Below are 111791 nucleotides of genomic sequence, written 5' to 3'. Positions count from 1 at the left end.
ATAATTAACTAGAATTAATCAATAAACACAATAATAGCTGACAGGCTGTGAGTACATTTTTAATTAGGCCTACAGTTGCATAGGGCATGACTACACGACGCAAACCTGCATAAAGCAAGCTCAGCCCTGTGAGTTTTATTGTCCAATCATGATGTTTTCTGTGTATAGGAAACCCCCCTAGTCCTTTAACATATACTCCATATGAACAAGTACAAGGTTGCTGCAGTTTGACAAGTACATTAGTGCTGGGCTGGAACTGAAACAGGCACACCCAGCAGGGTTGGCCTGCTCCAGTTGTAATAGGTTTATACATTGTGTATCATTTAAACGGTGTTTTAATTTACAACACGTTCTGACCTTGGTATACAAAGATGTACCCTTATTCATTGGGACCTATTCATCTGCAGACAGGATTTCACAGCTCTGTATCTGTGGACAGAAAACATCACAAAGAAACAGACTACAATATATTAATTAGATGTTACTGAATATTATGTTGCTACAGCATATCAATGTCCTCATAGTTTCTCACTTGGAACTGGAGAATCTTTGCATAATGTCCACCCACAAAGGTACTTGCCCTATCCAGAGTAGCAAACCCTCACTGGCAACTGGACTTCTAGAGAATCCTTTCACCCTCTTCCATGGCTATTAGTTAGCTAATTTCCCCCCAACATCAAACACCCCCTAATTTCGGACGCTCGTGAGGTTGGAGGACTAAATCATGTAAATGGTATTGTGAATTAACGGTCATTAAGTTTTGCGACTAAATCCACCCTTCTAGCTAACTGACCACAGATCTCGATGAAAATGTATGTAAGTTAGGTTATGAGTTTTTTTTATTTTTTTAAGTAATAGACATTTTGGGGACACGCTGTATATTGTATATACATTTTGACTGTACAACAGACCACACAACATTTAATATCCAACTTTAAACCTCTGAAATATAGCTAACAGATTTTCTAATATTGCTACCTTATTTGATAAATGTTAATAACTGCTTAGTAACCAAAATGGAAAGAAATTGTAAGTGTTAGACAATATACTGTATATCACTAAAACAGCTGAATACTGTCTAGCTTTACCGTATGGAAATTGGAGTCGTCTGATGGTGGCATTTTGCGCAAACCGCAAACATCTATTTTGAACCATTTAACTTTCAAAATCAAATGTTATTGATCACATACACATATTTAGCAGATGCTATTGCTGGTGTAGCGAAATGCGTCTGTTCATAGCTCCAACAGTGCAGTAGTTTCTAACAATTCACACGTCTAAAAGTAAAATAATGGAATGAAGGAATACATAAATATTTGGATGAGCAATGTCAGCGTGGCATTGACTAAAATACAGGAGAATACAGTATATACATATGAAATGAGTAAAGCAGTACGTGTTTCATTATTAAAGTGACCAGTGATTCCATGACTATGCACATAGGGTAACAGCCTCTAAGGTGAAGGGTTGAGTAATCGGGTGGTAGCCGGCTAGTGATAGCTGTTTAACAGTCTGATGGCCTTGAGACGGGATGCTCTCAATCGTACATCTGTAAAAGTTTGTGAGGGTTTTAGGGGCCAAGATTCATTTCTTCAGCCTCCTGAGTTGAAGAGGCGCTGTTGCGCCTTCTTCATTTAACTTTTCATTACAGATAACATCAAACAAAAAAACGTGGGTACACTTTCAGTTTATTGTGAAACCTTTCATTGTCACCTTTTCAATGCCTTCGCTTTGAATTGTACATTTGTATACATATTCAGACGGAGTTATCTTTCTAAAATGTGTATAGTATGCAAAGTTATTTAGCTACATGTATTTCCCACCACGGCATGGAGAAAATCAAGCGACATGTTCCACGCCATGGAGGACTGCGGGACAGGGATGGCTATCTGCCGGGCGGCCAACGTTAGTCATCTTGTTTTTAGGAGATTACCACGTGTATGTGAATTTGCCAAGGTGCATGGTGTACCTCGGCAGACCCAGGCTGAGTGGCCGGGTGACCCATGGTTGTCGCAGTGGACCACCCACATTGCTTGCGCCAGAGGATGAAAATGCTCTGGTGCAGTACTGTATCTACTGGCCAGCCATGGGTTCCCCTTCATCAGACTGAAGCTGATGAATTATGCCAACAAAATATGCAGGTGTGTGGTGTTCTATTTGTTTATGAATGTAGAATGCTGGACTGACTGTTCTCAATGTGTGTGATGTAAATATGTGTGTTGATGCCAAAATAAACATTTTCATCATGGATGGACAATTTCTATTCTAAGTGCTGGCTCCCCGGGGTGACAAAACACATGTACCTGCAGGCTCCAGGGACCAAGGAGCACATCACAGTGATGGCCTGCTTCAACGCAGCTGGAAAGGACGTCGCCCCCTTTATCAACATCAGGAGAGCCCTCTACTTCACCTCTTCGATGGGCAGGAGAGCCACATGGACCCAGAGTTGCTCGTGGCGGCTCTAAGGGAAGGGGTTATAGTTCTTTGTCTTCCACCACACTGCACCCATGTCCTGCAGCCGCTGGCCCTTTTGAAAGGTAGCTGGATACCTCAGCCATTTCGACCATTCCTACATGGTAAACAAATCAGAATTTGGAGAAACACAGAGGACCCAGGAGAGTGGTGCCATGGATGAGACCATGTGTATTGTGGTAGCTGTTGTGTACAGTCTCCGGTTACTATTATATTAATTCATTTGATGAATCAGTGTATTGCATAAGGAATATTTGATATTTTCAAATGTATGTTCTTCATATTCTGAGCTGAGAGAACACCGCATTCCCATGATGCTGGGCATGCATGGCTGCCCCTCTTGTGGGGCTGAACTGTAAGTAGACGATGGTCATGACCTGTGCCTCGCCTGCCTATGTGTATGCCACCTGCGCAAAGCCCTTTCTGACCCCTGCTGCCTTTGACAGCGTCCGCCGTTATTCGCCAGGACCCACCCAGACCCACCACAAGAGGGAAAGCCCACGAAACCAATGGCAGGCCGTGGTTGTGGTCAGCCCCCTCAGAAACTGAATGGCGGGGGTTGGCCATTGGCTGATTTACCAAGCAGCACCTGACCTACTGGGCATCCCACTCCTCAGACCCATGGGTGGTGATGACCCTCTCACAAGGGTACAGGCTGCAGTTCCGACACCGGCCCCCACCATTCTCAGGGATCAGAATGACTTCAGTCACAGAACCCCTGAAAGCTTGCACCATCAACCAGGAGATTACATCTCTCCTGGGGAAGGGTGCGATCAAAAGAGTAAAAGCATCAGAACAGCAGGTGGCTTTTACTCAACCAATGTCCTGATTCCGTAGAAAGATGGAGGCTTCCGTCCAGTTCTGGATTTAAAACGGTTCAATGCTTTCCTAAAAGTTCTCCCCTTTTACATGTTGTGGACGGTCAATGTTCTCCATACTGTATCCGCAGGGGAGTGGTTCACATCCCTGGACCGAAAAGAGGCTTACGTTCACGTTCCTGTGTAACCGGAACACAGGCGTTTGCTGTGGTTCGCCTTCCAGGGCCAGGCATACCATTTTCCGGTATTACCCTTTGGTCTCTCCCTGGCTCCTTGCGTCTTCACAAGTGCAGCCCTGTGAACCCTCCACATACAGGGGATCAAGATCCTTTCTTACCTCAACGATTGGCTCATCTGTGCCCCCACTCGCAAGTTGTGGCCAAGGGCACAGCGCTGTCCCACGTCACCGAACTGGGTCTTACCATGAACAATGAAAATAGCAAATTCACACCAAGCCAAAAGTTCACCTTTCTTGGCATGGCTCTGAACTCCCGCGCTATGAGGGCATGTACAACACCTGTGCGTGTGGACAGCAATCTTCTTCTGCAACAATTCCAGTTGATTGCATTGGTGAAGGTACGAACATTACAACAACTGATGCGCATGCTCACGGTGGCCTCCACGGTGAAACCGTTAGGTCTGCTTACTTCAAGGCCACTACAAGTGTGGTTTAATGATCTCCGCTTGGACCCCAACTGGGACAGAAACACCAAAATACAGGTGACATGGGCGTGCTACTCTACTCTGCGACCGTGTACGAAGAGAGCTTACCTGGCTACAGGTGTCCCTCAGATAAATTCCGGCAGGGCGGGAAGTAGTGGCGGCCGGCGCTTAACTAACAGGCTGGGGAGCAGTGTGGCAACACAGGTCTGTAAGGGGAGAGTGGTGCCCCTACTGGAGGAAAGAGCTCATCAACATGCTAGAAATTCCTACAGTTTACCTAGCCCTGAATCATTTTCTGCAGTGTCCTGATACGATCAGACAATACATCGACAGTGTTCCACGTCAACCATCAAGGGGGAACCAGGTCTGTAAAGTTCCCTACAGGTGGCCCAACAACTCTTGATATGGGCCCTACCACATCTGGCCTCCCTATGAGCCATTCATCTCCCAGGCGAGGTGGCAGATTTCTTGTCACGACAGAAACCATGATATGGCAGCGGTTCAGAACAGAACACGTGGACCTGCTCCCTCTGGTTCTCTCTGGCAGAGTCCAAAAGCCCCCAGGGCATGGACGCCTCAGCTCACACATGGCCAGGGGGCCTACTGTATGCTTTCCCTCCCCAAACACACCCATTGCATAGGTCATCTGAGCCTGCAGAAACACAGATATCTCTGTTTTGAATTTTCTGTGCAATATATACTTTTTTCCCCTTTTCATTTTTGGACATTGAGATGGTTGGATCTGATGATGGGGCTGAAGAGCTATGTGCTGATGGAGCAGATAAATGAAGGGTTGAAAGAGAACCAATTGGAGAAGAGATGCGAACAAATGGAGAAGAGGATGGGCAGGAAGGTAGACGTCGTCCTGAAGTCACGAGTCTGCTCCACCTAATCTCAGTTGCCATGGTGCTGCAGCTGGTCGGCACCTCTCTGTGGGGTTCTACCAAACACATCCTCCTCCGATGTTCTCCGTCCCTTTGCAGCAGAACTATATGTCATTGACCAATATGCCCACAGTTCAGGCCCATATCCATCTCTCCTGTGGCCAGTCAGCAGATAGGGGAGTGGCACAGAGAGGAGGGATGCAGGCCACTTTTGAGGGGAAGGTGGACGGACTGGGGCTCGTTCATAATTCCCTTTGATCACCAATCTCAGCAAACTGCTGAGTTTGCCGAAGGAGGTCAACCACCTAGTTTCTCTTGCTATCCTGGTGTTGACTTGGTGATTTAGGATCAGCTTGCCACCAATGCTTTCCTTAAGGGACTTAAACATCTAAAGGTAGCATTTGAGGTAATGAACCATGACCTGGAACCCTGGCTCAAGCACAGCAGCTAGTACATGTGCACAACTTCAAGTCTACCATTGGCCAAACTCCGGGCTCAATGCATATCATCATGGTCTGACTCAAATTAACCACCAGCGATATACAGAGTTAAAGGGCTGGGTATGTCACCCAGGAACAGTTTGAGTCTGTGCTAGAAGAGGTGAAACATATGCAGGTGGAACTGAAAAGCCTTACACAACCCCCTACCCAGCTCCAATAGCTTCTGAGAGTGGAAGGAGGGGATCCAGCCAGGGCAGAGTGACATTCAGGTCTCCCAAGTCCTAACAGAGCCACCTGTTACCAATGTGGGGAGGGGCATTTCCGTAGACAATGCTCCAGGTCCCCAAGCCCTGCCTCGTTCAGAGCTTCAATGACAGGTAACCGCTCCAGGTACCAGCACCATGCCATCCACCATCCCCAGTCTACTGAGCGAGTTGCACTCAGAAAGACCACTGTCATTCCTCCTGAGCATGGGTGCCTCACCAACCAATAGAATGTTATATATTAACTGAGCAGAAAAAGAAACGTCCCTTTTTCAGGACCCTGTCTTTCAAAGATAATTCATAAAAATCCAAATAACTTCACAGATCTTCATTGTAAAGTGTTTAAACACTGTTTCCCATGCTTGTTCAATGAACCATAAACAATTAATGAACATGCACCTGTGGAACGGTTGTTAAGACACATCTTACAGACGGTAGGCAAGGTCACAGTTATGAAAACACTAAAGAGGCCTTTCTACTGACTCTGAAAAACACCAAAAGGAAGATGCCCAGGGTCCCTGCTCATCTGCGTGACCATGCCTTTTGGACATTGAGGAGATGCACTGCAGTACTTAATGCAGCTGGTGGCCACACCAGATACTGACTGTCACTTTTGATTTTGACCCCTCCCTTTGTTCAGAGACACATTATTCTATTTCTGTTAGTCACATGTCTGTGGAACTTGTTCAGTTTGTCTCAGTTGTTGAATCTTATGTTCATACAAATATTTACACATGTTAAGTAAACGCAGATGACAGTGAGAGGATGTTTCTTTTTTGTTTATATAAATATATATATATGCTCAAACACATTAAGAAGGAAATTCCACAAATTAACTTTTAACACGGCACACATGTTAATTGAAATGCATTCCAGATGACTACCTCATGAAGATGGTTGAGAGAATACCAAGAGTGTGCAAACCTGTCATAGGCAAAGGGTGGCTACTTTGATGAATCTAATCTATTTGTTTAACACTTTTTTTGGTTACTACATGATTCCATGTGTGTTATTTCATACTCTTGATGTCTTCACTTCTTCTACAATGTAGAAAATTGTCAAAATAAAGAAAACCCTGTGAATAAGTAGGTGTGTCCAAACTTTTGACTGGTACTGTGGGTTTTTACTGAACAAAAATATAAACACAACATGCAACAATTTCAAAGATTTTAGAAAACCCTAGGAGTTACAGTTCATATAAAGAAATCAGTCAATTCAAGCAAATTCATGAGACCTTAATCTATGGCTTTCACGATGGCCACCCATGGCTGAGCCCCTGCCCAGCCAATCAGAATGAGTTATTCCTTTACAAAAGGGCTTTATTACAGACATAAATACTTCTGAGTTTCATCAGCTGTCCGGGTGGCGGGTCTCAGATGATGCCAGATGTGGAGGTCATGGGCTGGCGTGGTTACATGTGGTCTGCGATTGTGAGGCCGGTTGGACGTACTGCTAAGTTCTTCAAAATGACCTTCTCTGGCAACAACTCTGTTGGACATTTGGGCAGTCAGCATTCCAATTGCACGCTCCCATAAAACATCTGTGGCATTGTGTTGCCTGACAAAAATGCACATTTTAGTGGCCTTTTATTGTCCCCAGCACAAGGTGCACTTGTGTAATGACCAGCTTCTTGATATGCCACACCTGTCAAGTGGATGGATTATCTTGGCAAAAGAGATATACTCACTAACGGATTAAAACAAATTTGTACACAAAATCAGACCATTTTTGTGCATATGGAACATTTCTGGGATCTTTTATTTCAGCTCATGGGACCAACACTTTACATGTTGCATTTATATATTTGTTCAGTTTATATGGGGGATAACCATTAGATCACTTGTTTTGGTACTTACCATGCATAGCTTGTTTTTGGTCTGAGGTTCCAGAAAGGCTGAAGAATTACAACATTTACATGGAACTAACTCTGCAAATACCACTGCTGGGTGATTTGAAAAGTCATAGTCAATCGATCAATAATATACTCTTCCGTCAATCTACCCGCAACATTAAAGCGGGTATACCCCCCTAGTCTTGAGGGGTGGCTATACAGCAAAGCAGGATCAATGAGTTAGCCAGCTAAGGCTGCATTTACATAGGCAGCCCTATTCTGATATTTTTTCCCACCAATTGGTCTTTTGACCAGTCACATCAGTCAAAATACTAATTAGTGAAAACAATTTAATGGGGCTTCCTGTTGCAGTAATTATTTCTGGTTGTTTTATAGAGTTATCTGGCTAAATCATTGATCCTTTGTAGTATACTTCTGGACTTAACCATTTCAGTGATTGAGCATGCTAAGTCCAGAAGGCTTTTGATCTGTGTCTAGGAAAACCCTTTAGCAGACTACCACTACTGCTGTCACCTGGCTTACAGTGACTCCAAATGCATGAAGATGGAGAGGAAGTCACATCTTACTGAAGTAGTTGGTATAGGTCCCTCTGCTGTTCCACACATTGCACTGAAGACCACTTCAATGCATCACACACCACTAGACTTGAAACCTTACTACATTTTATTGGTTTTGTAGAGCTCGGAGTTAAGCAAGAACGTATACACACAGACAATACAGCCATATTTGAATAAGTATTGAAATTCATACAAGCGAGTTGCTGCTTTGGACTTTCCAACCTCTTTACTCCGATTGAAAAGTAGTTTTGCCTCAGTCTTTAAAAATATTCTCTTATTGTTTATTCATCTCTTATTGTTAAAAACAGCAGTATTCCACCCAATACCAACCTATGAATATACATCTCTGAGCACTGTACTAATAAGAAAGTGGTGTTTGAAAAATGCTAGATACACTGCGACTAACATATATATATCACACATATGTAGTTAGCTATTTGATATAGCAGCAAACCTTGAGTGCAACACCCAAGACACCAATGTAGAAAGTCAAAAAGACTAGATCTCCAGTCCGTTTTTACCACCCAAACCCCTTTATTGACAACGTTTAAATGACATACTTAATGTGATACAAGGTGTGTTTTTGTTTTCTATGTATGTATACAGAGGAGTCCCTTAATTGGAGTTGAGGGGTCACGGTACATTCCGTGTCCCCCTCCTAGAGTGTGTGCGTTGCTTGTGGACAGATTTCTGGTTTGGGGACGTCGTGGACAGAACGGTTATGTACACAGCTGTGTGAGCGAAGACGGCAGTTAAAAGTTAATAGCTTTCCCGAAGGAGGCTGCGAGGTTTGCTTCTCTGAAGGCCTCGGACACAGTCTGGAAGAGAGAGATGGATGGAAGAAGAGGTTAGATTGACAGGTTGGTGGTGTGGTCCCACAAATGTGGATGTGTGTGCATTTGAATGACATTGTGGCTAGGGCCCTATATTAGTTATTGTGCTGCTCGCAGTAATAATATGAAATAATGTGTTGTCTTCCTCAGTCAGTTGAATGCGGCACTTCAGAACCGTGGTTACGTGCATAACCTTACTAGCGGCTGGGACAAACGGCGCAGTAAAACCGTTTCTAGCGATCCTGGCAAATCGTTTTCTTCCCACAAATTTACCTCCAGATTTTGAACGGTTGAATCTATTACAGACTATGACCCCAGCCCTAAAAGCTAAGACTGGAACATGTGCATGTTTTCACCTATGATACAAGCTGCGCAGGATTTGTTAGAAATGAGAGATGAATCTGCACAGAATAACTGAGAGCGGAATTGATTCACCAATCAAACATACATAAGATCTGTAAACAGCTCATCCATCTCCCCACCTCATCCCCATACTGGTATTTATTTTGCACCCCAGTATCTCTACCTGCACATTCATCTTCTGCCGATCTACCATTCCAGTGTTTAATTGCTATATTGTAATTACTTCGCCACCATGGCCTATTTATTTCCTTAACTTACCTCATTTGCACTCACTGTATATAGACTTTTTGTTTTCTTTTGTTCTACTGTATTATTGACTGTATGTTTTGTTTATTCCATGTGTAACTCTGTGTTGTTGTATGTGTCGAATTGCTACACTTTATCTTGGCCAGGTCGCAAATGAGAACTTGTTCTCAACTAGCCTACCTGGTTAAACAAAGGTGAAATAAAATAAAATAAATAAAAAGATTGTTTATTCATCCCTGATGTTTTCCTGAACATCCCAATACCTTCCTGATGCATTTCAATCACTCCAAAGCATACTTCCTTCAGACTGAAATTTGCCATTACCTGATATGCCATCCCTTGTGCTATAACTTATTGAGATCATGGCAAGAAGGTCAGATTCTAAAGTCATCACATTTTTTCCCCTAATAGGCCTACCCCCAAGTGTCCTAAAATAAATAATCAAATAGCTTGATGGTCCATGTTAATAGTATTATAAATATAAATTTGACTGACTAGCCAACCCCTGTTCTACGATGGGTATGACGGCTCGCCCAGTGATTGTTTTACAAAAAAGTATCTCCCATTTGAAATATTAGTAACTACCACATATCAATGGCATTGTTGAACTTGCATTGTTCTACAACATGACATGTTGTATGCATATAAGATTAGGGGTGTTAACCCCGGTGTCCTGGCTAAATTCCCAATCTAGCCCTCAAACCATCACGGTCACCTAATAATCCCCAGTTTACAATTGGCTCATTCACCCCCCTCCTCTCCCCTATAGCTATTCCCCAGGTCGGTGCTGCAAATGAAAACGTGTTCTCAGTCAACTTACCCGGTAAAATAACGGATAAATAAAATAGATAAATGTATGTATGAATGAGTATTTGATCATGCCCCTGTCGTGTGTGTGTGTGTTAAACTCACGGGATGGGCGTGGCAAACTCTGGCGACGTCCTCGCAGGACGCGCCGTACTCCATGGCGAGCGTCGCCTCGTTGATAATCTCTCCTGCCCCCTAGACAAGGGTCAAAGGTCACCATAGTTAGCATACAACTTCATACGCTATAGCCCACATTTTCATCTGCTAAGGAGCACAGAGATAGCATGACTCACACAGCCCAGGATGTGAGCGCCCAATATCCGGTCTGTCTCCTTGTGGCCGAGGATCTTCACCAGGCCATCAGTGTCTGCGTTGGTCTTGGCTCGACTGTTGGCGGCAAATGGGAACTTGCCCACCTTGTATGGGATGCCCTGCGAAGTAGAGTTGAGGTTACTGTTATGCTTTATGGTCACTCTTCTGTGTTGAAAGTATATGTGTGATACTTTGAGAGACCTTGGCTCCTTTGGAAAGTCAACAATTTGGGGAGAATATCGCCACCTTGTGGCTAACTCTTATACCTGCAGGGATTTCAATACTGAACAAAAATATAAAACGAAACGAGTTACAGTTCATATAAGGACATGAGTCAATTTAAATAAATTAATTAGGCCCTAGTCAATGTATTTCACATGATTGTGAATAAAGATATGCATCTGTTGGTTACATATCATTTTTTTTTAAAGTAGGCGTGTGGATCAGAAAACCAGTAAGTATTTGGTGTGATCACCATTTGCCTCATGCAGCGTGACATCTCCTTCACATATAATTGACCAGGCTGTTGATTGTTGCCTGTTGTCCCACTCCTCGTCATTGGCTGTGCGAAGTTGCTGGATATTGGCAGGAACTGGAGCATGTTGTCATACCCAGAACAGCCCAAACATGCTCAATGGGTGGCATGTCTGGTGGGTATGCAGGCCAAGTAAGAACTGGGACATTGTCAGCTTCCAGGAATTGTGTACAAGTCCTTGCGACATGGGGCCACGCATTATCAGGTTGAAACATGAGGTGATGGCAGCGAATGAATGTCTCAACAATGGGCCTCAGGATCTCATCATGGTACAGTATATCTGCATTCAAATTGCCATCAATAAAATGCAATTGTTTTCGCTGGCCGTAGGTTATGCCTGTCCATACCATAACCCCATCATGGGGGGTCACCCAGACATACATGTGGTCTGCGGTTGTGAGGCCGGTTGGATGTATTGCCAAATTCTCAAAAACAAAGTTGGGAGGCAGGTTATGATAGAGAAATTAATATTCAATTCTGGCAACAGCTCTGGTGGACATTCCTGCAGTTAGCATGCCAATTGCACGATCCCTCAAAACTTGAGACATCTTTGGCATCATGTTGTGTGATAAACCTGCACATTTTAGAGTGGCCCTTTATTGTCCCCAGCACAAGATGCACCTATGTAATGGTCATGCTGTTTAATCAGCTTTGTGATATGCCACACCTGTCAGGGAGATGGGTTATCTTGGCAAAGGAGAAATTCTCACCAACAGGGATGTAAACTAATTTGTGCACAACATTTGAGAGAAATAAGATTTTGTGCGTATGGAATATTTCTGGGATCTTTAATTTCAGCTCATGAAACCAACACTTTACATGTTGCGTTTTATATTTTTGTTCAGTGTATTTTTAAATCACAAATCAACATTTTGGCAGCTGATATCCAAACAAAACCATTGATCCAGTGATTATATTATATATAAAAGCCATGTCCGCTACTTAATTTGGTCAAAACTATGGGTGTTTGTTTGGGGAGATGTGTGTATCACCTCCTCTTTGAGCTGCTCCTCCGTCTTCCCCACCCATGCCACCTCGGGGTGTGTGTAGACAACAGAGGGGACACAGTTGTAGTCGATGTGCACGCCGCCCCCAGCCATGCCCTCCACGCAGATGATGCCCTCGTCCTCCGCCTTGTGTGCCAGCATGGGCCCGGCAATCACATCACCAATGGCATAGATACTACAGAGGGAGATAGAATAAATGGGGAGGAAAGATTGCGGTATCACATTTAGTGCCTTTTGAAAGAGACCTTGGTGAGAGGTGGTTGGAATATAGGTGCATTGAAAAAGCAGGTGTTGAATATAACAGAGGGGTGTGGTAGTTTAGGTCTACCTGGGTACTTTAGTCTGGAAGCGGTTGTTGACAGGTATGCGTCCCCTGTTGTCCAGCTCCAGGCCCACGTTCTCCAGGCCCAGGTTCCTGGTGAAGGGCCGTCTGCCGATACACACCAGCAGCACGTCACACGTCAGAGTCTCGTTCTTCCCGCCGGCAGCCGCCTCCACACTGGAGGCAAGAACACAGTTACGTTTAGGCTAGGTCCTACCTATTGATTTTTAACTATAGACATTCATCTTAGTGATTTTGTCCATTCACAGCTAGATCCACCCTATATACACACATACACCACCGGGGGATGGAACTCACGCCACATCGATCTTGCCGTCGGGCCTCTTGATTGCACCCATGACCTTAGTGCCCAGCTTGAACTTAATACCCTGCTTCTGCAGGATGCGCTGGAAGTTCTTGGAGATCTCCATGTCGATACCCATGCCGCCCACGTGGCCCAGGAACTCCACCGCTGTCACATTGGAGCCCAGACGCTGCCACACTGACCCCTGGAGAACGAGAAGCCAAACAGGATGTTATGGACCTTAGGTGTCCCCCAAGAGTTGGAATCCTCATACCGCCACTTACTCTTTACAGACCATGCTGTAAATCGTGTGTATGTGTGTGCGCGTGTCGTCCCTCACCAGCTCCACCCCAATGACTCCGGCACCGATGACGATGAGCTGCTCAGGGACCTTCTTCAGATCCAGGGCTCCCGTGGAGGACACCACGGTGTCCTCATCAACCTGACAGCACAGGGGTTAGGAGAGTTAGGACTCAGCTTTGACACATGTCAACTAACAGCTGGTCATCTGCTTCAAACTAGTACTGTAGTACATCAACGTGCCTCAATCCCGGGGAAGGGCGTGACCTCGGAGCCGGTGGCTATGAGGATATTATTGCTGTTGATGACCTGCTCACTGCCGTCCTCGGCCGTGGCCGTCACCTGGTTCTTGCCTGTAATCCTCCCATAGCCGTTCACGTGCGTCACCTGAGGGGAAACCGGCACATTACATCATCAATTAAAGACAGGGTCAAGTTCATAAACTCTGGAACAAAGAATCCAAGGGGAAGCATCAAAACAGCTTGCACTGGTATCAAACTTAGTGATGGATTCAAATTACAAGGGAGTACAGGAAAAAGACCCAAGTCCATTGACAATGTAATGTCCATAGATGGCCACCTCCATTTAAAGAAGATAGTCAAAACAGGCTGCTGATGTTTCAAGTTTATAATCCTGCTGAGGTGAAATCTCACTAACTAACCCATATTTCCAGATGCTGTCTTGATTAGTTGCCTAGATGTTGCCATTTATCCATAAAGTGAGCCAAATGTGTAATTTGAGTGAACTTGGCCTCCGCTCGGCTCCAGGCCTCACTCACATTGTTCTCCAGAGCCTGGGGAAATTCATATTGTAAAAATAGGTGTGAGTGGAGCACTGATTGGCTGTGAAAAGACAGGATTTTTCAAAAACAACCACTCCTTCCATCCCTCTTCAGAAGCGCAAAATATCCCGAATGTAGCTCATTTACAGTGCTAGCATGCTATATATATTTTTTGATGGCTATTTATTTTTTTGTTGTAATGAGACTACCCCCCATGGGCACCATTGAAAATGATTGGCTTTCGGTTTAGAATCTCTGCCTATGAACGTGCCGATTCCAATTGATGGGAAACGGCTTGGATACCCTCCACCTTCTTTTAGCCTCTTTCTGACAAGAACTTCCACAGGATTATATATAGAAGGTGAGATGAAAGCCTGGCAGAGGCTAGAGTGAACTAGGCATCGCTCTTCCAACGTAGGGAGGAACTATAAAGTTGAGACCTCACCTTGTTCTGTTTGAATAAATGTGCAATGCCTCCTGTCAGTGCTTTGACCGCACCGCTCTTCTGTGACATCATCTTCTCCAGGTTCAATGTAATCCCTGAGACTGGCACAGAGAGAGAGCGAGACAGAGAGAGAGCAAGAGTCTCAAGTAAATGTTTGTTGCAAAGACTTGACTGGAGTGAAAGCTTGTCCACACCCTTCAGCTCTCTAGGACCAGGCTGCTGGTGACCAATGCTCTAGCTGATGTGGACTCTTACTTTCAATGCCCCTGCTTTCGAAGTCTTTGCCATGGGCCTGGTGGTACAGATATGAGTTGTTCAGTAGGGCCTATACAAAGGGACAAGGGAGACAGACATGTTACATTATTCAACAACTCGCAAAGACGAAGTTGCACAGCCGCAGTGTTGCGCAATAAGACCTAGCAAAAGTTCTATGAACCCCCTCAGTCCCAATGTTTACCTTTGAGGGGATACAGCCGACATTCAAACAAGTCCCGCCCAGGGTGGGATTCTTTTCCACACACACCGTCTGTAGTAGAAAACAAAGTTGGTGAACAAGGACGATAAGATGGGCATCACTACTAATAAAGGGTTAAGCCGTATTTACACCTTCGGCTAGGTCAGCTTGAACAAAAAGATGCTATATCAAAACGTCCGCCCGACGGCACCTCTGCACAAACGCCGGAATCCCACTTTTCCAGGGAGGTGCGCAGAGCCCTGTGCGGACGGGAGCGAACATTCGATTGCTGCGGAAGGTAGATACACTGAGGCCTAATTTTTTACCTTAAAACCAAGCTGCGCTGCTTTGATTGCAGCAACATATCCACCAGGACCAGAGCCCACCACTGTGACGTCAGCATCAACTGTAGGAGTGCAAAGAACATGTTTATCAGAAGAGGCAACAAGTTGTAGAGGAACATGTTGTATTCACCTTGTGTAGATGTTGGGATTCAGTTGGATAAGAGCAGCACCTCGGATTAGCTAATTGGACGTTGGAGTGAAACGTTGACTTACTCTGTGCTTTGTCAGCGTATGTTCGGACGGAGAGAACAGTTGCACCCTGGAGCCGATTCGGGAGTTGGTGGCTCCGCTGTATGTGTTAGGAGAGGACACAAATTGAGACAGTGAGCAGACAGATTTGGACTTTAATGTCAGCTTGTGTTGTATATGGTTCTGCTGTGATGCTGTTGTAGTTGTCATCCATGTCAAGAAGTCAGTTAATGTTGTCATCCATGTCAAGAAGTCAGTTAATGTTTCGTTTTTTTTATTCCGCACTCTAGAATGCAAGACAAAAATCCTGTAAAGGCCAATGCAATCTGAACAGGATTGCAAGTATTACAGTGAGTGAGTGTATGTGATGATTATAAGGTCGTAGAAGGATGAACTAGTTACAATACTAGCTACATTTGTTAACTACTGTTAGTTGTCAAGTACTGGTGAAAATAAAATAATAAATAGTTATCTTACTTACATATATTGTTGGCTAACAACAGTTATATGATTAATCAAATAGCTTTACAAAGCAAAGTTGAGTGCTTGGAGTTTGACAATCAATGATGTAACATTGGTAGCAGTCCACAAACAGGCTCGCGTGCTTGTCAGCCTGTCGGGCTAAATGTCATTTTCGTCATTCGCAAGAGGATGCTGTATTGACTGTGGTAGCTAGCTAGCTAATTTAGCTTACTTTGAGATAGATTATTTTGTAATGACATTAACGTTCGCCAATGTATGTACAAGACACGCACCAAGCAAGGCTAGCTTGGGAGGGCATATAATATAGGAAGAGCCAACTAACATTAGTTAACTAACGAACTGTGCACTCGCTAACGCTAGGCTAGCTAGCTGCTAGTATATAGCTGGAGAGTTTTGCGAGCATAGCTACTCTAGGTGGCTAGCAAGGCCTGTAATTCATAAATCACGTTGAAAAACAGCCGAGATAACTCTCCAACGTATGTCGCATTAACTCATATTTGTTCCAGACAACTTGAACAACTAATTGACATAGAATTGTTTTTCCTTACCGTTGCCAGAGTGCGATATACTTGATTCCAGCTCTGCATTTTGTATGTGTCCCTTTACAGGCTGCGTAACCTACAGCAGGCGGATCATCCAAGGACTCACGAAATTGCGCTTGCGCAGTAACAATCCAAGGAACACAAATACTGTCTGTCGCCTCCCTATGATGTAAAACATCTTTGGTGTCATACTACATTTAATCTGATCAAAACAGGTGTTCTAGAAATCAATAAAATAAAAATAAAGTGATTTGCGTCTAAAACATTAATTTAACCCATGACTGCGTGGACACTCAATCATCAAGTTTGCAGACGACACAACAGTAGTAGGCCTGATTACCAACAACGACGAGACAGCCTACAGGGAGGAGGTGAGGGACCTGGCGGAGTGGTGCCAGGAAATAACCTCTCACTCAACGTCAACAAAACAAAGTAGCTGATCGTGGACTTCAGGAAACAGCAGAGGTAGCACGCCCCTATCCACATCGATGTTACCGCAGTGGAGAATGTAGAAATCTTCCAGTTCCTCGGTGTACACATCACTGACGATCTGAAATGGTCCACCCACACAGACCGTGTGGTGAAGAAGGCGCAACAGCTGAAGCTGTGGAGAAGCTGGAAAAAAAACTCACAAACTTTTACAGATGCACAATTGAGAGTATGGTGCGGCAATTGCACCGCCCGCAAACCGCAGGGCTCTCCAGAGGGTGGTGTGGTCTGCCCAAAAAGATCATCAACCACCCGAGCCACTGCCTGTTCACCCCTCTACCATCCAGAAGACGAGGTCAGTAGAGGTGCATCAAAACTGGGACCAAGAGACTGATAGAAGCTGTTTATCTTAAGACCATCAGACTGTTAAATAGCCATCACTAGCCGGTTTCCACCCTGTTACGCAACCCAGCACCTTAGAGGCCGCTGCCCTATATACATAAACATGTCATCACTGGCCACCTCAATAATGGAATACTAGTCACTTTAATAATGTTTATATACTGCTTTACTCATCCAAAATGTATATACTGTATTCTATTTTACTGTATTTTAGTCAATGCCACTCCGACATTGCTCAATCTAATATTTATATAGTTCTTCATTCCATTCTTTTACTTTTAGATTTGTGTGTATTGTTGTGAATCGATATACAGTGCCTTGCGAAAGTATTCGGCCCCCTTGAACTTTGCAACCTTTTGCCACATTTCAGGCTTCAAACATAAAGATATAAAACTGTATTTTTTGTGAAGAATCAACAACAAGTGGGACACAATCATGAAGTGGAACGACATTTATTGGATATTTCAAACTTTTTTAACAAATCAAAAACTGAAAAATTGGGCGTGCAAAATTATTCAGCCCCTTTACTTTCAGTGCAGCAAACTCTCTCCAGAAGTTCAGTGAGGATCTCTGAACGATCCAATGTTGACCTAAATGACTAATGATGATAAATACAATCCACCTGTGTGTAATCAAGTCTCTGTATAAATGCACCTGCACTGTGATAGTCTCAGAGGTCCGTTAAAAGCGCAGAGAGCATCATGAAGAACAAGGAACACACCAGGCAGGTCCGAGATACTGTTGTGAAGAAGTTTAAAGCCGGATTTGGATACAAAAAGATTTCCCAAGCTTTAAACATCCCAAGGAGCACTGTGCAAGCGATAATATTGAAATGGAAGGAGTATCAGACCACTGCAAATCTACCAAGACCTGGCCGTCCCTCTAAACTTTCAGCTCATACAAGGAGAAGACTGATCAGAGATGCAGCCAAGAGGCCCATGATCACTCTGGATGAACTGCAGAGATCTACAGCTGAGGTGGGAGACTCTGTCCATAGGACAACAATCAGTCGTATATTGCACAAATCTGGCCTTTATGGAAGAGTGGCAAGAAGAAAGCCATTTCTTAGATATCCATAAAAAGTGTCGTTTAAAGTTTGCCACAAGCCACCTGGGAGACACACCAAACATGTGGAAGAAGGTGCTCTGGTCAGATGAAACCAAAATTGAACTTTTTGGCAACAATGCAAAATGTTATGTTTCGCGTAAAAGCAACACAGCTGAACACACCATCCCCACTGTCAAACATGGTGGTGGCAGCATCATGGTTTGGGCCTGCTTTTCTTCAGCAGGGACAGGGAAGATGGTTAAAATTGATAGGAAGGTGGATGGAGCCAAATACAGGACCATTCTGGTAGAAAACCTGATGGAGTCTGCAAAAGACCTGAGACTGGGACGGAGATTTATCTTCCAACAAGACAATGATCCAAAACATAAAGCAAAATCTACAATGGAATGGTTCAAAAATAAACATATCCAGGTGTTAGAATGGCCAAGTCAAAGTCCAGACCTGAATCCAATCGAGAATCTGTGGAAAGAACTGAAAACTGCTGTTCACAAATGCTCTCCATCCAACCTCACTGAGCTCGAGCTGTTTTGCAAGGAGGAATGGGAAAACATTTCAGTCTCTCGATGTGCAAAACTGATAGAGACATACCCCAAGCGACTTACAGCTGTAATCGCAGCAAAAGGTGGCGCAAAGTATTAACTTAAGGGGGCTGAATAATTTTGCACGCCCAATTTTTCAGTTTTTGATTTGTTAAAAAAGTTTGAAATATCCAATAAATGTTGTTCCACTTCATGATTGTGTCCCACTTGTTGTTGATTCTTCACAAAAAAATACAGTTTTATATCTTTATGTTTGAAGCCTGAAATGTGGCAAAAGGTCGCAAAGTTCAAGGGGGCCGAATACTTTCGCAAGGCACTGTAGATACTACTGCAATGTTAGATACTGCTGCACTGTTGGAGCTAGGAACACAAGCATTTAGCTTCACCCACAATAACATCTGCTAAATATGTGTGTGACCAATAAAATGTTGATTTGATTTTGATTTCACATCAGTCTCAATGTGACACCTTTTGCTGAGTTTTTACCTCACATAATATATTGATATATAGTATGCCAGACAAAATATCTTGTTTTGCTATCATTATTTCCACAATGTTACAATGAGATGCTTCATGAAACAAGCTCATGCTGAAGTGATTGTGTGTGTGTGTGTGTGTGAGACAGAGAGAGAGATCCTAGTCCTGTCTAATTAATCCAAAAGGCAAGTCACATTTGTAATACTTATGCATGTGTTTTGTACACAGCTCGGGTGGCCAGTGCACCAACCCTTTGGGGGACCATTTGTCTCGCAACCAGAAGGCCCGACAGAGGGTGGTGGTGCGGACGGCCCAATACATCACTCCCTGCCCTCCAGGATATCTACACCAGGCGGCGTCTGAGGAAGGCCCGAAAGATCGTCAAGGACTCCAGTCACCCGAGCCACGGACTGTTCACTCTGTTACCATCTGTCAAGCGGTATCGGAGTATCGGCTCTTGGACCAACAGGCTCCGAGACAGCTTCTACCACCAGGCCATCAGACTGCTGAAAAGCTAAACCTAGCAGTCTCCCTGCACAGATCTGCACCTTACAGACTATTTGCACCAGAGAGAATATTATGTAGATTATAAATTATTTGCATTGACTTCACACACGCAAGCATAAAATACATGTTTTCCCATCTCAAAAGGTTTAAAAAAACATATTAGGTTCCAAATAAAGTAACTGGGTTGAATAATTATTCTTAAATCTCCCATAAATCCTATTGTGACATGGAGAATGGAAGCTTGTGTGCAACAGGGAGTGGCAATTGAATGCAAGCTTCACAAAAAACTTGTTCAAATATTTCTAGCCTGTCTATCTATGCGTAACAGGGTTGACGTGTTATGCTCGACCCGCTTTCATTTGATTTGGCAGAACGTGTCGGGAGTGTGTGTGGGGAGAGAGTGTGTGTGGGGAGAGAGAGTGTGTGTGTGTTCGTGTGTATATGTGTGTGTGTGTGTGAGTCGAGAGAGAGGGTGGAAAGAAAGGGTTTGTGAATCTGGAGAATAGTAAAATTGATTGCGCTCTCTTATCCATTATTGCTGAGTTTGAATGTTCAATTAATTAATGAACACAGATGATGAGCATATGAGATTACAAATGACTTGTCATTGATTTGTTCATTAGATATTACATAGAAGTGCTGGGAGGAGTCTTTCCTTTTCATAATAATACAAAGGACATTTTCCCTGAGCTCTGAGCTGGCAAGCCCTACAAAGAGAGGCACTGATCTTCAGATATTCTTTGTAGAGCTCTGTGTGTATTTATTTGTACAGACTTCTCAAGCACTAACCCAAAAGATCCCTTTGTAAAAACAACAAGCCGGGTATTGTGATTGACTGCTGAAGAGGCAAGTCTGAAAAGTGACAGAACAAAAAAGAGCTGCCTTTTGAATTCCCCCAGGTGTCCAAACCACTCAGCATTGGCCCATGTCCGTCTGACATCACACACCGTTTGACATCAGCTCACCGGTTTGAATGGTGACTGCTGCTGCGAGCTGCTCTGTTTCTGCCTGAACTCCCCAATTGTGTGTCCAGAGAAAAGGGTCCATCTAGGGGGGTACTGACTCGGCCTGAATGGGGCGCAGCACGAGTACTCGCCAAACTCAGCTGAACTCGACTGAACCTGTTTTAATGGGTGGCATGATGGACCCCGTAGTGTGTGTGTGTGTGTGTAGGTTCTATGTGGGTTGACAGTGGTCCTGAGATTCTGTTGCCATGGATCCCGTTACACTCTGTGCCACTGTCAGAAGACCTAATTATTGTTAGGTGAAAATATCTAATTGATGGTTAGGATGCATGCTACTCATTTTGATGCTGCCATTTGCTTCCATACCAGACACTATCTTTGTAAAACAAGATTTTTAACCTAATTGAGTTATCCATTGATTATAATGTTTAGGCCACAATGCTGAATGATAATGTACTAGGGTTATAGATACGTATGTATTCTTGATCTTTAGGTGGTTTTGAACATTGCCATAGTGATACAGTATGTGTTGGCCTGGGTAACATGTCCTTGATTGGCCTCAAGTTGTATTTTGCTACAAAGTGAACACTAGAGGGCACTACTTGAATGCATAGATGTACAATTTCTAAAACTGGTGTACATTTCTCTTGACATGATGAGGAAAAACATTTTCTTATAATTAAATTCATGGACCCCAAGGAGAGTTGGAGGAAAGGGTTTTAAACCATTTTTTATATTTTTTTGTGACTCCTACTTACACAAATGACCGTTTCATATTATCCTTGTAAATATTATGGAGGCTGAGAGCTTTGGGTCCATAGGCCTATGAATGGTGTATAGTTTTGGCAGTATATTGGCTACCCAAGCTCATTGCGACAAATGCAACAGCCACAAACTTTTCTTCTCTAATGTTTCCTCTGGATTTGAGTCCCTCCTCAACGATTTCTAGAACGCAAACACATTCTAACTGTTCTGATTGGTCCCAGAAACTAACGAATTGAGCCAGAGCCAGAACACACTTCGATAAAGTGGCATTTTGAAAAATCGTCATTGGCTTTAATACTCTGATTGGTTAGAGACGATCCAATCGCTGATGACTTTGTTTTGTACTACATTTTGACGTCACACAAACAACTTCAATGATGCAGTCTCATACTGAAGTATGTAGCGAACATACACAACCAATATACTGCCATTTTCTCCAAAAAATATTGTCTAAAAAGCAGTAATACCTAAGTCAAATCTGACTGAATCACCTCCTCAACTATAAATGTTTCACTTCCCTTTGCCAAAAGTACAAATTATGCAGGCATTTAGTTCCAAAATGTTATTATTAAAAACCATGTGCTGTTAGCCTGTTGGCTATAATTTGCAGCTCCTGAAAAGTGACACTTAAAGGAGAGCCAACTAATTCTACATCATGTGACCCTTGCAGGTCTTGAACCAACAACCTTGGCCTTGCCAGCATCATGCTCTTACCAACACACATGACACCCAATGCCAAAGTTCTTATTTAAGTGAGTGGTTTTAATATTTATTTTAACTAACACTGTCATCGCAAGAAATGTTAATAATGTTGCTAAAAGCAAATTCTGTACATTTATCATCTGAAATAGAGGTTGTTTTGTGCTCTTTTAGATGCAGGGACAGACAAATTAGATTAAAAAACACCAACAACACCCTCAAAGACACACCCGAACACACAGAGAAGGCTGCTTTCAAAGTCAATTGTGTGAATTTCAAGAGCCAGCTTTCATGTCCCGTCTCAAGTCTTTTCACGTGCTCGCCAAAACAGCTACCAAACCCAAAATAAGTCCACTTCCAACACGACATGAGCAAAATGAGCCTTCCAGAGGCATCCATTTGGCAAAAGGCTGCGCCTTGTGTCTTGCTTACACTAAAGGGCCCTATTCTATAAAAGCCTTTTCTCTGAGACAGAATAAAAGTGAAAGAGAAAAGGGGCCTGATTAAAAGGGGGTGCCTTTTGATTCGCGGTGCAAAACCGCTCTGTGCAGATATACGGGGCAAGGGGATTAGGCCCTGGGTCTATGTGACGTACAGCGACTCTCCTTTTCACCCTTTCCAAACCCCCTCATTGTCTCCGGGCAGCCTTGGGGTGGTAAGCTGCCGGCTTGCCAATGGGGCCCGTTGTACAGCGCGACAATGGTTCAACCCCCCAGCCCAGACTCAGGATGTGATAGGGGAGCTAATGTCTCCCCATGCGAGGTACGGGGTGGGGTGGTTAGGAGGGCAGGAGGGGTGAGTGTGTGTTTGTGGAGGAGAGGGAGTAGGCATTGATTTGACATTTCATCATTGCATCCTTGCTTGTTACTGTAAACTATTATTTCCACGAAATTAGAACGACACTGACGTTACTGCATTGTTCTTGTTGTTGTTTTACACATTTCAAGTTACTTCCACGCACAATCTAACCTTTCAGTTTGTTTTATTAGAGTGTTGAAATCTATTTTATTCCAAATCATTGTAAAATATTACCGACCACTGAAAGGGGGGGGTGGGGTAGAAAAGAGAGAAAAGCTCATATTCTAGCGGTGGTTTGTGGGGAGGAATGCCATTGAAATTGGCCGTTTTTATGCACCGGGCTCTTTTGTATGAAGGCTGAGGAAGTCCATTGTGAGTGCAGACACCCTGAGAAAGAGAGTATTGGAGCTGTTGTCTGCGGCTGCTTTTCCTCAGACCTAGCGCAATGAATGAGTGAATGCCATCGGAAGCAGCCAGCCCAACCCTGGGACAACACCACTGGGCAACATTTGAAGATGAACAACAATTAAAAATGCAGCTTCACTGTATTAATTAGTGCATACATTATTTTGTTTGATTTTTAGAGACGGTGGCAGTGTGAGTTGTATTGTTATTATTACATTAAACAAGAGAGAACGAGAGTGAAAACGACAGAAGTGATACAGATGCGACTCCAAGCACTCAGAAACACAGCATTACTTTACACCTTACGGAGTATAGAAATGTGTCAGTTGAGCACTCACACGCACTCCGAACAACATCTAGCAAGCCCACAGAGTAACAGAACCTTCTAAATTTAGATTGAAAAAAACAAGTTAAATGATGACTTTACACTTATAGAAACTGCTCTCTGAATCCCTAGCAATGTACTTCATTGAACTCAGAACTTCTTGGTTAATTTTCGTCTCAGCCCAGCATCTCGCTTACTTAGTGTTGCTAGGAAACCCTGGGGCACTATTTGAAGTTGCACTGGCGCTTTCTTTCTGGACTAGCCTGGCTAACGTTCACTTCTTCTTGGAGGCAGCATGTATAAAAGAAACATGATCAGCCAACCAGCTTTCTGAAGACTGTGTAAGCAGTTTGGAGTCAGGGCATTACTGTTTACTGGCAGCAATGTCTGGTGTTTCTGTTGTGCTTTAAGTACCAAGCAAACATCTATTTAATCTACTGTGAATGTTTCAGAAAAGCCAACATCCACATGGATTGAATTGGACAATTCATCTAATGAAGAACTACTTATTATTCCTTATAATGCAACATTTTTGGCTTGTTGATGTCCCGCGCCACCCACTCAGTACAATCTATTTTGTAGGAACAACCATTACCTCAATAACCTTTCATCCGTGCTGAGGAAGAATGAAAGATGTATCTTATATTTGAACAGGGCCCACATACCAATGTAATTAACTAGGTCTCTGTGTGGCGGTACAGAAACAGATCAACAATCAATATTCACTAATTAGCCGGAGTGTTCAGTTTGTGCCTACCGCCTAAGGTGGATCGCATAAAGATCGTTAGAGCTTCAAACTGTTTCATAACCAGGAAAATGGAGTGCAATGACCTTTAACACACTTCTGTGCCCTATTTTTTTAAATGTGAAACACAGGAGCAGTCCTATACAGTATACTCCATGGATTCTGCACTACTTTACATTGTTGGCATTTCAGGAGTTATTCTGATGTGACTGTTATGTGGACCATGGACATACGGTATAGATGTGCATGTGCTTGCAGTTGGGTAAAAGGTACATTGCAAAAATACAAACAACTCATAGACAACTTGAATACCATCTCATCAGCAGAGTTAGTAAGTGGTCTGCGAGTGTCTGAGAGAGAACAAGTGTATGTTGTGTGTCTGCATGCATCATAGCGACAAAGAACTTGAATGCCAGCTCATTGAGGAGCCTCAGCACATTCCAGGCTCTTTATTAAGATCATATCTGGCTTGTCTGTTTAAAAAGAAGTCTGTTATCGCATTAAATGTGTGTGTGTGTGTGTGTGCATGCATGTCATCTCTCCCTTTACAGAGTCTGAGTGGCAGAGACAAGGGTTGGGAGTTGGGAGGTTCATTTGAGAGCCCACTGAGTACCCTTCTACTCTTTTCTCTCTGGATTCAGAGAACCCAGGCGTGTGTGAGAGTTTGTGTGTTTGAGTAAGAGTGTGTGTTTCTGGACACTGGGTGCAAATCTGTCTGTGTGTGTGTGTGTGTGTGTGTGTGTGTGTGTGTGTGTGTGTGTGTGTGTGTGTGAGAGAGAGAGAGAGAGAGAGAGCGTGAACCTGAACTCCTTTTGATTTAAAGCCCTCCATTTGAGTGGCTGAAGGAGCATTTTGTTCTGCTCTGGTATGCAGAAAGCTCCTTGACGCAGTAGCCACAGCTCCCAGGCCTTGAACCTGAGCTGAAGAATCACACAAAGAACTCCATAATAACAGTTAATCTTCATAAAACTTTATTGGTTACCATGGCCTACAATTAATTTGTTTCCTGAAAGTTCACATCTCCAATTTTACAAGTAAAAGTCTAAAAAAATATGTCAACATTAGTTGTAAATTAAATATGGTAGGGTTTTAATACCATTACAAACAGTTGTTAAAAACATAGGATTCGTTGAGGTAATATTCGGCTTGTTTACATCAAGCTGCTAAAAGCTTTTTTAATTAAGTCATGCTTGAGGCCATGGTGTATGAGGGAAAAGGATGAACAACTAAAACCGCAACTTGATAAAAAATGTACAAAAATATATATTTATATATACATTTATGTGGGTGCCCACATGAATGGCTCAATGGAACCCTGGCTTTAGAGAGGGAAGATTATGAAAAATGGTAATGAGATACGACCAGGTCTCGTGGTGTGCTGCACTTCCATCACCCACCATGATCAACAGTGACAGTCATCGATCCTCAGTCTCAGTTCACGGCCTGCATTATTGGCACTCGGTTGTCGATAACAATGCTGGTGTCGTGCCACAAACCCCTGGTGTCATGGAAACCACGTGCCAAGGCAGTGAACCAAATAAATGAGGTGGATGGGTGTGAAGGGGGCAAGGGAGACGATATCTTTAAACCCTGTCTGTTTTTCGCAATGTGACCTCATTACTTTAATCCCAATGGGGAATACAGTGTAAAAGCAACGGCAGAGGATAATGGAGAAATGTGTAGAACTGTGTCATGTAGTGAGGGTTATGCTATTCTTTATTCTAGAGTTGAACGTATTTACAGAGTTATTCGTTATTGGGTGAAAGTCTAGAACCTTCTATTCCATGGCCTTAGTTCTCTCTTGTTTGGAATGGCATTTTAAATGTTTCAATACTTAAAAAAAAAAATTACAGTACCAGTCAAAAGTTTGGACACATCTACTAATTCAGGGGTTGTTCTTTATTTTGACTATTTTCTACATTGTAGAATAGTGAAGACATCAAACCAATGAAATAACACATGTGGAACCATGTAGTAACCAAAAAAGTGTTATGTTGTGTTGTGACAAGGTAGGGGTGGTGTACAGAAGATAGCCCTATTTGGTAAAAGACCAAGTCCATATTATGGCAAGAACAGCTCAAATAAGCAAAGACAAACGGCAGTCCTTCATTACTTTAAGACAGGAAGGTCAGTCAATCCGGAACTCTTGGGCTCCCGGGTGGCGCAGCGGTCTAAGGCACTGCATCTCAGTGCAAGGGGCATCACTATAGTACCTGGTTAGAATCCAGGCTGTATCACATCTGGCTGTGATTGGGAGTCCCATAGGGCGGTGCACAATTGGCCCAGCGTCGTCCAGATATGTCCGGAGTAGGCCGTCATTGTAAATAAGAATTTGTTCTTCACTGACTTGCCTCGTTAAATAAAGGTTAAATAAAAGGTTTCTTCAAAAGCAGTCGCAAAAACCATCAAGTGCTATGATGAAACTGTCTCTCAGGAGGACCGCCACAGGAAAGAAAGACCCAGAGTTACATCTGCTGCAGAGGATAAGTTCATTAGAGTAGACTGCATCTTAGATTGCAGCCCAAATAAATGCTTCCCAGAGTTCAAGTAACAGACTGATTTATTTAGAATTCAAGGCACACTTAACCAGCATGGCTACCACAGCATTCTACAGCTATACGCCATCCCAACTGGTTTGGGGGAAAAAAATGACCCCAAACACACCTCCACACCATCACACTCTACACACAGAAACACGTACAAAGCTCTCCCTCGCCCTCCATTTGGTAAATCCGACCACAACTCTATCCTCCTGATTCCTGCTTACAAGCAAGAATTAAACCAGGAAACACCAGTGACTCGGTCTATAAAAAAGTGGTCGGATGAAGCATGTGCTAAACTACAGGACTGTTTTGCTATCACAGACTGGAACATGTTTCGGGATTATTCCGATGGCATTGAGGAGTACACCACATCAGTCACTGGCTTTATCAATAAGTGCATCGAGGACGTCGTCCCCACAGTGATTGTACGTACACACTCCAACCAGAAGCCATAGATTACAGGCAACATTCACACTGAGCTAAAGGGTAGAGCTGCCGCTTTCAAGGTGCGGGACTCTAACCCGGAAGCTTACAATAAATCCTGCTATGCCCTGCGACGAACCATCCAACAGGCAAAGCTTCAATACAGGGCTAAGATTGAATCATACTACACCGGCTCCGACACTCGTCGGATGTGGCAGGGCTTGCAAACTATTACAGACTACAAAGGTAAGCACAGCCGCGAGCTGCCCAGTGACACGAGCCTACCAGACGAGCTAAATCACTTCTATGCTCGCTTCGAGGCAAGCAACACTGAGGCATGCATGAGAGCATTAGCTGTTCAGGACAACTGTGTGATCACACTCTCCGTAGCCCACGTGAGTAAGACCTTTAAACAGGTCAAAATACACAAGGCTGCGGGGCCAGACGGATTACCAGGACGTGTGCTCCGGGCATGTGCTGACCAACTGGCAGGTGACTTCACTGACATTTTCAACATGTCACTGATTGAGTCTGTAATAACAACATGATTCAAGCAGAACATCATAGTCCCTGTGCCCAAGAACACAAAGGCAACCTGCCTAAATGACTACAGACCCGTAGCACTCACGTCCTTAGCCATGAAGTGCTTTGAAAGGTTGGTAATGGCTCACATCAACACCATTTTCCCAGAAACCCTAGACACACTCCAATTTGCATACCGCCCAAACAGATCCACAGATGATGCAATCTCTATTGCACTCTTCACTGCCCTTTCCCACCTGGACAAAAGGAACACTTGTGTGAGAATGCTATTCATTGACTACAGCTCAGCGTTCAACACCATAGTACCCTCAAAGCTCATCACTACTCTAAGGATCCTGGGACTAAACACCTCCCTCTGCATCTGGATCCTGGACTTCCTGACGGGCCGCACCCAGGTGGTGAAGGTAGGTAGCAACACATCTGCTATGCTGATCCTCAACACTGGAGCTCCCCAAGGGTGCGTGCTCAGTCCCCTCCTGTAATCCCTGTTCACCCACGACTGCATGGCCAGGCACGACTCCAACACCATCATTAAGTTTGCAGATGACACAACAGTGGTAGGCCTGATCACAGACAACGACGAGACAGCCTATAGGGAGGAAGTCAGAGACCTGGCCGGGTGGTGCCAAAATAACAACCTATCCCTCAACGTAACCAAGACTAAGGAGATGATTGTGGACTACAGGAAAAGGAGGACCGAGCACGCTCCCATTCTTATCGACGGGGCTGTAGTGGGGCAGGTTGAGAGCTTCAAGTTCCTTGGTGTCCACATCAACAACAAACTAGAATGGTCCAAACACACCCAGACAGTCATGAAGAGGGCACAACAAAGCCTATCCCCCCTCAGAAAACTAAAAAGATTTGGCATGGGTCCTCAGATCCTCAAAAGGTTCTACAGCTGCAACATCGAGAGCAGCATCACTGCCTGGTACGACAATTGCTCGGCCTCTGACCGCAAGGCACTACAGAGGGTAGTGCGTACGGCCCAGTACATCACTGGGGCTAAGCTGCCTGCCATCCATGACCTCTACACAAGGCTCTGTCAGAGTAAGGCCCTAAAAATTGTCAAAGACCCCAGACTGTTCTCTCTACTACCGCATGGCAAGCGGTACCGGAGTGCCAAGTCTAGGACAAAAAGGCTTCTCAACAGTTTTTACACACAAGCCATAAGACTCCTGAACAGGTAATCAAATGGCTACCTGGACTCTTTGCATTGTGTGCCCCCCCAGCCCCCTTTTTTTATGCTGCTGCTACCCTCTATTTATCATACATGCATAGTCACTTTAATTATACATTCATGTACATACTACCTTAATTGGGCCGACCAACCAGTACTCCCGCACATTGGCTAACCGGGCTATCTGCATTATGTCCCACCACCCACCACCCACCACCCGCTAAACCCTCTTTTACGCTACTGCTACTCTCTGTTCATCATATATGCATTGTCACTTTAACCATATCTACATGTACATACTACCTCTATCAGCCTGACTAACCTATCTTTGTATGTAGCCTCGCTACCGTATATAGCCTGTCTTTTTACTTTTGTTTTATTCTTTACTTACCTATTTTTCACCTAATACCTTTTTTGCACTATTGGTTAGAGCCTGTAAGTAAGCATTTCACTGTAAGGTCTACCTACACCTGTTGTATTCGGCGCACGTGACAAATAAACTTTGATTTGATTTGATTTGTAAAGGCTATTTGACCAAGGAGAGTGATGGAGTGCTGCATCAGATGACCTGGCCTCCACAATCACCCGACCTCAACCAATTTGAGATGGTTTGGGATGAGTTGGACTGCAGAGTGAAGGAAAAGCAGCCAACAAGTGCTCAGCATATGTGGGAACTTCTCTAACACCGCTGGAAAAGCATTCCTCATAAAGCCGGTTAAGAGAATGCCAAAAGTGTGCAAAGCTGTCATCAAGGCAAAGGGTGGCTACATTGAAGAATCTAAAATCTATAATATGTTTTGATTTGCATAACACTTTTTTGATTACTACATGATTCCATATGTATTATTTCATAGTTTTGATGTCTTCACTATTATTCTACAATGTAGAAAATAACAAAAATAAAGAAAATCCCTTGAATGAGTAGGTGTGTCCAAATGTTTGACTGGTACTGTATGCATACATATACATTGTATATATACATATACTGTATTTATATACAGTGCCTTGCGAAAGTATTCGGCCCCCTTGAACTTTGCGACCTTTTGCCGCATTTCAGGCTTCAAACATAAAGATATAAAACTGTATTTTTTTGTGAAGAATCAACAACAAGTGGGACACAATCATGAAGTGGAACGACATTTATTGGATATTTCAAACTTTTTTAACAAATCAAAAAATGAAAAATTGGGCGTGCAAAATTATTAGCCCCCTTAAGTTAATACTTTGTAGCGCCACCTTTTGCTGTGATTACAGCTGTAAGTCACTTGGGGTATGTCTCTATCAGTTTTGCACATCGAGAGACTGACATTTTTTCCCATTCCTCCTTGCAAAACAGCTCGAGCTCAGTGAGGTTGGATGGAGAGCATTTGTGAACAGCAGTTTTCAGTTCTTTCCACAGATTCTCGATTGGATTCAGGTCTGGACTTTGACTTGGCCATTCTAACACCTGGATATGTTTATTTTTGAACCATTCCATTGTAGATTTTGCTTTATGTTTTGGATCATTGTCTTGTTGGAAGACAAATCTCCGTCCCAGTCTCAGGTCTTTTGCAGACTCCATCAGGTTTTCTTCCAGAATGGTCCTGTATTTGGCTCCATCCATCTTCCCATCAATTTTAACCATCTTCCCTGTCCCTGCTGAAGAAAAGCAGGCCCAAACCATGATGCTGCCACCACCATGTTTGACAGTGGGGATGGTGTGTTGCTTTTACGCCAAACATAACGTTTTGCATTGTTGCCAAAAAGTTCAATTTTGGTTTCATCTGACCAGAGCACCTTCTTCCACATGTTTGGTGTGTCTCCCAGGTGGCTTGTGGCAAACTTTAAACAACACTTTATGGATATCTTTAAGAAATGTCTTTCTTCTTGCCACTCTTCCATAAAGGCCAGATTTGTGCAATATACGACTGATTGTTGTCCTATGGACAGAGTCTCCCACCTCAGCTGTAGATCTCTGCAGTTCATCCAGAGTGATCATGGGCCTCTTGGCTGTATCTCTGATCAGTCTTCTCCTTGTATGAGCTGAAAGTTTAGAGGGATGGCAAGGTCTTGGTAGATTTGCAGTGGTCTGATACTCCTTCCATTTCAATATTATCGCTTGCACAGTGCTCCTTGGGATGTTTAAAGCTTGGGAAATATTTTTGTATCCAAATCCGGCTTTAAACTTCTTCACAACAGTATCTCGGACCTGCCTGGTGTGTTCCTTGTTCTTCATGATGCTCTCTGTGCTTTTAACGGACCTCTGAGACTATCACAGTGCAGGTGCATTTATACGGAGAATTGATTACACACAGGTGGATTGTATTTATCATCATTAGTCATTTAGGTCAACATTGGATCATTCAGAGATCCTCACTGAACTTCTGGAGAGAGTTTGCTGCACTGAAAGTAAAGGGGCTGAATAATTTTGCACGCCCAATTTTTCAGTTTTTGATTTGTTAAAAAAGTTTGAAATATCCAATAAATGTCGTTCCACTTCATGATTGTGTCGCACTTCTTGTTGATTCTTCACAAAAAAATACAGTTTTATATCTTTATGTTTGAAGCCTGAAATGTGGCAAAAGGTCGCAAAGTTCAAGGGGGCTGAATACTTTCGCAAGGCACTGTATATATATATATACTGTATATATACTGTATATATATATATATGTATATATACTGGAAATACTTCTATATTTCTTATAATTTTGTTCGGTGCAAGGGGAAATCAATGGAAGAATAATTAGAGATAATCAATTATCCACTTCTGAGGGTGGTGTGACCTTTTTTGAAGAATCATCCCTCAAAGTGGTCCTTCCTGTGCTTCAAATTTCCCGTTCTCTCTTCCCTTTTGGTCAAAGGACATTTGATTGGCTGCAGTTGAAGCTCCCTGTGAGCAGATTGGACACGGAGGAACTGACTGTTTATATCACACAGTGTTGTGTCAGTTTTCTGGAAACTTGCCTCAATGGGAATGTCTTTTGAAACCGAAGAGACTTTAGTCACACTTTTCTTTAGTCGTAGTGTTATTAGTTTAAATTTGTGTTGCTGTTTTTGTCCATTAAAGTTCTGTATTTTGACATGTTGTAGGTTTTGTGTGGACCCCAGGAAGAATAGCTGCTTCTTCTTCAACAGCTAATGGAGATCCGAATAAAAATCGAATCACTGTGGATAGGCCTTTTCTGGCAACTTCAGAGCTTCTACATTTTCCCTTCGTTTGTGGGACATTTGAATCTGGGGCAGGACTCTGGAACTGGTCTGTCCCCAAATCATCCCCCCTTTCCTTTCCTCCCCTGTCCTCTTGACCTTCCCTTTGAAGACAGACACTTATTCCCTACTACTTGAGCTGGACTGACCAAAATGTTTACAAATAGAAACTAAATACTCATTGGACATTTGCAAAATTCTCATCGATATCTGTCCTTGTTTTTTAGCAGTTATATGATGGCTTCTCCATCGCTTGACTCATGAAAATCCAATTATACAGCATGAGCATTAGACAATTCAATTTAGCCTATAATGGAGGCTCATCGGATGTCCTGAAACACCTTGGGAAATTGTTGCTGTTGATACGCCCGTTGGATATTCCTATGTAACATTATCCACGGGTGGAACTTAGGAGTCTGAACAGGATGTTTGTTAGCAGTATTGACCAGTAAACTGAACAAAAATGTTTTTCTTTTGATAATTTCTGTTATTTCTCATTGCAATGGTTTTTCTTAGTGCTCTCCTAACAACAGGCCTACCATTCATCTCCGAACCGTCCTCTCCAATGCTACTGTAGATTGGGCTATTTCCACAGGCCCTAATGAGTTTGTGTTGTCCACTTCACTTCCCATATTGATCAGTGGAGATGGTCACTCGATGGTTGCTCTCTGCTGTTCTGGCCAGGCCCAAGATCGATGATACCTAGTTGAGGGTAAAGGTTTTGGAAGTTGTTTTCTTACTTTTCTGAATGGGATGATTTTTCTTGGGAATGCATTATCTTCTGGTTCTGTCTAAGATGGCATTAGAGGAAAAATTATAGATCCATTGGCATCGAAAAATGAACATTTGCCCCGTGATGTATGGATATTGAGATAGAAGGAATATCAGTTTCCAAATGTTTTCTTAGTAGGTCTCTCACAGGGGTAATTTGAGGACAGAGATTCATGTGCTAGGTTCTCCTGTGGGGACAGCCAAATAACTTTTATAGGTTTGAGATTGAACTTTTTTTCTAATAGTGTAGTAGTACCCTCAAAAGGTTCTACAGCTGCAACATCGAGAGCAGCATCACTGCCTGGTACGACAATTGCTCGGCCTCTGACCGCAAGGCACTACAGAGGAGCCCCCCCCCCCCCCCCCCCCCACGCACTACCTGCTCTCCAGTGTAAAAGTAATTTTATTAGGCCCCCTGGAAACCTACTACAATCTAACAAGTGAGGAGCAGCCTCTGCATAAATTAAAGATAATCCTGGCTAAATTATGCAAATGTATTCACAGGGGTAAAAGGGGGGGCACATGGAAGCATGATATTGAAGTAGAGAATCCCAAAGGCTTGGGGTTGCCCTTTAAAATGTAGCTCTCTTTGTTACGTCTCAGGCCTGGGGAAATACTACACCAAACTCAATAAAATACATTCACTTTATGATCTTGTTGTGGTATTTCCACCCAACTGATCATTACCATAAAACCATCAATAAAATCCACTTGATTGAATGATGGTAATGATCTGTTTGAGGGAAATCTTGATTTGTATGGTCATTCAATCCTGTTTAAACAATTGGTGTATGTGTATCATCGGTCCAGACTTAGAGTACCTGTCTGGCAAGTCTTATCTGGTGCTTTCCAAAATATTCTGCCTGTATGTTTAGTTTCAAACCCCTTAGGCCTAATCTATTAAAACATGTGTGAACCGGCTCTGTGAGCTAGTGGACTCAGAGTTTAGTGTCACATGAATTGTGATGGACCACCCCTCCCTTCCCCTCAATATTGAGGGAGTGTTAGCCATTTTGTTGAAACACGCAAGCTTGAAGATATGTAACCCCCCCCCCCCCCCACATCTCAACACCCACATGCACTTGTCCCTCATTCCCTGACTGAATTGTGATTTCAGGGTCACTGGTGATGTGCTAGTCTCCATTTCACCAGAGTTTAACCCACCCCTCTAAGTCAAGAGGTCATTAGCACTTCACAAAAAGTAGTCCTCCCCCAGCATCTCTGTTACTTGCTGCTCCATGCTGCTCTTTGCTTTTCTTTTCTTACCAGCCATATTGCTAGCTCCTCAGAATAAATCTATACGTGTGAACGTAAAGTTTCCCAATACATTGCAGTTTTATGTTGAGAAGTGGAGTTTGGCAACCCATAGTCAACCATTCCACTTCAGTCTGGTGCCCTGACAAGTAGCCATAGCCGCAGGAAGTAGGGATGCTGAGGGTGTTGGAGATTTGAATGTGGAATCAGATTGTAAGCATGGTACCTCATGGTTGCCAGCTCAGACCCCATTTCCAGGGGTTTTATTTGTATTTAGCGTATAAACTTCTCCTGTGTTTTCCCCTCATTTATTGCTAAATCCCCCATCATAGAAATATGGGAGCAGCCATCTGACTTATTTGTGTTTTATAGTGAATGGCATTCTGGAATTAGGGAGTTTTCATTTGTTAAACATGAACAAACATGGCTGCCATCTTAAAGAATGTAGCTCCTGTTAGCTTACCTGACACATCTCTTTTCTAAACAATATTACATTTCTCCCGTGTGCTCACCAGAGATGAGATACATTGGAAACAAGTCTAGCTGTTAGGTCGCTAACTTATGTTTTGTTTTTTTTGTCAGGGCAACCTGTTATTTAGATTGGTTTATGGAATGAGTTTGGCTGTGTTCCGTGTGATGTTTAGATGATGAAGTTTGCATTTATCTTTTACAATAAAAGGTCAAATTGAGGAATAAAGTTGTGAAGACCTTTATTTCCCAGCAGTACAAAACAACAGTACAACGACTTTTTGAGCAGAATTAATTGAATTAATTGACCATCCTTATAAACCACTTAAATGTGAATGTACGTTACTGTATTGTACATAGGCTAGTCATCTAGGTTTGTACCTGTAGACTTTCCATCGGCATAAAGAAAAATAATGCACAATACAGCAATTGATTGAGTACATTGAGTACATCAAGTGGTTTGTGAAGATGCGATGGTGTGGCTCTGTTGGTAGAGCATGGTGCTTGCAGCACTAGTGTTGTGGGTTTGATCCCCATGGGGGACCATTACAAAAATGTATGCACTCACTACTTACTGTATGGTGATCTGGATAAGAGCATCTACTGAAATGTAAAAGCAATGAATAGACCATTTCAGTTTTCACATAGAAATAAGTTGCATTGGCAAAGTATTTCTAGAAACTGGAAAACATGTAAGCAAGTATTTTTTATATTCCACAGGTATTATCCGTTTAACCCTTTTGTAGGCTGGTCATGGCTCACATCAACAGCATCCTCCAGGATAGCCTAGACCCACTCCAATTTGCATATCGCCCCCAACAGCTGCTATCTGAGCAGCTAACCGATCGCTGCAGCTGTACATAGTCCATCTGTAAATAGCCCAGCCAATCTACCTACCTCATCCCCATACTGTTTTTCTTTTATTTACTTTTCTGCTCTTTTGCACATCAGTATCTCTACTTGCACATCATCATCTGATCATTTATCACTCCAGTGTTAATCTGCTAAATTGTAATTATTCGCTCCTATGGCCTAATTATTGCCTACCTCATGCGTTTTGCACACACTGTATATAGACTTTATTTTTTCTACTGTGTCATTGACTTGTTTATTGTGTTATTGGCTTGTTTATTGTTTACTCCATGTGTATCTCTGTGTTGTTGTCTGTGTCACACTGCTTTACTTTATCTTGGCCAGGTCGCAGTTGTAAATGAGAACTTGTTCTCAAATAGCCTACCTGGTTAAATAAAGGAGAACTATACATTTTATAAATGACGCAATCTCAATTGCACTCCACACTGCCCTTTACTACCTGGACAAAATGAACACCTATGTGAGAATGATGTTCATTGACTATAGCTCACGTGTTCAACACCATAGTGCCCACGAAGCTCATCACTAAGCTAAGGACCCTGGGACTAAACACCTCCCTCTGCAACTGGATCCTGGACTTCCTGACGGGCCGCTCTCAGGTGGTAAGGGTAGGCAACAACACGTCTGCCACGCTGATCCTCAACACTGGGGCCCCTCAGGGGTGTGTACTTATTCCCCTCCTGTACTCCCTGTTCACACACGACTGTGTGGCCAAACACGACTCCAACACCATCATTAAGTTTGCTGATGACACAACAGTGGTAGGCCGTATCACAGACAATTTTGAGACAGACAATAGGGAGGAGGTCAGAGAACTGGCAGTGTGGTGCCAGGACAACAACCTCTCCCTCAATGTGAGCAAGATAAAGGAGCTGTTCGTAGACTACAGGAAAAGGCGGGCCGAACAGGCCCCCATTAACATCGACAGGGCTGTAGTGGAGCGGGTCAAGAGTTTCAAGTTCTTTGGTGTCCACGTCACCAACGAACTATCATGGTCCAAACACACCAAGACAGTCGTGAAGATGGCAAGACAAAACCTTTTCCCCTTCAGGAGACTAAAAAGATTTGGCATGGGTCCCCAGATCCTCAAAAAGGTCTACAACTGCACCATCGAGAGCATCCTGCATCACTGCCTGGTATGGCAACTGCTCGGCATCTGACCGTAAGGCGCTACAGTGGGTAGTGCGTATGGCCCAGTACATCACTGGGGCCAAGCTTCCTGCCATCCAGGACCTATATAATAGGCGGTGTCAGAGGAAAGCCCATAAAATTATCAGAGACTCCAGTCACCCAAGTCATAGACTGTTTTCTCTGCTACCGCACGGCAAGCGGTACCGGAGCGCCAAGTCTAGGACCTAAAGGCTCCTTAACAGCTTCTACCCCCAAGCCATAAGACTGCTGAACAATTAATCAAATGGCCACCGGACTATTCAGTTGTTCTGTACACTTCTGCTACTCCTGTTTATTATCTATGCATAGTCACTTCACCACTACCTACCTACATGTACAAATTTCCTCAATTTACCTGTACCCTGCACACTGACCCGGTACCCCCTGTATATAGTCTCGTAATTATTGTGTTATTGTGTTTGGTAAATATTTTCTTAACTCTTCTTGAACTGCACTGTTGGTTAAGGGCTTGTAAATAAGCATTTCACAGTAAGGTCTACACTTGTTGTACTCGGCGCATGTGACAAATAATGTTTTGATTTGTACAGATAATCAACAGCCTCAAGTTACAAATCCTGGTAAACGCTCAAACACAATAAAGTGGTGCACTCGGCCTTTACTAGTCCTGTATTAGCAGACTGATATAGACTTATGTATGGGATATAGATATGGCCCTTGGCAATAAAAAACAATCCAGCATTGTTGCTGGCTATGCAAATAGCCTAATGGTTTGTGTTAAAATAAAAAGAAAATAAAAGATATTCAGAATAAAGTTACAAAACTGTTGCAACTGAGTTACATGGAATTATCACTATTTGTAATGAATTAATGAAATCAATAAATCAATGAACGCAGGCTATTTCCTTACAAAAAAGTCCTATCAACTCCGTTAAATAGAGCTCGTGCATTATGGTCTGTGGGAGGCGCACGCTTCTCATACACTTTCCCTCCTCGCGCTCACCGTTCATCTCCGAGTAGGAGACGAACAACCTCACCGGAGATACCGAAAAGAAAGGAGTGAGGATACACCGGGACCGGACAACACAACTCCCAGCATGAAACAAATGTGAAACCGTCACGGGACTATCTTTCCCAAGAAGCACACATTCGATTTTTTATTGTCTTCTTCGAGATTTGTGAGGTTGGTGAAATATGGAAACGGCTGTTTCAAGAGGCTTATTGCTCGCTCAGCTCTTGATCGTCTGTCAATTAGGTAAGAGCTTGAATTTAATTTCGTTTTTCTCATTGTTAATTATTATTATATCATTTTTGTACAGCCTTTTTTTTTCACTTGATGGTTACTGTTGATTCTGTGAGGGTAGCCTACCTGTTTCTCTCGGAGAATGCAATGCGCGTGAAGTTCAGGTTCAAATTGACTCGGTTCGCTTCACTAGCCTACTTTGTACACCTCAATTTTATGTTTCATGGATTATTTTGCTGATTTGATTTATAAACCTGAAGATAATAATCGACCTTTCGGTCTATTTCAATTGTCTTCGAATGATTATGCACAAGCGGTGTGGGTCTTTGGAGAAGTAGGCTCTGTGTTATTAAACATGTTGAAGTGCGGTTATAATGCAATGTAAGACATGTCATAATCATGCATTACCCCTTTATAATGTCTTATTATCATCTCACATCTCATAAGGATCCTGACTAAATTCGAAAATACACAACGTATTGTAAGCCTTATGATTAAAAGACAGTCGTGTGCTTATAGATAATTGGCGTTAGCGATATTTGTTGTGCAAAAGAGCACCGAGGAACATCTAAAGTCTATCACTTTGGGGTAGCTACGCAAAGAAAGTTAAACATTCAACATTGTTTCTGTGTTGTGTATGAAGGGGCCAAGTGTAAAGAATCCCACCCGAATGTGCATTCCCATTCATCGGGTGTGTGGAATTTATTTGGTCCGTAAATATAACGTTAGTGGAGCTGTGAAGCATGAAAAGGGTGGTTTCGCCACGGCTGTCGAACTATGTTACTAGTAAGTAAAACGCTTTTTTTGGGGGGGGGAAAGGGGGGCTAGTAGTGATTTGGTCGATAGGGGCTACTGAAATGAATGGTATGGCAGTCTCAAGCTGCCTGGAAACTAGTGCTTCTGCTACCCCAGCAGAGCCATTAACCACCAGCGTTTTAGAGCCATTAACCACCAGCGTTTTAGGGCTAATGTTTTGGGTTACATTCCACAACTGTATTTCTCTCCTGACATTCAACTAATATCCTGAAAAGTTCAAACAGATAGCCTTTGGTTACACTTTATTTGAAGCCTACGGTACTGTAGGTAGCCTATAAATAATGTGCTATTGATGTGTTATAAGTACGTTTAATTGCACATATTTTGATAGTTATCTTGTCATTTTGACCAAATTCAAATTGATCTATCAATGGGGTTGCTGTTACAGCCACCGTTGGTTACAGGACAATACAGGCAAATGTTTGAATAAACTGATAATTTACATATCCCCACAGAACTTAGTGAAAGGAGGGTTTTCTTAATTCGCCCAGTTGGTCTTAGCCGTTCAACATCAATATGGCACACACGTACAGTGCAAAAGTGTCAAGGAGGAGACTGATATGCTTGGTTTAATCTTTTGGGTGAGGCATTAGACAAAGACTTGAAAAAAAGCTTGCTAAAGCTAGTTTGCTTAAGAGCTAAAAGCCTTTTGTGACAGGCCTTGTGAACTGGGATATCAAATGTGTTGGTACATGCTGAATGCTTTACCACATGCACCCCACCACCACCACTCCCCTCTTCTTCTCCCTTCTTTTTGCCCCTTTCAGTAGAGTGCTTTAAATGACGCTTTGATGAAACGTGGAGGACAAAGGAAGTGGTCGTTTGTTGGGAAGGCAGCATAGGGATTGATGGCAGAAAAAAGACACAAAGTGAATGAATGCAACGCAGACTCTGCACCATCTGTCTTCCCAATGTGGTAGGCTATAGATGGGGCATTTACACTGGGCATCATCCACAGTGCCCCGCTCTCTCTCAGATGAGGAAGTCTCTGTGCCTGTTGTTTTGGAGCAGGGTGGTCGTGACTCGTGACAGATGGCAGTCATAGTTTGTCACTCAGTCATTCAGGTAGATGGTTGGTTGGTGGGGTTCCAGATTCCATACCCCTTTGCCTCTTGGAAGTCCACCTTAGAAGGGTGTGTCACAAGCTGTTGGTCCAATGCTTAATCCAATTTCAGATGTGGCCTACTGGTATAATGAGGACAGTGTGCCAGTTCATAACTTCATGTTGCCCATGCAGCTGATGTCACACTGAGGAACACAATAAACTACACTTGTAGAGTACACAGCTCAATAGTTTAGTTGCATAGAGTGTATTTGCGTAATCTCAAATGACTGTGTGTGAGTCAAACATTGTCAACTTTAGTCTGAGTATGGCTGTTGTTAACTGTGCAAAATCACACTTATTACCAACAGTAATTGAAACTCAGCTTCCCAGCTCCTTTGATACGAAGACAAAAAGCTTTTTCTCCATGCCACATCAACCTTGTTCTTTCTGCCCCTCTCTACTCGTTCTTCTCATTTCCTCTCCTACCTTCTCCCATTCTTCTTTCTCCTTCTCTCCCTCTTTCTCTGAGGAAGCTGCGGGACACCCTACCAGAGTAGCTTGGCACGCTGGTCCTCTTAGCCATCCAAGCAGGGTTGCTGGTAAAAAGCAGAGCAGATTTACAATCGGCGGCAGGAGGGGTATTTGATGACCAGATTAGTTGGTATTAGGCTCAACGGCATTCACTCAAGTTTGCACAGGGGCCACACTGAATTCTCTGAGTCGCCCCTCTCTCTCTCCCCGACCATGGCTGAATAGGACTATGGTTACGTGGTGGTACAGACCAGCCAAGCCTCCATAGCGGAGCCCAGGACACTGGTTCTCCTCCATATCCGCCGTCTTCCCAAGGCCTCCCCCGTGAATTATGCTGTCAGAAGAGAGATTTGTTTTGTATGGGTGGGGGAGAAGCTGGCAGAGGGCGACAGTGTTCGATGGTGTTCAGCGGTGCGCAGCGACACAGCAAGGGGGGACCATTGTAAGCGTGACGCTAGATCGAGCACCAATTTGTCCCAGAGGCAGTGGTGGCGTGGAGCAGGAGGCTCTCACGCTGCGAGACTGGAGGGGATGTGTGAGAGCGCAGCGTGTTGCGACCGTCACAGGAGTGCCATGGCAATGCTCCGACGCTCTGGCTCCCAGGCTCCCCTTCTTGACACCTCAGCGGTGCCCCCAAGCTAGGAGAGCGATGGAGTTGAGGCTTCAACCACACTTGTAATGTCATTAGTTTTGTCCAGACCTTTTCCTCTTTTCATGCTCACTCTCACTGTCTTTATTCCACATTTTCACATGCATTCTTCTCCTCTCCTTTTTGTCCCATATATTTGTTAAACTTTTTCTCTCCCTCATCATCGTCAACCTAATTTTCTCTCTTCTTTTCTAATTTCTCTTCCTCTCATCATTTTTTCCATTCTCCTCTCACTCCTCCAATCTCACCCCCTGTTCGTCCTCTTCTTGTCTCCCTCCCACCATCTCTACCCACTACCTATTCTCCTTCTCCTCGTTTGTCTCACAAACAACCAGGTTCTGCTGGTGTCTTCCTGGCGTTCTGCCAGCCGGGTCCTCGATGCCCACCACTGGCTGCTTAATGGATGACAGGGCAGATCCGGGTGGCCCGTCTTGCAACTGAAAGAGGGCTTCTCACACCGGGGCCATTGGGGAGAACAAGAGGAGCCCCGTAGAGTGGCTGGTAGAGAGCCATTGATTTCTCCCCCTCTTCTTCTCTTCAGCTGCCTGTTAGTGTGTGGTCTCTTAACTGTCCTGTATATCGATGGCTGTTGTCCTGACACTGAATTCAAATCCCCAAGTGACTAAGATAAAGGCCAGCTGGCTTGTGTGAACAACACTGTTGGTCAAGGTGTATTTTGCTCGGGGGGATTGGTGGTGTATCCCCCCTTTTCTTTTTTAATCTTCCTTTTAGTTCTAATTCTCAATGGGACACAAGTAATGGAATTTGTAAATGTGTTGGGACATGACTGCACATAACACTCCCCAAAAGGCCCATGCTCTTTTCATGTATATTAAAAATCAGTAAAGTACAAATGGAATGTAATTGCTTACAAGAGTAACATTTTGCAACAAAATTGAACTTGACATAGAATGCAGTCTAGGCACTGACAGAACTATTAAAAATGTGTGTAGTATGACATGCCTGTGTAGTTACGCAAATAACTGGGACTTTGAACAACTTAAGAATCTTTTGGCAGTGCTAAGCCTAAGGCTGTACGGGCAGATATTTTACTCAAGCCAAGCTTCAAGTTGGTCAAGTTTTTGACTGTATTTCTTTGTAGGCCATGGCTGCAAATACAGAGTTTTCACCTTCACCCGCCCATTTGGAAATCAAATCAAATGTATTTATAAAGCCCTTTTTACATCAGAAAATGTCACAAAGTGCTTTTACTATCACGTCTGCTCCCGCTCCCCCTCTCTGGTGCTCGAGGGCCAGGCTAAGGGCCAGGCTGCCCTTCATTACGCACACCTATTACCATCATTACGCGCAGCGGCTGTCTGCTGTCTGCTCCTCAGTTTGTTCCCTGTGTCAGCATTGATGTTGTTATTTTTCCCCTGTCCAGACGCTGTTCCTGTCCTGTTTAATGTCCGTTGTTTATTAAATGTTCACTCCCTGTACTTGCTTCTCGTCTCCAGCGTCGATTCTCACAGAATGCTGACACCACTAAAGGAAGCATCAGGGAGTTTTTGGTTTGATTGGTGATGTTGGGTCCGGCTGCCGTCGGCGATGGAACCGGGGGTGCCTCAGCTAGCTCGTCGGGCTTCCATGCTTTAGCTGGCTCGAGAGGTCTCCTTGCCTCAGTTGGCTTGGCAGGCGCCCACCCCACGTCATGCTTCAGCCGGTTCGTCAGGCTTTCACGCCTCAGCCGGATCATCAGGGTCCCACGCCTCAGCCGGCTCGCCAGGATCCCACTCCTCAGCCGGTTCTTTGGGCTTCTATGACTCAGCCAGCATGTCCAGCACCCATGCCTCAGTTAGGCTCGCCCAGGTGGGACGCCAGGTGGCGCCCCTAGAAGGGGTGATTACTGTCACGCCTGCTACCGGACCCCCTCTCTGGCACTCGAGGGTGCCAGGCTGCCCTTCATTACGCACCCTTCATTACGCAGCTGCACAATATTGGACTCACCTGGACTCCATTACTTTGTTGACCCTCTGGAATGTGGACCCTCTGGAATTACCTGGACTTCTGCATAAATTGGTCATCAAATTTGATCTTCATCTAAGTCAAAACAACAAACACAGTCTGCTTAAGATAAAAAACGTTTTCATGTAGAGGTCGACCGGTTAAATCGGCAAAAGTGATTAATTAGGGCCGATTTCAAGTTTTCATAACAAATCGGTAATCATCATTTTTGGACGCCGATTATATTGCAATCCACGAGGAGACTGCGTGACAGGCTGACCACCTGTTATGCGAGTGCAGCAAGGAGCCAAGGTAAGTTGCTAGCTAGCATTAAACTTATCTTATAAAAAACAATCAATCAATCTTAACATAAATCACTAGTTAACGACATATGGTTGATGATATTACTAGTTTAACTAGCTTGTCCTGCGTTGCATATAGCCTGTTAATTTATCATCGAATCACAGCCTACTTTGCCAAACGGGTGATGATTTAACAAAAGCACATTCGCGAAAAAAGCACCATCGTTGCACCATTGTACCTAACCATAAACATCAATGCCTTTCTTAAAATCAATACACAAGTATATATTTTTAAACCTGCATATTTAGTTCAAAGAAATCCATGTTAGCAGGCAATATTAACTAGGGAAATTGTGTCACTTCTCTTGCGTTCAGTGCAAGCAGAGTCAGGGTATATGCAGCAGTTTGGGCTGCCTGGCTCGTTGCAAACTGTGTGAAGACCATTTCTTCCTAACAAAAAACGTAATTAATTTGCTAGAATTTTACATAATTATGACATAACATTGAAGGTTGTGCAATGTAACAGCAATATTTAGACTTAGGGTTGCCACCCGTTCGATAAAATACGTAACGGTTCCATATTTCACTGAAAGAATAAACAAGGGGGGGTCGGGAGACACTGTTGCCCAGGCCGACGATACCCCCGGACAAGGGGGCAGGATATAACCCTACCCACTTTGCCAAAGCACACCCACCACACCACTAGAGAGATATCAACAGACCACCAACTTACTACCCTGAGACAAGGCAGAGTATAGGCCACGAAGATCTCCACCAACCACACAAACCCGAGGGGGCGAATGACCGGACAGGAAGATCACATCAATGACTCAACCCACTCAAGTCAACAATAGCGAAAAAAGCCTGGCACGACGTGACATACTCCTCCTAGGGATGGCATGGAAGAACACTAGTCAGCCGTAATAGTTTGAGGCAGAGAATCCCAGTGGAGAGAAGGGAGCCGGCCAGGCAGAGACAGCAAAGGCGGTTTGTCACTCCAGTGCCTTGCTGTTCACCTTCGCATCCCTGGTCCAGACTACACTCAATCATAGGGCCTACTGAAGAGATGAATCTTCAATAAAGACTTAAAGGTTGAGACAGAGTCTGAATCTCTCACATGTATAGGCAGACCATACCATAAATTCTATATTCTAGAGACAATAAGGAAGCCTGCGTCTTGTGACTGTAGCGTACGTGTAGGCATGTACGGCAGGACCAAATCGGAGAGATAGGTAGAAGCAAGAAGATAGGTAGAAGCCTTTAACAGGAAGCCAGTGTAGAGAGGCTAGCACTGAAGTAACATTATACGTTTTTTGGTTCTAGTCAAGATTATAGCAGCCGTATTTAGCACTGAATGAAGTTGATTTAGTGCTTTATCCTGGTAGCCGGAAAGTAGAGCATTGCAGTAGTCTAATCTAGAAGTGACAAAAGCATGGTTTAGCTTTTCTGCATAATTTTTCAACATAAAGTTTCAGATTTTTGTAATGTTACAAAGATGGGAAAAAAGCTGCCCTTGAAATATACTTTATATGTTCGTCAAAAGAGAGATCAGGGTCCAGAGTAACGCCGAGGTCCTTCAGTTTTATTTGAGACGACTGTACAACCATCAAGATGAATTGTCAGATCAAACAGCAGATATTTGTTTCTTGGAACCTAGAACTAGCATCTCTGTTTTGTCTGAGTTTAAAAGTAAAACATTTCCTGCCATCCACTTCCTTAGGTCTGAAACACATGCTTGCAGGGTAGGCAGTTTTGGGGCTTCACCATGTTTCATTGAAATTGAAATGTGTGTTGTCCGCATAGCAGTGAAAGTTGACATTGTGTATCCGAATGACATCACCAAGAGATAGAATATATAGTGAAAACAATAGTGGTCCTAAAATGGAACCTTGAGGACACCAAAACTTACAATGGATTTGTCAGAGAACAAACAGCTTTTTCTAACATTTTTGAGAGGAATGGGAGATTCAAATAGGTTCATATTTGTTATAAAAATGTCTTGGTCAAGGTTTGGCTTTTTCAGGAGAGGCTTTATTACTGCCATTTTTAGTGAGTTTGGTACATGTGAAGAGAGATACATGATTTAAAAACTTGAGTGTCTCCATTGATCCTAGGTCCTGTCCTGGCAGTTATGTCCAGACTCAGGACAACTGAAATATGCAGATTCAAAGAGGAGTCTGTAATTTGCTTTCTAATGATCATGATATTTTTGTCGAAAATGTTCATGAACTCATCACTGCTTAAGTGAAGACCGTCCTCTCTTGGGGAATGCTGCTTTTTAGTTAGCTTTATGACAGTATCACATTTTGGATCATTTTTATTCTCCTCAATTAGGTTGGAAAAGTAGGCTGATCGAGCAGCAGTGAGGGCGCTTCAATATTGCACGGTACTGTCTTTCCAAGCTAGTTGGAAGAGTTCCATTTTGGTATAGCTCCATTTTTGTTCCAATTTTCTGGAAGTTTGCTTCAGGGTTCGGGTATTTTCTGTATACAAGGGAGCTATACCGAACAAAAATATAAACAGAAAATGTCAACATTTTTTCCCATGCGCTCAAAAAGCTAATTTCTCTCACATTTTGTGCAACCATTTGTTTACATCCCTGTTAGTGAGCATTTCTCCTTTGCCAAGATAATCCATCCACCTGACAGGTGTGGCATAACAAGAAGCTGATTGAACAGCATAATCATTACACAGAATCACCTTGAGCTGGGGACAATAAAAAGGCCACTCTTTCCATGTGAATATTGGAAGTCACCAAAAATGTGAATATTATCTGCCATGACTACAAGGTCTAATTGGAATTCAGGAACTCAGTGAGGTACACTGTATATGGCCCAGGATGCCTGTAAAACAGTAGCTATAAAAAGTGATTGATTAGGCTGCATAGATTTAATGACAAGATGCTCAAAATACAAAAACGCAGTCATCTGCTGTGTCGCTGCGCACCGCTAAACACCGTCGCCCTCATCGCAAATGCTAGAAACACCTCTGCCTTTGCGGGATGCTCAGAGTATATGGTCACTAGTGTAACCAGGCGAGGCCTCATTTAACAGAGTAAATTCATCAGGCTTCAGCCATGTTTCAGTCAGGTCAATCACATCAAGGTTATGATCAGTGATTAGTTAATTGACTATGACTGTCTTGGAAGTGAGGGATCTAACATTAAGTAGTTATATTTTCAGATGTAAGATATTATCACAATCTCTTTCAATAATGACAGGATTGGAGGTCTTTATTCCAGTGAGATTGCTAAGGCAAACACCGCCATGTTTAGTTTTGCCCAACCTAGATCGAGGCACAGACATGGTCTCAATGGGGAAAGCTGAGCGGACTATACTGACTATGCTAGTGGCAGACCCCACTAAGCTGGCAGGCATGCACCATATTTCATTGTGGAGCTAGAGGAGTTAGAGCCTCTTTCTCAAAACTTATTTCTCAAAGCTAAAGATCTGGATCACGTTCTGCGCATGAGTAATTTTATGCACTCATTTTTTCTAGGTACCGGATCTTAATTTAATCACCCTGTTGCAGGAGAACTTTCCTGCAATGCATGAAATGTCAAAATTGTCGTGTTTTTGAAGTTTAAAAAGGCTTTTGAAAGTTTGTAATTTCCACTTTGAAATTTCAGACTTGATTTTCCCTTAAAATATATTAACCCCTACAAAAATGTCCATTAATTATAATGCACATAATAATTCACATTTCCTGTTTCTGTAGGATTATTTTCCTGCTGTAGCATACTGGCTCAAATTAAGATCCTAGATCTGTAGCTGCTGCTCACACTCCACCTCCCTTCATGTTTCTCTCTTTACTCATGATGATGTAGCCTGTCTCTACCTCATATTTACGAACAGCTGAAATTAAAACCCTGCAGCGAGTTGAACGAACATTCAAAGCCATTATGAAGGCTGTAACCTCTCTCTATTGTTATGGATATTGCAGTTGCACAAGCAGGACACAGTCCCTACACATTATATTGGAGTAAAAAACTATCTGCGCTTTGTGTGATGATGTAGGCTAATCTTTGTAGTTGCTTCCATATCTTAGCCACTAGCCAGAGTTGCTGAAAAAGAACACTACTACTTTGACTGCCTGTCTGCCTCCTGTTTTGTGTTGTACAACATGTACAGTTGAAGTCGGAAGTTTACATACACTTAGGTTGGAGTCATTAAAACTTGTTTTTCAACAACTCTACACATTTTTTGTTTACAAACTATAGTTTTGGCAAGTCGGTTAGGACATCTACTTTGTGCATGACACAAGTAATGTTTCCAACAATTGTTTACAGAGATTATTTCACTTATAATTCACTGTATCACAATTCCAGTGGGTCAGATGTTTACATACACTAAGTTGACTGTGCCTTTAAACAGCTTGGAAAATCCAAGAAAATAATATCATAGCTTTAGAAGCTTCGGATAGGCTAATTGACATAATTTGAGTCAATTGGAGGTGTACCTGTTGATGTATTTCATGGCCTACCTTCAAACTCAGTGCCTCTTTGCTTGACATCATGGGAAAATCAAAAGTAATCAGCCAAGACCTAAAAAAAAAAATTCTACACCTCCGCAAGTCTGGTTCATCCTTGGGAGCAATTTTCAAACGCCTGAAGGTACCATGTTCATCTGTACAAGCAATAGTAAGCAAGTATAAACACCATGGGACCACGCAGCCGTCATACCGCTCAGGAAGGAGAATCATTTTGTTTCCTAGAGATGAACGTACTTTGGTGCGAAAAGTGCAAATCAATCCCAGAACAACAGCAAAGGACCTTGTGAAGATGCTGGAGGAAACAGGTACACAAGTATCTATATCCACAATAAAACAAGTCCTATATCGACATAACCTGAAAGGCCGCTCAGCAAGGAAGAAGCCACTGCTCCAAAACCGCCATAAAAAAATACTGATTTGCAACTGCACATGGGGACATAGATCGTACTTTTAGGAGAAATGTCCTCTGGTCTGATGAAACAAAAATGGAACTGTTTGGCCATAATGACCATTGTTATGTTTGGACGAAAAAGGGGGAGGCTTGCAAGCCGAAGAACTAAATGGCTAAATGGCTTACGGACAACAAAGTCAAGGTATTGGAGTGGCCATCACAAAACCCTGACCTCAATCCAATAGAAAATGTGTGGGCAGAACTGAAAAAGCGTGTGTGAGCAAGGAGGCCTACAAACCTGACTCAGTTACACCAGCTCTGTCAGGAGGAATGGGCCAAAATTCACCCAACCTATTGTGGTGTCACGATCGTTGAATGAGGACCAAAGCGCAGCGTGGTGAGCATACGTATTACTTTATTTCGGCTGCCGCTAACAAAAACAATGACCGCGAAGCCTAAGGGCTATAATGCTACAAACAAGGACAACTTCCCACTCCCACAGGTGGGAAGAAGGGTGCCTAAGTATGGTTCCCAATCAGAGACAACGATAGACAGCTGTCCCTCATTGAGAACCATACAAAGAAATAGAAAACATAGAACACAAAACATAGAATGCCCACCCCAACTCACGCCCTGACCAAACCAAAAAAGAGACAAATAAAAAGTATCTCTAAGGTCATGGTGTGACATGTGGGAAGCTTGTGGAAGGCTACCCGAAATGTTTGACCCAAGTTAAACCATTTAAATGCAATGCTACCAAATACTAATTGAGTGTATGTAAACTTCAGACCCATTGGGAATGTGATGAAAGAAATATAAGCTGAAATAAATCTTTCTCTCTATTATTATTCTGACATTTCACATTCTGAAAATGAAGTGGTGATCCTAACTGACCTAGGACAGTGAATTTTTATAGGATTAAATGTCAGGAATTGTGTAAAACTAAGTTTAAATGTATTTGGCTTAGGTGTATGTAAACTTCCGACTTCAACTGTATCCTATTCTGTACCGCACCATGATTCCCAAATGTCCTGATTGGCAGACTAGCCAGGTCTTTGGTGGAGGGTGGCAGCTGGCCCCAGCTGGTGGTGGACACATGGCAGCGGGTGGCCAATACTAATGCTCCCGTCAGGGGTCCGGAACCATGTCCGGGTACATCTGGAGAGGCCAATCTGTGATGCTGCCCCGTATCGAAGGAGGTTAATGACAGACATGTCATGCCCATTGAAATAGAACTTTCATCCTCTGTGACAGAAATGTATTGGTGATGAATGATACCACTCAAAAGTAGGCCATCAGTGGAACCTCAGAAAGCTTAAGGATAAATCACACCAGAAAAGAAGAGACTATCAGAGACAGAAAGTTGGTTGTCTGCACTAGAGGTTTTCACAGATCCACCTGTACCCGAGTGCCTGAGACCCGTCCATTCCGATTAATCGGTCGACCTCTAAACTGTAGGCAGTGCTTGACTTGGGCAGGAGCTTGTCGGAGCTGAGTACCGGCACCTCAAATGATCTAGTGCTTGAGCTCCTGTTCCTCTTTAGCTCAAAAGTATTGTGGAGCTCCTGCATCTAAATATAAACAGTACCAGCACCCAAAATGAGTACCGGCACCTATTTCAGTCCTTGTCAAGCACTGACTGTAGGATATGAAAGCGCATGCACTGCAGCCTCAATTAGCCTAGCTAGGTAAAGTTAGCTAGCTTAACTAGCTTCTCACGATTTGATGCAATCAAGACAGGTACTATGTAATCACAGTTAACGTATCTCTCAAAATGGCTACAGACGTACATCCCCCAAGCCACCATGGAAATACTGGGTGATTGTTAATGAGTTGGTCATTTTACTCACTCTGACCTTGATGGATGGTCAAGGGACAGCCACAGTGGATTAATCTACATGAAAAGCAATTAGTGCGTAGGCTAACCCCTAAGCCCTGCTTAGTGGTTCCTACTGAGCTCCAGGTTGGTGGTTTATGATATTGTGTCATCTTCTTTCTGTGACCTCGCTAACAATGAAACATGTGGGAGGACTTTTGTTCCTTAGAGATGTTCCAATACAAGAATCCTTGAGCTTTTATGACTTAAAAATAAAATGCTACTTGCTCATAAAGACGGATATTGCACGAAGACTAAAGGATCACTCAGTACTGAGAAATATGGTTGTGTTGGAGGCCAGAGAGAGTGTTCAGAGAGATTAAAGGGAATGAGTTGGCCCAGAGCTTGGAGCAAGCAGCATGTTGTAGCCCTGCGATATCCTCTCTGGTCTGTTGGTCATCTGTGTCGGTCCATGTTTCCACCATCAGGGTACAAGGAGAAAAGGTGTTTCTGGGAAGTAGAGCACAGTCACGCTCGGATGAGGCTGACTGCGTCCGGCTGTGCAACCTCTTGTGTCCAGCATGTTCAGGGGAAGGCAGGGAACTCAATGGGAGTGCTGTAATTTCCCTTCAAAGCCTTTGTGTCAGTTGTCAGTATCTTCCATTGTCACCGCTTACAATAACACAACTCAGAGAAGGAGACATTCATTGCTCTTAGTGAGAGCATTTATTTGAACTTCTATTTCTGGTATTTCTTTGAGAGCATTTATATTGTCCTAATTGCATCATAGTTTTAGCAATCACAATTCATCCTATGATCAGGTGCTTCCTTGAACTTACCCATCAAATGTTTTTCTCCTTCCCTCCCATAAAGAAATCCAATCAGCTTATCAGAAATACCATGAAAGCAAGTGTCCTCCTACACTCATTCACAAACCCTCCTAGCCACCCACACCCCCGGGACAATGTGGAGACAATGTTGGCCGAAAATGCACCCATCCGGCTCAGATGTGGTTTAGTTGCTCTTCTTCTATTTCTGTTGTCGTTCAGGCTCCATGTGTCCAATTAGATTAGATCTATGTCTAGACGAGCCCATGCCAAAATAGCCTCACCAGGCTCCATGATCAGAACGAATCCTTTATGCATTTGGAAATCTGGTTAAAACGATTTGCCACAGTTGCCGAAAGTATCTCTTCTGTGGAATAGGACAGCCTCATCAACTTTTTATCTCTGCCATTGGTCCCGGTGGAATTGGGAAGACAGTTTCTGTCTTGTCAACTGCATTTTATAGAGGCAATTGTGTATGTGTGTGTGTGTGTGTGTGTGTGCACGCGTTTATGTGTGTTGGTGAAGCATATTTAATTTCATTGAACATCAATGACATCCCCCCCTCACTAATTTACTTAGCTGTATGCTTAGCTTTCAACTGCTATTTAAGTCTTCGCCACAGGCGTGTTACTTGGTGAATAATGACAGGGGTCCAGTCTTCTATCTTATGCTATTCCGATCCATGAGGACGGAGATAGTACCTGATTGATGACTGGATTCAGGTTAGAATGGTTATGTAAGGGCTGGCATCTATCCTGCATTTCATCAAACACACACACACAGATTTGATCTCCCAAGCCAGACAACTGAGACTATCATGTTCAGCACTCGCCTCGTATTGTGATACCATCAATGAATGGGACAGTGTAAATAATCAAGAAGACTGTGTAACTGCCCTCTGTGCCTCCTAACAACCATGATCTCGACCTTTTTCATAAGAATGATGACAAATTAGCCTAGAAGCTGTCGTTACTCATGTTCCCTTCATTTTTATTGACGTGACAGACACCTAATCAAGTTGACCGGACAGGAACATGAAAGCTGGTAGCTCTAATTGGTGAGAGCTTCAAGGTGAGGGGACAGGAAACAATCAGAGAACGGAGGGTGTGAATACTTTCATGATTGATGATGAGTACCATATGGAGACCGAATGCACACCGTTCTTCCTGAAGGAGCAATTTGCCAAATACAGTGATGTCATGTAGCCATAGCAAATACATTTTAAAATGCTTTCAAATGGCTCTTGGTTCATAAATCACAGCCTGTATATAATCCTTAATGGTCTTTTCTGTAGGCGCTCCCACACTTCAATGTACGCTATTGCGTTTTACCCAAAGTTGATTTAAAAAATAAATAAATAAGTCCTCTGAGATCATTATGATGTAACTCTCCCCTTTTGATTCCAGTAAGACTCTCTCTTTTCCTCTAAACAAGCCGGGCTAAGTGATATCTTGTTTAAAACGTTCACTGTCCCGCTCTAGAGACGTTAGAGACGTTTGGGCGAGGAACTAATGACAAAAAAGAGACTTCTGGAAGACTGTCTGAATAACACGACACGATCCTTTTTCTCACACCACCCAGAGAGTGATCGAGACAGAGGTGATAAGAGAGACAGAGATGCAGATTGCAAGATCGTGATTTCTCTGTGGTGTGAAATGAAACAGTACATCCTAACCAAGGCAGGCAGTGAGAGGAAAAAGGCTGAATCTGTGGCCATGGCAATGTGTGGGAGACCAGGGGAAGTCACTGTGCCTGTAGGTCATAATGCGGTCCACTTGTTTTCCAGGGAGTTGGGCCCCACGAATCCTGCATGCTGATTTGCTCTGGCCAGATGACCTCAAGAGCTAGATCAGGTGCTTGGAATATGGCTGGCTACTGGACCAGGCCTTGCTTATCCTCTTGCAGTTCAGTTCTGCAGGGGAACGTTAGGATGACACATTAGAAACGCTGGATAAACACTGTGTGTCTGGCCTGAGTCCAGGGAGGATAACGATGGAAACCTTAAACGGCTGGAGCCATTAGACAGAGTCCACAATCAGACAGACTCTCTGGATGGGTCATTATGTACAGGAAGGAGTGTATGCGTGCACAGACGCTCGCACTAATGCACGCACACACAGAGATACTATATTTCTTTCCCTCATCTGTTCTTTATCACATGCACACATACTCCTAATTGTACGCATGTATAGTGATGGGGAAATTATTGATAAAGTTACATTTTGGGATATTATTTTTGACAGTATATCGTATCGTTTTGACAATATCGCAACGTTCTTTTTTGCGCTGGTTGGCTGTACCTGCTCCAAAACTCCAGTATTATCTTAGTATTTTTTTGCCGCACTTTTATTTCCATGACTGATCCAAACTGGGTTTCTCATGGCTCTCTCTTGATCCTCTGCAGCAGACATATGGTGAGCAATATGTTTGGAACGTCGAATCGCAATAAAATCACAGTATCGAATCGCAGTACATCTAGAATCGTGAGAATTGCAATACGTATCGTATCGGCACCTGACTATCGTGATAATATTGTACTGTGAGGTCCCTGGCAATTCCCAGCCCTACGCACTTAGCACACATACACACATGCAGGTGCACACACACACACACACACACACACACACACACACACACACACACACACACACACACACACACACACACACTTTGGGCCACTCAGTCTTATCACCCCGGTACAGGGGACCTGGTGTTGGAAAATACAGGCCGGAGAGATCAGAATTCAACGAGAAGTGTGAACACACACTTACACTCCAACTCATTTCACACTCCTCCCGTCGGACACACACTGTGGCACGTCGTCATGCCACCCGGGCATCGACAGACACTCTCCAGAGTCACTTAAAAAAGGCACAATGAGAGTGTGCCAGAACCAGCAGGATGCCTGTCATACAGCCTGTTCCCACACAGTCCCACAATGCCAATTGACCCATCTCACAGTGACATGAGCTTTTACTCTACAGAATGTGGAATCATTCTAGAATCCTCCACAGTCTGGACAAGAGCCAGCACTGTACAGCCATGTATATACAAGGATCAAATCAGTTCAATCCACAATTAAACCAGGATCCTCCAACTCTAGTCCTGGGGAAATACTGGGTGTGTGCATGCTTTTCCCCCAGCCCATTACTAACACAGTAATCAAATAATCAACTGTTCAGGGACTTCGGTCTGTTGTGTTTTACTGAGGGGCTGGAATGAAAGCCTGGACTTTCTCTTCAGGACCAGGATTGGAGAACCCTGATTTTAGACATCGGCGTTTAGACAGAAACCTTTTCTCTGCGTCGTCACTAAAGCTGCATGATGTGCTTGGACACTATAAACTACAACGTCGACTCCTCTCACAGGTAGGATCTTTGAGATCAGTGTGTGGGCAGTAGGTTTAGTTATGTAAAAAATGAAACTGGATAAACATTGCTACGTCAGGTTTGATTAAACCCGGCCCGTAGTCAAATATTATCTTTTGAGTTACAGATGTTTACCATCAACTCAGTCCTGATGTGCCGGCAAATGGTTCATTTGAAGTATTCAACATCCAACAAGGAAGTTTAAAGTATTCTATTACAACTCCCTTTGTTGGTTTGAACCAGTGTCCATGTACTTCTTCCTTGTGTGCAAATTCCAGGCGCTTTGGCCAGGGGGCCTGACCAATTTTAAAAAAGTAAACGATGATGGCCCTCAGGATAATTGATGATGCATTTAGTGTTATTGCCACCCCCGCTGTTAAAGTGTGTGAGCCAATGACGTGGACATCGATTAAGGTAGCCCCACCCCCCCACCCTTCCGCACTTCACTGATTCAGAGGGGTGGGGTTAAATGCGGAATACATATTCCGGTTGAATGCATTCAGTTGTGCTACTGAATTGGTATCCCCTATATATATATACACACACCATCAAACAGGAATCCCCAAAGACCATCAGTCATGCTTTCCCACCCAAGCAAAATGATGCATTGTAGAACTTGCCAGTTTATTTGTGTATGGTAATCCTTATTGAATGAATGACAGGCTGCCTTTGTGTGTTTGGTGGCATCACTCCATGGAGGATTTGCACCTCTACCCTACTGTCTCGATGCAACCTGGGAACTGAGATATGACATTGGCTATTGCCAATGAAATGATTGGCACAGGTTCTGTGTGAATGCAGGGTGTGTGAGGGGGTGTAGTAATAGAAGCCGGTTGTCTGTTTACCCGTGACCACTTTGACTACTTCCTTTGCCTGTCTGTTGGTTTACAACGGAAGACAGCCACACTTAGCATGACACTTCTTTATATCAAACAGCCACACTTAGCATGACACTTCTTTATATCTTCTGCTGTAACCTTCTCAGTGACCTCTGGAGAGGAACTGCACATTTGTCGGGTTTCAAGAGGTCCCCATTGCCATGGGCTGCCTTACTCAACCTTTCTGGCTAAGGTAGAATTCTGTGCTCCTGCTCCGTGGGCTAGCCAGTGTCTCCCAAGGTCTGGTTAATCCTTTTATTCACCATGCAGCAGCATGATGGATGCTTCACAGACCCACAGCCTTCTATAGGCTACATACACACACAAGGCTGGCTGGCCACCCTCTGTTGGAGAAACACACAGATGTGGTCGTGGCCTATCTTTCTCTCTCTCCCCTCTCTCTTTACTCTCTCGCTCTTTTTCTTTCTCTCTCTCTCTCTCTCTCTTTTTACTCTCTCGCTTTACTCTCGTTCTCTTTTTCTCCCTCTCTTTAATCTCTCTCCCTCTCTCTTTACTCCCTCTCTCTCTCTCGCTTTACTCTCTCTCTTTTTCTCCCTCTCTCTTTACTCTCTTGCTCTCTTTTTCTCCCTCTTTACTCTCTTGCTCTCTTTTTCTCCCTCTTTACTCTCTCGCTTTTTCTCCCTCTTTACTCTCTTGCTCTCTTTTTCTCCCTCTTTACTCTCTTGCTCTCTTTTTCTCCCTCTTTACTCTCTTGCTCTCTTTTCTTTCTTTCTCTCTCTCTCTCTCTCTCTCTCTCTCTTTCTCTTTACTCTCTCTCCCTCTCCGTGTCTCTCCTTCTCTCTAACTAGTAAGCTCAGGATTACTCATACTGAGGAGAAGTCTTACAATAAAGTATCTCCTCTCACTGGACAAGCATTTTGGGGGAACTATTCAGTCCCTCTCTTGAGTTGCAGGACTTCATAACTCCCTTCCTCGATGTTGAGCGTCAGGCAGGATTCAGATTCAATTATCACTGAAAGGATATTGTAATGGGAAAATGTGTGATAAAAACTCTTTAGAAAATCACTCTTAAAGTAGGAGATTATTGTTTTGTTCAGCTGACTACAGTATTATCGTTCAGAGAAATGCAGAATGAATCTGTCCGCTCCATCGTTACTATTAGTTTAACCTCCTCCACCATTCACCCTGACCGTCTGTGTGTGTTTTAAACCTTCTTCATTAATTCATGAGCACTGTAAAGTGAGACCGCACATTCTTCCCACCATTGTTTCACACACTATATGGCTGAGTCATCAAAACCACTAGCACCACTTGATTTACTACCAACTGACGTTCTACATTCTGATGAGGATAATGAGGTAGTAGAGTTTTATAGCAGGAGTTCAACAAAGCTTTCGACAGTCAGTGTTTTTTAGGGATTGACATTCGTTCTTCACCGACATTATTCCCTTGAATAAAACAAGCAATTAACAAGGCAACAGCAAACATGTCGTCCCCCATGAGTGATGCAGCAGCACCCCCCCCTTGGGCCAATTGAGATACTGCTTGTGACAAACACATTTCAGTTAATTACTATAGTTCCCGCCTTAGGCCAATCAGTGGAGTTTTATAAAAGCCTGATCTCTATGGCTAGACGCATCATTAACCCAAGTTTCTGGAAAATCCTCCCAGTGCTGAGATATCGCATGTGACGAACGTTTGAACGGACAGAGACAGATCCACAGTCCACTCCCCGATTTTAAATAGAACGTTTTCCAATGGCCTTCCTGCTGTACTTACTGTATGTGCATGAATATTTCAGTTCTACCGTGGTCACGCTTGTTTTAGCAGATGTGCTCTTTGTAGTCTCACTGTAACTGAATCTATGGGCTGTTTGATCTGTGCATGTACAAGCGACGTGCCATTCAGACTGGTTTTTGTTTGTCCAAACTCCATTCAGACAAAGTTACAACAGGAAATTGAAACCTGGTGTCTCAATGTAGGCTATGAGGCTAACCCCCTTGGTGAAATAAAAACCTCTGTTGATTGAGTGAAACCAAACCGGGGGGGGGGGGGGGGGGGGGGGGGGGGCAGGCAATCAAGGAGACAACTCGACAAGACAATGGGACAAGAATTATCTGTCTGGGAGTGTAGCTCTCAGTTACTTGGGACGACCTCTTGTGATATCTACATGAGATGGTAGCACTGTACAAGCCGTGTAAAGCAAATGTACACTCTCAAAAGCCTTTTTAGATCCTTGGATAGTTTCACACAATCCATTTTCGAAAGATGCTCAATGTCTGTCGGGACATTGTGGTTTTCAATTCGGAAACGCCACAAATGGAGACACTGGGCCACAATGAGTTAAGCAGCCCAGGTTGTAATTTAAGGAAAGCTTTTTGTTCCCTTTCAGTCACAGGTGCACCACTGATCCTTAAAGAGGATCACCAGACAAAGCAAGACGAGCCCATGTAGTAATCCTCTGTTGATGTTAAATAGGGATATGCATGGTGCCCTTCACCTCACACACACACACATGCAACACACAGCAGATGCACATGTACAACACACACAAACACATATGTAGTCAAGCAGGCATGCATGCACGCGCACACACACACACACACACACACACACACACACACACAGTGTAATATAATCAAGCCTATTGAATGAACCGGTGCTGGAAATGGACAGGTGTCTCATGTGAAAGCCATTGTTTACACTCTATAGACAGAACACTGGCATGTGAGTGACTGCTGTACTGGTGAAATAGAGAAGTTAGGTCTCTAGACAAACTGGATAAGATGAGAGAGAGAGAGAGAGAGATAAAGAGAGAGAGGGACAGATGAGAAAAGACTGAGGCTGAGAGGAAAAGACTGAGGCTGAGAGAGATAGATGCAGATACTGATCAAGTGGGAGAAGAAGTATGTAGCTTCGAGAGAGATTGAGATAGATGGAGAGAGAGAGAAGAGAGACAAGAGGGAGAGGAATGAGCTGAGAGAGAGAGACAGATGGGCATAAGGAGTTAAGTAGCCAGGGCTGTTCAATGTCGGTCCTGGAGGGCCGAAACACTACTAGTTCATCTTCTCCTAATAAGGGACTAATTCAGACCTGCAAAACCAGGTTAGTGCAATTAACTAACAGTTAGGAACAAAAAACAGTTGTTTTTTGACCCACCAGGACCAGAATTGAACAGCCCTGCTATAGACCCTACTTACTGTATGTCCAACACATCTCAGGGAGGAAAAGGAACATGGCAGAGATATAAATAAAAGTAATTTGAGAAACAGAGAGGAAAGGAGGATGAGCGGTAAGAGAGCTACAGTTGTCTCTCCAACATGAGCATCACAGAAGTATGAGTAGAAAATATCATTGCCGGCTTCCATTCCTTTCTGTATGGTCTCAGTATGGTACATCAGAAGGTCAGCCAAGGGAGATAGGGACAGTGAGGCTGTATCTCAATAATCATTAAAGGTTTACTCTCCTTGTACCCTTCCCTCATCTGCACTGAACAGAAAGAATAGGACGCCAAATACTCTTGTAGGCAATCATATCTCTCGGATTAGCGAGGGAGAGGAGAGGAGGAGAGAAATCCCTTGTAGAGATGTCCCTGTGTTGGAAAGAAACGCGTTGCTTTAAGGCCTAAGAAGACAAAGGGTTGTGTGTGAGTGAACTTCCAACCCCTGACCTTTTAACGAGAGGTCATGACCCTTGGCTGACCCCAGTGTTAGGCGGGCACAGACCAGTGAAGTCCAACAATGTGAGGAAGACCACAAGATAGAGATAATAGTGAAGAGAATGCGAAAAGGGAAAAAAAGAGATCTATTTATCACTTCTAGTTTCCTAAATATTATTTACTAGCGGGACTATATCCCTTTGCACCTTTTGGATGATATCCTTAATGGCTATTTAAACCAGCTCAGTATACAACACATAGCAAATGCTCTGCAGCGGCATTCTTTGAACTCCCCAGAAGAGTTACTGGTATACTGCTTTGGGAAGATTGTGAGAAAAGTGGACTTTTGCTTGGTCAAAGCCATTTAATCCAGGATTAGACAGAGAAATGATATCACAGGCAAACATGAAAACAGCCCAGCAGAGCACGAGTCCCCATCCTCATCTTCTTCCAACCAGAGTCAGGTCAGGTCAAGATTTGCACATGGTTTAAGACCCTTTTCACACTATTGTGGCAACCCGAGCCGTACTGTGTTGACGTAGATATATTATTTTTACATTGACCCTTCCAGCACGTTTCCAGTACTGTTGGACTTTGGGGCCTATGCATTTGTAAGTGAATTTGTTTTTTTATAAAGGATAACAAGCTTCTTTCATCCCCCCCCAGATGACAATCTTTTGTAGACAAAATGCTCAACTACGGAAGAATGTTGTTTAAAGGTTGAACATGTTTAGAAAAGGTCAAACCGGTACCCTCTCTTCTAATCAGTTCCTCCTGCTTTCGATCAGTCGCTCTGCGAGGGTCCCTCATGTCCACACTTTTTGAAAACCTTTGGCGTTATTAATGTTGCAGAAATGTAGCACATCCTCGTCTCCCATTCGTGGACATCACTTGGCTTCAGCAACATTTCCAGAACGTTTGGTGTAATCGGTTTGTTTCCCTATGCTTTAGTGAGCAGGTGCTTTGTGCAAGCTATGATAATGAGGCATGTTGGTTCTGACAGTAACTCTTCCGTAATTGCCTGGCAGTGTAGCCCTGAGGGATCTGGCTCCAATTCATTTTCCAGACAGGACTCATAGGGCATTGTAATAATAAACTATCCCCTCCTAATCATTCTGCAGCACTGGTACAGTGAAATGCAAGGATAATTATGTCTGCTGGTGAGGTGTGTGTGTGTGTGTTTGCGTGCGCGCGTGCGTGCACGGATGGTTTTCTAGAGACAAGTAAACAAACACGCATGGATATATTCCACAGACAACCCCCAGAGTGCATTATGTTAATGGTCTGTGTGCTGCAGACCTACAGTGCCATTAGTTATGTAGACACAGCCCTTGTCTTTTTCCACATTTTGTTGGGTTACAGCCTGAATTTAAAATGGATTAAATGGAGATGTTGTGTCGCTGGCCTACACGCAATACCCCATAATGCCAAAGTGTAATTATGTTTTTATACATTTTTATAAATTAATAGAAAATGAAAAGCTGAAATGTCATGAGTCAATAAGCATTCAACCCCTTTGTTATGGCAAGCCTAAATCAGTTCAGGAGTAAGAATTTGCTTGACAAAGTCACATAAGAATTTGCATGGACTCACTCTATGTGCAATAATAGTGTTGAACTCTTTGATGCGTACGCTCACATATTGTGATCATTGTTGACTGGCACCTGCAGCGTTCCATCACCAATATGTGATTGGAACAGTAGCAACAGAACGTATAATGCAACAAACGTGTCTAAAAAGGATTGTTGTTTGAAAAGCATGTAAACAATGATTTGTACTCCTGGGAAATAAAGGTCTTCACAACTTTATTCCTCAACTTCACCTTTTATTGTTTAGAAAAGAGATGCGTGTCAGCTAAGCTAACAGCAGCTAAATTCTTTATGATGGTTCATGTTTGACAAGTGAAAACTCTATAATCCCAGAATGCCATTCACTATAAGATGCACGTAAACCAAGTCAAAGTATTAACTTAGTTTGGCCACTTTTCAGCATTTTACAAATCTTCGACGTACTTGTTACAGTGTATAAGTTTATGGGGGGGGTAGATATCGGGGAAGGTATCATGGGGGGATAAGATGCAGGGAAAATTACTTTGATGGGGGGATTTATCAATAAATGGGGGTCAAACAGAAGAAATTTGGAAATGGGAATGGGAAATGGGGTCTGTGTCACGTTCTGACCTTAGTTCTTTTGTTATGTCTTTGTTTTAGTATGGTCAGGGCGTGAGTTGGGGTGGGTAGTCTATGTTCCTTTTTCTATGTTGTGGTTATGTGTTTGGCCTGGTATGGTTCTCATTCAGAGGCAGGTGTCGTTCGTTGTCTCTGATTGAGAATCATACTTAGGTAGCCTTTTCCCACCTGTGTTTTGTGGGTGATTATTTTTCTGTGTGAGTGTTTGTTTGACACGGGACTGTTTCGTTTGTTTTGTTTATTCACGTTGTTATTTTGTATTTCAGTGTTCAGGCAAATAAACATCATGAACACGTACCACGCTGCACATTGGTCCGATATTTCCTACTCCTCCTCAGACGAGGAGGACGACGATCGTTACAGTCTGAGCTGGCAACCCTGACCTACCATAGTTACAATCTGATTCCGCGTTGAAAACAACTGGAAACTCGGAAATCTCTGACTTCCGACTTCAGTGCGTTCAAGACAACTGGGAACTTGAAAAAAAAAAATAGCTCCGACTGGGGAAAACTGTTTTGAACGGTCATCCAACTTGGAATTTATACTCGAGACCTCGGGCCTCTTTCTAGAGCTCTGACCTTCTGACCTGAAAATCACTGACATCATGATTTGACCTCAGTTCCCAGTTGTCTTGAATACACCATAAGTCAGTTGAGTGAACTATCATCTTTGGTCTGACAGATGCTTACCCGACAAACAGAATGCATTGTGCAAACATGGCACCACATATAGCTGAAAAATAGCTTAGTATTAGCTCATCATAATCAGTACAACCTTCAAAAAAGTATTTTACACACATCCTATGTGTCCATTAAAATCTATGCAAGAATCAGAATGCATTATTTGTCAGCAGTACTTGAAAACATGTGAATAAAACAGTGAAATACATTTTGCTCCATGCATACATACATACATACATACGGTATGCTACAGTAGAAACGACAGCACGATATACAGTGGGGCAAAAAAGTATTTAGTTAGCCACCAATTGTGCAAGTTTTCCCACTTAAAAAGATGAGAGAGGCTTGTAATTTTCATCATAGGTACACTTCAACTATGACAGACAAAATGAGAGAAAAAAATCCAGAAAATCACATTGTAGGATTTTTAATGAATTTATTTGCAAATTGTGGTGGAAAATAAGTATTTGGTCAATAACAAAAGTTTATCTCAATACTTTGTTATATACACTTTTTTGACAATGACAGAGGTCAAACGTTTTCTGTAAGTCTTCACAAGGTTTTCACACACTGTTGCTGGTATTTTGGCCCATTCCTCCATGCAGATCTCCTCTAAAGCAGTGATGTTTTGGGGCTGTTGCTGGGCAACACGGACTTTCAACTCCCTCCAAAGATGTTCTATGGGGTTGAGATCTGGAGACTGGCTAGGCCACTCCAGGACCTTGAAATGCTTCTTACGAAGCCACTCCTTCGTTGCCCGGGCGGGGTGTTTGGGATCATTGTCATGCTGAAAGACCCAGCCACGTTTCATCTTCAATGCCCTTGCTGATGGAAGGAGGTTTTCACTCAAAATCTCATGATACATGGCCCCATTCATTCTTTCCTTTACACGGATCAGTCGTCCTGGTCCCTTTGCAGAAAAACAGCCCCAAAGCATGATGTTTCCACCCCCATGATTCACAGTAGGTATGGTGTTCTTTGGATGCAACTCAGCATTCTTTGTCCTCCAAACATGACGAGTTGAGTTTTTACCAAAAAGTTATATTTTGGTTTCATCTGACCATATGACATTTTCCCAATCTTCTTCTGGATCATCCAAATGCCCTAGCAAACTTCAGACGGGCCTGGATATGTACTGGCTTAAGCAGGGGGACACGTCTGGCACTGCAGGATTTGAGTCCCTGGTGGCGTAGTGTGTTACTGATGGTAGGCTTTGTTACTTTGGTCCCAGCTCTCTGCAGGTCATTCACTAGGTCCCCCTGTGTGGTTCTGGGATTTTTGCTCACCGTTCTTGTGATCATTTTGACCCCACGGGGTGAGATCTTGCGTGGAGCCCCAGATCGACGGAGATTATCAGTGGTCTTGTATGTCTTCCATTTCCTAATAATTGCTCCCACAGTTGATTTCTTCAAACCAAGCTGCTTACCTATTGCAGATTCAGTCTTCCCAGCCTGGTGCAGGTCTACAATTTTGTTTCTGGTGTCGTTTGACAGCTCTTTGGTCTGTGGAGTTAGGAGCCTGTTCTGACTAGAGATGCACAATGTCTTCATATTTGATCTGGGGAAACATTGGGGAAGTGCTTGGGCTCTTGTTGAAGAGAGAAGTTTGTCCGGCTCAGTAAAGCCTCAAAGATAAATTAACTGTAACAGTGAAATGGGCTACTTCAAACTGTTGTTAGACAATAAAACTTGTTAGAAAATAATTTGAAATTGGCAAGTTGAAACATTGTCTATAGATAATTAGCAGGCAGCGTAGCGTGCCTTGGTTTGAGGGCAGCGCAGGTTAACTGTACTGTTATGTAAAAATCACATTTTGGAACAGTGAGTGCATGACATCATGCGCATAATAAAACTGACATTGGGGTCAACCGTTACTGATATTTGGAACTCACACGTGAAAAGGTAACATCATTTTTGGGGCGGCAGGGTAGCCTAGTGGTTAGAGCGTTGGACTAGTCCGGGCCTACAAACTGTTAGCTTGTTAGCACAGGCCTGCTAACCGTCTGAATCGCCGCGTCCCAAACACTCACTGGATCCATATTTACTTTCTATCTCTTTTTGATTTTTAACTTGTTTATACCTTCCGGAAACCTGCCTCACCCAATGTGATACGGAATCGCTATTATTTTTAATTTTTAGTACACACTCAAGAACCCCCAGAAGCTAACCAGCTAACTAGCTACAAGCTATTTAGTCATTGTTAGTTTTTTTAACCTGGATAACACTCGCCAGTCCAGCTTCCCTGCCCCATCCACCGCTGCCCCCTGGACACTGATATCTTGGCTACATAGCTGATGCACGCTGGACTGTCCATTAATCACGGTACTCCATTCTGCTTGTTTGTTTTATCTGTTGGCCCCGTTGCCTAGTCAACGCCATTTTACCTGCTGTTGTTGTGCTAGCTGATTAGCTGTTGTCTCACCTACTGTTTTAGCTAGCTTTCCCAACTCAACACCTGTGATTACTGTATGCCTCGCTGTATGTCTCTCTCAAGTGTCAATATGCCTTGTATACTGTTGTTCAGGTTAGTTATCATTGTTTTAGTTCACAATGGAGCCCCTAGTTCCACTCTTCATACCCCTGATAACTCCTTTGTCCCACCTCCCACACATGCAGTGACCTCACCCATTACAACCAGCATGTCCAGAGATACAACCTCTCTCATCATCACCCAGTGCCTGGGCTTACCTCTGCTGTACCCGCACCCCACCATACCCCTGTCTGCGCATTATGCCCTGAATATATTCTACCATGCCCAGAAACCTGCTCCTCTTATTCTCTGTCCCCAACGCTCTAGGCGACCAGTTTTGATAGCCTTTAGCCGCACTCTCATACTACTCCTTCTCTGTTCCGCGGGTGATGTGGAGGTAAACCCAGGCCCTGCATGTCCCCAGGCACCCTCATTTATTGACTTCTGTGATCGAAAAAGCCTTGGTTTCATGCATGTCAACATCAGAAGCCTCCTCCCTAAGTTTGTTTTACTCACTGCTCTAGCACACTCTGCTAACCCTGATGTCCTTGCTGTGTCTGAATCCTGGCTCAGGAAGGCCACCAAAAATTCAGAGATTTCCATACCCAACTATAACATCTTCCGTCAAGATAGAACTGCCAAAGGGGGAGGAGTTGCAGTCTACTGCAGAGATAGCCTGCAAAGTAATGTCATACTTTCCAGGTCCATACCCAAACAGTTCGAACTACTAATTTTGAAAATTACTCTCTCCAGAAATAAGTCTCTCACTGTTGCCGCCTGCTACCGACCTCCCTCAGCTCCCAGCTGTGCCCTGGACACCATTTGTGAATTGATCGCCCCCCATCTAGCTTCAGAGTTTGTTCTGTTAGGTGACCTAAACTGGGATATGCTTAACACCCCGGCAGTCCTACAATCTAAGCTAGATGCCCTCAATCTCACACAAATCATCAAGGAACCCACCAGGTACAACCCTAACTCTGTAAACAAGGGCACCCTCATAGACGTCATCCTGACCAACTGGCCCTCCAAATACACCTCCGCTGTCTTCAACCAGGATCTCAGCGATCACTGCCTCATTGCCTGTATCCGCTACGGAGCCGCAGTCAAACGACCACCCCTCATCACTGTCAAACGCTCCCTAAAACACTTCTGTGAGCAGGCCTTTCTAATCGACCTGGCCCGGGTATCCTGGAAGGACATTGACCTCATCCCGTCAGTTGAGGATGCCTGGTCATTCTTTAAAAGTAACTTACTCACCATTTTAGATAAGCATGCTCCGTTCAAAAAATGCAGAACTAAGAACAGATACAGCCCTTGGTTCACCCCAGACCTGACTGCCCTCGACCAGCACAAAAACATCCTGTGGCGGACTGCAATAGCATCGAATAGTCCCCGTGATATGCAACTGTTCAGGGAAGTCCGGAACCAATACACGCAGTCAGTCAGGAAAGCTAAGGCCAGCTTCTTCAGGCAGAAGTTTGCATCCTGTAGCTCCAACTCCAAAAAGTTCTGGGACACTGTGAAGTCAATGGAGAACAAGAGCACCTCCTCCCAGCTGCCCACTGCACTGAGGCTAGGTAACACGGTCACCACCGATAAATCCATGATTATCGAAAACTTCAATAAGCATTTCTCAACGGCTGGCCATGCCTTCCGCCTGGCTGCTTCAACCTCGGCCAACAGCCCCGCCCCCCCCCCCGCTGCTCCTCGCCCAAGCCTCTCCAGGTTCTCCTTTACCCAAATCCAGATAGCAGATGTTCTGAAAGAGCTGCAAAACCTGGACCCGTACAAATCAGCTGGGCTTGACAATCTGGACCCTCTATTTCTGAAACTATCCGCCAACATTGTCGCAACCCCTATTACCAGCCTGTTCAACCTCTCTTTCATATCGTCTGAGATCCCCAAGGATTGGAAAGCTGCCGCAGTCATCCCCCTCTTCAAAGGGGGAGAAACCCTGGACCCAAACTGTTACAGACCTATATCCATCCTGCCCTGCCTATCTAAGGTCTTCGAAAGCCAAGTCAACAAACAGGTCACTGACCATCTCGAATCCCACTGTACCTTCTCCGCTGTGCAATCTGGATTCCGAGCCGGTCACGGGTGCACCTCAGCCACACTCAAGGTACTAAACGATATCATAACCGCCATCGATAAAAGACAGTAATGTACAGCCGTCTTCATCGACCTTGCCAAGGCTTTCGACTCTGTCAATCACCATATTCTTATCGGCAGACTCGGTAGCCTCGGTTTTTCGGATGACTGCCTTGCCTGGTTCACCAATTACTTTGCAGACAGAGTTCAGTGTGTCAAATCGGAGGGCATGCTGTCCGGTCCTCTGGCAGTCTCTATGGGGGTGCCACAGGGTTCAATTCTCGGGCCGACTCTTTTCTCTGTATACATCAATGATGTTGCTCTTGCTGCGGGCGATTCCCTGATCCACCTCTACGCAGACGACACCATTCTATATACTTTCGGCCCGTCATTGGACACTGTGCTATCTAACCTCCAAACAAGCTTCAATGCCAGACAACACTCCTTCCGTGGCCTCCGACTGCTCTTAAACGCTAGTAAAACCAAATGCATGCTTTTCAACCGATCGCTGCCTGCACCCGCATGACCGCCTAGCATCACCACCCTGGATGGTTCCGACCTAGAATATGTGGACATCTATAAGTACCTAGGTGTCTGGCTAGACTGCAAACTCTCCTTCCAGACTCATATCAAACATCTCCAATCGAAAATCAAATCAAGAGTCGGCTTTCTATTCCGCAACAAAGCCTCCTTCACTCACGCCGCCAAGCTTACCCTAGTAAAACTGACTATCCTACCGATCCTCGACTTCGGCGATGTCATCTACAAAATGGCTTCCAACACTCTACTCAGCAAACTGGATGCAGTCTATCACAGTGCCATCCGTTTTGTCACTAAAGCACCTTATACCACCCACCACTGCGACTTGTATGCTCTTGTCGGCTGGCCCTCGCTACATATTCGTCGCCAGACCCACTGGCTCCAGGTCATCTACAAGTCCATGCTAGGTAAAGCTCCGCCTTATCTCAGCTCACTGGTCACGATGGCAACACCCATCCGTAGCACGCGCTCCAGCAGGTGTATCTCACTGATCATCCCTAAAGCCAACACCTCATTTGGCCGCCTTTCGTTCCAGTACTCTGCTGCCTGTGACTGGAACGAATTGCAAAAATCGCTGAAGTTGGAGACTTTTATCTCCCTCACCAACTTCAAACATCAGCTATCTGAGCAGCTAACCGATCGCTGCAGCTGTACATAGTCTATTGGTAAATAGCCCACCCATTTTCACCTACCTCATCCCCATACTGTTTTTATTTATTTACTTTTCTGCTCTTTTGCACACCAAAATCTCTACCTGTACATGACCATCTGATCATTTATCACTCCAGTGTTAATCTGCAAAATTGTAATTATTCGCCTACCTCATGCCTTTTGCACACATTGTATATAGACTCCCCCTTTGTTTTCTACTGTGTTATTGACTTGTTAATTGTTTACTCCATGTGTAACTGTGTTGTCTGCTCATACTGCTATGCTTTATCTTGGCCAGGTCGCAGTTGCAAATTAGAACTTGTTCTCAACTAGCCTACCTGGTTAAATAAAGGTGAAATAAAATTTTAAATTTTAAAAAAAAAGAAGTAACCGGAAGGTTGCAAGTTCAAATCCCCGAGCTGACAAGGTACAGATCTGTCGTTCTGCCCCTGAACAGGCAGTTAACCCACTGTTCCTAGGCCGTCATTGAAAATAAGAATTTGTTCTTAACTGACTTGCATAGTTAAATAAAGGTAAAATAAAAAAATGACTATCTCATCTCTGTACCCCACACATACAATTATCTGTAAGGTCCCTCAGTCAAGCAGTACATTTCAAACACAGATTCAACTCCAAAGACCAGGGAGGTTTTGCCATGGCTCGCAAAGAAGGGCACCAATAGGGCACCAATGGGTAAAAAAAGCAAACATTGAATATCCCTTTGAGCATGGTGAAGTTACTACAAAGATACAGGCGTCCTTCCTAACTCATTTGCCGGAGAGGAAGGAAACTGCTTAGGGATTTCACCATGAGGCCAACAGTGACTTTCAAACAGTTACAGAGTTTAATATTGTGGATACTCCACAATATTAACCTAAATGACAGAGTGATAAGAAGGAAGCCTGTACCGAATACAAATATTGCAAAACATGCATGCTGTTTGCAATAAGGCACTAAAATAAAACTGCAAAAAATTAAGAAATTAACTTTATGTCCTGAATGCAAAGTGTTATGTTTGGGGCAAACACAACACATCACTGAGTACCACTCTTCATATTTTCAAGCCTGGTGATATCTGCATCTTGTTATGGGTGTGCTTGTCATCGGCAAGAACTAGAGAGTTTTGTTAGGATAAAGAACTGAATAGAGCTAAGCACAGGAAAAATCCTACAGGAAGATCTGGTTCAGTCTGCTTTCCAACAGATATGGAGAGAAATTCACCTTTCAGCAGGACAATAACCTAAAACACAAGGCCAAATATACCAAGACGACATTGAATGTTCCTGAGTGGCCTAGTTACAGTTTTTACTTAATTCGGCTTGAAAATCTATGGCAAGACTTCAAATTGTCTGTATAGTAACGATCAACAACCAATTTGACAGAGCTTGAAGAATTAAAAAAAAGATGTATTAGTGTTTTAATTTTTCATGATATTGTTTACAAATGTTAGAATTTCTCTTCCACTTTGAGATTAGAGTTTTTTGTGTAGATCTTTGACAACAAATGACAATTAAATCAATGTTAATCCTACCCTGTAACACAACATTTTATGGAATAAGTCAAGGGGTGTGAATACTTTCTGATGGCACTGTAAATCTTACTCATTATTCTCAAAATTGAGCGAATTTCTTCAGACGGAAAAGATAACAGATTGTTTTTATTGTACAATCTCAGACCTCCCTCTTGCTGATATTTTCTCATATATAACTCTAAATGAGTGGTCCTCAATGTTGCACTGCACATAATGGCCTACAAGCAATATTGTTACGTGTAATAACGCATTGTTGTTGTTTTTTTGCCATGATCTTTTGGAATGAGGGTATCATGAATTGATCTTTCAAAGTGACGTGGATGTCTTTCAGTTCTCAAATAAAAACAGACCAACTCAATAGGATTTAGAGGCTGTGTGAACGTATAATAATTCTGGTGCCATGATAAGAATAATCCAGGCTGATTTAACCTAATTACATATTTGGACATAAACAGAGCTGTTTTTGAGATCTATTTTCTTTCTGTTGCAGCTGAACTGGTGCAAGGATACGGATACCGGGCCCAGCGCAAATTCTCAGAAGACATCGACTGGTCCTATGCGGGTAAGTGTGTAGGGGACCAGACGAGTTTGGTTAAATGTTCTACGTCTATCTCAGTAGCATACAATGGGATAAATGATTGATATATGGAAGCTAAGTGATTTTGAAGCATTATAATACCAAAGACCAGTTGGAAGTGTTACCCTGTAGATTGAACGGGTTCCTCACTAGCCGTGAATCCACAAGGTGGTCAGGAGTGGAGTGGTACTCTGGCGGAGACAAGACTTTGATGTCTGCTGGACTGCCACAATGTGTCCTCAAAGCTCCTCTTATGAGATGTGTGTGTGTGTGTGTGTGTGTGTGTGTGTGTGTGTGTGTGTGTGTGTGTGTGTGTGTGTGTGTGTGTGTGTGTGTGTGTGTGTGTGTGTGTGTGAATGCGTGCACCCGTGGGTGTGCAGGTGCGCGGGCACACAGTGAGTCAGTATGTGATCGATAAGTAGTGTGCGTCAAATAGATGACTGGGAAACGCTAGTATTTTGAGCTGGTAGTGACAGACTAGTAGTTGCTTGTGACTCGTGTACCGTGTGTGCGCGTGTAATGTGCGCGTGTAATGTGCGTAATGTAAGAACAGATAACCACAGAGACGGTCTAGTCTGTGCATGTGTAAAATATCAGAAGGGATTAACTTTGTCATTATCGGTTTGACTCATCCTTTAACAGAGCTGTTATGGTTTCCAATAAACCTATTAGGCTAGACTGGTCTTGCCTAAGACTAGACTGTTCTGACTGGTTAGAGAAAAATGGAGTAGCCTAGTCATGAAGCTTGTTCTCTTCACGAAGCTTGTACCTTGGAGTAGACTGGGATTTTCTTAGGAATGGCCACGCCGGGCATCTCTATATCAGCCATTTTTTGAGAGGAAGAACAAAGGTGTGTGTGCATGTGCGGCAGACATCAAAAGAGTAGACCATTTGGAGAATAATTTGGCAATAATTTGGCAATAATTCTGTTTACAATGCAGGTCATAATGAATAGCTTGGTTTCATGAATATCTTCTGAAACGGGGACGCCAAAGAGCCCTGGGACGTAATGTCCTATTTGAAAATATAATTTGAGAAAACATTCACGCATTCTCCCTCCTTCTCTTGAAGATCATCTGAACCCATTCCAATTTCCCCCCATGGTCCCATTTTGAGATTTGCATTTGAATACGTATCCCCTTAGAAATTCATTTGATCTTCATGAATTCGCCTGACGTTTGGCATTGTGTGTGGAGAGAGATCAACAAGGAAATGGATTGGTTATCATTGGAGGTCATTTGGAGCCTTGTTCCTATAGTAAATGGCATGGCCTTCTCTCTCTCCTTTACTCAATAACCACAGGTTCGGGGAAAGAGCACACAAGTTTCAACTGAAATGTTTTCAGTTAAGAATTGATGGGGAGATGAGAAAGGAAGACTTATTTACACCGAGGTTCAAGTTCAGAATATGGCCCGCAATCTCTTTTCAACTAATGTTGACAACATCCAAATATACACAATATTGTAACACAAGCTGTTAAACAGTGCAAGAGCTGCAGTGTATTGGCGTAGCCTCATTTGACAGAGGGTTACACACACACACACATACACAATACACCCCACCGCACACACACAAAACACTAGGGACTCTCTTCTCAGGGACTATTCCTTTATTTCTTTTTTCAGGCATGGAGAATTCCCTGGTGGTGAGAGAATTCCCTGTGTTAAGCTCTGGGACCCATATTTGGAAAGTAGGGCACATTCAGCTCCTGGTTTGGAGCGGCTGTTTAGCCTAGCTTGTCTGATCTGTGTGGGATGAGACATGACATGGGTTATGACTAGCCAATACGACATAGAATGTATGATGTGTGGCAAAATGTGTGTATTTCTCTTCAATTCAACATTGACTTTGATACAGTTTGTATTATTAGCATGTTTATATTTTATACAGTTGTCAAAGTCAGTAATAGAGCATATTCTACAAAATAGATGCATCATTTGGCATGGAAATGTACCATACATATTTACAATGACCCTCAGGCTGTAGCACACAATAATCACCCCCACCACCCATATCTCTCTGTCAATCTTTGCTTTCACTAGACATGACAAGAAAAAATATATTATCTTTCCCTCCTTGCACCCCTCTCTCCACCCCTTGCTGTCTTTGTGTTCTCTCTCTCTCTCTCTCTCTCTCTCTCTCTCTCTCTCTCTCTCTCACACACACTCCCCCTATTCTTCCCACTGTCTAGTCTACTCCTACCCCTTTCCCAAAGCTCTCTCTCTGTCTTCCCTTTGCTCCCTCTCTATCTCTTTACCACACCTCCTACCCATACCTCCCCTTTCGCCTCGGTCGGCGTCACAACAAACTGAATCTGGGTGACACATGGGGAGACTGGCACAACAATGGGGACATTATTGGGTGAGGGCACAGACATGTGGGCACAGGCAGCCAGGCGGGGGGACAACCTGTATTCCGACTGCCAATGCCACCCTAACATGCCCCTGTCCCTCCCCAACTTCCCTGTCCTCAATAACCTTCCCCATCTATAGGCCTATTGTATAACTAGCATAAACAGAAAGTTTCTGTTGGAGGCTTGAAGATATATATTACATCCCCCATACACACACAGACAAACACACACACATACACTACATTGCTTATTAATATTGCAATGACTATTTTGTTCAGGCACAATATAGAAGCTAATGAGAGTTAAAGAATCATTCTGCATGGTGAGCCCTCCCAGCCAAAGGGCTTGGAGTGGTGATTTGTGGTGTGTGCTTGTTTGTGATAATGCAGGTTTGTGTGTGTGTGTGTGTGTGTGTGTGTGTGTGTGTGTGTGTGTGTGTGTGTGTGTGTGTGTGTGTGTGTGTGTGTGTGTGTGTGTGTGTGTTATTGGATAATCTGCATTGTGTGTATGTGCTATCATGATGCAGGTGTGTGTGTGCTTCCATTTGATCATCTGCATGTGTGTGTATGCTCTTGCGGTTGTGTGTGTGGAAGGGATTCTCTTTTGCTGTGCATGCCTATTGAGCGACGCATCCCTTCAGCCCTGATCTTTCTTATCCTAAAACCATAATAGACAGGCTCCTCTGACATACCTTTATGTGGATACGAACACTGTACAGTACCGTCATTATCACCGCTAAATGAACGGTCTATTACCTCTCTTAGAAAGGGAAGAACGGTATCTTTACCAAGCATTTATCCTAATTCATCTGAGCTCAATTTGGAGTGTCATAGCAAAGCATAGTATAGCAAATACTTATGTAAATGAGCTATTTCTGTATTTAATTTTCAGTACATTTGCAAAAGATTCTAAAAACATGTTTTCACTTTGGATTTACAATTCTTCCAATGCACCAGATTATGTTTTGCACGCGCCCAAAAACACACTAATAACAATATTATCATGTGAAATATTATTACACACACATACAGGTAGCTACTAAAATAAAGGAAACACCAACATTAAAGTTCTTAATAATAGAGCGGTGGGCCATCACGAGCCACCAGGACAGCCTCAATGCGCCTTGTCATAGATTTTTACAAGTGTCTGAAACTCTATTGGAGGATTCGACACCATTCTTCCATGAAAAATGCTGCTTTGAGACCCCTCAAATTCACTGATTAATCTCTTCTAGCCATAGTAGGCAACTGGGCATTTTTATACATGGCCCTAAGCATGATGTGATGTTAATTGGTTAATTAACTCAGGAACCAGTACCACACCTGTGTGGAAGCACCTGCTTTCAATATATATGTTGTATCCCTCATTTAGGAGGTTCCCTTTATTTTGGCATTTACCTGCATATAATAAATACGGTTCTAACGGAATTTTCATATCAACAATTGAAATGACTGAAAAATGTAGATCAAAACATCAAAAAAGTGAAAATGAAATTCTAGCTTGATAAATCATTCAAAGGGATTTTGTCCATTTTCATGTTTGTTCAACGGTAGCCTAACCCGCAAAAACGCTACCTAGCAAAAAAAAAATTGTACAAATTGATACTTGAGGTCAAAGTATAATATTGCAATATGTAACTGTATCTATTTTATGAAATTGGCTGACTGGAACAAATGAAGCTAAGCAAAGCAGCGCTGACCCTGTCGATTAGCAGTGACTGGAATCATGAATACCCAGGTGCCTTTCCTGAGGTTTTGTTGCAGTTTTAGCGAATGTTGAGAATTTGAGCATAAAAAGCATCAGAACTATTTAGAAAAAATCATTAGATAACAAAGATTTTTAAATTTGGCTTTTCACAACAGCTTATTTATACGATTATCACGGGGTAAGCACACCAGCAGCTACAATTGCCCATAACAGATAGATGATGAAGAATATACTGTTGCATCATATCCCCTCTGCTGTGTGTGTGGAGCCATTGACATGCTAATGAGCTGACCCAGAACTCAGAATGACCTCATTCAGCCTCATTGTCTTCTGGCTCAGATGGGTCTCTACAGTATTTGGGCCCCAGGACTAAAATTCAGTTAGAAATTGTAACGAGTAATAGTAGTAGTAGTAGTAGTAGTATGTGTGTGTGTGTGTGTGTATCTACATGCTCACAGTATATAGCCTAAGCAATGCATATCAAATATATCTGCTGGAAACTTCAAGGCAAGTGAAAAATAAGCACTACCCATACTCACTGTCACTGATGTTTTAGCCAGCTTTTGTTGTTGTCTATGTCATATGAGACAGGTGTTGGCTAAAACAGAAACAGACTGGCAACCAGGTTTGATAGGATGAGTTAGGTTACAAAACTCAGGAAGGCAATTTAGGTCTCCCATGCGACCAATACTCTGAAAATGATACTGCCAGTCCCTTAGTTGACTCCAGTTAAACTGGAAAATGTACAGCAATGAATGAGCTGGAGCAAATGTTGGAATGAAAGCATGACATTAAATTGTTCTATTGTGTGGAATAGGCACATCAGCTCCATGCACATCCCCATATCAACCCTTTGCCATAAGCACTTCATGTAGATATGACTTGATTGAACTACTCATCATATCACCCAACCCATGATTACAAAAAAAAATGATACCGGTAACCGATATTTAAAATTTTAGCTGCCTTTTAACTGCCATTCTAGTACAGTTAAATAGTTAACACACACACATGGACACTATCAGGTCACAAGGCGAGACCCAGATGCAGACACAGGAGGCAGATGGTTGGAGTCTTAGATGTTTATTGATCCAAATAGGGGAAGGCAAGAGAATGGTCGTGGACAGGCAAAAGGTCAAAACCAGTTCAGAGTCCAGGAGGTGCAGAGTGGCAGTCAGGCTCGAGGTCAAGGCAGGCAGAATGGTCAGGCAGGCGGGTAAAGAGTCCAGAAACAGGCAAGGGTCAAAACCGGGAGGACAAGCAAAAAGAAAATAGAGAAGGCAGGAGCACGGGAAAAACATGCTGGTTGACTTGGACATACAAGACAAACTGGCACAGAGAGACAGGAAACACAGGGATAAATACACTGGGGAAGACAATGACACCTGGAGGGGGTGGAGACAATAACAAGGATAGGTGAAACAGATCAGGGTGTTACAGTACCCCCCCCCCACCTGGGCGCATACCTGGCTGACCGGGGTGCCGGCGGTGAAAATCGGCGATGAGGGCCGGGTCCAAGATGTCTTTAATAGGGACCCAGCACCTCTCCTCCGGGCCATAACCCTCCCAGTCAACCAGGTACTGGAAACCCCTGCCCCCTGGTCGAACCCTCAGGAGGCGTCTCACCGTATACACTGGCTGGCTATCGATGACCCGGGGGGAGGGATGGGCCTAGAAACAGAAGACAAAGGACTGTGAGACGCAGGTTTAATCCTAGACACATGGAAGGTAGGGTGAATACGGAGGGCACAGGGTAACACAAGAAGGACAGCAGTGGAACTAAGGACAGCAGTGGAAAAGGACCAATGAAACTTGGGACAGTTTGTGGGACTCCACCCGAAGGGGCAGGTCCCGAGTGGAAAGCCATATCCTCTGCCCAATGTGGTAGTGGGAAGCTGGGGTCTGACGGCGGTCCGCTTGTCGACGATACCTGGAGTTGGTCTTGAGAATTGCCGCCCGAGCTCTTCTTCAGGTACATCGACAGCGGTGGACAAACATCTGGGCCGAGGGTACGCTGCTCTTGTTCCCGGGAAGAGTGGAGGATGATACCCAAAATTACTGTGTAACTCATGTAGGGCAACATCTGACAAATAGCTCACTTGGTAGTGTGTACCGTTGCTCGACCAGTCGGCGAAAGCCAACATCACCCATGACAGAGAACGGTTGATTGTCAAGGGCAATGAATTCCATTATCTTGACTTTAATGGATTTCGCCTTTGAGTTGTCTTGCTGAAATGTTCTTACTCTTTCAAATGACTGCTCGACTTGTTGACTGCTTGATCCACACAGCAGACATTGTGGGCGTAATTACGTCATACCTACATTATATAGGTATGCACGGTAGCTTTGAAATAAGTTTTTAACCTCTCTAGGGTATGTGGGACGCTAGCATCTGGCCAACATCCAGTGAGATTGCAGAGCGCAAATACAGAAATACTCATTCATATAAATTCAGAAAACAAAACATATTTTACAAAGGTTTAAAGATTAACTTGTTGTGAATCCAACCACAGTGTCAGATTTTAAAATGCTTTATGGCGAAAGCATACCTTATTATTTGAGAACATAGCCCAGTTGACAAATTATTACAAACAGTAACCAGCCAAGCAGAAGCGTTACAAAACTCAGAAATAGAGATAAAATGAATCCCTTACCTTTGATGATCTTCATATGGTGGCACTCAGAAGACATTCATTTACTCAATAAATGTTCCTTTTGTTCGATAAAGTCTCTTTATATCCAAAAACCTCAGTTTTGTTTGCGCATTTTCTTCAGTAATCAGGCTCAAACGCAGTCAAAACAGGCAGACAAAAAATCCAAATTGTATCCGTAAATTTCATAGAAACATGTCAAACGATGTTTATATTCAACCCTCAGGTTGTTTTTAGTCTAAATGATCTATAATATTTCAACCGGACAATAACGTCGTCAATATAAAAGGTAAATAAGAAATGCACTCTCTCAGGATTGTGCATGAAAAACCTCTGTGACACGGCAGGGTCCACTCATTCAGACTTGTCTCATTTATAAGAATACAAGCCTGAAACAATTTCTAAAGACTGTTGACATCTAGTGGAAGGCATGGGAACTGCAAATTGAGTCCTAAGTCAATGGATACTGTAATGGCATTGAATAGAAAACTACAAAACCAAATGTAAAAAAAACTTCCTGAATGGATTTTTCTCAGGGTTTTGCCTGCCAAATCAGTTTTGTTATACTCACAGACACTATTTTAACAGTTTTGGAAACGGTAGAGTGTTTTCTATCCAAATCTACCAGTTATATGCATATCATATCTTCTTGGCCCGAGTAGCAGGCCGTTTAATTTGGGCATGCTTTTCATCCAAAATTCCGAATGCTGCCCCCTACCCTAGAGAGGTTAACATACCGATGTTGGCATTTTTAGCTAATATGTTCATTGATATATCGTGCACCCCTAGGTATTAGTGCTGGGATAAAAAAATATATATATTTATCACACCATGGAGATCCCCCAGGAAAGGCTTGAGAAATTCCACAGTTCTGCATGTTACACCCCAGTGATAACCTGTCAAAGCAGACACACCTGAAGGTGATTAGCACGTTAGCTCCCCACAGGATCACACCTGCAATCAGTTGGTCACTAATTAGAGAGGAAGAAACCAGAGTACACTTCCGGGAAAAGGGAAAACAACTGAGTTGTGTTTTGAAATGGAAAACGGCAAATTAATGTAGCTGACGCACCACCAATATGTTAGCTGTCTACCTCTACCATGCAATAAACACATTCAAACTCTCTTTTGGCAGGGACTCTCAACCAAAACAACTGGGCCAAGAAGTACCCATCATGTAACAATGCCAGACAGTCGCCCATCAACATCGAGGAGGAGCTGACACAGGTCAAAGTTCAGTTCCAAAAGCTGAAGTTCGAGGGCTGGGAGGAAGCGATGTCTGATGGGACCACCATCAAGAATGACGGCAAGACAGGTATGCGCTCTCACGTCCCCATAAGTCGTCACCATAAAAAACAGCATTACAGCAGCCAGCAATGAAACTGTAAAGCCAAAGTAATACAGTAAAACAGTCCTATCTGCAACCAGCCATTCAGTCACCTATTCAGTATCCACTGCCTGTGGGTAGAAACTGCCTCAGAGCCTTGTGGTCTGGGTTTTAATACTACGGTGTCGTAGTAGAAGGAGGAGGTGGAGAAGAAGAAGGGTGGAAGGAGGAATGCAATACAATATGATGATGTGGAAATGATTATATATGGTTAGATACTGAAAGATTGGGCATTGTTATAATGTATACTTATGGCACTTTTAAAGCCGATGGATGTGTGTGTGTGTACGTGACTTTTCGTGATTTCACTTGGAAAGCTTCAGGCCACATCAATATAGTGTGTGTGTGAGTGAATGTGTGGGTTGTTTAATGGGGTCAACTAACACCCTCTGTGTGTTCTCTCCAGTGGCGGTGAACCCAGAGGGGGACTTCTATGTGAGTGGAGGGGGACTGAGGGGCAGGTTTAAGGTGGGAAGAATCACCTTCCACTGGGGACGCTGCAACGCCTCCTCAGAGGGCTCCGAACACAGCCTCAACGGGGTGAAGTACCCCCTTGAGGTAAGACCTGACATTCGCCCATTATAACTATGACAGAGTATAACCTTGTTATAACCTCCATATGACAGAGTATGACCTCATTGTAACCTCCCAAGTAGGGCTTTCTAATTTTTGACTGTTTGGCTGTATTTGACAGTATTTATCTCTTTGACACTTACCAACTAACGGGTGTGATCATTCTACAGTGTTCCCTGCAGTGTACACTCAAACCGAATAAGTGCTTGGGCTCTCTTCGAAGAGAGATTGTTCGGCTCAGTAAAGCCTCAAACGTCCGCAACAGTGAAATGGACTACTACTGTAAGAGTTCATGAGGAGGCGGTACACACCTCAATTCAAACTGTTGTTAGAAAATGCAAACGTTGATACATAGCCTATAGATAATTAGCTGGCAGAATGTCTTGGTTTGAGGGCAGTGCGGGTTAACTGTCCTGTTGCGTAACAATCACATTTTTGAACAGTGCATTCAGACACCACTCGCATAAAAAAAAAAACTCACATTGGGGCGAACATTAGAGATATTTGGAACAAACACGATGAAACGGTTAAGTTTATGAAAAGTTCTAAACATGTTTTATGCGTTGTACATGACCGTAGGAATTCTAAGTGGTTTTAATGGGCTTTCTCCATTCTGATGGTTTTATACTCAACCAAACTAGGACAAAATTGACTGTGAAGTAGTCCGATCAGTTTAGCATTGTATCAAAATATCGCTATAGACAGTATTGTTCAAATCCAAACCGGTATGTGGATCCATGCCAGTATACCTTAAAATAGGATATAGCACTCAGCCCTACTCTCAAGGACAGTACAAGGGATATCAACCATCTCCTGTACCTTGTATCTGTCTGTTCCAGATGCAGATCTACTGTTATGAAGCGCATCGCTTTGAGTCCTTAGACTACGCCATCAAGGACGGGGGCAGGATCACAGCTCTCTCTGTGCTGTTTGAGGTGGGCGTGAGTGTGTGGTCATTTTCTGCCTGTGTCTGTATCATTGGTGTAAAGTACTTAAATAAACATACTAATACATACTACTTAAGTCGTTTTTAGGGGTATCTGTACTTTACTACTTCTATTTTTGACAACTTTTACTTTAACTTCACTACATTCCTAAAGAAAATAAGGTACTTTTTACTCCATACATTTTCCCTGACACCCAAAAGTACTCGTTACATTTTGAATGCTTAGCAGAACAGGAAAGTGGTCCAATTCACACACTTATCAAGAGAACATCCCTACTGCCTCTGATCTGGTGGATTCACTAAACACAAATGCTTAGTTTGTAAATGATGTCTGAGTGTTGAAGGGTGCCCCTGGCGATCTGTAAATAAAATAAAAACAAGAAAATGGTGCTGTCTGGTTTGCTTAATATAACAAATTTGAAATGATGTATACTTTTACTTTCTAAGTATATTTTAGCAGGTATGTTTACTTTTGATACTTAAGTATATTTAAAACCAAATCATTTTAGACTTACTCAAGTAGTATTTTATTGGGTGACTTTCACTTTTATTTGAGTCACTTTCTATTAAGGTATCTTTACTTTTACTCAAGTATGACAGTGGGTACTTTTTTATACCATTGGTCTGTATGCTTTGACCTACTATGGCCACAGTACCGACCTACCTGTGTGTTCAGGTAGGTAGGTACTGTAGATTGGGGGGAGTGGGTGTCCTTGACAGGTATGTCATCTGACACTGACAGGAAGCGGAGTGTGCTGATGGATTTGATTTTGTGCAGGTGTGCATGTGTTTGTGACCTGTGTCAAGAGTGTTTGATGGATCATTTTGCATCCATACCAGCAATGATTTTCATAGTCGATGAGGGATGACTTACTGTGTCTACATAACTAGTCTGAACAGTACCTCTACTGAATAAACAGCCTGGCAGTAACTGACAGTGTAGAATACCAGCAGCTCAATACCATGTATGTGAGCGTGTGTGTGTTTATTGAGGAGATTAGCCCACACATTTTAGGCTACACTCCGCTGCCCACCTGGGAAATCAAAGGGGACAGAAGAATGGAACGGATTACTCTCTACAGCATCAGACTGAGCAGAGATTAGACATGCCACAGTACATAGACGGTCAGCTGTGGAATATCACGTCTCAAGCTATTAGCTTAACATCAGTGTTGGCTTTAGCTTAGCATCAGTGTTGGCTTTAGCTTAGCATCAGTGTTAGCTTCAGCTAAGCGGGTCACAGCTTTAAAGGGGCATTCAGCAGTTCAAACAATAACAAAGTGATCTCCATGCCTTTGTTTCAGTAAAAAACTGAGGGATGGGGCTGGAGAAATGTAAGCATTCTCAAATTCATTGACAGCTATGTATACAAGAACTGACCGTCCATTATAACAACATTATAGTTTTAGCAATTATTTTGAGGCTGCATGGTGTTTATTTACATTTACTTTGTTTACAAACAATGTAGTTAAACAAGGTTATGTTTTTGGGTTCTGATTGGGTACGACAGTTGAAATGAGATCATGAGGCGTTATATCATACGTTATATTCTTCAAGAATCAATGGCTACATCATTATTCATTTATTTTTCTATTGTGTTATTGACTGTACGTTTGTTTATGTGTAACTCTGTGTTGTTTTTGTCGCACTGCTTTGCTTTATCTTGGCCAGGTCGCAGTTGTAAATGAGAACTTGTTCTCAACTGGCCTACCTGGTTAAATAAAGTATAACATAAATACATGTATGTCCCAAAATGGATGTAGCAACTGCAGATTGCCTCTTTAAAGCAGCCCAAGAAATTTAGGGACACAAAAAGGTAAGGGGAAGGAGATGAGTAGAAAAAGCTACTGTAGACTTTTGAGATGCCTGACTAACCTACTGCCTTTCCCTCTTTACAGACTAGCATCGAAGACAATGACAACTACATAGCCATTATCGATGGAATCAACAGTGTCAGTCGATTCGGTATGTCAACCTGACTTAACCCTAATAACTCTAATCTCAACCAATCAACTTCTTTTTACTCAACTGCTGTAAGCACAACCATAATTATCTCCCTTGCATTTCTTTATTGATGTATTACTGCACAGCTATGTTCCTAAGTTTCAGTACATGTCTGTTGTACAGTAGATAGTTAATGCTAATGGAGGTTGAAGTTTTCAATGCAGGTAGGCATTACAGAGTGCGTGAACTCATGTCATGTCAATTCAAAGGCCACTATCCCCCACAATCACACACCCCCTACCTCACTGTGCCTTAATGTAACCCACAGGCACGCCCTAATGCATAAACACACACACACTGTTTTCTTATATATTCATCTTCTGTTGTTCATCCTCTATTGTTTAACCTCTATCATTCATACTCCATCGTTCATCCTCTATCATTTATCCTCTATTGTTTACCCTCTATCGTTTATCCTCTATCGTTTATCCTTTACCGTTTGTCCTCTTTCGTTTATCATCGGTCGTTTATCTTCTATCTTTTATCCTCTATCATTTCTCCTCTGTTGTTTATCCTCTATCGTTTATCCTTTATAATCTATCGTTCATCTTCGATCATTCATTCTCTAACATTTATCCTCAATCGTTTATCCTCTATCGTTCATTCTCTATCGTTTATTCTCTATCCTTTATCGTTCATACTCTATTGTTTATCCTCTATGGTTTATCCTCTGTCCTCTATTGCTCATCCTCTATTGTTTATCCTCTATCGTTTATCCTCTATCGTTTATCCTCTATCGTTTATCATCTATTGTTTATCCTCTATATCATCTATCCTCTATCAATCATTCTCTATCGCTCATCGTTTATACTCTATTGTTTATTCTCTGTCATTTATCCTTTTTTGTTTATTCTCTATCGTTCATCCTCTATCGTTTATCCTCTATCGTTTATCCTCTATGGTTCATCCTCTATGGTTCATCCTCTATCAATCATTCTCTATCGCTCATCCTCTATCGTTTATACTCTATTGTTTATTCTCTGTCATTTATCCTTTTTTGTTTATTCTCTATTGTTTATCCTATATTGTTTATACTCTATTGTTTATTCTCTGTCATTTATCCTTTTTTGTTTATCCTCTATCGTTCATTCTCTATCGTTTATCCTATATCGGTTATCCTCTATCGGTTATCATCTATCGTTCAGCCTTCATCGTTCATACTCTATTGGTTATCCTCTATCGTTCATGCTGTATTGTTTATCCTCTATCATTTAACCTCTAATGTTTATTCTCTATCATTTATCCTCTATTGTTTATCCTCTATCGTTCATTGTCTATCGTTTATCCTCTATCCTCTATCGGTTATCCTTTATCGATTATCATCTATTTTTCAGCCTCCATCATTCATACTCTATTGGCTATCCTCTATCGGTTATCCTATATCGTTCATACTCTATCATTCATACTCCATCGTTTATCGTGTATTGGTTATCCTCTATTGGTTATCCTGTATCGGTTCATCTCTATCGTCTGTCATTCTCTCTTCCTTTTGATCTGTTCCTCTATTTCACTTTTGCCTCTCTGTCTGCGTTCCCTACACTTTCCCCCTGTCTAGGTAAGAGTGGGAGGGTGGGTCCCTTCTCTCTCCGGGGCCTCCTGCCCAACTCCACAGAGAAGTACTTCATCTACAACGGCTCCCTCACCACCCCACCCTGCACTGAGACCGTGGAGTGGATCGTCTTCAAGAACACTGTGGCCATCTCCGACACGCAGGTGGGTCTGTGTGAGTGTGTCCATGTACGGTTGAAGTTTGAAGTTTACATACACATAGGTTGGAGTCATTAAAACTTGTTTTTCAACCATTCCACAAATTTCTTGTTAACAAGCTATAGTTTTGGCAAGTCGGTTAGGACAACTTCTTTGTGCATGACACAAGTAATGTTTCCAACAATTGTTTACAGACAGATGATTTCACATATAATCAACTGTCTCACAATTCCAGTGGGTCAGAAGTTTACATACACTAAGTTGACTGTGCCTTTAAACAGCTTGGAAAATTCCAGAAAATGATGTCATGGCTTTAGAAGTTTCTGATAGACCAATTGACATCATTTGAGTCAATTGGAGGTGTACCTGTGAATGTATTTCAAGGCCTACCTTCAAACCCAGTGCCTCTTTGCTTGACATCATGGAAAAATCTACAGAAATCAGGCAAGTCCTCAGAAAATAAATTCTACACCTCCACAAGTCTGGTTCATCCTTGGGAGCAATTTTCAAACGCCTGAAGGTACCATGTTCATCTGTACAAGCAATAGTATGCAAGTATAAACACCATGGGACCACGCAGCCGTCATACCGCTCAGGAAGGAGAATCATTTTGTTTCCTAGAGATGAACGTACTTTGGTGCGAAAGGTGCAAATCAATCCCAGAACAACAGCAAAGGACCTTGTGAAGATGCTGGAGGAAACAGGTACAAAAGTATCTAAATCCACAGTAAAACGAGTCCTATATCGACATAGCCTGATTGGCCGCTCAGCAAGGAAGAAGCCACTGCTCCAAAACTGCCATAAAAAAGCCAGACTACGGTTTGTAACTGCACATGGGGACAAAGATCGTACTTTTTGTCCTCTGGTCTGATGAAACAAAAATAGAACGGTTTGGCCATAATGACATATCGTTATGTTTGGACGAAAAAGGGGGAGGCTTGCAAGCCGAAGATCACCATCCAAACCGTGAAGCACGGGGGTGGCAGCATTATGTTGTTGGGCTGCTTTGCTGCAGGAGGGACTGGTGTACTTCACAAAATAGATGGCATCATGAGGCGGGAAAATTATGTGGACATATTGAAGCAACATCTCAAGACCACAGTCAGGAAGTTAAAGCTTGGTCGCAAATGGGTCTTCCAAATGGACAATGACTCCAAGCATACTTTCAAAGTTCTGGCAAAATGGCTTAAGGACAACAAAGTCAAGGTATTGGAGTGGCCATCACAAAGCCCTGACCTCAATCCTATAGAACATTTGTTGGCAGAACTGAAAAAGTGTGTGTGAGCAAGGAGGTCTACCAACCTGACTCAGTTACACCAGCTTTGTCAGGAGGAATGGGCCAAAATTCACCCAAATTATTGTGGGAAGCTTGTGGAAGGCTACCCGAAAACATTTGACCCAAGTTAAACAATTTAAAGGCAATGCTACCAAATACCAATTGAGTGTATGTAAACTTCTGACCCACTGGGAATGTGATGACTGTCCTAAGACAGGGAATTTTTTACAAGGATTAAATGTCAGGAATTGTGAAAAACTGAGTTTAAATGTATTTGACTAAGGTGTATGTAAGCCTCTGACTTCAACTGAACACCTGTGTGTGCATTTATGAAATCAGAGAGTGTGTGGAAATGTTGTTTTTGTCAGTACAGAAGAAGAGATAGCGTGAGCAACAGGAAGAGGGGGAGTGGGAATTGACAGATGTCTTTAAGAGTGTGAATGGGTTGGGTGGGACCTTAACATACACTCCTTCATCTGTATAGATAAAAGGCATTGCACAAGGTTGTTTTCACAAGTCACTTCTAAACTGTTTCATTATGCCGGCGCCTGTGTCTTTTTGTTTTTGTGTCGGACTTTGTGCCAGACCTCTGCTTTTGATTTATGTCTGCATTCATAATTGATTGTGTGTGTGTGTGTGTGTGTGTGTGTGTGTGTGTGTGTGTGTGTGTGTGTGTGTGTGTGTGTGTGTGTGTGTGTGTCAGCACCATGCGTTTCAGTTTAAGCAGAGTAAAGGCCTCTGTGTGCCTTTATTTGTTTGTTTTAATTACAGCTTTTATATACCTGTCAATCACAAATACCCCGAGGGTAACAGGGAAGACATACACGCACTCACACTCCTTTTAAGTCTTTAACTGTTGACATCCTGTTGTCTGACACACACCCTCTTTCCATTTAAACTGGCTTTCAGTCTGCCCGTTTTCGGGTTTCTGTATGGTATGGTAATGTCACGTCTCAAGTTTCAAAACATTTTGAAAGGCCATTTTGGGAGAATTGTTCCTCTATTGTGTAGCTTGGTAGCTTTTCAAACACTCCCTGGAGGCGTACACTAGCTCTTATGTGATAGAATTACCATATCGCCAGTCGTGCATACAGTAGCCTATATATTCAAACAACGTTATCCACATATTTATTGTTTTGATAACCTTAACTAATAACCAATGCCTGTGCATATGCAAAAGTATTTTTCAAAAGTTGTGCCATAAGAGCGCCATGATCATCATGAATCCTACTGTGTGTTTCTAGACAACACCACACCTATCATTACATTTGTACATACCAATGGCTGTTGCAGAGGCTGCCCGAGTTTTTGGCCCCCGGTCACACTCACAGCCACTCTGGTTGGAATGCTGTGTGAGTCAGAGGACCAGTGTTCTGTACAGTGTTATGCAATCAACTGTAGAAGAGGTGTATAGGACAGGCATCCATGCATGTGTCTAGCATGTGTGTATTTTATTTTACCTTATTTTACCAGTCAATTAAAGAATACATTCGTATTTGCAATGTTCTTATTTACAGAAAGTTATTTTTTGATGGCCTGTGTGTTAGGTTGTGTGACGTCTGAATACTGTATGACCCATAGTTTTGAAGGTCTGTCAGAATGTATCATGATAATAGTAATTAGCTAGTATGTGGGTGGTGCCATCAAGTTAGTGCATTTTGAGAAGATTTCACCTCATTTTAACATTCTGTCATAAAGAAAACATATTCAACTTAACCTCTGCCCACCGAATCCGGTAGCGGGATGAAATTTGAATAAACATACGGTGATCGCTACATAAATAGTCATATTAAACATTCATGAAAATACAAGTGTCTCACATGTTTCGAAAGCCTAGAATCTTGCTAATCCAACTGCGTTGTAAGATTTAAAAAAGGATTTACTGCGAAAGAATACGATGAGATTATCTGAGGATAGAGCCCCATAAAAAACAACTATTTCAACCAGCACAGGCGTAACAAAATCACAAACTGCAATAAATAAAATAAATTGTTTACCTTTGACGATCTTCCTCTGTTTGCAATCCCAGTGCTCATTGTTACACAATGAATGGTCTTTTGTTTGATAAAATAAATTTTTATAGCCTAAAACAAAGCATTTTGTGAACCGCTTGTGTCGTGAATTCCGTCTCATTCCATTTTCGACGACACATTTGAGGTAAATACACACACAAAACGTGACCTTTCCAGTCATGTTTGGTTTCATTGCAATCAACTGGTTTGTTTGTACCACAACCAAACCTGATGGGTCATTTCGCGGGACATATTGACTGAAAGAAACCGATTTGCAGACAACAAGTAATGACATCATTGAGCACCAATGATTTGCCCACTGTTTCGTTGATTGACTGTATTTTAACCCAATGACCACTGATCGTCTTGAAATCTAGCTGGGTAGATAGCCAATGAGCTGAGGTAAACAGCAATATGTAATATTTATGTGTTGGAAGACCAACCCATGTAGTAAACTCCAACGTAAAGAGGTTAATTCGCCATTGACGATTCATACCGGAAGGAGCCACGCATTTTGCGCACAGCATTGTTTTGGTAAAGAGCATATTCAGCTGTTTATATATCAATCAGTATGGCGACTAAGTCAGGGAAAGCTAAATCTAAGTCTAGATATACAGATGTACACACAATTTTAGAAGAAATTGATCGAGGACGATTCATTTAGCGATTCTCAAATGGAGGAATATTTTTTGAATGGAGAGGACATCGTTTTGGACTGGTAAGTTCTTCTCATGCTAATGCCGTTGTTTGAAATTAATAATATAAAATATTATTTGTGAAATGAAATAGCCTATTTGAGGCTGTTGAGGGGAGGGCAGGCCCACAACAATGGCCAAAGTGAAATGGAGACAGTAGATACAGCTGGTCTGTCGTTATATAATAAAGACAGTATATCTAGCTGAAATTTCATAATATAAATGAGACAGTAGATCTAGCAGGTCTATAATAATATATTCAACCTTATGTTCCTTGTACTCTATATATATCTGCTTATTATACCTGTTATTAGGATCTCTTTTAGTCCACATTTGGACTAATCTTCCAAGAGTCCTTAACATTAAAATACAATTTATAATACAAACACACTTTCACATATAACACACTATTACAAACACACATAATACACTAGCATAATGACCCAATAAATACTCAATCTAAAAAAATATTGATTCTTCATCGTAGTCCCACAACATAGTCCCACAACATTTCTATATACTATATTTAAATTGTTTTTAAATAATGTTTAAACTTGTATATTGAAAGGTTTCTAGTTTGCTCAGTTAATTTATTCCATTTCTTTATTGCTCTAAATCGAAATGTTATTTTGCCCATTTCTTTTTTCTGTCTGGATAACGCATAGATGGTGGACAATCTATTCCTAGTATTTACGGAATGTCTGTCTCTTACCAACTGAATACCATTGTGAATAGAACTTGGCCGTTTTAAATGATGTATATTATAAAATAAGATAAGCATGTTTTTTTCAATTATCTTGTCGATTGATTACCAACCAAGTACACTGCGCATGACTGCAACAGAAGAACCATATCTCCGCCTTAAAACAATCCTTGCTGCTTTATTCTGTGCATTCTGCAGCCTCCTAACTTCACTAGATGATGCATTTCCCCAGACCACCGGACAATAGTTCACTTGACTCTCAACCAATGCCTGTGTTATTTGCTGAAGGATTTTCCCTGGTAAATATTTAGCTATCCTTCTGATTATGCATGCTGTTTTAATTTTTTTTATTTTTTTTTACATAGATTAGTTATTTGAGACGACCATGATAAGCAGTTGTCTAGCTGCACTCCCAGTAGTTTGGTTTCTGCCACTTCTTCAATTTGTACTCCTCCCATACTTAATTGTATCCCATGCTGTTTTGGCCTTTTCCTAGTTGAACAGACTGCCCAAATGTATTTCTGAAGGCATGGATGTGCTATGGCACCTGGCATCAGCAGCACCATTTTGTGTAGAGGACTGAGGGTCTTCCAAATATTGAAAGTGTTATTTTGTAAATGTGTATATATATTTTGTTCTCATGTTTTTCCTAAATTTTTTGTTGGGGGGGGGGGGTTAGAATAATATTTTGGTATTTTGTATATAGTTATTTCATTCAAAATGTATAACTTCACCAATTTGGCCACTTGGGTACATTTGGGCTACTTGTGCGGGACACCTGGGTAACTTCATGATAAATGTCATGTAAGCACACACATTTTGGAAGTTATCATTCTGAAACTTTGCACAAGTACTGTTGCCCTCTTATGTTTTTCACTGAAATTGTCCCCATCATCCTATCTGAATGTTTGTTTTATCTTGTTAATTTTAAAGATGATGATACAACAATAAAAAATAAAAATAAAAAATGTCATTGTATTATCTAAACCAGATAGATCTATTGTGTTATATTCTCCTACATTCAATTCACATTTACACAAACTTCAGAGTGTTTTCTTTCAAATGGTACCAAGAATATGCATATCCTTGGTTCTGTGCCTGAGCTACAGGCATTTAGATTTGGGTATGTCTTCAGGCGGAAATTGAAAAAAGTAGGGGGGTAGATCTAAGAAAACACGTTTTCCCATCTCAAGAGGTTAAATTTACAATTTAAAAAAATACTATAGTAAGTGTGTACTAAGTGCCAAGTAAAGTAACAAGGTTGACTGTAAGAGGGTTGACCAGAAAATGGCCAAAAAGAGTAGAACCAGCTCACCTGATTTTACACTATGATTTGACTATGAAATGTTCAATATTTATTTTGAAAGAAATATTTTAAAAGGAATAGTTTCACCATATTTAAAGGAGAGTTCAGTTCACGTGACAGGGTCGATCTTAAACTGAGAGCCAGACGTAAATGAATCACTGATCACATAAAATAAATGAAAAACCTCAAGAAATGACTTTGTCGAAGCAACAAAAAATAACTAGGGCTTTACAATGATGGCTACGCCGTTGATAAATGTTGGGACTAATTTGGTTAAAATATTCCTAGAAATCTCAGAGGCATTGTTCTGTATGAATGTGTTGGTTGTATTGTATTCTAGCTGGTGATGTTCTGTGAGGTGATGACCATACAGCAGACTTCCTCTGTGACATTATTTTGAGTTTATGCTATGAGGGGTCATAAGAGGTTATAACTGTTCATTGTGTTGTAGCTGGAAATGTTCTGTGAGGTGATGACCATGCAGCAGGCGGGCTACGTGATGCTGATGGACTACCTGCAGAACAACTACAGGGAGCAGCAGCAGCAGTTCATGGGCCAGGCCTTCTCCTCCTACACCGGCACAGAGGAGGTCCTCACTCCCAGTATGTACCTGTCTGTCTGTCTGTCTGTCTGTCTGTCTGTCTGTCTGTCTGTCTGTCTGTCAGAGGGGGTCCTCATTCTCAGTATGTACCTGTCTGTCTGTCTGTCAGAGGAGGTCCTCACTCCCAGTATGTACCTGTCTGTCTGTCTGTCAGAGGAGGTCCTCATTCTCAGTATGTACCTGTCTGTCTGTCTGTCTGTCAGAGGAGGAGGTCCTCACTCCCAGTATGTACCTGTCTGTCTTGTCTGTCTGTCTCCAATAATCCATCCAACCATCTGTCGTATTCACTCCTGGTTCTTGGCACTAACACCTGATTCAACTAATCATCGTCTTGATGATTAGGTGATGAATAGATTCAGGTTTGTTAATGCTGGGCTGGAATAAAGTCTGCTGCCAAGTAACTCGCAGACAAATAGAGCATTAATATGTATTAAGCCTACATTGTCATTGTAGCAGAGCATAGAATGCTTAATTCTGAGCAGAAAATAGCAACATACCAATAACAAACATCCTAAATATATTTGTGACACTTTTGGTGGACTATTAAAATGTCATAGGTGGATTTTGATACTTGTGAGGCAAGACTGGTAACCCAACTGAGAACCTGCAGCTTGTTATGGGCAAAGGTAATCTGTGACGCACACGTGCACACACACACACACATATATACACACACACATACACATGGTACACTGTGGCTGTCTCAGAGATCATTTGATGTATCATACTATGACTGGTTCCTGACCCTACTAAAGCCGTGATGGCAGTTTGTTGTGTGTTTTCTGGTTAGACATCAGCATTAATCAGGACTTTAACTAGCATGTGGCATGCTGGCAGGCATTCAATATAAGACAGCATGTGTGTCAGCATCTGTGTGTGTGCGCCTCTCTTAATTATACCCTGACTCTCTATATCCTTGAAGGGAGAATTTAATTGCTGTGGATGCTTAGGCACCAGGCTAATACACTAGCCCCTCTCGCGCTCTCATCTTTATGTCGCTCTCTCTTTCTCTTTCCCTACATGCCAGCAATTGTATTAGTCTCTCAGTTTAAATTTCTCTCCCCTCTTTCTCCCCTCTTTAGACCTGGTGGTCGCTAGGTGTTGCTAGGTTACTGTGGCTGCCCCCTCTCTTTCACAGAGCACTTTCCAAATGTCTTCGGAAAATGGATACAGTGCATTGAATATGATATATAATGTACATGAATCGGTGTGAGATGCACATCACAAAAAATAAAGAAAATAACTGGAGAACAATATTGCTGTTTCTTTGCTCCTCTCTGCCCTCTTGTGTTGAAAAGGGGTTAGTACAAATGTGAGTATCTTTCTTAAATCCCTCAGCATCATTAAAAACATGAAATGAATGCATTCACCCCCTCACCACAAATGATTTCCATGGTCTACTCTTGTGTCGCCCTTTTGACCCTTCTGGGAAAAGAGGATACGTAACTAAGTAAACTGAAGTGCAGGCTTTAGCGTAGATCGTGTAGATAATGTGTCAACGATTTAGTTGTTGTCCCTGGCCATTGTCTCAGGTCTCATTTTGATTGATTTAAATCTCTTTCTCCACCCTCTAATCTGTGTTAATCCCAGAGTCTCAGTGTGTCTGCGAGCTGCATTAGTGCCGCAGCACTAATCTTTGATGGTGACCTTTGACACAGGCATGAGGCACGGGTTTACCTCTCTTAACGAGAGAAACACCCACTTGTGATGACCATTATTCCCCCATGCAAATATTTTGGTTTGAAGTTTGAAGTTTGAAGTTTGACATTTATTCTACACAGCATTTCTTTCTACCACTGCAAGTGATTATTTTACGTGGAATTCTTATGAATCTAAAATCATTTGGATTGATTTATTTCTCACTCTTTCTCTGTTTCTTCTGCCTCTCTCTCTCGCTCTCTCTCTCTCTCTCTCTGTCAGTCTGCAGTTCAGAGCCGGAGAACGTGCAGGCAGACCCCCATAACCTGACCAGCCTGCTGGTGATGTGGGAGCGGCCACGGGCGGTGTACGACGCCGGGATAGAGAAGTACTCAGTTACCTACAAGCTGGCCCAGGGAGAGGACCCTCCGGCCTTTGAGTACCTGACCGACGGAGACCAGGATGTGGTGAGGGACATTTATGTAGCGGGGGTTGTTCACGGAACTAATGCTTGTGATCTGGAGCTCAGCAAACTAACACGCAGATCACCAACTGAGGCCAATCACATTTTGGAAGGTTTGTGTGAATGAGCAAATGAATGAGGGAATGGATGAAGAAACAAACAAAGAAACTAAAGAACCATAGTATGATTGAAAGCAAGAACAGATCCTACAAAGGTATAACCCTCCACATCGCCTGCACCCTAAACCCCATGTACTCCCCTCTTCCCGTCGTTCCCCAGGGGGCCATATTGCAGGACCTGATGGCCAACACCAGCTACGTGGTTCAGGTCTTGGCGGTCTGCACCAACGGTCTGTACGGCCGCGTGAGCGAGCAGCTGACTGTCGACATGCCGATCGACGACCCTGGTAAGAGCGACCGCGACCGCCAATACGTCTACACAGACCGTACATAGGGAGGGGGGGGGAGTTATACTCTGCCGTAGCGTTCTGCTGACATAGAGAGTAGAGACCAAACATAGACGGTTGATCATTTTCAAACAGTTCCTTTTACTGTATCGCTTTAATGGTAGGTCTTAACAGCAAAGTCACACTTACCGCTAGTGTAGTCTAGTCAGTCAGTTTGCCGATAAGATGCCCTGAAGGCTTCTCAGATAGAGTATGACCAGATTGTGTTAAGGGAATTCTGAAGAAGTTAAAGATGTAGTTCTGTCCTGGTTTCTGATTGGTGTCCACGTGGTGTCCGCAAATGACCACACATTTCACACCCACCGAACTGTCGCTGGTTTCCAGAGCCACTTCTGTTTCCCTAGCCGTCTTGGCCATGCTCCCTGTATGACGTTGTTTGTGATTGGAGAAGCCCACCCCCCCCCCCCCCCAGATTCTCTGTCTTCTCTTTGTCCAGTTCTGTTCCTTTAAACATGCACCCAGTTCCTCTATGTGCCACAGTAAATGTATTGCGTGTATTGTACTCTGTCTCTGGTGAAATCTTCTGTTCATCTTTCTTTGTACCCTTTTCAAGTGTGCTTTGATTTCTAAGACGGAAGAATGCCCCCCTCAATCTGTTTGTTTAAGGTATTCCACGTGTACCTTCTATGTCACACAAAATATAAACAATTGCACTTTTGTTTTGAAATGGCATCTTTTCCTCCTGTCACAGTAAGAGAATGTTTGCTTATGTGCAGCATTTGTATGAAATGATGGGTTCTCTGTATATCCTGAATTGTAAGTTTATAATAAACACATTTTGTCTTGCTAAAAATACTCGGCATCATATTTCGATGTGCATGAATTGTGTACACTCATCCAAATGACTTGAAACAATTGTGTGACCGAATGTGCTGTGACAATTGTGGTGACAAAACAACTCATTTGTGAATCGTGTTTGTGAATTCATTCCTTCATCCCTTCCCTCTCCACTTAACTTTTGAAAAACCCACCTCATGCTTTACAAACCCACTCTGATCTGGCCTGAGGCCTCCATGATGTGTAACTTAGTCCCATCCAGGTAAGAGGATGTGTGTGTGCGTGGGCCGCCTGTGTGTGCATGTGCATGGGTGCGTTAACACTCAGTTTGTGCTGACGCGGAAGTACTACCTGTGGATAACTTTCCCTCCTGTTGTTATTTCTCTATCTCTCTCCCTCTCCATCTCCCTCTCCCTCTCTCTCACCTGGTGAGACAGCAACATATTCACCAAGATTTCTAATATAGGTTCATACTATCTAATGACTTGCCGCTTCATATACTGTGGACCCATTGAAAGATGTGGATATCAAGCTTCCGAAGATTTTTGTCAAGCCTCTATCCTGGACCCGAAGACCAATCTGTGAATTAAAATACATTTTTTGCACCCAGTTCATCAAACAAATACCATCAAAAACAGAATGGTTTTCACAAAATACTCAATCTGTTTGTGTGTGTGAGTGTCTCCTTGTGGTTATTCTTTCAGTTACAGTTTAAAGTACGTTTGAAGTAAAGTGTCTGTCTGTAAGAACGTCGTTGGGTTTGCCAATGGGGCCAATATCTCAGAATACAATGTCATTGTTACTAATTGTCAAAGTTGTAACTAAGGGCTCTGTGTTCAATCCGCATCGTGGAAGTTCAGCTTTACAGCGTGATTGAAGTTTAAAGGCAATGTTCCTGCTTTAGCGGACTGCATTCAAATCAAATGAATCAAATACATTTTATTTGTCACATACGCTGAATAAAACAGGTGTAGACCTTACAGTGAAATGTTTACTTACAAGCCCTTAACCAACAATGCAGTTTTAAGAAAAATACCTGGACAAAAATAAAAAAATGAATGTAACAGTAATTAAAGAGCAGCAGTAAAACAACAATAGAGAGGATATATACAGGGGGTACCGGTACAGAGTCAATGTGCTGGGGCACCGGTTAGTTGAGGTAATTGAGATAATATTATTATTAGAGTTATTAAAGTGACTATGCATAGATAACAAGAGGGGGGGATGCAAATAGTCTGGGTAGCCATTTGATTAAATGTTCAGGAGTCTTATGGCTTGGGGGTAGAAGCTGTTTAGAAGCCTCTTGGACCTAGACTTGGTGCTCCGGTACCGCTTGCCATGCGGTAGCAGAGAGAACAGTCTATGACTAGGGTGGCTGGAGTCTTTGACAATTTTTAGGGCCTTCCTCTGACACAGCCTGGTATAGAGGTCCGGGATTGCAGGAAGCTTGGCCCCAGTGTTGTACTGGGCAGTGCACACTACCCTCTATAGTGTCATGCGGTCGGAGGCCGAGCAGTTGCCATACAAGGCAGTGATGCAACCTGTCAGGATGCTCTCAATGGTGCAGCTGTAGTTCGAGTCGTGCCTGGCCGTGCAGTCATGATTGAACAGGTATTACAGGAAGGGACTGAGCACGCACCCCTGAGGGGCCCCCGTGTTGAAGATCAGCGTGGCGGATGTGTTGTTACCTACCCTTACCACCTGAGGGCGGCCCGTCAGGAAGTCCAGGATCCAGTTGCAGAGGGAGGTTTAGTTCCAGGGTCATTAGCTTAGTGATGAGCATTGAGTGCACTATGGTGTTGAACGCTGAGCTGTAGTCAATGAACAGCATTCTCACATAGGTGTTCCTTTTAGGTGTGGAGTGCAGTAGAGATCATCTGTGGATCTGTTGTGGCGGTATGCAAATTGGAGTGGGTCTAGTGTTTCTGGGATAATGGTGTTGCTGTAAGCCATGACCAGCCTTTCAAAGCACTTCATGGCTACAGACGTGAGTGCTACGGTGTCGGTAGTCATTTAGGCAGGTTACCTTAGTGTCCTTGGGCATAGTGACTATGGTGGTCTGCTTGAAACATGTTTCTATTACAGACAGACAGGGAGAGGTTGAAAATGTCAGTGAAGACACTTGCCAGTTGGTCAGCGCATGCTCAGAGTACACGTCCTGGTAATCTTCTGGCCCTTCGGCTTTGTGAATGTTGACCTATTTAAAGGTCTTACTCACATCGGCCGCGGAGAGCGTGATCACACAGTCGTCCGGAACAGCTGATGCTCTCATGCACCGTAAACGCTGCCTATGTCGGCTCAATCGGAAATTACCTTTCAATTTATTTCACGGAATCTGTAATGCTTCAGCTTTACAGATTGATTAGAGCCCTAAATTGAAGGCCAGAAGAAAAACAATCACACAAAACAATGTCTAGGCTGTTATCTTCCTAACTTGTCAGACTGTTGACCATATCAGTATCAGTCTTAGTTATTTATTTGTATGAACATACTTACAGTAACCCAGTGAGCACAAGACGTTGAAAAGGCGTATAAAAAAAAAAATATATATATATATATATATACATATTTTCTACCTCCCAAAAACTTATTTTGCTCTTTATTGTTTGCAAAATGTTTCTAACGCTCTCATCTGTGATTATTTTCAGAGGAGACCCCTGATCCAGATTCTACTGGATTTGCAGAGGAAGTAAGCATAATATAACATACATTTGACTTATTTCATAATGCAATGTGGTGATACTGTCTGTAGCGCACTGCAAGAAAAAACATGAATTTAAACATAGGACAAGGAGTAGTGTCTCATAACAAGGCATCAGTATATGTGGTGTGTGACTGTGTCTTTCCCCACCAGGAGGACTATGGACCCCGGGTTGAACCGGGTGAAGACCAGGACAATGACATGGACTGGACCACCCCAAGCTCTACGACGACCAGGCCCAAAACAACCACTGGCCTACCAAGCCTCCCCTTGCCTGGTATCAGAACAACCACCCCTTCTTCTGTCCAGAGGAGAACCACCACTCCAGTGTCTCCTTTCAAGACCACTCAGCCCAACCGATCCCATACGTCCACGGAGCCGAGTGTAAGGTACCGCACCACGACCAGAGCTCCAGCAGAGGGGGCCGTCTCACCAGGCAGCAGAGGGAGCGGGAGTACACAGAAGTATACCACAACAGCGACCATGCCACTGTCTCGCACTGATGACGTCACCACTTCCTCAACCAGAAAGGAGAAGGGCAGAGGGGTGGTGCACCCCGTGACCGTCCCAAGCGGCAAAGGCAGCGGTGTTCCCATGGCCATCCCTCTCCCGGAAAGCTGGACCGTGGCCACTTCTTCCCCCTCCCTTTTTCAGGGGGTACCACCACAGCCTACAAGTCCCAGCATGCCCTTGTTTTCGTCCACTGCCTCCTCCTTCGGCAGCGTTCTCTCGCAGACCACGCAGCCGGTGTTCAACGGTGAGATCCTCCCCTCCACCCTTCCTGTGTGTGACACGTCGACCCCTGGTTACCCCGGCTCCGCCCCTAGCAATGCCCCCACCGCCTGCCTGCATGCCCCTCCTTCGTCTAGACCTGTGTCGTCTGTGACCCCTCCTGCTCGGGACTCCCCGCATGCTGCTACAGCACTGTTGTCTAGTGGTGACTCATTCCTCGCTCCCTCCTCCCTCTCCTCCCCCACCCTGCCTCTCCTCCCTCACCCCTCACACCCCCTGTCTGGTTGGGAGACCGTAGTTTCTCATGGTGTTGGCGATGAAGGCGATGATGATAGTGGTGATGGCGATGTGTTGTCTGGTTCTTCATCCATGGCCTCAGGTGACCCCGCACTATTTAGTGACACTCCCCCCCTTCAAACTCTCCCTGACTCGCCCGTCGAGTGGGACCTGTCTGAGCTAGCCTCTAGACCGCTCCCTGCAGCCTCTCTCTCCCTGCAGCCTTCTCTTCTCCTCTCTAGTGACTTCTCTCTGTCCGGGGCCACCCCGGGAATCACTGACTATGTCTATGGCAGGCTGGGGGACTCTAGTTATGCTACGGGCGGTGTAATAGAGTCTTCTCTGTCGTGGGTTGTTGATGGTGGCGGAGGGTTCACGGTAGCTAGCAATGGTGTGGAGTCGTTGTGTAGCTGCTCTCTGGATGGCACCTCGTCCTCTTCCTGGTTGCATGCCTCTCCTCACCTCCCCCTGCCCACGTCTGACTGGGGGGCGGCTAGCCTAGCGCTCTACTCCTCCGGTAGCGACTTAGACCATCTCATCCATTCATCTCTGGCGGGCTCCACCAACCCGTCTGTAGGTCAGCCTCTCTTCTCTTCCTCCTCCTCTCCTCCTGTTCCTCATCCTCCTCTCTCCGGTTCCCATGGTGACCTGCACGTTTCTGTTACAGCCACGCCGCTCCACTCCAAGGACCGCTGGGTCTCGGCCCTCCGAACCTCCGCCCCCTCCTCTTCTTCCTCCCGCACGGCCTCCCCCGTCACCCCCACCCTCACCCCTGACCTGCAGACGGTAGACAGTAATGCGTCTGGCTCGACCCTGTCGGGAGAAGCTCAGGAGGAGCTAGATGAAGAGTGGGACAGGATTCAGAGTTCAGCCTCGGCCTCGGCCTCAGGGGAGGGAATGCTCCCTTACATCCCCACCGCCCCCCCCCCATTCACCTCTGAGGTTGCCGCCTCTCCCGATTCCGACAATGATGAACGCTCCTCTGCGTTTTACTTTGAGAGTGAGAGTGGCAGTGCTGTCGCCACGGAGACGGCGGGGAGCACAGCAACAGTATCTGCGATAACTGCGGCGGTGCCCTGGCCGCTAGGTGGGGAGGAGCAGAGTGGCTCGGGCCAGGGCGAGAGCCCTTACGACAACGAGATGTCCTCAGACTTCAGTATCCCTGAGCGCACAGAGAGAGACTCTGAGGAGGAGGAGCCAATCGCAGGTAAAACAAACATCCACAAGGGGGCAACATCTCCCCGTACATCAAGGCAAGGCACAGTGCTGGACCTGTTGGATTGGGGAGAACTACAGCTTCCATGATGCCAATGGAACAGGAAATACTCTGGAATTTAGGAGGCACATCACCTAACACACCACCTGTCTACGATAACTAAAATCCCATAAGATGAAAGTGTGTGTGAGAGTGTTTGTACCTGTGTGTGTGTGTTCACCATCATGGCCTTTCTTTGTAGAACAAAGACATTACTTTTTTATACATTTTGATTGTAGACCTCCTAACAATTTAGACCCAGGCCGCTCTACTGTGTCAGGATCATGTTGAAGTTCACAATCAGTTCCAAAGTCATCATCATTTCAGTGTTCTTTGTTACGTATTTTCTGTTATATTCATTCACATTTACTTGCACGTGCCTGTGTCTCTACTGTGTGTTTGCTGTAACATCATGCGACATCCTGTAAAGGGAATCAGATCTCTTGCAAATCCCAACTCGCACCAACATAGATTGTTTGCCTTAGCAGACCACAAGTGGTCAAATTCCCCATTAAACAGTCAATGTAATTCACAAAACACTTGAGATGGTCTCAGGGCCCCTGTTTAGAATCTTTTCAGATGGATGACCTCTTTAATATTCCATGTTTTTGTCATCATTCAGACCCCAGACAAAACAGCTCATCGATAGAAACTATCACCTGCATTTAAGTCTTTGCATTAGAAGCGGGCAGAAAACAGTTTTGCCCAATAGGTTTTTATGGTCTCCACTCATTCACACTTCTTATACATTTGCTGCGTTGTGAGTCCCATAGATTTAAGCCCTTGTGTGCTTCAAGCTTCGAGCCATACTCCTGAACTAACCTTTAGTGCATGTTAACTATGTGAAAGCATTTGTGTTCACTTTCATCCTCATTGCCACCATTGTATAAGGTTTAGAGAGGTCGCTAGGGGTTTAGATTTGTTCGCTGAATGGGTATAAAGATGTTGAAGCAAAGGTCTAGGGTAGCGTTTCAAATTGAAGTCAACAAGTCTACGTAGTTCAAGCAGGAGCTCTGAATTAGTCAATGTATTAGAACACAAAGACAAGTTGGACAATTCTTTAAAAGTGCTTTTTTTTTGGTACAAAACAACAATACATGTAGTTCAAATGCTAGAGTAGTCCGATGCTAACACGTTTCACTTGCCAAGTTTTGTCTCACCTCTATGTGAAATCACATGTTTATACTGCATTACTTGCTCAACCTTTGCGATGTTTGTTCTTGAGTACGGAGTGGGTGTATTGATTTACTACTGAAGTGTTTGTGAGTCAGTATGTACAGTGGCAAGAACAAGTATGTGAACCCTTTGGAATTACCTGGATTTCTGCATAAATTGGTCATAAAATGTTATCTGATCTTCATCTAAGTCACAACAATAGACAAACATAGTATGCTTAAACTAATAACACAAATTATCGTATTTTTCTTGTCTATATTGAATACATCATTTAAACATTCACACTGTAGGTTGGAAAAAGTATGTAAACCCCCTAGGCTAATGACTTCTCCAAAAGCTAATTGAAGTCAGGAGTCAGCTAAGCTGGAGTACAATCATTGAGATGAGATTGGAGATGTTGGTTAGAGCTGCCCTGCCCTATAAAAAAAACACTCACAAAATGTAAGTTTGCTATTCACAAGAAGCAATGCCTGATGTGAACCATGGCTCGAACAAAAGAGATCTCAGAAGACCCAAGATTAAGAATTGTTGACTTGCATAAAGCTGGAAAGGGTTACAAAAGTATCTCTAAAAGCCTTGATGTTCATCAGTCCACAGTAAGACAAATTATGGAGAAAGTTCAACACTGTTGCTACACTGCCTAGGAGTGGCCGTCCTGCAAAGATGACTGCAAGAGCACAGTGCAGAATGCTCAGTGAGGTTAAGAAGAATCCTAGAGTGTCAGCTAAAGATGACAAAAATCTCTGGAACATGCTAACATCTCTGTTAACGAGTCTACGATACGTAAAGCACTAAACAAGAATGGTGTTCATAGGACACCACGGAAGAAGCCACTGCTGTCCCAAAAAAAAACATTGCTGCACATCTGATGTTCACAAAAGAGCACCTGGTTGTTCCACAGCTCTACTGGTAAAATATTCTGTGGGCAGATTAAACTAAAGTTGAGTTGTTTGGAAGGAACACACAACAGAGGAAAAAAGGCACAGCACACCAACATCAAAACCCTCATCCCAACTGTAAAGTATGGTAGAAGGAGCGTCATGGTTTGGAGCTGCTTTGCTGCCTCAGGGTCTGTACAGCTTGCAATCATCGATGGAAAAATTCATTCCCAAGTTTATCGAGACCTTTTGTAGGAGAATGTAAGGCCATCTGTCCGTCAATTGAAGCTCAACAGAAGTTGGGTGATGAAACAGGACAACAACCCAAAACAAAGTAAATCAACAACAGCATGGCTTCATTAGAAGAAAATACACCTTCTGGAGTGGCCCGGTCAGAGTCCTGACCTCAACTTGATTGAAATGCTGTGGCATGACCTCAAGAAAGTGGTTCACACCAGACATCCCAAGAATATTGCTGTACTGAAACAGTTTTGTAAAGAGGAATAGGACAAAATTCGTCCTGACCGTTATGCAGGTCGGATCCGCAACCACAGAAAATGTTTGGTTGAGGTTATTGCTACCAATGGAGGGTCAACGAGTTATTAAATCCAAAGGTTCACATACTTTTCCCACCCTGCATTGTGAATGTTTACACAGTGTGTTCAATAAAGACATGAAAACGTGTAATTGTTTGTGTGTTATTAGTTAAAGCACACTGTGTTTTTTATATTGTTGTGACTTAGATAAAGATCAGATCACACAATTCCAAAGGGTTTCTTGCCACAGTAGAAGCTGATTGAGTGAATAATTTGTTGTGGGAGTTGTGTTGTGTGTCTCAATAGTCAACATTAGCTCACTCCTCATCCATTGTCCCCTCCTTATCTATTCTCACCCCACTTACAGAGGCCAGTAACAGCAGCCATGAGTCCAGGGTGGGTCTGGCCAGGGATAAGGAGAGGAGGGCCGTGGTCCCTCTGGCGGTGGTCTCCACCCTCACCTTCGTGGGACTCATCATCCTGGTGGGGATCCTCATCTACTGGAGGTAAGACCAGGAGGAGCAGGTGGAGGAGGAGAAGAAGGAGGAAGAGAAGGAGGATGGTTATTATTAGATCCATAATGATTATATTAGATCCATAATGATTATTATTAGATCTATAATCCATTCTTATTAGATCCATAATGATTATATTAGATCCATAATAATTATTATTAGATCCATAATCCATTATTATTAGATTCATAATCCATTATTATTAGATCCATAATCCATTCTTATTCGATCCATAATCCATTCTTATAAGATCCATAATCCATTATTTTTAGATCCATAATCTATTATTATTAGATCCATAATGATTATTATTAGATCCATAATCCATTCTTATTCGATCCATAATCCATTCTTATTCGATCCATAATCCATTCTTATTAGATCCATAATCCATTATTATTAGATCCATAATCTATTATTATTAGATCCATAATGATTATTATTAGATCCATAATCTATTATTATTAGATCTATAATGATTATTATTAGATCCATAATCCATTCTTATTCGATCCATAATCCATTATTATTAGATCCATAATCCATTCTTATTCGATCCATAATTCATTATTATTAGATCCATAATCCATTATTATTAGATCCATAATCCATTCTTATTAGATCCATATTCCATTCTTATTAGAGCCATAATGATTATTATTAGATCCAATATGATTATTATTATTAAATCCAATAATGATGATGAGTATCGTTTCCGCACTGACCCCTCTGACCCTAAGCATCATCTGTATAATCAGACAGCTAAACTATAGAACATGAACAACAGCTTCCTTTCTGCATTGATAGGCTCCACACACACTGGCACCAGTAAATCTCATGACTCCCAATGGAACAGCTGTGTGGAACTGCCCCAGGGTTACCTGTCATATTGTTATTCATCTGTCGCTGAGAATTGGGTCTGGTTGGTCCCCAGACATCAGGGGGCACGGGTGGAGTGAAGCGGGAGGTGGCGTATGCGAAGGGGGTAGGGGGTTGACCTTAAGAACCTCATATTTGTCTGTCTCACTGGGAGGCCTAATCTTCTGTGACACGGGCCCAATCTCCTTCTCACTCTCACACACTTCCCCATGACACATCCAATATCTTCACTACGGTTTGATGTCTGGCTTTTCACATGAGCTTTGCTGTGTTTGGGTAGGTTCACTTACACATAACTGCCAGCATTCAGAGTTGCACGTCTTCAGGAATAAAGATATTTTGCCCAAACTGAGATCATAGAAAAATTCTTATTTTCCCTGTGGCGGCATACTGACCGGTCAGACAGTAAAATAACCAACTTCTGCAATCCAATCAAGGACACACTTTCAAAAATGTAAACACTTTAAGACTGTCCATTTCTCATCCACTGGGCTGGAGACGTGACATATTGTTCATGCTTTCTGCCCTGTTTTTGTATTTTCATGTTAAGCCAGAGTAATCTTGGTGCTGCTAAGGGATTAAATCTGATAAATGGACCCCACTCAGGGTGTAGAGTGTTGGGCTCGGGGTCGTCCAGTGGTTGGGGAACAGGGCCTCGGTTGGAGTAGGAGGGGGAAAGAGCCTGCGTCTCATTATGTCCGACATGAAGGCGTCGTGTCAGCGTCTTGTAAAACGAGTGGCGAGAGGCTAAATTGCTGTAATCCCTTCCGTGTCGCATCCTTGTACTTCCCCTGGTGACACGGTGTTCATTTGGCCACCCCATAGCTGTGCACTTGGGTTTAGCAAAGTGGGTACGTCTTTTAGAAACGCAAACATGTTGTCTACTGGGGACATCTCCTTGATGGTTTTGTCGTCCAGAGTAATCTGTGTGGCGATGTCCATTTTTGGGTAGCTGAACACAGGCTCATCAAAGAGAAATGCAGGCGTGATCCTGTTAAAAACGTGTCCGAGATTAGAAGGATTTTTTTTCTCCCTGTGTTACGGACAGATTACCATGTGTTCGCCAACATCTGTGGTTGTCTTTGTATCTTAAAAAACACAACAACAAAAGTGTTTTTTAGGCCTTTCTTGTCTCTGAGCGTCATATATCTACAGTTATTGTCTTTTTATTACATTTTACTCAATCATAACACCAATATTATTATTGTCTTTGTCACAATTTCTTTGCACATTTTTCACCAAATGAGAACAAAGCATACAAATACCTATTTTGGGTTAGATGAGATGGATAATAGCTATATATTTTTTTGACAAAAAGTAAAAAATCAATGGCAATAGGTCACGGAGACAAATATAAAGCTTTTTTTCCATCTCATCTAATACAAGTTTATTGTTTATTAACCTATATCATCATACATATGTTTCCACAGAAAGTGTTTCCAGACTGCCCATTTCTACATAGAGGACAACACATCGCCCAGAGTCATATCTGTTCCACCCACACCATTGCTTACAGCTACAGGTAACCATCCTGAGACAAGCACACTCTCACGCAATACAAAACACACACACACACACCCACAGATAAAAGTGTTAACAAGCACAGAGCCATGTAGACAGTTACCCTCTCCATCTGTCCATGCTCTACATTTTCATCAAGCCTACCTCTGTCATTAACACTACCTCACTCAACATCTGCTTCTGACAAGAGTGTGGAGTTTCAAACGTTCATTCTGATAAAGGACTTTTGTTGATCATCTCAATACCTTTGCTCTCTGCCATTCAGATGAACATGAAGCCGTTGCGGTGAAGCAGTTTGTCAAGCACGTGACAGAGCTCCACCACACCAACGCATTCTCCCGGGAGTTTGAGGTGTGCTGTCAAGTTCTGTAACCTTTGCTCCCTCAGAAGACAGGATATAGTTTATGACAAAAACACTAGTATTTACTGGTTACGTGTTTCAAGTCAGCTGTCTACCTGTTTTTTGAGTTAATGCTGTTCTGTGTGTATCCATCTTGGCAAAATTGTTACGTGTCGTTTGCGATGTTACACGGCGGCTGTCATTATTTTAAGGTCAGCATGCAGAAACCTTATGAGGCGGTAGGCTATGCACTGTGATGGCCATTCAAATTCACACTCTCTCTCACGCTACATGCTACAGGCCCAGATTCCTCTGAGGAGCCATGTCTGTTGTCCTTACCACTGTGACTTACAAGTGTATCATAATCTACACTGCATTCATGGATGTTGGATGTTTCTCTGGCTCAAGTTAAGATAGGTTCAACTGGATATGTACCATTGCTCACCATGTTAAATCCAGCTTGACATTTTATCAGTGCTGTGTAAATGCATACATGTGTAAATGTTGTCAAAAACACAAAAATAGGTTTGTAAGTCAAAGCTAATATAAGGACATTCACATGGTACATCGAGTGAATCTGAAAGCCACTTTTTAAGCCCTGTGTATCGCATGAACAGTGTCTTTAAGTTGAGATTTGCCCACAAACCGTTTTCTTGTTAATTATTTGGACTTTTTTGCTCACCTTGTGTCATGACATTACATTGCTGTGCTTTTTGCATTCTCACCCCCCCCCCCCCCCTCCATTAGATATTGAAAGAGTGTTACGAGGTAAGCTGTGTCTCCCTTTTCTCTTTTGATTAGATTATTTCTGTAGTAATCATGTGTAGATGTTTGTCACATTTCCAGCTGCCCATGTTGATGTTTTTGTCAGGCATGATGACACATTTTTGTTTGGCTGCGTAGTAATGGAGGATGGTGGGATGTTAGGGGCGGAGTGCTGAAGGCCGTGTGTTTTTTTAGGAGGTGCAGGTGTGCACAGTGGACCTGGGTATCACCGCAGACGGCTCCAACCATCCAGACAACAAGAACAAGAACCGATACATCAATATCCTGGCCTGTAAGTCAAACATGCAGCTTCAAACGCACGTACACACACATACAATGTTGAACGCACCCAGCTTATCTCTTTCCTCCTCTACTCCTAGATGACCACAGCCGAGTAAGACTCTCAACCCAGGCTGACAAAGACGGGAAGAGTGGAGATTACATTAACGCAAACTACGTTGACGTAATACGTTTTTTGTTGCATTTCTATCTGCACAATAACGTCAGATGTTAGCAGTGTTCTGAGGGCAAATGTCTTGTTCACGTGTCAGTAGCTAATCTGTTGTTCACTCTCTTTCTCTTTACCTTCCCCTGCCGCCCTTCCCTCCACAGGGTTTCAACAAGTCCAGGGCCTACATCGCGGCCCAGGGCCCTCTCAAGTCCAGCACCGAGGACTTCTGGAGGATGGTGTGGGAGCAGAACGTGGGCGTCATTATCATGATTACCAACCTGGTGGAGAAGGGACGGGTGAGAGACCGGGGCCACCTATACGCTTATACATATTTAGTAATAGTTTATAAATAGTTTATTCATGCTTATTCATGAAAGTACACAAAAGTGTTTCGCTGTGTCTCTCAGAGGAAGTGTGACCAGTACTGGCCCCTGGAGAGCCAGGATGAGTACGGTGGTTTCCTGGTGACGGTGAAGAGCAGCAAGGTTCTGGCCCACTACACCGAGAGAACTTTCACCCTCAGGAACACCAAGGTCCAAAAGGTTAGAGGTCACACTATTTACATCACATTTACCTCTCATTCACCATTAATAGTTTCACCTCTACTTCCTCACATATATTATCTACTTTTGTTGCACCTACCCTACAAGTCAGTTGAAGCACTACATCATTACAACTTTAGTTTCTGAACATTTCGTATGGAGCTCACGAATCCCAAGTGTCAAAGTGACAGCCAAAGTCCCATCCTGTTCACCACTTCCTGTTTCCTCCCGCCAACCCCAGGGTTCACTGAAGGGGCGGATTAACGAGCGGACCGTGACACAGTACCACTACACCCAGTGGCCAGACATGGGCGTGCCTGAGTACACACTCCCCGTGCTCACCTTCGTCCAGAAGTCCTCCAAAGCCAGGACAGATGACATGGGGCCTGTCGTAGTGCACTGCAGGTGGGAAGCCATAGATTTGCAGAATGTATAGAATAGCTTTGAGGTCAATATAATTTTTCCCCACCGAAATTCAATTAATAAAAAATGGCTCATCTTCTATATGTGAATGATTCAATTTAGGAAGTAAATTTACATTCGGACTGGCATAGAAATAGAATAGAATGGACTTGGTCCTCCATTAAATGCAATCTCTTAACATGCATTCTGTGGCTGCTTTCATCTAGTCTAGCTGAGAAGGTCAACATGGAACATTATTTCATAGAGAACTAGAGTGAACTCAAAATACCAGGATTCACAATCTATATAAGAACCTTCCTCTATCCAAGTTCTTCACTATTCTCGATTTAAATGTGTCTCTTAAATGTAAACTAAATTGTGTACCTCGGTGTGTTTCCAGTGCGGGCGTAGGCAGGACTGGCACCTACATAGTGTTGGATAGCATGCTGAAGCAGATCAAAGAAGAGGGCACGGTCAACATCATGGGTTTCCTCAAACACATCCGCACACAGAGGAACCACCTGGTACAGACAGAGGTGAGAGCTCAGCCAGAGGGGGGGGGTTGCACTTTTGGGACTTTTCCATTGGTGCCATTGCGCCAGAAAAGCTCAAATAAAGGCTTCTAAAGTATTTGAAAGAATACTTTTTGATCCCAGGTCTGATACCAACAAGAAAACAGTGAATCTGCTATGATCAGTTGTCCTGTTACCTTTCCAAAACTGTACGAATGTCAACACCCAACTAAGGCTTTCAACCCCTACTTTCCCTGTGCATTCAGGAGCAGTATGTGTTCATCCACGACGCCCTGGTGGAGGCCATCTTGGGCAAGGAGACGGAGGTTTCCTCCAGCCTCATCCACAGCTACGTCAATGACCTCCTGACCCCAGGGCCCTCCGGCAGGACGCAGCTGGAGAAACAGTTTAAGGTAAAGACACATGCTTACAACAAGTCATAGAGGAAGTATTTGCATTACAGCAAAATGTACAACTGGTAAACTTTCCATAAGAACTCCAGTAAGGACATGAAGGGCAGAAGGACATGAAGGGCAGAAAGTAAAACATGCATTTAAAGGAGAATTTGTCTATGGGGTTTAAAGACAATTTTATTTTTTTTCACATCAATTGTCTTTCTTTGTCCTTTGAAAAGAGCAGTTGCAACCGCTGGCACATCATGTTTAAACACTAACAGTTAATCTAGTGCCACTGATTACGTTTACATGCACACGAGTAATTCAATATTAACAGATTATGTCAGTAAGCCGAATATGGCATTAAACGCCTTACTCTGCTCATCCTAATCAGTCATAATCAAAGTACATATTCGCCTATTAAAACACCTGGTTTTCTGAGCAATCTCTCAAATGATTAGGACACGTAAACAGCTTAATCGGACTTCCAGCGGTGTGTTTGATCTGCACGTGTGCTAGCACGAGCAGCGCGAGTGAAGCTTCCATCTTTTGCACGAGTGAAGTGAGTTCGGAAAAAAACTGAACGTGTGTATGTTTAGAAATTATTTTCACGTACAAACTTTAGCTATCCGAACTCAGGATCGAATAGGCTTCCCAAAATAACATGGTTGCTGTGGTAGAACATATATTTAGATTGGCGATTTTCTGCATTTATCACAGTCCCATCGGGTAGTCTGATTTCAGATGTGTTTATGTAAGCAGGATTATTTGGGAATTCGTTCTTCTTGGAAAACATGTAAACGATTAAATTATATTAATCTGACTATTCACAATAATCATATTGTGTGCATGTAACCGTAGTCAATGTGATTACAGCTGGTATCCCAGTCCAATGCCAAACAGTGTGACTACTCGGCAGCCCTGAAAGAGTGCAACAGAGAGAAGAACAGAAACTCCTCTTTAATACCCGGTGAGTTCCAGACAGGTTTGTTCATACTTCTCCAGAGGCAGACGAACGTGTGGACACCATTTTTATGTTTCTGCATCCAGTATGAAGGAAGTTAGTTGTAGTTTCACAAGCCAATGCTAGCTAGCGTTAGCGGGAAACTACCTCAAACTTCCTTCATACTGGACGCAGAGACATTAACATGTCAAATTCCTTTAACAGTGTGTAGACAATGAGACCGCACCCGGCCTCAACATTGTCACTTTCAATTGAACATTTAACAAAATTCCCCCACACTTGAACCCCTCAACAAAAACTGTTATAAAAAAATTGTTAAAAAAAACATTATTTGAAAGCATAAACCTTGGGTACTGTTTTACTCTTGTTTGGTGTAAGCAAATGTGTGTGACAAAATCACTTTAGGTAGATAAGCAGTGGTTATGGTTAAGTAATACTGCTTTAATAAAGCTAATCATTGTAATATTAATATTATACAAAATGACCTTCTCTATACCTAATGAGGAAGTTTAACATCGTGTGGCTTTGTCTCCAGTTGAAAGGTCACGGGTGTGTCTGTCCACGGTGGTGGGAGAAACTACATCAGATTACATCAACGCCTCATACATTACGGTAAGAACCCAACCATTCTACATTAAAGAGTCAGATGCAGCAGTGGAGGCTGCTAACGGGAGGACTGCTCATAATAATGTCTGGAATGGAGTGAATGGAATGGTATGGTTTTTATGTGTTTGATACCATTCACTCTATTCCAGTCATAACACTCCATTCCAGCCATCATTTTCAGTAAATTCCACTTTTGGTTACTGGTCTAAATTGTCTGAATGTTTATACCACCTGTCTACATTTTCTACCACCGGTTGTGTTCCTCAGGGGTACCGGCAGAGCACTGAGTTCATCGTGACCCAGAACCCACTGGCCGGCACGGTGACAGACTTCTGGAGGATGATCTGGGATCACAACGCTCAGGTCATCGTCACACTGCCGGGAACACCAGCAACACTGGGAACACCAAGCCTGGTGGGTATCTATCTGTCCTCCTGGACACAAAACTGGCAGCCATTTTGTGCCTCAAATAGGAAGTCCTTATCACATCTTTCTGTGTTTTCAGGCAGAGGGGGAGGAGCCGTACGTGTACTGGCCCCGCAAGGAGCAGACAATCAGCTGTGAGGCGTTCACAGTGACCCTGCGGAGCGAGAACCATGTGTGTCTGGCCAACGAGGAGATGCTGGTGGTGCAGGACTATGTCCTGGAGGCTACACAGGTGAGCTGAGGGAGATCAGTAAGACCAGGGAGATCAGCTTGATAAGATAAGAGATCAGTCACAATAGCATGATCAGCTACTTAGAATAGACTAACTACATTGAAGAGGAGGATCAGCCGCACACTGTGGGATCAGCCCAAAAAGAACAGCCTCATAGAAAAGACCAGTCACTATGGGCCAGTCGTTATGGACCAGTAGCTAGTGCTCAGTAAATGTTATCACTGTGTCTATACCCCAAAAACATTTAACCACTGTTTATTGTTACACAGAGGGAATATATAGCAACATGAGTATTCCATTTAGGAGTTGTTCTGCTCATATTTCCCTGGATCTTGGCCCATGGTGAAACCAAATGAAGGGTGGAAATGGAATTCAATACACAATCCCCACACATCAAAGGAGCACAGCTGTTATTTTTCACACAGTTTTCACTCAACCATCTGTACCTCCAATCACTGGACCACTTTCAACACACGTACACACAGGCACACACACACACTCTCTCTCTTTCTCGCAGTCTTTCGATCTCTCACTCTGTCTTATTGTGTTATTGTCCCCCTCTGGGCCAGGATGACTATGTTCTGGAGGTGAGGCACTACCGGGCGCCTCGCTGGCCCAACCCAGACAGCCCCATCAGCAGCACCTTCGAGCTGCTCAGCCTGGTGAGGGAGGAGAGCTCCTCCAAGGAGGGCCCCATGGTTGTCCATGACGAGTAAGACCTCTTGATTATTTATCTGTGAAATAAGGTAATGATGTCCACTCTAAACCTTTTTCAAGACCTGGAACCAATGGAATAGTCCCAAAAGTCAAAATCTCACCCACCTGGAACCAGGCAAGCTCAATACCCCTGAATCCCTCTTTTGCCTTCTATTTTTTATTTTGGCCACTTGTAATAGATTAAAGAAGATCCGCTCTGACCTAAGAGGATAAGTAGATATGTCTATATTTCCAATACACTTAATATTTCTTGGAACTGAAACACTGCACTGATCCAGGCCTATTGAGACAATCCTGTCTCAATACTCTTGTATGACACTCAAACCTTGGTTTTAACCACAGATAATACTGTAAAGGTTCAGTAAATACTGACAGGATTAGTGCTCTATGCTCCAGTTTGTAACATTTCCCAAATATGTCTTGGAATTAGCCCAAAGTATCTAAAGCTGGCTTATCCCCTGGCTATTATGACCAGAGATTTTCAGTTTTTCGGCACTTCATGGCACCGGTCTGATTTTGCAGGGTTGGCGGTGTGACTGCGGGAACCTTCTGTGCCCTGTCTACTCTGGTGTGCCAACTAGAGTTGGAGAGCTCTGTGGACGTGTACCAGGTGGCCAAGATGATCAACCTCATGAGGCCCGGGACCTTCACTGATGTTGTTAGTCAATCTGAATCACTGTACCTGAGTGATGCACATTAGCCATTTTGTGTTAAAACATTCTCCCTTCAACAGCACAGTTTCTCTATTTCTTTCTCATTCAGGAGCAGTACCAGTTCCTGTACAAAGCCATACTGAGCCTGGTTGGCACACAGGAGGACGAGAGGACGCTCCAGTCCTCTGACAACAACGGAACGGTCCCAGGGGGCCCTGTCAGCACAGCCGAGAGCCTTGAGTCCCTGGTGTAACCATGGCAACGGGGCCCCTAACTTGCCAGTATGGACTCTTGCCTGTCTCACTGTGTTCCGTTTTTAAAGACAGCAGCTTTGCCTTTTTCCCCCCTCCTTTTTTCCTCCTCTTCTGTTCTCCGTCATTGAATGGCAGTTTCCTGACCGCTGGACATGATACCGCACGACCCTGTAATGTGTGCCTTTGTACATTCATCTTGTACTTCTAACGGCGTTCATACAATTGTAGATTAACTTTATGATGTTTTGTCGATACCGTCATCTTGAGATGTTTGCTTAACTAACTGTTTTCCCTAAACTTTCGTATTTATTGGCAGTAAGCTATAAAAAAAGAAGGGAAAACGCAACTTTTACGTTAAACAACATTTTGTTAGCCTATTTTTTGTAGAGTCAATGCATTGAGCAACTCATTCTTCCGTCTAGACAATGTAAATACTATTTTGTTTGTAGCAACGGTGAGCTTTTGAAATCAAAAATGCACATTGGCATGAAATAATAAATCTAATATGTAAATAATATTATAGCAACCAAGACAATGGACCAAATTTCTATTTATACTTCTAGATTTTTATATTTTACTACAGTTTTTTTGTTGTCAATTTTCAATGTATGGCTGCAATTCTAATAACTTAGTCAAAGCATTTTTTTGTATGTTTTAATGTTATAGCTAATGTTCTGTATTTTGTAACGGACTAAATAGGAAGCTTTGGGGTACTGACACGTTTTAGCTGTACATGAAACTTTGCTGGATGATTAGACATAGGATTAAACAAGTGAAAGAAAACCAAGGAAGGAGCTTTTTCTTAAACTACTGTGAAGGTCAATCTAGACCTGTGGGTGCAAAGTACATTAAATATCAACTGTTCCATAATTGGTGTAACTTCACATTGAACTGGATGCTAGCACTATACAGCCTGAGGCGTGGGCGGCATCATGCCCTCAGGTCAGGTGCATTGTGAATATACAGTATGTTATTAGTGCCTCAATAGAGTTCATCTGACCCCATCAAATTGTTCAGCAGATGTTTGAAATAATTATTATGCATGATCATTTCCAAATAAGGCAGCAGGGCTAAGTCTTAACAATCAACCCAAGGTATGAGCTGTCCTCAACAATAATGGGAATCTGTAATCGCTCAAGAAAAGTACATTACAATAAAGGGGACAAGTATAGCAATGAGTGAAGGCATTTGCTCTGTCCTTGACACTACTATTCATAAGATGAACAGATACAAATCAACTAACTAAAATGTAAACTGAGCTTTCAACCAGATAGTTCTTAATGTTAATGGATTTTTTTGACAGTATTCACCATGGGCCTGATTCCAATTTAGGAATTTATGCCTTTCCTATGCACGCCTTTCCTGCGCACTTCTCAGTATTTGGTATTCAGGCTTACCTTATTCAGTCGTGTAACGCGGTCTGCAGGTGTCCTTGCGCACTCTG

At 43.1% G+C, this 111791-nt stretch overlaps 2 protein-coding genes and 1 long non-coding RNA gene across 9 annotated transcripts; 2 read left to right on the top strand and 1 right to left on the bottom strand.

Moving 5' to 3' along the window:
- Positions 1-8463: 8463 nt before the first annotated feature.
- Positions 8464-16987, bottom strand: LOC110492846 (dihydrolipoyl dehydrogenase, mitochondrial). Its single transcript, XM_021567324.3, has 15 exons — positions 16557-16987; positions 16223-16378; positions 15216-15291; positions 14985-15064; positions 14662-14730; positions 14460-14529; positions 14205-14305; positions 13222-13365; positions 13019-13120; positions 12693-12883; positions 12381-12551; positions 12038-12227; positions 10492-10629; positions 10304-10393; positions 8464-8767 (listed from the first exon to the last, which is right to left on the bottom strand). The coding sequence occupies exons 2-15, from the start codon at positions 16259-16261 to the stop codon at positions 8702-8704; spliced, it is 1527 nt and encodes a 508-aa protein (XP_021422999.1). The 5' UTR covers positions 16262-16378; positions 16557-16987; the 3' UTR covers positions 8464-8701.
- Positions 16335-21330, top strand: LOC149985169 (uncharacterized). The gene is made up of 2 exons (XR_016487497.1): positions 16335-17000; positions 19360-21330. It is a non-coding gene; the product is annotated as an uncharacterized LOC149985169 (long non-coding RNA).
- A 16324-nt stretch (positions 21331-37654) lies between these two features.
- LOC110501743 (receptor-type tyrosine-protein phosphatase gamma) lies at positions 37655-111141 on the top strand. 7 transcript variants are annotated; one of them, XM_036952092.2, is made up of 31 exons: positions 37655-37961; positions 69268-69339; positions 77201-77380; positions 77859-78010; positions 78865-78960; positions 80870-80936; positions 82531-82688; positions 89126-89276; positions 91196-91380; positions 91656-91782; positions 95268-95308; positions 95474-96077; positions 96996-97535; positions 100541-100679; positions 102998-103089; positions 103354-103439; positions 104176-104196; positions 104389-104485; positions 104574-104656; positions 104806-104940; positions 105052-105186; positions 105428-105591; positions 105989-106124; positions 106367-106513; positions 107372-107465; positions 107995-108071; positions 108333-108479; positions 108571-108723; positions 109293-109435; positions 109963-110098; positions 110203-111141. In XM_036952092.2, exons 1-31 carry the CDS (start codon positions 37901-37903, stop codon positions 110344-110346), a joined length of 4563 nt encoding a protein of 1520 aa, XP_036807987.2. In that variant the 5' UTR covers positions 37655-37900; the 3' UTR covers positions 110347-111141. The 7 variants fall into 7 exon arrangements, with proteins under 7 accessions (XP_036807987.2, XP_090059908.1, XP_036807997.2 ...); XM_090203782.1 differs by lacking the exon at positions 104176-104196 and having other exon boundaries at positions 37663-37961; XM_036952102.2 differs by lacking the exon at positions 96996-97535 and having other exon boundaries at positions 37666-37961.
- Positions 111142-111791: the final 650 nt, after the last annotated feature.

The sequence above is a fragment of the Oncorhynchus mykiss genome, chromosome 2 (genome assembly GCF_057628025.1).
Source record: "Oncorhynchus mykiss isolate SJ-2025 chromosome 2, ASM5762802v1, whole genome shotgun sequence".
Taxonomy (NCBI): Eukaryota; Metazoa; Chordata; class Actinopteri; order Salmoniformes; family Salmonidae; genus Oncorhynchus; species Oncorhynchus mykiss.
The sequence above is the reverse complement of the archived record's forward strand: the minus strand, read 5'-3'. Positions and strand labels throughout refer to the sequence as shown.

What these genes read in the sequence shown, in the direction of transcription:
- LOC110501743 (XM_036952066.2), top strand. Translation starts at nt 37,901, where the DNA reads ATGGAAACGGCTGTTTCAAGAGGCTTATTGCTCGCTCAGCTCTTGATC. An exon ending in GGGTGAAGTACCCCCTTGAG is followed by an intron (nt 78,011 to 78,864) that starts GTAAGACCTGAC and finishes TGTCTGTTCCAG; the next exon opens with ATGCAGATCTACTGTTATGA. An exon ending in CACTGGGAACACCAAGCCTG is followed by an intron (nt 108,480 to 108,570) that starts GTGGGTATCTAT and finishes CTGTGTTTTCAG; the next exon opens with GCAGAGGGGGAGGAGCCGTA.
- LOC110492846 (XM_021567324.3), bottom strand. Translation starts at nt 16,261, where the DNA reads ATGCAGAGCTGGAATCAAGTATATCGCACTCTGGCAACG. An exon ending in TATATCGCACTCTGGCAACG is followed by an intron (nt 15,292 to 16,222) that starts GTAAGGAAAAAC and finishes TAACACATACAG; the next exon opens with CGGAGCCACCAACTCCCGAA. An exon ending in CAGCGCAGCTTGGTTTTAAG is followed by an intron (nt 14,731 to 14,984) that starts GTAAAAAATTAG and finishes TTTCTACTACAG; the next exon opens with ACGGTGTGTGTGGAAAAGAA.